Below are 113,269 nucleotides of genomic sequence, written 5' to 3'. Positions count from 1 at the left end.
GAACGCTGCGAGAAGCCGGGTGCGCGTTTTCCGCACCGCCTCATCAGTTTATGCGGTCCCAGCGGGTTCACCCACTGCCACAAGCGTGAAGTAACAGAGCGCTCCATGAATGATTCAGTGCTATTGCAGGGCAGCACGGACGCGTTTGACTGACAGGGAAAACTGTAAACCGTCATCTGCAGGGTCGCTTTGATCCCCATTTATAAGGCGTCTTTGCTGCATTACAGAAAGGAGAGAATAAAGCTAGACTTATTTTCTGGTACCAACAGTACTTAGAGAGCACGCTCCAGCCTGTTCAAAGCAAATGCTCGTGTGAAGAACCATTAACCATGTATTAATAAATCCGTTTCTTTTAGACCGCAGATACTACAGGTCTTCTGAAGCCTTGTTCTTTTCAATTTCATAGGCACAGCTGTTTAGATTATGTTGAAACAGCTTGCAAAGGACGAGTTCTGAAAGCAAAAGGCTAAATGCTAAAGAGCAACTTCCATATCAGGTTGTTGATTTCGGCTTTTTTGCTTGCTTAATTTTTTTTTTTTTTAAGGACACAAAGACTTGCCAGAAAATTTTGAGGTTCAAAATTTTGAAAATTACACATCCAATTCATCCTTCTACAAACACAATTTTGTCCTGAATAATTTAACACATGTTTATTCTGATTTTAAAGGGTGACCCTGAATACTGAATCAATTTTCAGGAAGATTGTTTTTAAAGATCTTTGGTGATATTATGAATATTTTCCTAAATTGTGGGTGTCTACTTCAAATAAGGTGATAATGGACACAATCTCTTCTAGGAGAATGTTTTGACTGACCTTTGGTGATGTACCAGCTCAGAAAGTGGTACAGCATCTGAAACACAGACCTGAATGTGAAACTACTACACATAAATACTTGAATATCTGTCTCTATTTATCTATACTTCCTACCTTCCAGAGCCCTAAATCTCAGTGCTGAATTATTTGATGTGTTTCTTCATAGCAAGAACTAAAGTTCAGTCCTTCAAGTTCTCACTGTCTTTCAAAGCCAACTGGGTTCAGAAGCTGCCCTGTCCACTTTAATTCCAGGCAACCACAAGCAAAGGCACCATCAGAGCACTTTTTGAAGCCTTCAACTCTTCATTCTTACTGCTTGAAAACTTTTGGAGATGCCTGTCATAGCATGTTCCATTAGCTCTGAGGTTATCACAACACTAATTTGCACTAAGTGTTTTGCAAGACCTGGACGTGAAGAGACTCCTTGATACGGTCTTTTCTCTGACCAAAGATCTCTGTTTGAATTTAGGATCACAAAAGGGCTCTCTCTCTGACTTCTCCCCTTCCTAACAGCATTAATTGGATTACATTAAAAAAAAATTGTTTATGACATCACATTGCTTTAGAACCATATGCAACCTGTGCAGCCCTCTCAGGGCTCCAAACAGGAACTGCAAGTAATGGTAGCTGAGCTAACATCCAAAAGATTCACCTTCTTCAGCAGCATTGCCTACACTCATCACAGGCTAAATATTCCTTGTTTTCTGCATCACTTTTTGTTGCACTCAATATACAAAGTAAACAAATCTGCTGATGCTGGTTATGTTATTATTTTCTGGGAGAACTTTCTGATTCAAAAAGCCTCCCTTTTGTTTTTGTAGCAACTGTCATTGGCTTCTCTTCTAATTTAATTGACCAAAGTATATCACTAAAAGATACAAGTAGGCTGGGAAATCTTCCATTTATTTTCATCTCCTCAAGCAATGAATTATTATTCAACTACATAAAAGTAGTCTCACATCTATATCTGAATGGATTTACTTCTGTTTTCATATTTATTCACCCCCACTCTTAAAAAAACTTAAGGCAATATGTACTTATAAAAACACATATCTTTTGTAAAGCAGGGTGGTTTATATACTATCAAATATTTGAGCTCACACATACTAATTTATTTTTAATAAGGGATTAAAAAACAATGTTTAAACTCTCAGACAACATAGTAGCATATGCAGAACTGAGTAGGAGGAATACATTGATGTCTTCCTTTGTATCTAATACTTCTTCCTATTTTCCATAGTTCAGGGATGATTATCTTCAAAGGCCAAATGTAAAAAGTTTTGGCACTTGCCTCAGTCTCAGAGGAATGCTCCAACCCCAAGGGCATTCCCAGTCTGTAAGCATAACCAGGCACCTGGGCACGGCCTTGTAAGCTGATAGTAACGAGAGCAGTGAGTAGAGCACATGCTCCAGGAAACCTACTGATCAACAGATTTTAAATCTGTTTTACCTGTCTTTTATATCTGAACACAATACAGCAAATAGTAAGTTATATTTTGTCAACAGACACAGCCTAAATAACTTGGCAATTACAAAAAGAATTTCATTAGCATTTCCAAAAGTACTTATTTATAGACAAATCTACATGTACAAAAACCATACATATAACACTCATATATTTACAGATTACTTCATTCCTTTGGCCAAATAGAATTTGCTGAATCACATTTTCCAATACTTTTGACTTGCCTGAATCTGTCTTTATCAGCAAATCATTATTCACCAGGAAGCATATATTTTCCAAAATAAACTCACTCACAATTTTGCTAACAAGTCTTACAAGTCTTTGAATATTTTTTTATTTGTGTGACAAGACAAAAAGGCTAAGACAACTATTTTCTTTTATTATTCAGAAAGATAACCCTAAATCCATGTCCGTTGCAAACAACTGAAGTACATATGGAACATCAGAAATCCTAAAAACGCTCTGTGACTGACAGTAGATAGTTACATTAATAACAAACTACTGCTAATACATACACCATGGAAACACTGAACCTCTCTGGTTTGTAACTGGAAAGAAGTTTTAATGCTAGAAATAAAACTACCCCATCAATTTGAAAGAGAGAACAGTTGATCTCAGCATTGACAAACCAGGCAAGGAGATAGAGATAACTGTAACTGAAAGAAAATTTTATAAAACTTACCAGAGTGCTGATTGTATTCCCATATACTACACCTGACAGCTGTGGTCACTTGAAGCTGTGTCTTCAAGACAGAAGCATCTATTTCCAACCTTCAGTATGTCTTGCATGACTCAGTGGCTCTATTTCTTGGATAGACTTGCAAAACAAGGTTGAGATATAGGAAACTGAGGCTTTTCCAGTACCTTGAGAAGGTAATTAATGTAAGGCAGGGCAAAAGAAATACCGCCACCAACCAAAAACTTAATAATAAAAATACAGACAAGTCACTTATGCAGGAGGTTGCAGAAAAGGAGAGGGGAAATAACCCACCCACCTTCCAAATTTTTTACTGCAAGAGCAAATATTTTATTGCCTCCAGCTGTTAGATGACTCACACATGTTACTGAAACCCAACCCTATCAGGTATTTAGAACTGTTCTCTTGCTGGGTGGTGACCATCCTATCCGTGTAACAGTCCTGCATCGATACTCTATAGACTGCAACTTCAATTTCATACCAAATGTATTTGACATTTACACCTACACAAACAGCAGTGAGTTACTGCTGCCTCTTGTTCAAGTTTGCAGGATTAATAACTGCTCCTGGGCTGATGCTAGGTCCTGGATATTGGACTGGAATGCTGTTTCTGAGATGCTACAGCCTGGCTATGGTGCCAAGTACTCACACAGAGAAACTGCCATGCAGGATCATTGTGAGGGTTCGAAAAACTGGCTGATAGGGCTTTTTAAAAGAGGTGAATCATGATCTTAGAGGAGCATTCTTCTAGTCTTCCCCAGGGACTGGTATTTCAAGTCCAAGGGTTAATTTATTCAGTGATTACATAAATGTGAATCATAACTGATTAAAATGTGTGGATGACAAAGAATGGTGAATAATAAGAATATAGCAGCTCTGGAATGTGATTTACTTATAAGTCAAGCACATTTAAATATTTCAGAGCAGCAAATTGTGAATTACACTTAAGAGCAAGAAATGTAAAACACAGATGACAGTCTGGCAAGCAGCATTGCCAGAAGCATCGAGAGATCACTGAAGATGGGTAATGACTGCATTTTCCAGTGCAATGCTTAGACAGAAGGATAATGGTTAAGTGGGAGTATGTGATTATATCACAAGGTGGTCTTAGAGAGAACAATGTGGACACACAGTTCTGATATCTACAGGTGAAACACAACTGGAAATTCAGAGACAAGTCACAGACGTGATCTGAGAAACAGAGGGAATGCCTTACCCTAGAGGATGATACCATCTGGTGAGCAGGTGAAAAATAAATTGAAAAGTAGTGTTTACTACTTTCCCAGAAAATTATAGCAAGAACTAATGACACAAAGTTGCCTTCTCCCTGGACCTGCCAGTTACAGGTTTTAATGAATGAGATGTGCCAGAGGGGTGCAGCTGCCAGAGCAGAAGAGGCAGCCATAACGGGCAGAAATTTGGAGGCAATTAACCAGACACCGTGGTTAACAAAAACTACCAATAGCCATAATGAAAGTTTCAATAACGTAATTTTCCAACAAAAATGAACATTAAAAAACTAGAAACGTATCACAGTTTAAAAAAATTACCATAAAACATGCAACATAACTTTGTGAGAAAAATAAATGAAGTCATATAATCTTATAATCATAATATCAATCAATATTAATATTTTCTGGCATACTATGGTAGTGTAAAATAAACCACCTTATTTTGTATTTCATATCAGCTGCCAAAAGCAGTTGATTATTTTGCAATCCTAATCATTACAGTTTATAATACTTTTCCAGTTTTCATGGGGTTTTTTGCATTAACTCCAAGAAATTAATTCATGGTATACATAGGACTTAATTATTGTCATATCCTAAAGGCGCAGTACAAATTGTTAATTCCCACAGATGAGCTTTCATTAAACTAAACCAGACTTTCAGGAAAAGATAATGTAGTGGAAAGTGTTCCTCTCTCACTGATTCCCCTGTCCCACCATATTTAAGAGTTAAATCTGTCTCCTTGTTGAAGAAGATAAAGGACAACTGATTGTGTAAGGTTTTGTTGTGCACGGTGAAGACCCAAAACTGTTAACCCATATGTTTATCATTTTTTACTGTTGCACAAAAACCTCTTTGTTTTCAGATCTGCACGTACTCTATAGTCTCTCTCACAAAATATTGAGGGGAAAAATTAGTAGTCTTATTTGACAAAGGCCTAAAATCTAAAAAATCTAATTTCTTAACACAATTCTTCATTTGCATAAAAGATACAAAGTAATGAGGCAGGTCATTACTCGCCAGCATCACATTCAGCAATAAATACAGGCTCCTACATTTGAAAAAGCAGTGGGGTGGTGGTAAAATGCAGGTGCATCTGAGTCCTGAAGAAAACAAGCCTGTGGTTTTCAAATGCAAGCTCCTGTGTTGAGAGGTCCAGCAGACACATTTTTGTTCCACATAAAATACATCTATAAAGCACAGCTTGCGTAATTCTCTAGGGATTTGTTAAAGAAAGATCAAAAGCAATGATGTGATCACACTGTACACTAAAGATGTATATAAAATAACCCAAAAAACTAAAATAGCAATGGGTGTCAGAAAAACATGGATTCAACTAATTTTAAAAGGTCCAGAAAAACGACATGCACGCTTCCCTAGATGATGGTGTGTTTAAACTGCATTCTTTATTTTTAAATCTCTTGAAGAATGGAATATACATTGCAACTTTGTAAGTCAATCCCATCATGTTTTTAGCACTCTGCTTCATCTTTCCAATAGCTGAGGAGACACAAAGCTTTTACAAGTACCTTTACTGGATTGTTTAAGCAAGTGGCTCCCAGTCGTGCATAATTTTGCAGCAGTGGGAGCAGAGGCATAAGGGAGCAGGGTGAGAACAAATGAGTAGAATGATGTTCACAGGGAAAAGCTGAAGCTCTGAAAGCTCCTTCTGTTTTTAGGCTAATGCTTCAGTCAAATAAAGCAAAGTACAGCTGCAGCTGCAGGATGGGAGTGGAAGTTGACAAAGCAGAGGATAATGGCCATCTTTGAAATCTGATTAAAGAGGCTGCTTCCACCATGGAGAGTTCAGGCAGGCAGTGCAGATGGAGTCAGCAAGGCTTAAGTACCAGTCCCTGCTAAAAACTGAACAAGACAGGGATTTCAGCTTCTGTTCACCTGCCATAATCAAATATATTGTTTTTACTTCTTTTTAGAGGGAAGAGAAAAAATACTGAATTTCAACAGGGATACAGATAAAGAAGTAAAAGCTCCTACAAAACAAGTACAGAAAAGGAATCTGAACTACTTCCACACATCAAGTAATATTTGAGTCATTCTGCACGTCATTAACACCTTACTTCTTGTTAGAAGCCTGATCTCATCTGCACTTTCACTGGATTGTCTGTTTTGACAGTTATACCAAATTGCATGTGAAGCAGCACTAAAATTCAGGTGTGTTCTTGAGTAAGCAAAACACTGTAAAGTCGTGTAAGGGACTTGTCGAGCAGATGAAGTGGCATTTGAAGTCTGAAGAGCAGCTGACATGACAGTACAGAGTGGAAGATCTTTTAAGGGTTTAAGCCCTTCTGAAATACTTCACTGTTATTTCCTGTGCAACAGACAAACACTTATAGTAGATTCCAAAATATTATACTACTGCTTCTGTGACTAGTGCAACTCAAGCAGTAGATTTTGAGATTCTAGCTTGTGATCAAGCTGCAGCCTGAGAATGCAGTCATCCCAAAAGATGTTGCTACATGGAGCAGATATGTATCCAAGTCCTTCAAAACAAAAACCAGCAGAATTTACATGTTCTCTGTTTCCATTTTGCACTGTTGCCTCTGGAAGCAGTTTAACAGATAGCACTGCTGCAAACCATCCTAACAAATAATGCTTCTTCATTAAAGAGATGAAGAGTAAGACCCTGTATCCTACGTGGTTTTATCACAGCTTTGTGTTTAAGAGCATATGAAAAGTATGATACACGCATCAAACCAAACCACGTTTATTTCATCAGTCACAAGTGCAAATATAGCAACAAGTCAGATCAGCAAATTACAACACAGAGAAGAATGTAATGTAAATGCTAAGTACACTGACAGACCAACTTCAAGAGAGCAGCAAAACCCAGTGTCTTCAAATAAAAATTTCTATTCTTTTTACCTGTGATCTAAAATAACATAATAAATCTAGATCAGGAATGTCTCTGATAATTCATGTTTAGCCAGGTATTCTGTTATTAGCAGTTCACATTATCCAGTGTGCAAAAGACCTGTCCAAGCTTCCTAGTAACAGACATTTTGGTTTTAAGCAACTTTTACCCAATATTTAAATAATGCAGTGCTGATGCTAGTTAATAACTTCTGCTATTTGATATTATAAATTTAAGAATATATATTTAAAAAAACCAAGACCAACTTCGGTGTACGTACATAATTCTACCCAGATCCAAAAATGGGCAACATTATAGATAAACCTGGTTTATTTCTTGTCAGAAAAAAAAAAAGATAGACACAAATCGTCTCCGTTTTTTTCCATCATCTTTAAATCTGTAGTTAAAATATATGCAGTACTTATGTATAAAATAGAAAACATTCCCATTAGAAAGATACTGCAGTTCAATTAGCTGTTTTTCCCTACCTCTTAGTAGCCAGGGAACAAGATTTATGCTAAACACCCAATCACTATTTTGCTTTACAGAAAAGCAAAAATTGACTTTTACACTGGAAATTTAGTTAGCCTTCTTATTCGTTATGCATTGTTTCTTCTTCTCTTTCTCTTGATAGGCAATGAATTGAGAGTCTGTACCAAAGAGTCTGTCCCACCATGTGAAGGTCGAGGCGTAGTTGCCAATAAAGTTCATGTGATGGAAATCATGGAAACGGGCCCCAGCATAGAAAGGCACCAAATGGAGAGGGTTCAGCGGGACATCGTAGCCACTGCAGGGCAGGAGAAAAGAGAAAAGCACCTAGGGTAAGGATTTTTCTGAGACATAAACTACAAAATATAGACATTAACTTGTCATTTCTAGGAAAGAAATATATTTTATAGTATTCTAAGGTCCTAAGGTAATCACTATGATACTGGCTTAAAATGAAGACAAGTTCCCCCCACCCCTAGCCAAATGACTGTAAATTATCTCACAATGGCTTTGGCACTTGGTTTTCAGCTCAGTTTACTAGGCAATGCAAAAAAACATATAAGCAAGTAACTTTAAAAAAATCAGTGTGGCTGCCTTCCTGCTGGCTTAGCAGTTTTAACTTAGAGTGACTCTAGGAAGGAGGAACAAGAAGCAACATTAAGTATAAGCTATGGACATTAGCACAGCAGCTCATCAGAGTGCATCTCAAATCAACAATCCTTGTATGCCTACTCTTATTTTCAGCTTACTGCAAATAAAATATCCAAATATATGATTAAAGTAAGATTAAAAGCAGAACAGTGCTCTAGAGGGATTCCAACTCCTTTGCTCGGTAGTACTGGGAAGCCTCTTACCACCACCTAGTGGGGAGAGTGCAAGGCAATTCATTATAAACCCCCCCACATGGAGAACAAGCTAAAATGATAATTATAATAGGAAATTTGTATTTTTTATCAATGAGTTTTTGGTATGTCACAACATATACTTTGGGAAGTCTACAAGCAAAACATGACTAAACCTGGAATGCTTTATACCATGAATTTACTGGTAACTTATGTTCCATTGAAACACCTGATACTCAACTTGCAATAAGACACTATGTGCATCATAATATATTTAGAAATACAAGGTCAAGTGTTAATACTATCATTTAAAAAATAAACTATTAGCATCCCCTGCCTCTTGAACACAGGAAAGAAAAGCTCATTAATGTGTAGATGAAATAAACTAAGCCTACTGCGATTTGAACTAGGATTTTGGGGCCAATTTGTCAGTTCTACTACAGCAACATGAAGTCTTGTCCTTTTTATTCACAATAAATAAACAAACAAATAAAGAAAAGAAATGTATGCATTTGTTTTAAAGAGTCAGTGGTCACAGAGCATAAAGTTTCTCTTGAGCAAGAAAACAGTCTGACAAAATATTAAACAGAAAGAACTCTTGGCTGGAATATCACCTGTTGTGATTGATTTTTGGTGTTCCAATATGCATAAGATCACTTGCACACCAAACAGCAATAACTAGACAGCATAATCAGGTGCCTAGCTTCTCTTAGCCTCCTTGAGATGCTCTAGCTGATAGTCCACACTCCTTTAATCAGCAAGACCTGCTGCTAACACTACCTCAAACCAGAGAAGAGTGGTAACTCCCCAGGTTGTCTCATTCTTTGCAAGACATAGAAACACATTTTAGTGCAAAATAAAAAGTACATCTCAGTGACAGAGACAGGTGAGTTTGATGTAGGGACAAGAGAAAAAAACAATTATTAAGAAGCAACGAACATCTCTCTCACCTGTGTACATCAATGGTTTCCATCAAGCGACAGATCACCCATGCCCACAGAAGAACCACATGGTTACAGAAAACAACAATTCCAATAAAAAAGCCAGTTCCAAGGATGAGTGTTTCCAGAGGATGTGCATATTCTGCTTGCATTCCAAATGGAGACTAGAAAGAGATAACAGACAGGGAACAGTCACCATTTTCAGTTTTATGTACTCCCAAATCAGAAGCACCATTTTGCAATACTCTCCCATTCCCACTACCCCACAAAACTACAATAGGACAAACAGAACAATGCTGTGGGCAAAGGGAATGGTGTGATTGAGCAAGGACCATAACACACATATTTAGCTCCTCTTTGGAAAAACAGTATTCCAAGGTCATAAGGATTATCACTCTATTAGTGATTCCAAACACTTCACTACTAGTTGAAAAGCTGAAAACTTTTGTTTAGGCTTACCATCACCCCAGGTCAAAGCGTTATTTCAGGAATATTAAAAGTGTTTGGCAAGATCCTATCAGCTTTGCTATACATCCAGTCTTGGAAGCAGAAGAAAGAAGGAACCAAAATATTCTCAGAAGCAGGACTCATTTAGAAATTTATTATCAAAATAAAAATGAAAAATCTCTCATCTTTGACCACTTTTTAAAATAAATGTGTACCCCTCAAATGTGATTTTGAGATTGATACAAAACATATACATATACACACACACCCCAGTCATTCCTACATTTGGTTTAGCAGAAAAAGACATTCTAAAGAGTTTTCAATCACAGAACACAATATACAGAGAACAGTTTAAAAATTTTTAACCTAAGGCAGAAGGTTATAAATAAGATCATCAGAAAAAAAATTAAGTCCATTTTGTCTTAAGATATACTTTAAAAACATCTCTTTTTACTGTCAGGAAAAGTTTTTCATGAAACAGCCATTAGGCTACAGATCACTTCTGTGAGAACTGCCAACCACTCTCGAGAATAATGGCCAAAAGCTGCTCCAGCTAGAGACCTGAGGGGCTGCCAAGAGCAAGAGGAAGAGAGCAGCTGCTGCTGCAGATGTCTGTACATATGCATGCAGCAATCCATACCAAGCTCCTCTATTGCTGGCAGCATGCATAAAGCATCCGTGACCCAGCAGCTTGCAGTTTCCTTTTGGCACAGCCCAGGTTACACAGAGCAGCACAGAAACACACAGCACTGACTCCTGGGCTCCACAGGCAGTGCCTCCTAAGCACAGCAGCACATTTACAAAGTGCAAGCACCGCTGGATCCTACCTGGCTCCAGCCAAGCATGGTTCATTGGCTGGTGCTCAATGCCAGCTCCAACACCACTACACACAGAACCACCCAAAATGCCTGCTCTTGATAGATTTGTGTATTTGAATTGCACAATGGGCCATACTAATTCCAGAGGCCCTCATCCAGAGCTGTAATCCCTTCCTTGGATCAAGTACATGATGCACGCACCAGGGTTGTGCAAGAGCTGCCTGTCTGATCATGTTCTGGGGATTCATATGATCTGGGTAACAGCCCATGTGGTGGGGAACTGATGAACAACCAGATCCAGACATCTACTGTTTCCCTTCCCCTAGCAATGAGCCCTGCATGTGCATTTTTAAAAGTCCACTTCACCTTGCTCATAAATACGATCAAACTTTAGCAAGAGTGTGATCTCTCATTTCACTGAAATGAAATCAAATTACAGGAGGCGTTCTCAGAAACAAAATGGATGACTGCTCTTGACAAAGTGCCCAAGAAAAGGCAACTAACCACACTGTCAAAGGAATGCAAAATTCTTAGGTCTTTCAAATAAGATGTTTAAGTAAGTTCCATGAAACACATACTAAAAGCTATTATTAAAGAAAAAAATCAAGTAATACATACAACAAACTCATGGTGAACCTTATGGATATACTTGTATATTCTCTTGTGATGCAGCAATCTATGCAGAAAATAGTGCCAGGCATCCTCAATCACTGCACATCCAAAACACTGGGCAACCAGAACATACCTTTAAAAAGCAGAAGATCTATTAGTTATAGAAAATACTAGCAGACATCTGTTCTTGAAATAATGGTCAGTTTATAACTATTACTGACTGAATAGCAGTGCACTACTTTTTGAACATAAAAAATACTGATTACCAGGTAAAAAGCTGTCGTGCTTATCAGCTCATCTGTTGATATGCTGAAGTGAGTTAGCACAGGTTTACTCACTTCAGTTAGTGCTAACTCACAGTCAGTGTAACAAGCTGTCATGTCAATATTACAAATGCAGTCTGCAGAAAACAACCACAGACTGTGAGACCTTGATAAAAAACCTAGAGCTGCATCAGCCATTGGCACCAGAGAGCAAACAGCTCTCCAAGAAACAAGACCTTCTGTGATGAAAAACTACTGTTGCTGGGGTGGGGTGGGGGAGAAGGGGGCGCTTAGAGCTAATCCAGCTTTGTTCAAAAGCCCATCAGCTCAGTGCAAGAAAAGAACACTGTGAAGGTGGTACATTCTCCTTTGAGGAACACTCTACTGCTAAGAAATAAAACAAGGTGGAAGGCAGAGATACTTTGGAGAAATTAAAAAATTTAGATAAATAAAACCACCAGAAAGTCTAACATTTAATCCACCCAGCCAGGAATCTGGCTTTGCTTCCATAAACTCCCTCCTAATCCCCCTTCTCTCCCAAAGATTAGAACAGCTTGGGGACATTAAAAAAAATTTAGAAAATTCTAATTAGCTCTTATAGCAGCTAAGCAGCAAATGAAGGATGATTAACAAACACAGTTTACATTGCCAAATAAATTATTTCCTATTAGAGTCGACAACACTAATTGTTAAATATTCTGCCTCCAGCTGCATGTAACTCAGCATCACCATATCCGAAAAATCTACATACCATCTCGGCATCTCTTCCCACCCATATGGGATGCTAAAATACTCTGTGAAGTAATAGGTACCACAAATCAGGGGAAGCTGAATGAAGAAGTGATTGAAGAGGAGGGTTTTGAAACACTTCCACTGTTTTTCCCATGTTTCTGGTTTATCCTAAAATGAAACAAAAAGAATTCATTGTGTTATATGTTTCTGTTGTACACAAGTGAAGTGCTCAAAAAATTCATTTGGAGTCAGTTTAATTTCACCTTGGAAGACAAATGCCTTCCAGTAATACAGATTAACTCAGGCAACACAAATAGCATGGGACTGGATTCAGTTTTATCAAAATCTCATTTTTCTAGGCTAGTGTTTTAAGATAAGCTGTCTTGTCAGACACCTCCAAACTATTTTTGTTTTTTTCAGTGTTTATAGTTAGCAGGAACATTTCATACTCAACAGTTTAACACAATCCAAGTTTTCTTTCCTTCTTCACACAACAGAATGCATTTCATTGCTAAAATAATAAAGAGAGATTGAAGAGACAAGCTTTTGAAGAAATAATTGTCTTGAAAACATTCAGTTTTTGCAGGGAGACATTCTATCAATTACTGCAATAACTTCAGAAGGTGGTGTTATTAATTTCTAATTCAAATGACAATGAACTAGGGGAAACCAATTATCTTTAGATACTGGATATGCCTTTGCCTCCAATTAGGAGTGGCAATCCATCCCAGGCTTTCTTCATTGTCAAAAACTTTCCAAATCCTTTCAAGAGGATGTGGATAGAGGTACTTTGAAGAAGAGCACTGCTATTAAAAAAAGCACACCATGTAATTATTTCATACTACTAAGACACACCTCTAGCACCAGATGCCAGAATTCTATTCACCTTCCCTTGCTGATATAAGCAACTATGGATGTAAAACTTTACTAACAACAAGACTGACGTGCCCTTTCCTCTCTATAACACCATGGAGGAAAGCATAACTCTTCTTCAGGAGAAAAAAAAACTACTTTTCTTCCCTAAAATCCACTTCTCTTTCTCTCCTCATACACAGAGTAAATTTACTTTGTTGTTTTCAGGATGTCCAAGTGACAGATGAAATGGAACCATATACATTGATGATACTGTGATGATAAACAGGATAATGTGATTGCCTGGTATGTTCAAAGACAAGTCAGTGTATACTTCATAACTTTCTCTTACCTGTTGAATTTTATACTTTTGCATGTATGGTATAAACTGAAAGATAAATCCTGGTACACAGAGCAAAAAGTATGAAACTTCATGAACTATAAGTGATCCCCAAGTTGCAATCTGGAACTTTGTGTAGTTATCCAGCATGTAATTCCAGGCATTTTTAAATGGTTGCTGCAGGGGATTGTCAGGTAAGAAGGAGTCTATATATTCCACTGCCAGATAAGCAGAGTTCAAGATATTAACGCTGTCATTCATGGCCATGGTTCAATCATAAAACATCACAATTGCAGTTCTTCTGTAGTTGTCTGTAAGTAACCTGCAAATTTTGAGAAATATTCAATAAACAGAAGTTAATATTCAGAGAAAAAAAAAATCACATGATAGAGTCATTACCTAGTTTGAAATTAAAAGCTGAGAAAGGACAGGAAAGACAGACTCTCTTCATACAGAACAGCCTAAAAGAACAAAGCTTTAGACTGGTTTGAGAGGCAAACCAATTTGAGAGACAATCAGCTCCTAGGTTTTGAGATTATGTCAAGGGAGCAGAAGGATAAAGAAGAATTAATTACTACCCAAATTTATTTCAAGGCTTTTGCAGGACAATTGTATTCTGTATTAAAAGAGCAACAGGAAGGTTCAAAAAATATTTAAGAGATTAATTGTGATCTCTTGATTATCCAGTCCCATTTTTCTCATGGCTGTGAACCAAAATCCCTGCAAATTACATCAACACTGCAGCTGCTTGAGGCATTCCACCTTTCCCTCAGTAATGGACTTTTCCTCACAGCTCCCAAAACCACAGAGGCTGCACTTCTGCAGGTGCCCTGAACTCGTGCCATTTCCACAGACTAGGCTCCTTGCTGGTTTGGCCAGGAAGGGACTTTTAAACATCATTTACAATCCAACCCTCTTGGGATGGGCAGGGACATTTTTCAGGACATCAAGTGGCTCAAAGCACCATCCCACCTGGCCTTCAAACACTTCCAGGGACAGGGCACACAGAACTTTTCTGCTCATCCTGTTCCAGTGTCTCAGCACTCTCACTGTAAAAAACATCATTCTTATGCCAAATCTAAACCTATCCGTTTTTAGTTTAAGAACACTGCCCTGTACTTTGTCACTACAAGCCTCAGCAAAAAGCCCCCTTTATGTACCACAGTATGGTGTCCCTTGAACCTTCTCTTCTCCAGCCTGCACAACCCCAGCTCTTCCAGCCTGTTCCCACTGATGATGTGCCCTCTGACCATTCCCAGTGCCCTCCTCTGGACCCCTTTAGCAGGTCCGTCTTCCACTCTCACACAGGCTTTCAACTCACAGGCCAAAGGACAGGGTCCATCCCCAGCTGGCACACTTAGGCTGAATCTGACACAAATCACATATCCGCAGGCTGGAAAAGAGCCCTGAGACCCTGTGCCCATGACCCACCTATAACCCATACCCCATAACCCACCACCACCCTATCAACTGGACCACGGCACCAAGGGCCACATCCTTAAAGCCCTGCGGGAAGGGTGACTCCATCACCTCCCCGGACAGCCCATTCCAATGTGTAATTAACTCTCACATATTAAGCACCACACCAAACCAGTATCCAAAACATCACTTATGGTTTTTCTCCCTTAGCAACAGCATCGCGATGCTGCCGCTCCTTACCGACAGCAAAAGCAGCGCCGCAGACGCCAAGGCACCGCACAGCCCGAGCTCCTGGGCGGACGGAAGCGCAAGGCAACTAAACCATCGGCACCACCCGCGAACACGCCGCCGGGAAGCCGCGGAGCCAGCGGCCGGGCTGCACCGGGGCTCTTCCGTCCCGCCCGGCCCCGCCAGGCGGCGGACACATACCGTCACACGCCACCCACGGATGGGGAACGCCGAGGAGAAACGCGCTCCCTCGGGGAGCCCGCAGCCCGGGACCCGCAGCCCCGCAGCCCGGCACCCGCAGCCCCGGTCGCCCTCGCCCCTCACCTGGCGGCAGCGGCAGCAGCGGCGGCAGCGGCAGCAGGAGCGGCGGCGGCGGCTCCGTGCGCGCAACAACATGGAGGGGTGGAGTGAGGATAGTGAGACCCCGGCCCGCGGCCAATGGGAAGGGAGGACAGCAGGTGACGCGCACGACGCCATAGGGCGGGGCCCGGCCGGGCGCGGCGGCGGCTCCGGGAGCGCCTCGGTGCCGGGGCCGGGAGCGCCGCTCGCCGCCTCCCGCCGCTGCTCGCCCGCGGCTGCCTGCGCCGGCTCCCTGCTCCCGCGTTAACGAAAAGATGGAAGTGCACAGGCGGCGGTGTCGCCATGGCAGCAGCGGCCCCCAGCCGCAGTCCGTTGGTGTCATGCGGGTGAAGGGTGCGATTCAGATGGAAGGTTCCCGTTCACAGCCCTGCCTCGCCCCGCCGTGCGTCACATGGAATCGGGCACCTACGTGACTCCGGCCCTGTCACCAATGTCACAGCTCGGACGCTTTCGCGGGAAGCCAGCGGTGGCCATTCCTGACTCACGGACACCTGCGGCAAACAGCGGTGTTCACTGACCGCCTCCTAACCCTCAGCAACTCTCAGTTCGCTGGCATGCAGACCTTTACAACACCAGCTTCGCCCGCTCCTGCCCCCCAGCCCCACGGCCCCCGTTTATTCACTGATTATCTGGTTTGAGACTTGCATTGAGAAACACAAGTTTTAAGCGACCTGTTGGCATTAGGAAACAATGTACAAACTTTTATTTGAAGAAAATGTCTCAAATATGACAGTAACTTTGGTCATGTTAAAAGGAGGTCATCCATGAACAAATAAAAATGTGCTGCTGTATAAGCATGGCCATATACAGTGTATTCAGATATTGGCTAATAGAAGCTGAGATTACACGCATAAATAGGCCTTTGTACCATGCAAGTTCAACGCAATTGCATACATTCACTATAAATTTTCAGTTATTTTCATGCCAAATCACCTTTTGGATAAAAAGGTAAAAAAGAATTAACATCTAAACGTGACCAAAATTGAACAGGAAAAAAAAAAACCCCTGTAAGTACAGACAACATTTTTATTAAAAAGATACTGAAATTACACCTGCTCAAGAAGTGTTAAACCATCTCTGATCTCCTTCAGCGGGAATTAGTGTTAAGCATTGTTACATATCAAAAAATACATCTCTGTTTTACAACATAGTACTGACATATTCAAAGTACTGTGCCAAATTATAAATAGTAAAATCAGGTTTTGAAGAGTTTCAGTAGAGAGCAACTTATGCTCACACAAACATATGCACATAGTATAGTTACGTAACAAAAGTTTTATAAAAGGAAACAAATGTACCCCATGCCAGTTTGAATTACTGAGGTGGGATTCAGTACCTACAATGAAGACTGACAGTTCATTTCCTTAAATATATTTATTAGTCTCTGGAAAAAATAAGACAAAAATTTACTTTCACCAGAATACACACCATTCTTCACTCACAATCCGTTTCTCAGTCGTGACTGACAGAAGCTGGTCCTTATGAAAGTGTTGGGTTTTCTCTGAAGACCTTGCAATAAAAAAAAATGGTCCACCAGACTTCAAAAGTTCAATCAGCTTCTGCTCAACTGCAGAATAATCCTACAAATTGCTTCTACCTCGAGTAATCTTCATCATCTGTCATCTGCAATTGTAGACAGTCACATCTTCCACTGTGACTCAAGGTGCAGCTACAAGTAGAGAAGTGCTTAGATACTCAGTCACTTCAAATACACTTGTTGAAGACTGCTTCTAGTGCATAATCAAGTTGAAAATCGCTTTACTGATCATAATGGTTTGTCAATAACTGTAACACCTAGAGGGAGGAGGAGAAAAAGGGATAAATCTTTAGGCAGTATTGTTTTTAAAATTAAAAAAAAGATACATTGCAAATAGCATTTAACTATGCACCAGCAACAATGTACATATTTTTCCCTAATTTCTCTTTGACACGAAGCTGTCTGAATCAGTGCCAAGTTCTGAAAGTTTCTGTGACTAATCAAGTTAAATTTTGCTATCAGTGAAATATATCCTTAACATTCACTTAAATAACTCATTTGAAAAACTGCAGTTATTGAAGGAAAAGATTCCTGAAACAGCTCATTTTCTAAATATCAAATCCCAAAGAACTTTGGAATTGGACCCCTTAGATGGAGACACATATTTCTTGTTAAAAAACTGGTCATACCAGAACCATCTCTCTGACTCACCACTTATGTGCTAAATCCTTCTTGAGTACACTTTAATCCTTTTTTTTTTCCTTGTAGTGAGTAATTATTTGAAGTCATCATTCAAAATGTACATCAATTTCTTCCTACCCATTTCATTATCTTAGATTTTACCTTCGACAAGATTCTGTTTGGACGCTTTGTCAATGTTATACTTTAAAAAGTGTATTAAAAATATTTTTATGCCTTACCTGCATAACTCCTTCCTGTACTCATACAAGATGACACAACCGTCCATTTATCAGTTGTTGGATTATAATACTCCACCGTTGATAAATTACAGGAACCATCATCTCCTCCAACTACATACAAGAGACCATTTACAGCACAAACACCTGAAAAAGGGCAGAAAACCACAAGGAAAATTAGTAATTGACTGCCACATCCCCCCCAAAATCATGTTTTTTTATGAAAGCAGCAGAAGTCCAGGTACATGCCATTGACAATTGACATTGGTACAATTTTAGTCGTTGTTGCACATACCTGCATTCCTTCTGCACATGTTCATGTCTGCAACCTGCTTCCAGGTACTGGCAATGGGGTCAAACACTTCAACACTTTTTCTTACCAAAGGACCATCATGACCACCTACTGCATACAATAAATTGTTTAACACACCAACACCTGCAAATATATGAAAATACGCAGAATTAACCAGAGAATTATTTTAAAGATACGAAGGAGAAACAACAAATATGTCAGCTAACATAAATCCTTCATTAAGTCAATGTTGGAAACTACTTCAGAAAACATTTGGGTCAGGATGCATTAAAGCAGAGAGACAGTAACTACAGCAAGACACTGATAAAATGCCTTGCGTGCCCATCTACCATATCACAGCATACAAAGACCAGAGCTGTTCTGCAACAGAAGATTTAGAAAATTTTGGACGAAAAATGACGTGCAGGAAAATGACGCTTGTTGAAATTTAGGACTAATTAGAAGTGACAGTAAATGAGACAATGTGCTCAGCCAGCATAACAGAAATCTGACAAGATGATAAAGTGTAAGTGAACTTTTAGGAAGTAAAAGCTGCACAGTACAGAGGATAAAAGCTGAATGGATAGACATTATACAATACGGATGTTTCCACTGAAGTGTTGGAATACCTTGTAAACAGATGGAACAGAATTAAACAGTTAGCAGTGAGTACCTTCTCTGGGATTTGAAGAACACCAAGCGTCTTTGAACCAAGCTTCAGTTATCAAAATATCCAAAAGGATATTAAAGGGTGTCCTTTAATCCTAAGGTCTCCTTTACTTTACAACAAAAGTTTATCAATCTGTGAGCTTGGAATGAAGGCGTGAGTAAAGCTAGATCTATCTACTTGCTATTTGGGCTGCACATATTGAAAAGATGGAAATGGGGGAAACAGAAAGAGAGGCCTGTTTATTTATTACTCCCTTTATAACGCATTAGAACCAAAACGTAATAAATTTCAGAAACGTAGGGGTTTTTTTTTGCATTAAAACTTCTGAGTGATGGACCATAAAGACAACTAAAAAAGCACTTCTATGAAAGTATACTGAGAAATCTAATAAATGCCACATTTAAGACCATGAAACTCAAAGCAGAGATACAAATTTGCAAATATAGCTCATAAAGTATTTCATGGAACCACTTAAAATCTTTTTAAAGGGAAACAACAAATATGAATGCAAAAAATCAGGTAAGTCCTTCAAAGGAAAAAAAAGGTAGAAAAAAAAGGAGGAAAAAAAGGAAAAAAAAAAAGAACCCCAAGACCTTAAAAACGAGCTGAAATATCTTTAAAAACATATCACTAATTTTGTAATTAGAGCCATTTCTATATGTGAAGACAAACGACTCCTGCTGAAATTACTATATTTTCTTATTAAAGAGACTGATTTTAATAATTAAAGACAAGAGAAAGGAAACATGGAAGCTAATTGGTACTGTAAATCTGAAAAATAGCTTCTTGATAGGACACTTATAAATCATGCTATTTAGTGTTTTATAAGTGATACTCACTACTAGCATTTCCCCATATCCTTCCCAGTTAATTTAATTCCTCTTTTATTGCTATTATTTCTAGCTATCATGCCATAGTATAGTATGACAACTTTTCCTTCTCCCACTCTGATCACACTTCATTAGACAGGATAGTACAGCATTCATCTTTTGTAGAATTAAATATTACAGAGCTAGGAGGAGGGCTAATATTTTCAGTTTAAATATGGGATGTGACATAAATCCCCCCACCCATGCCTTCAATAGTTACTGGCCTTCCTATTCAGCGTGTAGAGCTTTCCCTCTGCCCCATTGCCACTTTTTTCTTTCATAGCTCCTTATTTTTAAAAATGTCCTCCGTTCCTCCATGGTGCTTCATTTTCCCTTAATCCCACACCCAGTTTCCAGGTCCTACCTTATTTCTTGCTCCTTCCGTCTGTATCCTCTTGTTGCCGTCTTCTGAGTTCTCCTTTCTTTGTTATTTCTCTTTCCTGCCCATTTTTCAGGACCCTGTCTTATATCTCTCAGCCCTCCCAAATGGCCTGGATCTGAATATCCCAAATATCTGGATCTGAAGTTCCTCCTCCCAATATGTTGCTGGAAACAGATCTGTCCCCGTATTGATCAACTGAGAAGCAGTGGGTACTAAAGAAGAGTAACTGAGGGTTAACCTCTGAAAAGTTGCTTTTGAGTGAAGCTGAAGCAGTAGGAACAGAAGAGATGAGCTTAAGTTCTTTGAGATGACCAGACATCCAAAAGTTGAATACAGGAACAAAATTTTCTTTAGTGAGCCCCCGTAACACCACCAGGACTGATTGCCGGTTGAAACAGTTCTGGTGGGTTTGGCTATTTGGCCTCTACAGCCAAGCTCAATCAACAGTCACGATTTTCACATCACCATCCTCTGCCATGCAAAAATATAATTTTTCATGTATTTAACAGAGTGGCACAGAAGAATGTTGATTATTTTACTCAATTATATGAAACTGGAATAACTGTCTACATTTAGTTTTCCTCTCCATTTTTTTTATCAGTGGACCAGGTTAAAGGCAGAAGAGAGTTGAATAAGCAAACACAGGGACAAGGGAAGAGAGGGGAGGGGCAGGAAGATCCCAGTAGTTAGTATATTTAAGGAACTAAATTTCAGAATTGTAGAAGAAATTCAACATTAAAAAAAAAATCTGAAAACATCTACTATATAAATAGGCTACATGCACAACAACAGTTTGCAAAAACAGAATATCAAAAAATAAACCCCAAATGCTGAAACAGAATGTGTGTGCAGGCAGACTGCAAAATGAAACTTTGTCACAATCCACCAACACTATTTGTCTTTAAAATTATTCTTGTAACTTGCCCGTTTTATATCAATATTTTCCTCAAAACTTGCCAATATTAGACAAGAATATTTTCCAGTACCCTTACTGCAACTCTGTCCAGTTTTTAATCCAGAATTTACTTCCAAGAAGCACAGACTGAGTTACTAGAAGTTTCACAAGGCAACTGTGTTTTCTTGAGGTTTAGTGTATCATATTTCCTTCATTAACATCAAAGTTTTAGTTCAGAAATACAATTGAAATGTGACTTCTAGTAATAAGAGTTATCAGCTTGCTGATCTTGTAAGGATATGATGGAAGTATCACAGACTATCAATTTTAGTAATGAATTTAGTACTTTGATAGATTTCTTTTGAAATTATTTAAACTTAATTTATTACATAGGTAAAAACTGTTCAGAGTTAACAAAGAATATTGGAAGGTAAGATGAGAAGTTAGGGCAATTATTAATCATATACTGAGCATACTAGAAGTCCATTCAGATTTATTTGTAGCAATATCTCTTCCCATTATGAAGCACATTATTGCAATCACCAGTAGATACTTGAAGGGTGTTGCTAAAAACCACCATTAAGTACTTGTCAAAAAAAGTGACTTAACTACTAAAAAATAAATGTAGAAAATAATATCATGGAATTTGACTTGAAAAAGTCCATGGGAACGCATCTAGAGAAATAAAACAACTTCTGCGAGTTGAAAAAACCTGAAATACCAAAAGACAAATAGAGGACAGTGAACAGTAAATGAGATTCAAGTCCATAATATTAATAGATAATGAAAATGCTAAAGTCAATTTGGAGCTGTGGAAGCATAATTTCATTAAACAAAAGTGGAATACCACAGGCACTTTTAAAGATGTCTTTAAAGAGAAATATACACACTCAGAATTGCAAGAAGGAAAAAAGAAATCCACAAGGAAAAAAAAAAAGGGATTTTTAAGATTATATAGAAATAAATGGATATACCTTGGCTAAATGATAAGGAAGGATAACATGGAGTAGGCTGTACATGTACAGAGGATGCAAACACCAGGTGATGAAAAGAATTACTGAAGGTGAAATAAAGGGTACATAAGTGGAAGTAATAGGATGAAACCAGTTATACAAACTTAGGAATGAACAAGGACAAAATTTCCTGCAGTGAATCAGAATGCAGAACAAGTCCTCCAAAGAGGTGGAAACCTAGTCACAGTTCACACGTAAAGTCAACCTGAAAATGCTGTTAGAATAATCAGCCCTAACTGGCAAAGAGTTCCCTGTAGAAAAGACATTTTTTCATGCTTGCTGTATAGATTTTGATATTTAAGAATAGAGGTGATAGTGATTATTACAATCCATGAGTATTAGTCAGTATGTTAAAAACCATCAGAAGTTGTGGGAAGAGGAGGAATATGAAAGAATGAAAAAACAAAGAGGGATATTTACTCTTAACAGACTGAATCTTACTCAGTGGAACAGTTTTGTTTTTATAACCTGCTGTGTATCAGCCATCTAGGACTAGCACATTCCATTAGATTCAGACTTTAGCTTACCTTTCATGTTTTTAGATACATTTTAAACCCACGTGTTTTCATCTTTGCAAGGACAGCTGATCCTTGTCCACTCACCTGCTCCGCTCCGCCTGGTGCTCATTTCTGCGACGTAGCTCCACTCGTTGGAATTGGCATCATAGCATTCCACTGAACTAAGGCACTGCCGTGATGCTCCGTCGTAGCCACCAACAGCATACAGCTTCCCTGGGGGAACCAAAGGAGCCTGCCAGCTGCTAAAGTACATGCAGGGACTGCCACACCGGCAAAGAGGACAGGCATTGCTCTCCAATTAGCTACTAATCAGCACCTGTCAATCACTTACTGAGATTCTATACTGTACACAGTTTAGGTTAGCATGCCACAGTCTTGTCGTTTTTAGGATGTAAAAGGCACCCAGTATCTATCAACAACAATGCAAGTCAAAATATTTTAAATTGCCTAGCTGAAATACAAAGGTAAGGTTTTTAATTAGGCATTGCTCAAAAACAAGCTATTTCAAGTATGTTTGATACTGGAAGCTCACAAATAAGCTTCCTAGGAATACCAGAAATTTAGTTGAAAATCACTCGTACAGTCTGCATTTTCAGATTAGAAACAGCAGTGGTTTCTATGCAGTTAAAGCACACATCCACCCCTAAAACTGTTTTAAGATCCAAGAGCCAGGCCAGGTCTCCATTGTGCAAGTGACATCCAGGCTATTCACCACCAAGCTGACTGAAAAGTCAGCATTTTCCTGGCACTGCCCTTGGGATTGTCCCCAGCGTGCAGCCAGCAAGGTCAGCCACAGATAACAGAACTGACAATAAAGCAGTGCTGCATTACTAAAGACCAAATGATAAGGTCATCACGTCAGCTCTCTGACTTTGCTGACATACATAACCTAGAGCTTAGCAAGGTTTTCCTCAGTTGGCCTTAGCCACAGCTGAAGCTCCGAAAAAAAATTTAATACTATGCTAAAAACTGGTGAAACCCGAGTAGAATGATTACATAATGTTCATAGCATTTGAATTACAAGGTTGAGCAAAAACATAAATCTGAAGTATGTTTTCAGAAGTAAAAAAAACTAGTAGGGTAAATGATTGCATTTCCCTCTGTTCTTTTTAATATCGTTTGTCAACTTACCTCCAACAACACCTACGCCAACACTACTTCTTCTTGTGTTCATTGGAGCTACATGAAACCACTCGTTAGTCTTTAAGTTGTAAACTTCGACTGATGACAAACCTATGAAGACAATATAACATTTTCTCTATGAATCTAGGTGCAACATACTAGCTACCTTTCAGGAAACTTTTTATCTGAAAACTCAAATTATTTCATTTTAAGGATTGTTAAATACTGAACAAAAAGCACAACCTTTTGTTCTTTAGACAGGCAATTACAGTCGACCCAACTTCATGTCTGGAAATGGGCAAATTACTGAAAATTTCTGTGGAGCTTTGAAAACTTCTTCCCTGGATTATTTATTTTCTTTTTAATTAAGACACATGCTTTCTCCTACATATGCTTCTATAATAGTTATTCAGCAAAAAGATCACTTCTGCACTAATTGTTTAATGCATCTAAATAGGGAATGAACAGTGTATGTCTAAAGCTTTCTCACAGGTCAGAAAAAGCTGTTTATAATCTTATTTACACTACACGAAAATGCAGAAATCAATTTCCTGTGCAAACAGGACAAACCAGATCAGATAATTTTTCTCTCATATCTTCCACAAGTTAAGGACTCTGACTATAGAAGGAATACTGGAAGCAAACTTGCCAAAATTTCACTAGTTTTTAAGCCGGAATTCTTAGGAGCAAACAGTCCACTGTTCAGGTAGGGGGATGTGATCACTTAAGCACATTCCACATCACAAGATGCTAGGCTACCCTCATGCTTGGTTTCACCACAAGTACCAGCAAAAAGAGGCATTAAAATTTGAAACAATTATGTTAAGAGTAGTCAAAGTTATTCAGAAGTGTCTCAGGCAAACATACCTGTACTCCCATCAAATCCTCCCACAGCATAAAGAAGGCCATTTAATACAGCTGCTCCCAGTGTGCTTCTCCTGTCTTGCATGTTGGCAACACTTGTCCACTGGTCCTTCACTGGATCATAGGAATCTACTGTACGAACTCTCAAAGAGCCATTGAAACCACCAACAGCATAAACCATGCCTCCCATGTACACCATTCCTAGAGCAGGGACAGGGGAGGACAGATGAGTGTTTCAGCCTCTCTGCCAAATAACTGTATTCTGTAACTGTGACTGTCCTAAGTATGCAGATACTTGACACAAACTACAGTATTCACTACACTTGTCGTGCTTTTGACAGTCCTCTAGAACCACATTTCATTCAGATTACCACTTTTTGCTAGCAGTGCACATTCCTGAATACTAGGCTTGCTGAATTTCTTCTTGCCTAAATCGCTCAGCAGCTTTAAGATCACATGTTCATGTTTTCAGTAGTGGATTATCACTTCTTCACATTCTTTGTATCATTTAATGAGATTAAGGTATTTTAATGGCAAAATTAATCTTTACTACAATACATTAATATTTACATTTATTTATTCCTTGTTTCTGTGGGAGGTAATAAAGCAGTTTATCCTACACATTGCAAACTGATGCTCAAATTAAGCACAATTGATCAAAGTTGTATCGTTCAAGATTAGCAAGTAATTCAAATAATCAGTGAAGTCAAAGTTTAGCCCTTCTTAGATAAATATCTCAAATACTGTTCCAGAGAACATACAATGCCTAAATTCTGAAGCATTACCAACCACAACAAAAAAATTAGGCATCCTTACCTGCTCTACATCTTCTGGAAGGCAATTCAGCTACCTGATGCCAGCGTTCTTCTTTAAAATCATAGCATTCAACACTGCGAATTGCCTTTGGAGCCTGTCCCCCAACTACCATCATCAGCTAACAGGGAGATGATAATAATAATAACAACTGTTAGTTATCTGTATATATGAGAGCACCTGAAAGATCAAGAAAGTGTTTAAAAATAAAGCGAGCTTCTGTGCAAGAAATAATTAAAGGATGGCTCTCCTATAGAAATTTGAGTCTTGTGAAACAGGCCAAATTAATTGTTAGTGCTTTTTATAAACAAATGTAATTTTTTTGTCCAGAGGAAATACCAAGGGTGGAAAAGCAGGAGGCAATCAGAATCTTGGTAAAGCTCCCATGGAAGAGGGAGACCTGCTGGATCTTCACATCCTCCTGTGATCTCAGGTATGAGAATTCATCATCTATGATGTGTAGTGAAGCTGTGACCATCCATCACGTAACAGCCTTTTCTTGTTCTACTAAATCTGCTGAATTGAATCACCTATTCCATTATTACCATTTTCACAACAGTACTACGAGAAAATTTCTTTACTTTATTGTAAAGAAGAAAGAATCTAATCTTTGGTTTTTGCTAAAATGAACTAAAGATTAAATTTTAAAAATCTCAACACAGTCTCTTCAGTCATTCTTTGTTTTGTTTTGGGGTTTTTTTTGGGTTCTGGTTTTGTTTGTTTTTTTTAACAGGCTTACTTCTCCATAATTGTATAGTTCTCAAAAGAGCTGAAGTACTTATTAAAAAATGTTTTCTGGGAGGGCAGGTAGTGGTGATTCTCTGTTTAAGTAGGAGGCTAAAACATCTATATCATAAGTAGCATGGAGCGTAAAGGTAATAATTTGTTACATTTTTATGATAAATAATTCTGGTACAATTGTTTTACAGGAATACCCCAAGACACAGTCATGCTCTCATGAAAGTTTTTAAAATGTAGCTTGAAATTGTATACATTGGAAAAACAAGGGCCTTACTTTTGGAAGGCTGGCGGGTGTTCTCAATTTTGTCCGTGTGCTTTTCATCAATGCCCGTTGCTCAGTTGGTAGCAAGTGATACTTCATAGCTTCAATGAGGTAATCTTTACAAGCACTGCTGTTCTTAACCAATATTTCCTCTTCAACTCTCTGTTTATTAATAGAAGTTTAACAAGGTCTGAGCATGTTAAGGAAGTAAAGCAGAAATCACAGTCCAAAGTGTGTTAAAGCCTATGATCTATCACACAAATACAGATTAATCTACTTTTAAGACTGTAATTTAACCAGTAGGACACAAATTTGTGTTGGAAATGTGCAGTCATTAGCAAAAAAAATTAAAAGATGCTGATTGTTAATTAGCAAGTGGAAGAAACAGTGATAGGGAAGGTAAATCACATTTCTTACAATTGGGCACATTTATTCATTTTTTAAATACAGACAGTACAGAATATTTTAAGGCGGAAGTAGCAGAGTAGCAGAGAATAATTTTAAAACCTCATAAGCCACCCCACAATAATAAAAACCACAACAGAACACAACAGCAAAAAAACCCACCCAAATCCCACCCAAAACATCCACACAAATTGGAGATTTGTATCACAAAACCAGAATTTTAAAAATAAACACCTACCAACCTACTAACCAATGTTAATACTGAACTCATCTTGTCAATCTTAAATATTTGACCTGACACCAAAATATCCAAATGAGCTTATAAAATTTGAAAAAAGTTTATTTTATCTGAACCAGGTAAAAGAATGTTTCCTTTGTCATTAATTCCTAATCAGTCTCTCACCTCAGTGGGTGGATGTGCACATGAGTAGGTGGTAGTGGCTGTTTGTTTACTTTTTCTATCACTAACATACTAATGACACTGTTGTTGAAATTTAAAGTTATCTATCTGGCATTAAAATAATGAACAGAAGTATTCACATGCAGAATAATTAGTATTCCTTTTCGCTTACCTGAACTAAATACTCCCGGGAAAGCAAAGGCAGCCGAACATGCTCCATCAGACGTGCCATTAACTCCTGCCTCACATCTTTGTCATGGTTTACCCAGGCTATCACTGCTTCAAATACCTTCCAGAAAACAAACAAATCTAGTTCCTGACTTACAAGTTCATAAGCATGAAAACATTAGTGTGCCTCCAAAAAGAGTTTTCCTTATGCTAAAACTCCAAATGTAAGAAGAGATGGCAGTGGTTACAGCTCCCGTTATTTCCATATTTATCAACTATAAAATTATGAAGGTGTATTATCTGGTCTCTTTATATCTGCTTCTCTGCTGGTGTTTCAAGGATAGCTGTGCTACATTAACAAAATGCACACAGTGACTTCACTGATACTGAAAACTAGACAAACAAACAACACAGCAGCAGGAATATTACAGTGCTCACACTTTTCTTCCTTTCTTGGAGAACTGATCTGCCACATCACAATTCAAATGACTTATCATCACTGAGTTTTAGCAGGACAAGTCATTCCAAGCCTGGTTTTGCCTCCATTGCACAGTAGGTCATCATTGACTAGAGCATTAAAACCTTAATTATACTCCACAAAAGCAGCATCACGTGTATTTAACTGATAGAACCAGACCTTCAGGGTATTACAGGAACAACAACATAGCTTTGATAGTTGCTTTTAGTCAGATAATTCTTAGACTCAAAGTTTCAAACATGAAACGCTGCCTAACTGTACAAATGAGTATTCAAACATGCTTTTGAACACAATTTAGCCTCATGTGAGTACAACTATAAACTTCTCGGAAAAAAAGAAACATATTTCAAATAGATCATAACTGAATTTAAAGATCTCAAAATTAATACATCCATGACCTGAAAATCATTAGAGGTTTACAGAGACACCCTGGGCTATTCAAAAATAGCTTTAAAAGATTGAGATCTAGGCTAATGGTGAGCCATCACACATTAAACTCTGGTTTGGTAATACCAAGCTGCCATGTCATCTGTGCAACCCACATGTGTGCAGTTAGGTTAAACAGCTCACATATACACACAGAGCTTTAATACCTTTGTGGAACTGCTGATGTTAAAGTTACTAAATGGTACATAATTGCTCTTCAACTAGGAATTATTTATCCCTTGGTAAATCAAACTCCTGTGGATGTGACTCAGCATGTGTTCTGGTTGTTCTGCTTAAAGGTGACAAGGAATTTCTATTTAATGTAGTTTTGGGTTTTGGTTTTTATTTTTGTTGGTTTGCTGGTTTTTTTGGTTTTGGTTTTTTTTTTTTTTTGTTTGGTTTTTTTTTTTTGTTTTGTTTTTTTTTTTTTTTTTTTGGTGGGTTTTTTTGTTTGTTTGTTTGGGTTTTTTTTGTTTTTTTTTTGTTTGTTTGTTTGTTTGGGTTTTTTTCCTTTGTTTTTTTCCCAAAGAAGGTAATGTGATTTAATATAGTTATAGGATTTTTAAGAGTTGAAACTAGTTGTCAACATCAGACTGACAACACTTTTGGGAAACATCCTTTAAACTTAAGCACAATACCTGCCTAATTTTGCTAAGGAAACACAGAACACATCTGAAAAAGGGCACAAGATCAGTAGGAGCAAGCTCGCTCTTTCACACAAAAGGATAAAAAGAATAATGGGATACAGATTGTTTTACCTTCTCCTCTGAGGCAATTGTGAGTTTGTCACTGGATATCAGACTGCACACCTGCTCTACACCAAGATTGAGGTATTCTTCACTAAGTACGACATCAGAAAAGTGCTGTTCTGTTTGGAGGAAAAGAAATAGCTAACATAGAGCAAAAGGTCCCCACATATATAACAAGCATTAAAGCAGCAGGGGAAAACAGAGGAAAATGATTCAATATGCAAGCTATTTTACCCTATCTAGAAGCAATATATTGACTTAAAACCTCTTCTTTAAGTTAAAGCTTGGTCTCACAAATACCTTTTATATTTAAAGATTCTTTAACTGAAATATTAAAGCACATTATACTAAAAGTATTGCTGTAATTTTCAGATGCTTGTTTCATCTCAGTACTGGTCCTTAAGAATTACCTAAGTCTCATTTTGCTAAATTTGTACACAGAATTACAGAAGAAAAGACTCCAGAGTCTTTATACTCTGTATGCTGTTGAAAAGCATATTTTAAATTTGTAGTTTGACATGAACAATGGTTGATTCTTTAGAACCAACCAACAACGACATACAACAAGTCCTGTTGCATCTCTCAGAGCTTCTCCAAGGTCATAAAATATTGCATATTGCAATCTCTACAACATGCAGAAGGTATGTAGTTTTTCCTAATTTTTTTTTTAAATCTCAACTTAAAAATAAAATAAAACTGAAAAAATTTCAAGTTGTCACTCAGTTATTCAATCATTCCCTCCCTTCCTTAAAATTGCTTTTTATGGCATTATTTTGCTTTAAAAGTCGTTCCATTCAGTTAAATTATTTTTCCCCTTCTTCTGCTATTAACAGAAGTCAGAAGGGACAACTGTTACTAAGAACTTAGAAATTCTCTTAAAATTAGAATAAATAAAAAGAGGCCAGCAAACACACTCGAACCAAATAACATTTTATAGCCTTTTCAATCCCTGTATTAGTACTACTGTAACTAAGACTCCATTCTTAAGAAAGTTGTCTAAGTTGTTAAAAAAAGTTAAAGAAAGCTGAATGCTTAAGCTCAAGAAGTCTAATTTTTCAGTTCAACTTTGCAGGGTACAAGAAAACAGCTGGTTTAGATGCAATCATCATCAGTACAAGTCCCTCTAATTCTGCAGCATTCTCTTATGATGGACAGGTACTATTTTCTGCAGTACTTCAGGCAATGGGAAAGAAAGGATGAAAAGAAATACTATTGATTTTTATAACATCCCCATTACTTTTCCACTCTATTAATCTTCTTGTATCTGTTTGCTTTTCAGAAAAGTATGCAGTTTCTCAAGCTAAGTATCTGATGAATTTTATTGTTTGCAAATAGAAATTGAGAAAGATAATTTGTATAGATTATTTTTACAATAAACTCCAAATTTTAGGTGACAGTGTCACAAACCAGTATGCCTGACTGTACTGAGAAGCTAAGTTTGGAAGCAAGCAGAAGGGGAAGCAATGTGCATCCAAATCTCAAGCAAATCTGAGGTTCTGAAGCACTCTTCATCTTTCCTTGAGAAATACAATGCAACAGTGGATCACATTCAACAGGATATATTTAATAAATTAGAAATACCTGGTTGATTTTATAGACTCACATACAAAAGCCTTGCTTTTTAGAAGTTGATTTAGATTTATGTCATGCATTAAGTAGGAAGAGATCCACCCTCTAAACCAGGAGAGGTGAAAGTTGAGAATTTTCAAAGTAATACAATGAATGTGAGGCTGTCTCCAGTTTTCATGTGGGGCATAAGAACTATAGAAGAGAATAAAAAAAAAAAAAAAAAAAACAAAAAAAAAAAAAAAAAAACAAACAAACAAAAAAAAAAAAAAAAACAGGGCTTGAACAAAAACTGGTTTACTGGATGTCAGCCTCTTAAAGCACAAAGCATGACACATGGCCAAAAAGAAGAAACACTAAACCAAACTACAGTCAACAGCTACAGATCCTCAGGTGAATGAATTATGGACAAAAGAGAAATAGAGGGGATTTCTAGATAAATTTTAGTCATCAAAAAAGGAGGTAAGGTGAAATAACTTGTCTTGTAAGAATCAGATCTCTTGTTGTCTAGCAAACCATTGTAACTGATTGATAGATAACATTTGAGCAGAAGCCAATTGCAATTACAGCTACAGGAATTATTTAATATAATTAAAAACTGAAAAAGAACAAGGAAATGTAAAAATCAATTAAATCCAATGGCAATTTATGTAATGCTGGTTCAAGCGTTGAAGACAGAAGGCTTCATTATACATAAAAATCACACTTGTGAAATTCAAACTTTTTGCATCCTTTTAGCAAAAAGGATATCAGCATCTTCGAAATAACATGACTCAGTACTAAAATTTCAAGAAATCACACATGGATCCTCTTTTCCCAATAACGATGAAAAATAGTACTGGAGGTGTGGGGATTTTTTTGCTTTCTGGGTTAGGATTTTTATTATCTCATATTACTGCTCCCATCCTGAAAGCTTCAATAATCTGAAGACATTAACATCAAACATGATGAAAGTTATGCTTAAATGATTAAATATTTCATGTAACTGTCCCCTGTACGATCTCAAATTATCTTGGTTTTTATTTATTGCATTATGGAACATACTTCTTTCTTTATGAACATCTCTTAGACAAGCAAAGAGAGAACTAACCAGATGGAAGTTTCCATGAGAGAACAAAATAATTATTTTTTCCCAAATCAGAATTTTCCACACAGTATGCAACTTCGACAAATTTGTACTGGAGTCCCATTTCTTGCCTCTTTACCCAGAAATTGAAGCCAGCTGGCTCTAGAGTCTGGCAGCCTGGAAACAAGCTGGCTTAGGAGCTGCAGAGGCTTGTCTTCTAAATTGCCACTTCCTAAGCAAGTAGAGTCCTACTTCTTTATTACCAAGACTAAACTCTGTCTTTAATAAAAAAAAAAATTAGGACATTTCTAAAATATCTGTTCCAATTGCATATGAAAACCAGATTTTCACATTTTTGCAACTGAGTCAGTTTCTATCTGAATAGCTAAAGATCTGTCCTTGTCTGCCCTGTGCCAGCAGCGTGGGACAAACAAAAAGAAGTCTTTAACAACAGGAAAAATGTCTGGAAGTACAATAAACAATGCCAGTGTGGAGAGCATAGAAAGAAAACAGGAGCTGTAAATGTACCACTTTTTGGTATTTGTTGTTCTGAGTCTGGAGCTATACGTGCACATCCAGCAAAAAGCACTTGACACCTCTTCTATCCAAAAGGCATACAAATCTGGCTACACTGATTGAGACATTAACTTTATATTTTTCAATTACATAGGAAGGAAAGCTATATCTGAAACCTGCACAGGACATTCTATGCTTTAAACATTTATGGATTAATTCACAATGTCACAATGAGATTTTTTTGGCTTGGGACTAAAGGCCTTTGCTATTGGCCTATTTTAAGGCACTGGTCAAACAGGAACCCTAGCTTTATTGCAGAGGGAGAGACAGAAGCTCTGCCAATTGGAGAACCAGCAGAAGCTAAAACTGCAGAATCACATTTTTTCAAAAAAATCTGATTTATTTGCAAATTTTATACTTAAATAACTGTTTTTTAGAACACCATGAAATTCACAACAGCCAAGGCAACAGCAGCATAGCAACAGACGTTGCTACTCAGAATAGAATCATAGGAATGATTCTGACAACTCCATCCTTTCCATGCCAGGCATACGGATGTACACAAGAACAGCCCACAGAAGACATGCACGCTTCCAAGTCTTGCCAGGGCTCAAGTTTTAGGCTAAGAGCACCAGAATCAAGAATGCTGTTATCCCAAATACAATGCAGCAATCCCTGCATCACAAAACATGTTAGAGTTCCCTAACAAAAGATTCTTTAACATCTCAGCACAGTGCTAAAAGCCAAAAAGGTTCACTGTGCTATGCCTCAAAAGGACACCACTGCCACAGGGCTCCCAATGCCTGTACTGCCCTATGCAGTGGGTGAAATACATTATTATTCTTTGGTTAAAACTAAGAAATGTAAGGGCATAAGCACTGAGCTAGGGTCTCTCTAGTCCAAGATGGCACACCCCTCCTCATTAAAAGGCTTTACCAATTTATCTTCAGTTTGTAACATTACAACATCTACATAATGCACTGCCTTCTCAGGAAAAATTGTTATTTTGTGAACATCCTTTAACACTACATAAGGTATATCCCAGACCAAAGCTGAGGACAGACTAGCAGAGCTCATTTGTGGCTCATGCCACATACTCTTCCTTGGAATCCTCACAAAAGAAGGAGGAGAGACCTCAGCTGTACACAGTCTCTGACTGTGCCAGTGTAACAAGACCCAGAGCAGGACTGCTTGCTGGAACATCATGAGGACATGTGGCATCTCCAAGTTAAATTGCAACAGAAGCTCATGCCAAGTAACCTTTTCCAATATCAATTGTCCACTATTTTCAGGTCACAGGTGCATATAAATGACTCTCCTAGAAATCTTGCTCTCTGCTGCAAAGGACCAACCTACCACAGGAATATGAAGCTCCAAATTTAATGGAAGTTGCATTTTCATTTCCACTGGAAGGAAGTTCTAGAGTTTCACTTTTCTAATAACTTCTAATCCATTGGTATCCATTTGTTTTTATATTATCATTGTCTATTAGCAGAACTATCTCACTGCCTCGTTTTCTAAACCTAAAATAGCAAGTGTAATAAAATAAAGACTGGGAGAAGTTACAAAACAAAATACTTTTCATTTTCTCTAGCAGGGAAATATTTTCACTGCTTTTTTCAATCTAATAATCCTTTTCTGTACTCATTCTAATTTCTGGAGCCTTAATCCAAAAATGTGTGCTCTGGGAGTTAAGCCTCCTGTGATACAAAGCTTAACTCTGAAATGGCACAGCCATGTCTTTTTGGCTCAGATTTTTGAGATTTTTTTTTTAAGTTGTAAGACAAAGTACAAAAAGCCCTCTGAAATGGCACAGCCATGTCTTTTTGGCTCAGATTTTTGAGATTTTTTTTTAAGTTGTAAGAAACCTGTGACAAAGTACAAAAAGCTATTTGAGATAAGAACAGGGGGAAAAAAGAAGCTATGATGGCTGAGATAAAGGCAGTAAGTAGCCTGAAAATTCAAGAGCAAAAACATTGACCTGAAAAGGTATAGAACTGTATGAAATGAAATCAGGGAGTCAGCAGACAGAAATTCAGCAAGACTGATGATCAGCCAATTCCAAGGAGAAATGGGTCTTTTTATCAGGAGCACTGAGCATTCTGGTGCACAGCTTAGTGTCTTGCATGTCCCAACTTCCCTCCTCTTTTCTCTTGTCTGTGCTCTGCTTGCAGACTCTGTGCACAGCAAAGGATGCCTGAACAAAATGACCCAGGGAAGGAGAGTTAACAAGTGGACACAATTCCTGTGCTCTCAAAACACATTTAACCAATACTGCACTCAAGGCCTTACCAGTGTCTTAGAATCTTTATTTCTAGAAAGTAATCTATACAAATATTAGCTTCAACTTCTAAACAGAACAAAGATTGTTTAGAAGTAACTGAAGTAGTTTAGAGGTTTAGTTTAAAAGTAACTAAGGCCCAGTCAGAATAGAAGTTGGAAAAAAAAAAATTAAAACTCAAAATTAAGCAACAGCTGTATCAAAATGTGTTCCCTAAAATGTTAAATATCTGAACATTAACTCTAGTTAATAAATGTATGTCTTGCTTCCTATTTCAAAAAATATAATAGCTTTTTGAATTTAATAATGTATTACTCAAAGACAAAAAGATTTCATTAAAATCTTTTGCATAGGTATCTAAATAGAAATATCACAAAGTCATTCAGTCATGTACACATCACAACTTTGTGAGTAACGTAGGCATTACAAAAGCTAGTACTTTCAAAAACAATCTGAAAAGCTTTTGAATTTTTTTAATTGACATATCAATCATTCTTGATAGAAATACTATAATCTTCTGTGAGTTAAAATAATTCTATACCACAAATCAGCATTTCTAGGAATGAAGACAACTGAAAGCATTCATCAAAGTCCTTGCTTTTCTGAGGTCTAAATTTATTCAAGGCAATAAAAAGCCTATTATTTGGACTTGAGTTGAAGCACTTAGTGCTCCATTTCAGGAAAATATTCCATTTTAACTCTGTACTAATTGTTAATTATGCTAATTGGTCACTGTACATTCAAGGAAAGTCATGAAAAGCAATGCAGTCATACATATTTTTTTCTACAGCCTTATCAGGACATTTAATTTTTAATTCTCTTTTTTTTTATTGCTCTTGATCTAAGCCTGACAGTGCTAGGAAGAGGAAGGCAGAGCAGAGAGTGGACCTGACTATGCATTCTGACTATACACAGCATATTTACCTCAAGAGTAAGAACAAACTGTGCATTGCTTTAAATTCCACCGCACAGACACAGCAAATACCCAGTAGGAGTTGAGCTGGCAGCTTGTCATACAAGCCAGCAGTACTCCAAGAATATGATGACAATACCTCAAGCTTTTGGCGGGAATTTGACAGAAATGGAAGGTGGTTTGGTTACAGAGGAATGATAAGGTTAGTACCAAGCATGAAAATAGGGGAGCTGGAGAGACAGATGAAATACAAGATTCAAGGGGATGAGACTATAGGTACCCTTTATAATAAGAAATTTCAGGTCTTTGGCTACATGAGCAGCATTTTCAGAAGATATGTTGATTACATAATACCCAACATTACGTTTCTTCCTTCTTCACTAGTGCAGTGCAGGGGCTACCCCTCTTTCCAATGCCTTTTTCTTATTTCTTCCCCCATGTAATTCCTACATACTTTGACTTAGGGTAGTTGTCAGAATTTTAATTCTTCTTTCCCAATTTCCTCCCCTAAGTGATGGTGCAAGATTTTAAACATTTTAAGCTAGCTTCTTTCTGGATTGGAAATGTCTTGGACCCTGCAGAGTCGGAATAGTCTGTGAAGATGCTGCCCCATTCAGCTTAAATATAACTATAGGCCAGCCAACACGTTTTATTTCTCTTGAAGGCATTCAGATCAAATGCAGTTTTCATCAGGAGATACATGTCTGCAATACCCTGGAGAAAACTCAGGTTCCTCTGGAACCCACCCACACTGACACATATCAAGTTGTGTGCTCCACTAATGATAACTTGCCTGCATATGTGTTGGCCTTGCTCAAGAGATCTGTGCATGCATGCATGTCAGCAAAAGCACGAATCCCCAGGCAGTTGATAGGATGAAGCTGAGATTCCAAAAATTCACAGCAAGTCCTCTTCACATCCTGCAGTTGCAAGAGACCAGCTGCTGGGAGCAGTACCTGAAAGGAGAAGCAAGAGCTGGTTAATGTCCCAATTCAATTCTGATGTTATACAAGAGTATTGTCAATATTAAGAAAGCAAAATAAACCATTAAAAAACCAAGACCAAAACAAAGAGGAAGATTTCAGCATTATGCAACTGAAGAAATTAAAACCCAGCACGAGCATGATTTCACCTCCCTACAGATTCCATTTAGAATAACAAGCAACATCTCTACCATTGTGTTCACTGGGGGAACTCATTCCACAAACTGTAACTCACGCTTTATTTAAACTCTTCCCAATATTCATTCACAAGTTCCCTTCTTGCATTTCCCAGTATTTCACAATTACATCTCATTTCCAAGCCTTCGGTGTTGGATATTTTTAAAATAAAGTTTTCTAGACCATGATAGAATATGTAAATCTTATTTGCATGCAAGAACTGGACACTGTACCATTTTTTTGTTACCATCAAAAATAAGCATCTTTATGCAAGAGATTCCAGTAAGGAAAGAATTCAGACTTCCCCAGAAGTCTGTGACTATCTTGGAAGAATAATAATTCAAGATTGTCTGGCAATCAATATAGACAGGGAAAATAAAGGATCATACATTTAACAAGAGTTTGGTTTGAATATCAACTGTTAATGAAAGAGAAATGAAGAATAGACACAAATGTTTAAATCTTAGATAATTCTTGAAAATACTTAGTAAGTCTAACAAAGTAAGTGGCAAATATGTAAAAAGCATAAGTGTCAGTGTGCCACAATTCCAAACAACTTTAGTAAGCTTAAAGGTTATTAATTACAAGGTTGAAAGAGTACAGTGACATAGTTTTGTTTTAGCACGTTTATGTAATTGTTAAGATAATATCACTAATACAATTTATATTACCAGAACACAGTATGATTAGTTATAATAGTGAGTAGATAAATTCATTTGATAGTTAATTCTGTTGTAAGATATAATCATTACCTTACATAGCAAAAATCAATGCCAGAAATCTACAAGTATTTATTTACACAGCTTGCCCCAATGAAGCAAACATTTCATACCTGATCACAAATTCAGTAACTAATTCAAGGACAGTCCTAGATAATTTTAGGCACATTATCAGTATAGTTAAGCAAATAATTCTGAGAACAATCCTTGACTGCATAAATGGATCCAGTAGAAAAATTTGTAAAACCATCATCAAATCAGAATACAAAATGGAAACGTGAAATTTAAGTATGGTATGGAGAAAATAATTTAATATTTGTATTCACAGTTACCCTGGCATACTTATATGAACAGTAAAGGAATGTTACAAGGACCAGATTACTCTTCATTATGGGAAATTTGCATCAGTTCTGAGATCACTGTAACTGAGCTTGTAAAGTTAGAGATTTCAATACCTTTTATTTATCAGAAAACAAAACATTCAAGTCTAAATGTATTTTACATTCTGCTGCTAAAAAGGAAAAAAGAAGCAAAGTGCATCAAATTTATCTCGTTGAATTACACATTGGGCTTTGGTTACTAGGCAACAAGAGCTGTGATAACATCTAGCTATTTTCATTTGTACCTATAGAAGTGTTGGTCTGAAAGCCATAACAACCTGCATTCAAAAATACAGTTCCATCACAGTCAGATTTACTCTGCTGAAGCCAGGGACAGAACTAAAGAGAGAAAAAATACCAAAACAACCGAAACTCCTCACAAATCCATCAGAAAAAAAAAAGAAAAGAAAAGAAAACAAAGACTACATTAAAACTGCAGTACAGATTAAGTTTAACTGCTGCTGACTCTAAACTGGTCAGTTATAGCTCAGATCTGTTCCAAAAATAGCCAGCAGAGGGTATCATAACTTTCCTTTAAAGATCAAAAATACGGTACTGCGCATACTGCTTTGTACTGCAAGAAATGCAGAGGTGGAAAAAATCTCCGATTTCTTGAAAATATGTTCTATGAAAATATACTCTCAACATGGCTATTTTTTTTTTAATAATCAAAGAAAACTGAACAGGTTATTACTACAGGTGGCAAATAAGAAATTAAGTGTTCTCTTTCTTTGTGTCAAAATTGTGGTGATGAATCTCAGAATGATTCTTAGATTTCCTAGAGCAAATGCTTTAACCCTTATGAGCCATGAAGACTCTTCCCTGGTTATTTCCTTTTGGTTCTCCTTCCTGTAGTGACATGCCTATTCCCACAGCTCTGTGCATCCATCATGCCAAATACATCTTTCCAACCCCACTGAGAAAAAAAGGACTGTGACCAGGTGCACGTATTTGTTTTAAAATCCACCTGCAATGTCACCTGCATAGTCAGGAGGGATCTACTTAAGGTCTGGAACTTGGGTCCATGTTTTCATTGGAGTAGATTCAAGCCTTTCACAACTCAACTAGATCATCAACCTGTAAATGAGGTTGCTGCCCTCTCTTGTAGCCCTGTAGGTACCTGCCAGGAGTATGTCAGGGGCTGAGGGTACTAATGATACCTGCAGCTTTTCTCCCTCCTGTTTTTTCCTGACAGCATTATGACTCTGTACATCTTTGTGCAGCTGGACACATTCACCTCACGTGACCAAAACCGGTGTTGAGTTTGGAAGTGAGGATCAGCTGGAACTGGCAGGCACCTCTCTCCAGGTGCTCACAGGCCCACCAGCTCACCAGGAATACATTTACAACAGTGCCAAAGAGATAGAGCCTACCTGAGTGATGAGCAAACCTCTACAAGGAAAGAAGGCTCAGAGGAGATGGGCACGGGTGATGAAGTCGAGGAAGAAATACAAGAATGAGCATCTAGTGGCATGAAGTCAAATTTATCTCCACATAAAGGGGACTGGAGGATGACTTTTCCTTTGGGTATATGGTTGTACCAGTAAGTCATCAGGTTATGCAAACAGCCTTTTCTAAAATAATTACTAGCATGTAAGGTCTCCCTCGGCTAGCCAGGCCAGCAGGGGGAGAAGTACGTATGTGACACGGCTCAGTCCCACAAAAAGCGTAAAACCGAAAAAGCAAAGAAGGAGCTTTCAAGAGAACTATAGGCTTGAGAGAGCTTTAGCACACATATTCCTTCCTGGTGAACGGGAGATGCCCACCATCCTGACAGTGGGCAGATGCAGATCAGTAATGGGAATCGCTTTGGCATAGTGATCCAAATGTATATTTCAAGCGCTGTGTCATGCTTGTGTTGTGATTTCAGTATATTGCAGTATGTCTCTTCTAAATCAAAACATAACACTATGTAGTACCAAGTATCTTCAAAACAGTAAATTTCATGGCAATGATTAAATGCCCCTCAAGCACTATCCAGAGGAAGCTGGTTAGAGCAGCTGCCTTGGAGTGCCTCCATACCAGACAAGGGTGTTCATCCCACCTGAGGGCTGCTAGATGACCTGACAGGCACAGCCCCTTGATTGGAACACACAAGGTTTTAGTGCCTGCCCTGCTAGCTGAGAATGGGGGAAGAAGTCCAGTGGAATGAGCCACCAGGATGATCAGTGGGCTGGAGCATGTGATATTACAAAGAAAAGCTAAGAAAACTGAGTCCATGCAGCCATAAAAGAAAAAAAGGGAGATCTTATTACAGTCCACAGCTACTTAATGTGAGGGTAGAGAAGAGTGAACCAGGCTGGAGATGCATAGCCATAGGACAAGCAAAAGTACAAACATAGGAAAATCTGACCGGAAAAAAAAGAAGTTAGGCTGCTTTTTCTGTTTTGTGTTGTGTTTTGTTGGGTATTTTTAAAGTGAGGCTGGTTAAGCCCCAGAACAGGTTGTCCCAGCCAGCTGCAGAATCTCCATTCCTAGGAGATATTAAAAATTCAGGGAACAGGCCTCTCAACATGCTTTTAAAAAAGTTCAATAATAAGTAAAATTTAAATTGATTAAAGCTTTCTGCCTGTTAATTTAAATCAATTTGATCCAGTAATTTTACATCCATCCAAGCTGTCCTCTTTGCATTCATTTTTGTACTGTGAGGTTCTCCTAGACAGACCATATTGTGATATCTGACATACGAAGATGCTTAAGACAATGTTTTCTTCTCTACTGCTTTCAAATTTCTTGTAATCGTCTTAAAATTCCTGCCAGGAATATTTGCTCGAATTCAAATTGATACCCACCAAAACCACATTAAGATCAGTATAATGTCAATAGGAAAATAGTGACAGATCATTTTGCAGGTTTTGAAAACAAGATCTCACAACATAAACAAACCCAAAATTTCTCAGAACACTGAAGCATTTTTCAAGCAAATAAGCCAATAAAAATCAGAGCAGCATATGCCAAGAGAATTGAATAATGTGCTGTCTAAAATAGAAAAATTCTGTACTTTATTGCATTGAGAGGAAAGAAAACAGGTCTGAGACATTAGGAAAGATACTAATCGAGGAAAGCAGATGCACAAGAATCCAAACACTACAATACAACATAAAGGCTCACAGAAGAGCAAATTACATCCTCGCTAAATAAGATATTGCAGATTTTCAGTTACAATATTAAAATGAAATAAATTTCAGAGAACAGCAGTTATGTTAATGCCTGTAATAAAGAAATCTTGAGGAGATAGATTAAGGTTTAACATTTATTTTTAAGTTTTAAATAACGATTTCAGCAAGCTAAGCTCCTTCATTTGCTGTTTACATTATCATAGCACGGGGAAGAAGGAAATTAACATAGTGGTTAAATATAACCCAAATGATCTTATTTTTTTATTCTCATCTACATGCATCTGTGCCGTAATTAAAACTGTGGTTTGTAACTGAAGTGTAATCTAAATTCTAGTGAAATCATTCAGCACAGCATTGAAATTATGCTATTTAGGAGTATGCATACAAAACCACTAAAATAGACACAAATATTTTAAGGCATCTGGGGGATAAAATGTGGAAGTTTCAACTTTGGAAAATTCAGCCCTGCTTGAATTTCTGTATGAACAACATATGCACGTTAAGCACGGTGTTCCAGTGTTAAAATACAAAAATAAGAGGCTGTGCTGGAATTAAAGATGTGCTGCAAGTTTAGAACATGATGTCATGTAGCCTATGAAGTATAGCTTCTGGATATCTCAACATCCTCAAGGCTATTGCACAATGAAGACATGGATGTATTTATTTTTTCTTTGGCTTAATGAGCCCCATGCAAATAAAAATCAGGTGCAGGTGGCAGTTTCATAGTGTCACAGAAAGGAATTAGATCACGAAACAGTCCTATTCCTTCACATTCTCCTTGTACTAGATGCAAATGGGTAGAGCACCACTTCAGTAGAAAATGGTTGAATAATCATGAAAATGTAGTATTTTAAATTATTGACATGATCTAAAAAATACTAAGCAGCTCCCAGCTTGGAAATCAGTGTGACAGATTTAAATGGAGGATAAGGAAAAAGTAAGTGTTTTACATATCTGCTTTTTCACTTGCATCATAATCTGTACTTAAGAGTCCACTTCAGTTAATGTCATGCAATTGATAGGAAGTAACCAATTTGCTCTAAAAGCAGCTTTTGAAGAGACAGCACCTTAGAAGATTAGTCTTTTATTAATATTAATTATTAATAAAAACATTAGGTACAGAGGTGGGTTTTCTGTTCTTTTCTTGGGGTTTTTTGAAAGGGGTAGTTGTGGAAGTTTTGGGAGGGATTTGGGCTGCAGTTAGTGGTTGCTGAAGTGCAGAAATAAGATTCATGAAGCAAATGAAATTACAGAAGAGTCACTTATTTAAGTAACACACTATAATGAGGGGTATCCATCTAGTCTACAGGGGAGAACCATGCAGTCTTGCTTGGCTTCAGGGTTCTCCTACATCTACTCTACCAGAACAGTGCCTTAACCACCACATGAAAGTGCATTTTGGCATAAGCTTTCACACAAGAGAGACAGATTGATTTCCTAGTCTGATGGTTACTTTTGTTAACAGTCAGAAGCTTAGCCTTGGATATCCTTTTCTTCTCTTAAAACATACTGGCAACAGAAATGAAACATTCTCTCACTTGGAGTAAAACATCACGAACCTAAAATAATTTTAAAGTTTTAGATTTTTCTTTCAGTGAAAAAAATTGTAGACATTTTGATTTTATAGGAACAAAGTTCTTGATTTGAAGTTTGGTCACTGAATTCAAGTATGTGTATAGTAAGTAATCTAAAATGAAAGCTCAGAATCCTTCATCATACTTTAATTAATTCAGTGTTTAGAAGATTACACAGCTGCATAAAAACACCACCATATTTTCTTAGGGACAGCATAATTTAAACAAGACTAACTTGAGTCCGAACAAAGCTACTTCTGATATTGTGTCATTCAAGAACTGGACAATTTGTTCTTTAATTACAGCACCAGGAGTGCTATGCAGTCAAATCATATACATAGCTACCCTGCAAAAGGATTAGAAGAAGCTGAAAAGATTAAGTAGGCAGGATAACATAACTCACACTGCATGGTCTGCTTTCTTCCTGTAAGGGCTGACCCACATAAAGAATCGCTGCATCAGCTGCTGCTCGGAGCTTTCAGGGAGCTTCTGCAGCCTCCAGCAGCACAGCACCCTCAGCTCACACCCCACTGACACACACAGTCACTTTGGGAGCACCAAAGATTGCTATGATAGAGACGTTTTCAAAGGACTGCCTAAAACTGAAGATGTAAAGGTTGACAAAAAACTAAAAATGAACATTCGCTGTTTCCTGGAGTATACAAAAAACCTTTGAAGAGGCAGGGAGAGGGGCAGGAAGGAATTGTTGGTTTGCTGGGGGTTTTTGTACATTAGAGACTGCCTTGTGACAAACAAGGTTTGTTCTCCTAATATAACTGAGCATTTTCTGGCAATTTAAAAGAGGGTTTGAAAGGCCATTTGCAAAATCCTAAACCTGGGCAGGAAACAAACAGCAGCATAACTGGGATAGTAGATTGTGAACATTTGCTTGCTCTATTATTTCATTCTCTGGTACAGAAGCTCTATACTACCAAGTCTTAAAGCAATACAAAACCAAGAACTAAGGACAACAGAAATAGCATGAAGTAGAAATTATTTCTGTTCATGGTGCTTGCCTTCAATACAAAAATTATGTCAAGATTAACATCTAATATGCAGTAAATGATCCTTCAGTGGGCTCAAAACACATTTGATTACTTCAAGCTTTTACCATAATTATGTTTTTGTAGTTTATTAAGATAATCTTTTACTTATCATTCAGTTTCCTACAACAGACCATAATTATATTCTAGAAATGTCACAGAGGATTTCCTAGAAGAAAAAAAGAGCATTAGGCTTAGTGACAAATTTCATAAATGCTTTAATCTAGATGTTGTGCTTTAAAAATTCAGGTATGTAGAGCCAAAATTCCCAAAGTAAATAGCATCTACAGCTTCCCATTTGATTTTTCTTTGTGGATGTACATTTAGTACATACATTTCACAATTTAAAGCACAACCAATATCAAGAAAACAGAAACATTTTAAAGGAAGCCTTTATGCAGCTTCCATCTGACATGCTGCAGCATATCATGAGCCTACCTGCAAGTAAGAGAGGTCAACCATGGAGTCCCTTTAAGTGACTTAATTTACTCATAATAAGCACCTTGAATTTTACAGGGAAGTGGGTGAGCACACATGCATTCATTTGAGCAAATGACCTCTGCACTTTAAGTTGGCACGGACTACTTTTCAGGTTTTGCCACAGGTAGCTTTATGTCATACAAAGAAAGATGGTCATGGATGCCTACAGCAAAAGTCATAGCTCAGACAAAAGTAGCTGCTTTCATCCAAGTTGACTAGAAGCATCTCTAGCACTGCCTAGCAGTGTGATGATTTTAAAGACTCAGAAGCCGTATAAACTTTTGGTCTGAGAAGGCAGTTTATATACCTCCATTATTAATGTTTAGCTAAAGGGCAACCATATCCTAGCAAGGCAAGATGAAGGCATCATGTTTTTGAATCACAAAATTTGTGATGTCAGTACTAATTACTTCTGATCTACCCAATGGTCATAATATCTGACACTCTTGCTTTTTCCCTTTTTTTAAAAATCACAGAATGGCCTGGGTTGAAAGGGACCTTTAAGATCACCTAGTTCCAACTCCCTGCTATAGGCAGGGACACCTTCTATTAGACACAGTTGCACACAGGCCCATCCAACCCAGCCTTAAACACTTTCAGGGATGGGGCAGCCAGAAATTCTCTGGACAAACAGTCTATTCAACTCTGTAAATTCTTTTGGGCCACACCAAACTTAGAGCTTGTTGCTGTAATTCTGCTCAATGGAATCTCAATCCCAGGTGGATCATAAAACAAAGAGTTAAAAATATCTTCCAAGTTAGTCTAGAACTTCACAGTTTTCCAGAAGAATGTTTATATAAAAAGTAAAATCCAGGCCTTCTAAAAAGAAAAACCAACACTTCTCCCTAGTCAACTGCATAAGGAAAAAGAGAAATCTCAGTTTCCTTCTACAGAAGGAAATTGCAACATTTTTGCCTTTGTTAGAACAGTTTTGTCTAGCTCTGCGACAACCAGCTAAGGATCTCCTCCACTCTGGGTAACACTGGAAGCAATTTTGGCATTTGATTTGAGATAGAATCTGTTATGTCCTCTATCCTTTCCCAGTATGTGGTTAAACCCAGTATTTACTGAAATTAAGCTTCACAGCACTGCTCTGCTTCCACCAGCACCATCCCTTCCCCTGTCTTCCCCTCTTCTAAGGAAAAGGAAGCCTAGGATGGAGACGATTAGAACAGGTCAACTCAACCCAGATCTGGGTTGAGTATGGTCTCATCTAACTAGGGAGGTAAACCTTAAGAGGTGAAAATACCTGCTTTGCAACACTATCTAATCTTCGCTTTGCTAATGCTTTGAAACACTGTCTATGTAATGGCAACAGGTATCATTTCCAGGGTTCACAGATAATTATTTTCAAACCAACCAGCACAGCTAGAAAGCAGCACTGCTCACCTTGGGCATCCTAGGCAGCTGCACTCATGCATTTTGCAGCAATGTTCTATTAATTTATGCACTCACCTTAAACATACTAACAACTCCATGGAAGTACGTATATGTTTTTGTGCACTTCTCTTTAGGTATTGTAAAGAAAACTTGTTATCTTTCAGCATAAATTACTAACTCACCCTTTTACCCTTTACAAGTGTACGTAGAGTCTTTGAAACAAATAGACACCAGAAGAAAAATAAGAGTCATATTTTAGTCAACTCACAGTCAACCTAGAAAAGGCCTGAATTCCCTTCCTCTCTCAAATGATAGCTTTATCATGTCTTTAATGGCTTTAAGCCTTTCCCCAAAGCATGCTATTCCTGTCATATTTTAGACCATCCAACAGTGTTTCAGGTGATAATGCAGATTTCTACAATGACATACAGATACTGCTGTGCCATTTTTTATGCTCGGTTTTAAAGACACTATTTTACAATAGCAGAAGTTTTTCTAAGGTGACTTCAGTATGTTATTCTATACTAGGCAAAGTTGTTAATGTAAAACATAGCAATATGTAGGAGTAATTCAAGTTTTTTCTTTCCGTGCATTACTTTACACTTTCCAACATTAATTTTGGTCTGTGATCATGATGGCCTGACATCTAGCTTAGCTAGAAAGCAGTGAGATTTTCTATTGTTGTCTGATCTTGAAAAAAATACTTAAACCAGTTCATCACCTACATATTTTGCTACCTGCTTTCCAAAACTAAAGGAAATGGGTCCTTTGGAAGCCTGTGACACATTACAATCACTTTGATACAGCAGAACCCAACTATTTATTCCTATTTGTTCCTTTGCTCCATAGGGATTTTTGATCTATTTATTGCTCATCATGTGACAATTTAGGAGGGACTATAACTAACTTGACTTTCAAAAGCCTTTGATATGGTTATTTCTGGACCACTCTAAGAATTACAGGAGGTTTTTAGTAGCTATGGACAACTCAGAATTCAGAAACATATGAGAAGTTTGAACTTCCATTATCTTACCTGCCATTAACAAAAACCAAATCCTTGATATAATGTCTCTATAAAGTCTCTATAATGCTCAGGATCACTAATGACATTGCGGTGATTTACTAAAACATGAGCTGAAATTCCAAGGAATAGCCAGCTACAGAACATAACATTTTCATAGTCTCAGCCACCTTACTTCAAAAGTTTCTTTTCTGTGGGTACGCAAGGATTATTTTTACAAATATGTCTATAAAATCCTATTTGCTCTAGTGATTGGATGTTTTTATTCATTTGCTTTTGCACTTCATCTTTTGACCCTCTCTCTAAGCCTATCCTTGATAAGTAAGAGGATGCACCTTGCACAGTCTGTTGGAGTAACTGGGACTTTCTACCTTAATTAGTTTTTGGCACCTTTCTCGTGCATGGCTCTGACAGCCCACACGCTCTCCTAAATCACTCATTTAAGAAACAATATGCAGGAAATGAATAGATGTTATATTTAGAGCTGAAGTGCTGAGTAAAAGTGTTTTATTCTTTTTATCATTTAAATTAAACATGCCTGTTTAAATCCCTCGGTGACTTCCCATTCACCTCCCACAGTAATCAGAATCACATGCTTCTGAAGTGCAGGATTACAGATCAGTATCTCTTCTGTAACACACTCCTGCCTCAACCCCACTTCTCTCTCACCCCATCACCTCCTCCAAGAGTTTCTGATTCATTCCTTGGCTCTTGCTTAGACCATGCTGACATAGCCAAGCTACAAGCCTCTTCACCGCCTTTGCCCACAAGTCTCTTCCAAATAAGCAGAAACAAGTGGTTTCATAAACCTCAACCCACATTCTCCCTCCCACAAAAAAAAAAAAAAAAAAAAAAAAACAAATCAAAACCAAAACACAAAAAACCAGAACACCCAAACATCTTCTGAAGGTACAGAGATTTTGAGACAGGGGAAATCTGTGATTCAGTCCACAAGACAACAGTCTCTCTGGAAAAGGTATGACTCTCTGCCTCCTACACACACTGGCACTTGATAGTCCAAGACAGTCTTTTACAGTCTTGGGACAATTTTAATCCACTCCTCATACCTTTTGATCCATATTTTAGGTTAATTTTCTCTCTGGAGCTCATTCTCAGTTCTGTTTCTCCCTTATGTATTTCTCTTTGGCACCTACAAGCCAGTGTACAACAGCTCAAATGTCCATTTAGGTTCATCTTTTCATTCTTACAATGCTCATACCCTTCTGCCTACTCAATTTTCTTTATGCAAAAAGTTCTTGGATCCCCATTCAGATGGCCAAAAAAAAAATTTCAAAAAGTATCATTTGGAGGACAGGGAGAAATAGTAGTAAGATATCTGCAGAAGGGAAAGGAAAAAAAGGAACATAAAAATGTGAATACCTCAGGAGAGAGTATATGCCATATCTGTGCAACATCTGCTTCTCCTGGTTCTAGTGGTCCTGCCACCATTTTTCCCTCTGCCTTTACCACAGCTACAGCTGTACAGGCACAGTAATTGCTTTCTCTGCAAACTCCTCTTGCCACTTACCTCATGAACTTCACCATACTCTGTAATCCGGGGGAGGACATGGGAAAGAATTTATCCCTAAATGAAGTAGTATGAATAGTTTGTCTTAACAATACAAAAGACATTGAATAGACATGTCCAAGAGACTCTTTAGGAAGACAGCCCAGCTCAAGAGAGAATTGAGACCCCAGGCGAGTGTTTCTGCCTGGTCTGTGGGGCTGGCAGTGTGCCCTGTACACGTGTGCTTCTGCATGCACCTATGCAAAGGCATGCTCAGCCTCACTGCCAGCCTGCAGCTTGGAGAGACAGAGCTGCAGCCACCTAGTTGTTATCCGGCTACCAGTTTCAGCAACCCTTAATGCTTTCCTCACGCTGAGCACACAGTGTGATTTCCTCCTGCCACATAGCACCAAGCAAGCCAGATCAGAAACGGAAATCCTTTAAGAGAGCATAAAACATCTATCAAATAAGCATGAGGTTTTGGAACACACCTTCAGCCACAACAAAAACCCAGTTCCTCAGTTAAAAACAAACAATATAGCAACTGTAGCCATTCTGCAGTGCACATAATAATAATGTGCCCCCAAAAACCAGGCAGTTCTACTTTGCACATATATAATAGCTAAAATCACAAAAGATATGCTATGAAAAAAATAGAGAAAAATACAATTTAAATGCATTTTTAAATTGTCAGAGAAAAAATATTAAATTTTCCAGCAAAGCTGTTTCCTTAGTATTTTGGTCAGCAGCTCTTAGGTGAAGCCTATTCATTTAAAGTGCAAATTAATGAAGCTTATATTTGTAATAAAATACGCCTGTAAAGAAATCATGCTCCTCTTCTGCCTTCCCTCCTACACTCATTCTCCTGACAAGCAGGCACATATAAGCAAATTAAGAATGCCTACTAGGATTATTTCAGTGGAAAAAATGAGATCATTTACTGTTGCCTGACATGTCTTACAATGCATATAAATTCAAGGAGTGTGCCGCTGTCTCTCCTCCAGCTATGCCACATATTAGTTGTGCCCTCATATTATTAAAATCCTCAAAGCTGTTGTCATAAATACAAAAATAGGGCAAAAGGAGGTAACCAGATGGTTGCTTGAAGCCTTAAGTATAAAATACATACAATAGCAAAACTCAGTGGTAGTCTTTGAGCACACAACCAAAGAGCACACTATAAGGCTGTTTAGTCCAGCATTAAGTTCTTGCCCAGAAAGACCTAAACATGTTTCTATGAATAGGGTTTGTAATGAAACTCATGTCAGCTTGGATTTAAGTATCTCTCTGCAGTGTCAGCAAGCCCCTAATATTATTATAACTGTACTGTCATAAAAGAATAAAAGTGAAAGTTTGGATTACCATGTAGTTTCAACACACATCAGAATTTAAAAACATCAGTTAATCCTGTTTTAATCATAAACTCATTAGGGTGAGCCAGTTTCATAAAGCATTTGAACCAGAATGACTTTGAATACAACTTCAGACTTTGCCAAAGCTTTCATAATTTAGTATCTATGCCACACCAGCCAAAATGGAGATGAGCAGAAAGGTCAAAGTCTTGTTTATTTTTAAGGCTCTATAAGATGATCCAATAAAGAACTCCATCTCCTCCTAAAGCTTTAATAATATCTGTGTCAGGGAAATAAGATCACCAACCATCAATAGTTTTTGACACTAATAGCACAATTATATAAAACATTTTTTGAAAAAGAAAATACTTTCAAGAACTTGTGCACTTGCCTGAAACCTATTAAGAAAGAAAGAAGTGAGTTTATGGACAGAACATTTTAGTTTTTTTATGAAAGCAAAGCAAAAAGTGATGGCAAAATGAAATATGATGGTGAAAATATAGTGTTTTCAAGATTAATCTGTGTCTGGAAAAAGCCAGGATATGGAAGATAAGGAAACCAAAGCCCATGACAAATACTTTCATTATCTCAGAAACAAGCAGGATTGTAACCTGTCATCTCAGGGCTCAATAATTAGCACCTTACTCATGACATATTGAAGGCAGGAAGGCAAATCTGTCCAAAATTTTACAGGAGATTATTTGAGAATCAGAATTCAGTATCAGGTCAGAAAAATAAAACTATATGAACAGCTTAAAAGACAGCTGTACAGTTTTAATGAAGATTTGGCCTACTAGTCTGTCTAAAAGAACATGTGCTGCACTGGTGTATTTTGCTGAGAGTTGCTGGCAAGTTAAATCTAAGTCACAGGAAACAAATTTACAGATTTCGCCTCTAAAGACGCTATTAACAAACTTTACATTAAAGTCAAAGCTATTTTCATTTTTTGAAAGAATCTATTGTGGCTATTGACAGGGAAATCAGTGCAATGTTGCTTCACTTTTTTAGGAACAGTAAAAGAAACAACTTACACTCATTTACTTCAAAAAAATTATCTCTACAAAGGAAAAAAAACCTACAACAAAATAAGTATCGCTGTTATCTTCAATAGGATTGGTATTATCTGACCTAACTGCATTCTTCTATAGAAGCATGCAGACTTTATCAATGAATCAGCACAGAGAAATACTCACATGGTCCAATACCCTGTCTCCAGCACCTAACAGGTAAGCAGCCATATACTGCAGGAAAGACTTTGGAAGCTGAACCAAGACAGAGTGACTGTCTAGGCACTGTGGAGATGCAAGAGGAAATCTGCACAAAGAAACAATGGGGACAGGACAGGGACAGCCATAATGACAACCCATTTGCTTAAAACATGCCTGAAAATTCTATTCAATTAATAAATACTATAGGGATGATTTTTAAATGCTTTTATCAGGAAACTGTGGTTAGTAAAAAGAGGCAAATCCAAATAAATAAAAGACCTTTATGAACAACTGATCAGCAAACTTCAGAGATGCCAGGCTGATTAGCCTGTGGTACAGCAGCAACAGTTTTATTAAGTTACTTGCATCTGCTAGAATGCTGTGACCGCTTCTAGCTGGAAAAACTGCTACCATGACCCATGCCGTCATCACCAAACTGCACTGTCTAGAACATCATCATCTATTTGAAATTGCTGCTAATTTAGAATAAGCTCTTTAGGAGCCCTGTGTTTCAGCAGAGTGCACGACGTACTGGGGGACGTACTGGACCTGTATTAATTGGTCTCTTGGTGACATGCAAGGTGTTAATCATGACCAGTAGGGATGTAATTGCCTAGATCCAGCCTACCGGCACCCACTCTTCTCAAGACATACTTCTATTTAAGATGTTTCACTTCCTCTGATTACCAAGAGCTCTTTAAGGAAGAGATGGCTAGAGGCACATCTGTCAATGCATCAAGATCAGACATTCCCTTCCTGCTCCTTTTAGCTTTCTAAGTGCAGCATTTTTTTCCACACATCTTTTTCTTAGGTTCTCTGAAGGAAAACAGCCAATTCCCATAGCAGCAATTTCAGCATTACCTTCTCTCAAACCAGTCTCTTATATAAAATACGTGTGTTATATTTGAAACAGAACCTCCTGCATTATAAGATTCAGTGAAAGCTTCACAGGATTGAGTTCAGTTGAATAAATATTTCTTTTATCTCTTCCACCCACTTACACAGCAGCAGGCACACTTCCAGGACACAGAATGCATGTCTCTGTTCAAGCACTGAATTCAACTCCCTCCTCTTACAATGCCTAATCACACATTTGTAAAGAACCTTTGTAAAGTCAGCCTTGGATTCTAAAAAGGAAAAATCTACCCCAATTAACACAGAAAGCTTCCAATATTCATAAAGAAAATATACCCCTTTGGATAGACCCCTTTGAAAGGGAGGAACATCTTTTTGATCCAATAAGGGAAAACAGAAGTTCTGTAGTTTTTGAAGGTATAATTTATCAGCAGGCCTCACAAACTCCTGAAAACCATTCCAAGTTAGATATCTAAAGCAAAACTAGCTCCAAAAGACATGCTTTATGTCCTTCACACATCACAGTATATGAATTAACTCATATAAAGACAGTTTAGTCACCTGTTCATATACACAAAACACTTGTTTTCAAGGATAAAACTTGAAAAGTATCACAATATTACTAGGAGTATTTTGACTCTCAGCTGAGATACAAAGTTAGTATGGCTCTGAAGATTACTGGAATGTAAACTCTATTAATTTGATCATGTACGTGCTCAAAGACTGTGGCAAATATTAAGTAAAGAGATCAGTCTTATAAACTGGCTTATATTAAGTCATTCTGTATTTTGTTCAAGCTAAAAGCACACACAACTACCTGCTGTTGTTCAGTGGATGTGCAATAACAAGTTGTTAAAATGGATATTCCATCATGATCCTGAACTCCCTTTTTAATTAAACTCCTGTGAACCGGTGCACCTGACCCTTAGTAGAAATGGCACTGAAGGAGAGAATCTGAGACTATCATGAGACACAGGTGTGGAGAAAAAAACAACTCCATTACCAAATCTGACGTTCTGGTAATACAAGTTTCAGAACAAACTGGTACCCCCTAAACAGATTATTTCACATCCTACCCACATAAAATTGCATGGGGTTCATCATAAGCACACCAATTCTAAGTACAATACAACAGTTTATTCTGAATATTTTTATCTGATTTTATTCTAGTGCTTAGCAGAAGAGCAAATGAGGAATGTTTCATTTTATTTCTGCCTTTAAATTAGTATCAAGCAAAGATTAGGCACAGTAAATGCAGACCTTGTGTTTGCATGGCCTTCATCTTATTGATCATACATAGTTCTACTACATTTTACTGAAATTAATATCTACTCCTTGCTGGTTTGTTGGGGGTTTTTCTCCTCCTCAACATATACAAGTACTGTTCATTACTTTGCATTCCATTTTGTGTAATGCTCTCTTCTATGTTTTTCTTTCAGTTTTAAAATTACTTGTACATATCTTGCTTCTCTCCTGCCCTTCCACCCCTAAACCAGATATAATTTTACAAGATTTTCAGTGCTATTTTTTTCTGTTTTTGGTGAATTTTAAAATATAATTAAACACTTACCCAAAATGAAAATACTTCATTTCTTTACATTTTTTTATTAAAAGCAATTTTAACATGTGGTTGTAGTCTGGAAACAGACTTACAAATTAGCATTTCTTCCTAACAGAAAATTCCTGGTGTGAACCTGAAGTCTTGCCCACAAAACTGACCGAAAGACATGCTACTATTATTAAATCAGATAATGACTTCCACTGGTTGCAGTTTTGGTTCATTAGAAGTATTATGCTAATAAACACAAATGCTTAAAACAACAAATTCCTCAAAATGGCTTTTACCAAAATGAAGAGGTGCCACAATTTCTTTCTCCCACTGTATGACTACTTTCATGTTCTCATTCTTACTCTCTCTACCAGCACAAACATGTAGTGACTACTAGAATCGATGTCATAAAGACTTAACACTGTCTTTACCGATGACATAAAGAATCAAACACTGTACTTTTTATTCACATAAGATGTGAATAGACAATATTCACATGAGATATGAAAAGATAATAGTTTCACTCTTGTCTGTAGTAACAAGGCCTTAATGGACCAATTTGGCCAATGGATGTTAAATATGCAGATACAGGTAAAATGGAAAGAGTCTAGAAGAGCAAGAAGAATGGTAAAAGATTTAAAAACTACTGTCTCCAAAGAACAGTCTGTGATTTTTAGCCTAAAGAAAAAAAAATAAAGTATATGAATAAGAACAGTCATTCAGTACATAAGTTTATTGCAGCAAAACAGCAACAAGTTGTTTTACAAGACGACAGAAGGAAGTACCATTAATTAGCCTAATATAGACCAGGAACATTTAAGTCAGATACTACCTACCTTTTGAACTAGAAAAACTATTAAAGCAACTGGAATAAACCAAGGATTATTATCCAGTTTCCATTGTTAGATTAAATATGTTCTGCCAAGTCTAGATACGTTCAGTCACTGTTTCACTTCCCAGTGCTCAGCAGCAATTATCCTTTATGCTATTCCCTGTAACATCACATTCCTTCTTCTTTGTGCTCCTTTAACATACCCTCAGTCCAACTTATGGCATGACCCAATGCTTGTGAGTCATGCCACAAATATAATTCAGAAGCTGACCATCTTAAAAAGAACACATCTGTTTTCTTAAGCTGTGGGACTTCTCTGGATTTTGGTGTGAGGCACAGACTCATTTTCAACCTTGAGGATTTTTCAGGATTTCAACAACCCTGCAACACTGATCAGCTAGAGGTAATGATGTGCAGCAGGAATAGTCAAAGCTGTACTACCAAACATGGTACTGTAGAATGTCTACCTTAGTAAATAGCTGGGACAACATTAGGATCTTCTTTTTTGAGGATTTCTTGGGGAAATCAGCTGCTTTTTTGGACCTTGTTTTGACAGCACCTTAAATCAAATGTGCTGTCAACTCTTATGCCCACACCCAATAACACCATACAAATAGAAGCATCTCTGTTGTACTTTTTATGACAATCTGTGTGAACAGTAAGAGTTACAAAGAAAAAATGCATACGTATTATTGTTCATAATATGCTTATTACTATGCAAACATTGTTCTTGAATAATTTCAGAAAATGAGGAGAAAAAATTATACTTCTTGAAAATGACCCTATTCAGGATTCTGGACTTTGTTTGTTGTACCTAACAAAATTCTTTAAAGGAAAAAATATGCTAGGACACAGCTATACAATTGTAAAAATATAATTTTTTGTGATTTTCTCTTCTACTATCCCTCATGCACTCATCTTGTTCAAAAGCAAGACAGCAGTAGCAGTAAGTGAAACTACCTGTAATGCTTGCCCCAGGCTGCAGAGAAACATCTACTGCCAACATTGGTGTATGTTCCTACATTTAGTACACTAACCCCAAGTATTGGGTGAAAACAACTGACAGGGCTATGATCCAAGTTAAGAATAACTCAGAAGTCCCCCAAAAACCAGTGTGGGGTGGAAGTGGAGATACAGAGTGTTATGCTGTCAGATGTTTTTTCGAGTTCAGTGATCTGCTTTATAAAACAGTCCAGCAAACAGTTGTATAAGCACAATTAAAGGAACAGAGACCTGTAGCAGGGAATCAGAAAGGAACCCAACACCTAACTTGTGTTTATTCAAATCACATTCTACTCAGCCTGTATCAGGCTGACCTTTAAAGCCCATAACATATCCACAGCCCACCAACAACTGCAGGAATTTCTCCTCCAATGTATTTGTGCTCAGGAGAGGCCCGAGGTGTATAGCTGACTAAAAAGGGGCTGCAGTGCATTCGCATAGCGTGGGAGAGTTACTCACGCATGAGCTTCTTATAGTAACCGACTCTCCCACATTGTGCACTGCCTGTGGTTAATACCTATATGGATATCAAAAAAATTTGATATGGAAGAAAATTGATTTGCCTTCTGAAAACGTTAACTTGGATATTCCCTTCTTAAAATATGAAGAATGAGATATTGCACTAAGTCTGATATTTAGTTTCATTCCTTAAAAAAAAAAAGGAAAAGCAAAGAGTTAAGAATGCGGAAAAATGTGACTTGATATGTAAATACAGCAGAAACACTGGTATGGCATTATGCAAAGTTAGTGCCACCAGAGATGAATTATAAAATAACTTGTTCGAAATGAAGGACAAACACTAAAAGAATGTACACATTCATATACCAGCTGTCTTATTGTTGCAGGCTGGGGGGAACCTATTGAACCAAGAACTGAAGAAAAGAACAAATGTTCTTTTGTATTTAACTAATGTAGCGATAACATCCAGTGATGAGGGCCTTCCGTGTTGATAGTTTATGGGCTAAATGAATGTGGTTTTCTCCTCAATCACACACTTACACCTAATTTTTCTACTTCCACACCTGCCCAAAAACATACATAAGTTAGAACAGGACACTGGGGAGAAAAAAAAATGGACAGCCCTCACCGACAATGTGCAAAGGCACAGTCAGGAAGCACTCTCCTGTCCACATCTAGATCAAGTAAGATTCTAAGGAAAGAAGCTCAGAGTTAACCTGCCCCTTGAGAAAGACCAATGAGCTGGGATATGATTATGTATTCCTTTATAATTAGTTTTCATAAATATACAATGCAGCTATTTTAATACCAAGAACTACTTAGCAATTCTACATTACTTAAACATGAAGCTTGCACACCCTCTTCAAACATTGTATCACGTATTAGAAATTAATTCAATACCTATTCTTACTATGTATAACCTGAAGAGATGGAATGATACACTTGAAATACCACCAAGGGTATCAGAATAAGAATCATAAGCACCTAACTAGAAGATGACGCTCCAGTTCAACACATTAATCCAAACATAAAATGGAATCTTAGGTTTTCATGCTTCTGTATTCCTACAAGATAAATTCCTAACTACCAAAATTTCACAATATCTTCTAGGTCATATAGACAAGAAATTGAGAGCTAGAATTAATCTCAATAGCATGCAACACACTTATGGAGAGAACACATTTTTAACTAAGGCCTGACAATCTGCACTAGGTTTCTAGGTTTCCAGAAAGTCACAGTAACAATTTTCCCATCTTGGCTTTCAAGCATACAGAAAAGAATTTACAACAGCATATTTATTTTTATCCACAGTGTTTACTTCTGCTGTAATGCAAATAAACTCTACATATCTAGTAATAATAATGCAAAGAGGATGAAAGTGACAAAGTAAGAGTAAGTTTATGTTCAATACAGTCATATTACAAGTATATTCACCATCAACATTAAAGTGCAACTAATACTGGAAAAAAATCAAAACCCAACTTAGAAGCCTAACTTTCTTCTCAGTACTCAAGTAACCACAAACTTGTGATATCACTCACCAAGCCATATTGTTTATGCTAACACACCCAGCATCATCAGATATCTGATGATAGATAACCTGTAGCCATCAAAATTAAAGCCCTATCAGACTCAGGAGCGTTAAATCTGTGGATTTCTGGCCTTCAAAGACTCCTGTATGAGAAAGAAATGTAATGCTTTTCCTCCCTGCTAACATGAAAGAGTCAGCATTGCCAAGGATAGGTGATAATGCCTCCTCCTAGGCAGCACCTACAGCCAAAATACAGAAGCACTGCCTGTTAAGTCCACTCCAATGTTATGCATCAAATGTACAAGATTAGGGCCATCAAGTTCTGTCAGCAAGACAGAATATTCTACTTAAAGGATGAAAAGCCAGAATGATCAAGCAGGAAGAGGTGTGTTAGGGAATGTCTGACAGCTCTGGATTTTCTCAAGGTCTTCCACAGCGATACAGAGATTTGGTCAACCACCACATTGGTAAAATACAACTGAATTTCAGTCTTTTTTTTTTTTCACTATGCCCATTCATCATCAGACCAGAACAATTTCTTAAAAAGGAAGAGTCTTAAGAAACAAGTCATTAAGAAAGACACGAAATTAGTCTTGCAGAATTAAATGACTTATGATATGACCTAAGATATGGAAGTCTTAGTAGCAGGATATTTTGTTGGCAGCATTTCTCATTTCAGGAAGTATTCAGTCAAGCATGGCTAAAACAAGCAGTGTCCCCACTGGATTCAGCAGCCAATAAAATGCTATTAATTTCAGCCTAATGTCCACTAAAAGCAATTAATTTCAGAATACATAATTGCAACAGAAGTTTTCAATGACAAATAGAGCAACACGGTTTTGCACCATGCTAAAGCAGCAAAATAACTGCTAATAACCAGTTATTTGGCATTGGGCAAGAATAGAAAGCAGAGCATAGCAGTACAAGGAAAACATGAGAATTAAATCTATCACCCCTTATGCAAGTAGTTTTAAATTTATCAAGCCTCTAGAAAAAAAAAAATCTCAAAAGATACTGGAAGGAAAATCTACTCCGTCCATCTTAAGTCCGCTTCCATTTAGAAAATATTAAATGCAGGAGGCTATGTTTTCCAAGCTAGTATTTGTTTTATTCTAATTGAAGCTTCATCTTAAGGCCTACAGCCAATAGGAAAAACTTATTAGCTCTATGTGAGATGGACAAAACCTTCATGATAGATATCAGTTGATTTAATTTAAAAAAAAATGGCAGCTAAACATTTCTGCACAGCTGGTCACTGGCAAGTTACAGAGATTGAGCAGGAAGAAGTACTTTATTGTGCAGACTAACAGGGAAAAAGATAAACAGGACGGTTTAACTGGACAACATGGTTTCACATTAAGGAATAAATCTACTTTGCTTATGTAAATTTCACTTAAATATTAGAGAAGAGTTGGTACAGAGGTGGCTGACAGCATTAACTTTAGGCAAAGTAGACCATCTATTTTATTGCCTTACATAAGGTTTGGTTGCAAAGACCACTAAAGTCAACTAACTCTTCATTTACTTGAATTGTCTTTGAATTTGACCCAGAATTTAAACAGCATGACTACTTGCTATGTAAGCACAAGGTCTAAAAAAATTCCAGTTTACAGATAAGATTTCCCAAGTTGAAGTTGAACCAAATAGTTCAATAGTTGACAAAATAAATTACTCTGCACATTGTATCTCATTTGTTGGAGAAAATATTCTCACTCTTACCTGCACATTTTCTTCTGTAACTTGAATTTCAGCAGTGTAAATATAATCAATGAGCATCCTTAGAGTCCAGCCATCAACTTCCTTTATTCGAACTTTTTTTGCTCGGCTTTCACTCATCTCACCTACAAACACAGTTTATTAGTCAAGTAAATAATACAGAAATACAGCCCAAATACAGAAGTTTAACAGCAGCAGAAATTTTATGTATGAGCAGTTGTGACAGTAGAATAACTTCAACACCAATAATTTAATTTTTCTTTCCTTCCTTCCTCCAGTGAGGAAGGAAGATTTTGTTGTCATCATGCAAATGCTACCTGGGTTAATACTTTTAGTGTAGGTGACCTATTTTTTCCAGTGCACAATATCAGAAAAATATTGTTTTCAGATCTAAATATGACACTTCAAATGCATACAGAAACAGTTTGCTGGGAAAGCAAGATATTAAAATACTCTAGCTTTATTAACTTCTTAATTGAAGGAGCATATCAAACACAATCTGGAGTAAATTTATTTAAATAAGAAGTTATATCCCCACAGAAGAATTAACATACATATTTCTTTGCTTGCCTACTTATTATTCCCTTAGCGATTTCACCTCTTTTGCAGCTCCAATTTAACAGCTCAAGCTAAGATAAAATGGTAAGCAAGGGAAAACTTGTTGGATCTCATTTTGTGGAGGCTGACATGTTGGCCATATGCCACAACTGATCTTCAAAGAAAGGCCTGCAAAATATCTTCCACCTTCCAAAATATGATGTTTCTCAAAGTGCAATATTTTCTTTATGGCTGAAATAATTATCCAAGTATATATTTTGAAGTAATGACTATAGCCTTCTTAATGATTCCAGATCAGGTCATCTCAGACCTTTAAACCCTCTTGCACTGACTTCCACTGAGAAACAAAACACGAACTACAAAAGTGATGTTGGAAGATATATAAAAGTTCACTTTGGAAGAGTATATCCCAATCTCTGAATACATTAGTTTCTTATTCTTCTATGTTGGATATAATTTCTTTCCCTTAAGCATAGACATCTAGAGATAAGGGCATTGGTGATATAATAAATTTAATGTATACAACAAGAAAAGCCGACAGGATGGAGAAGTGAACAAGAACATGCTAACCATTGCTGATATTTTCTTATGAATTCATACACATTTTCATTGTTTGTTCTTTCATTGTTCTTGTCTCTAGGGTTAGGGTCAAACAATGCATTTAACCCAGTGGTTTCAATAAAGGGATCATCACTGACGAATCTGTTACCACTGTTCATGGTACCATACCTTTTTTTGAGCTGAAGGGTAAAGAATGTCATCGCAAATCAACCCTTTAAGTGGCAGGAAGTTCAAAAGACATAAAAACCAGCAAAATCCAGCTCCCACAGAACTTTCTCCTTTCACCTGCACTTCTGAAACATTCCCCTACACCTTTGAAGGGTGGCTGCAGAACGTTCCCTGCAGGGCCCTGTATTCCAAGTTTCTACTTCTAGTTTGACACAGATTAAACCTATTGATCTTCAGAGCATGTAAACTGTTACTTATTTATTATGCAAGCTGCTGTGGAGGTGGTCCTCTGGGAAAATTGTGTGTGTGGGAGAGCAGATTTTGATATTCTGCAAGCATATTAGATTTGTTTTCAGATTTTGTGTCAAGGCTTTTAGAGTCATGGATAGGCACCTTCTCTGTTTAAAAACCAAGCCCAGAATATACAAATAAAAAACCCTGAACAAGAAAATAAAAACCAAAAAAACACCCAACACCCAAACAACAACAAAACACTCAACCAAAATAACCCCAAAAAATACTTGCTCCCAACTTTCATGTGAACCAGACACACAATCTTACTACAATTCTAGATCAACCCATATCTGTTTGATAGATCATATAGAGCAAATCAGATGCACTCAGCAGGCAGTCTCAGTCTAGAATTCAACCTGCTGAAGAACTCAGTTTATGACTGGGAAGCAGCACCACCATGTCTCCACAGAGTTCATAGTGACAGGAAAGCATATCATGAACAGAAAGCACTGAGCTGATCCAACCTCTCAAGCAGCAGCAGCAAAGCACCAGCTGAGTTGAAGATACTAAGGGGCTACAAAGATACAAAGGGGCTACCTAAAAAGCTTACATGGCTCCTCACAAAGTAATGCAAAGAAGGCCTTTTTTTTTTTCCCCCCCCAAGAATTTTACAAATGGAGAATGGAAGTGAAGAGAGCAGGTAAATCCCTAAGGATTACTGCCATCATAGAAAAGAAAATTAAAGCCACCCTTATCTGAAGTCAGGCCCTAGAACCACTGAAGAGTCCCTTCTTTGATGCTTTATAATCACTTCCTCTAAACATTTAAGTAGATTCAAATAATATTTCTAAATAATTCCACTGTGTAAGACAAAAGAAATATTCCTATTAACACAGATTAAATAGCAGGGACTTTCTTCCCCCACCATCTCCTCATTGGATAATTGTTACTAACTTACTATATTCTGTAACTTTAAAAGACAGTAACTTTTTCTTTCCTGATAATTATTAGGGCTACCATTACAAGTACAAATGAAGGAAAAAAAAAAAAATAGGCCTCTGTTTGAACCTAGTTAATGCCATATCCCAGGCTGCACTGCAGTAATATTTAATGACTCAGAGAATGATGGAATCAACCTGCAAACACATGTCTAAACAGAAACTTCTAATTTCTAATCAAAAAGTAACCGTAAAGCATAAGAGTGCAAGTTTTTCACTGTCTTTCCAGTCCCTGTTTTATTCTGGATGGAAGAAGATACTTCTCCCTTTGGTTGTGGCTGATTAAGGAATGCAATTTGCTTATTTGAACTTGCAGATTACTGGATGAGAATAAAAATCCACCTAAGAAGTGTGGATTCCAGGCTTCATGGAGAGAACAATCACAATGACATTGGGGAATTTTTGTGTGGGGAATGGCTGAAATGCACCAATACCACAGCTGGGCCGTGCTGTAAGCAACCTATAAGCCTAGTATAAAACCTGCTGCTAACTCTTAAAGCCACAGCTGAATTCTATTTAAGCTCCCACCTATTTGGCTCACCAACTACACAAACCTCACTACAGATATATTAGTTGAACACTTCACACCCATTACTCAAGTGAGTGTTCCCACCTCCTGCAGCACTGGGGCTAAAGAACGCCTACATTTAAAAACATAAAACAAGTAAAAAATTTTAAAAGGGAAGAGAAGATTTCAGTCATTCCATCTGGAGAGCAGCTACAGACACTGCTGCACTGGCACTCTGAATGGGTAATAAACTTCTTCACAGAGAGGGCAGTCAGGGCAAGCAGAAATGTCTTAATCACAGAAGACATAATAAAAAGCTACACACTGAGCAAAGAGTATTTGCCATGTGATAGTCAACAACAGTTAGTCTTTAATACAAAACTAACACAAGAGGCTCTGCTACTAAGGTGATAAAAAGGAACTGTAGAAGCAGCTTTTTTTATTCTAATTTTATAGGCAGGAGTAAAAATGAAGAAAGAACTTATCAGTCACCCATAATGTTTGCCTCAACCACAAATGCAAACTTAAAGAACTGCTGAGGAAGAGATATTTAATTTTATAAGCAACTTTAAAGCATTCTTGCAGAAGTTACTCCACTTCTGGCCTTGAATATGTCAAAATACTTGCCTAAAAAATCCAGAACGATCGGCTGCTTCCCTGGAACACAACAGTATTTGAAATTTCATCCATCTTGTTGCATACAATTAAAATTATTAAAACACCAATCTGTTTGCATATGGGCTGGCCAAGAGTCACATTCCTACTTCCATCTGAGCTGGTGGTCAGAAGCAATGGATTACAGAGAAGTCTTAATTTCAGGCAGTTGACATTAACTACAAAGCTGGCACAAGATTTGAGGATGAACAGACAAAACCTCAGAAGTTAATTTTAACATGCATTTCGTAGCATTCTTACTTTGGCACTGAATTTCACATTATTTCAATGTGATTTATAACTATGACGGAATTAAACCCACAGCACAGGAATTTCAGCTGGAGGCTCCTATCCTAGACCTGAGCCTATCTTAGCCTTGCAAGCCCTCAGCATTCCTGCTCCAGAAGTAAAGCAGGAACTTGGCCAGCATGGAGCAAGCAGAAGTCAAATCAAGGCTGTACAGAAAAGTAGTGGCAATGATGCAGAGTACATATGTCATGGAGGATTACCCTAAAAATATTGAAACATGCACTCCAGCTACAGGCTGCCAAAGCCACAGAAAGCTTTCATATCTACTAACAGCCTAGAGCGCTCATGGGCTGAAGAATGTAGGAGCAGTAGTTGTTAAAGGACATAATTTACTCAAAAATTCACATTGTTATTTTCACCTTCCTTTGGACAAGTGAGATTACTAGAGGCTTAAAGTGTATAACAACTTAACTATCACTGGCTTACTTAACATCTAATTTGTTTTTTAATTAAGGAGACTTTTTAAAGCATTCATCATGCTAACAAAGGCTACGTTGACACTATGTCCTTAGACTGCAAAAAAAAAATCATTAAGAATCCCAAATGTTCCTATTGTATTATCTAAAAATCAAATCAGATCCTAAAAAGCAAAAGTCATGAAATTTTATTCTTTATACAGTTAGACTGGATTATAACACAGTAAGTATTGAAACATTTGGTACCTGTAAACATGGCATGGAAGTAGGGGCTGCAGGCGGCTAACACAACTCTATGCGCTGCAATTTCCATGTCTTCAGCTACTATCGTCACATCACACAGCAAGTTTTGACTATTTAGAAATATCAGAGAAGGCAATTTCACATAAGTGAACTACAACAGAAAAGTATATATGATATCACACACAATTTCTTTTCCCATGCCCTCAGAAGAGGCAGGCAATGTAGATGAACCATTGTTTTTAATGTGTTACACAACCACACGGCTGTTACTCAATCAGATTACGGATGGAGCTTGGGTACACAAAACTATTTAAAAATCAAACAACTGAATTGTGATTCATTGCACAGAAGTTTTCTTCACTGAATAACCATAATTTGTATCAGCCCAATTTATAAACATTCTCTCTGGAAGTCTGGGCCCCTTTGAACAACTATGATAGAAAAAACAGAATTTAATATATACAAGCACTAAAAAAAAAAAAAAACATAAGAAACAAGGCTTTACAGACAACAAAGAATCCAAACTTCAACTGAGATGCATGTGTCACATTACACTGGAAACTTATGCCTACTTAATTGTACAAATCTACTACTCAGTCTTCTCTATATTCACTGTTTTCCAAGCATTTTTCATATTCATCCCATGCACACAATAGCAATTCTTTTTTCCAGTCTGAACAGTTTAGAATTTATTACGGTTTACTTCATATCTTGACTGACTTTGTACCTTCATTACATGCATTTGCATTCTTGTCCTTAGTGACTGTAACATATTTCCTTCCTGCCCAGTTGCAATAAAGTAACATCTCATTTATAACCATTCCTAACACAGGTATTTCTAACACAGTTTACATCTATTGGCTGTACCTCTTCCACTTAAACTCCTAACATGTATACTCCTTATAATCCAATTTTCTAGACTGGATAAGGAGAAGGGGAAAAAAAGAAGAAAACACACCACAACACGGAAAGGCTGCAACTTCACAGCATCTAACTAAGGGTTACAGTCACCTCTTATTCAGGCTAGCACTGTCCCTGTGGAGGTAGTATGGAATCCACAAAACTCAGACCCACAGCAACAGAGGGAAGAGGGAAAAGTATGACTTAACAGAACATATTCCTTAGGGATGGAGCTAGAGCTGCACACCAGTCTAGTGATTTCTATTCTCAGTACCTTCAAAAAGAGACATTTTTACCATTCCTGAATACTAATAAAGATTTTTAGATAGTTTGCAACTACCACACTAAGTTGTAGCAAAGCCAGGTGAGCAGTTGCATTTTTGCTTGGACAGAACTAGAGCTCTCAGCCAAACAGCTCAGATATCCACCTCAGTCCAAAAGAAAACTCTGTGATCTCTCAGTTCTGCAATTATCCAACTTTGATGAGCCCAGACTCAAGTAACGTGGCTTTGTGGAGGTCACACATCAAAAATTTTGGTGGTCACAACTAACCTTTGGGGCCATATTGCAATCCTGGCAATTATCTTTCTGACTTCACATTACCTTTGTGCTTTCAACTCTTAAGACCTATAGCAACTATGTAAATCTCATAAATTTACCTTGCAATATAGTTCTTATCAAATTGTACATAATATGTACAATGTAATGACTGTACCAGACGAAACACACAATTCAGAGGATCTTGAAACAATCATTAAATTTATTATTAAAAAAAATGGAAACAGAAAGCTACACATAAAAGGGTATTAGATGGGTATCTGATGGATAGCTTTATTGGACACCTGCACTTACCCTGACAACAGGAACAAGACGTTTTATACTTAATTGCACAGAAAGATAAAAACTAAGATAATACTAAAGATAACAATGAAGCCAGAAACAACAGAATTACATCAATGCACAACTAGGGTTACTAATTACATTGCATATACATAGACAAAGTAACACCTCTAGTCTGGAACTGCATCAGGTGAATGAGTATGTTCTGCATTACTACAGAGCTGACAAGCTAAAGAAACTACTGAAGAAACGACCTTAAAAACTTCATCTTGTACTCTGCTGCAAACATCTTGTGGCTTCCTCAGCACCTTCATTTCATGAGAGCACATCAATTTATTTTAGAAAAGGTTGTGTTCTGAAGTGTTAATGAACCAATTTGCTTATATAGAGTGACTGAATGAACAGAATTGTGGGGGATACACCATCATGGTACAGACAATGAGAAAAAGGGGGTTAAGCAAGTATGCATTTAAGAATAATTGAGCAGCTGTTTATCAGCTTGCAGACTATTCTTCATTGGCTCATACAGGGAAAGTTTTCGTTACCCCCATCTTCAAAACGTTTTGGTAAAGTCTTGTTTGTAAGAATGAGAATTTTGATAAATATAGGTAACATCAAATTCCTTTTTGATAAAAGCAAATTATAGTAAAGTGAAAAGATAGGCATCAGAGTGTAATTTTGTCACACGTCAAGAACTAATTAGTTTTCCTAATGAGCTTTCTACTCAGTGTTGAGGTGATGCTGAGCAATGAAATGACAAAAAATACAAAGGACAAAATTGCTAAAATTTGTCAAAATTTGAAGGCACATAAAAACTCATTAACAAGCTACTAGAGCCAGACAACCTGACAGTAGGCAAAAATTTAATATGCAACACAGACTTAAGCATTCAAAACCAAATGTATTTAGTTGCTTAAGCAAATTATTTTTTCACAAACTATTCACTTCCTGGAGAGTATAACTCTGGCAAATACCTGTTTGTGCTACATTAATGAAAAGCACTGAGATTCATTACATTTTTAAAGTTGTTTCTAAATCAAAAAAATAATTCATTGGATTAATATTAGATCTTTGTTTAGAGCAATAAAGTCTGAAACATTTTTAAGATTTTCTGTTTATTACTTCAAACAAATGAATGCAACTAGAAACATTTATAATTTTGTTTAATTACCACTTACCATCTTAAAAGCTGTACTCAGCTTTAATTGTAAATATTGTTGCTTTACCTTATTAAATGGCAACTAGTTAAGGTTATATGGCACAGCTCCTGTTCAAACTTTAAGTATTTATACATGCAAGGCAAAATTGCTCAAATTGCTTCTACAGCAATTTGAATTTAGGTAACCATGGAAACTAAAGTATATTCTGAAAATAATCCATGGGCTTTAAAAATGCACTCTGCTGGAAGACTGTGAATCTTTTACTTGAAACACAGCAAAATGCAGGTAAGGTTTCTGACTTCCAAAATTATTGTTAAGATTAATTCTGGGAAACTTCCTCCATGTAAAATCTTGCTCATCCTTAGGAAGTCATTGCTACTGGCTCTAGCCAGGCTCTGTTATGCTCCTTGAGACACTGCATCTGGTTACTGGGACACTTGAGAAAGCCAAGGGCATAAATTAGGTGAAGCAACAAGTGTCAGTCTATCCAGCACACAGTTTTAAAGATTTACCTATATGGAACAGCAAAGGCCAAAGGCAGAGGCATACTTTAAAAGGGTATCAGTTGCTGTGTTTCGTTCCCGTGAAGCCTCTCCAATTTTTAATTTTATATGGGAAATAACAAAGAAGTACAGGATTTTCACAGCCTCCAGTACTGTCTCTGCTAAAAAAGTATTTTTATTTATTTAATTTCTCCATTGTTGCTGTAAGTTATAGTACTAAATTACTATCAGTGATAGCTGTGAGTCCTGATTTCCAGAGCTCAGTTGTGATCTCTAATTACCAGCTGTCACAGTTTTCAACATCACTTCACCTACTCATACGTAAAATATAAATCAATATGGATGCTAAGAACATCACCAGCATCAGCCTCCCAGTTTCACTGAAACTGATGGTATTATCCCTCAAAGTCTTACAAAACTCTGTTGAGAAAAGTTACTTTCAACATTTGATCAATTTCTCCCAGAGGGCAAGCGAATGATAACAAAGAAAATGTGCAGTCAGTTGGTTTATACTGTGACCTATGTCTCTAGAATAGAAAATTTTAACATTTTTCTGGTTCACAGCATAACATGAAAATCAACAACAGGCACACAAAGAGCCTAAGGCTCAACCAGAGTCACTTTTTGTCTATCCAGCATCAACTACATACAAGAGAGGATTTGTAGCTGTGACTCCTTAAGTACAATCTGTAAGTATTTTTCAAGCCTCATAAAACTAGTTCCAAGTTATGAGGTGCAAAAAAAAATACTGCATACATTACAGCTCTCATCACATGGCTATCATTCAGTTATCACTTCATTGTATATTTAATCTCTCTCCTCAGCTATACTTCTGACATTGCATGTTCTTAATAAACAAGCTATTATTATTAACTTAAGAAATGCAAATGAAAGCAGAAATGCACTCTGGACTCCAGGCAGGTGTATACAGTGTATACATACCTTCTTAATTCATTCATAACTTTAAAAGCTTTCTTCATGTGCCATGGATTTACTGTAATAGGACAGTGAATTTCGGTGTTATCATCTTTCAGATCCAACGGCTTCTGATGACAAAGTTTGGTACATCTGGAAAGAAAGAGGCAAAAAATAAAGTTAATACTTCTGTTGAATCTCCAGTGCTGTCACTTCTTTCTTCGTCCACCTTCATCTTGGGGAGAAGATTTGTACTTCAAACTTCTTCTTTACTCCAAGCAATTTTAGTTTCCCTATTACCAAAGGTGCAGAGGAATAGGTACAATTCCTGTGGAAGTAGTAAGTTGGTGAGTAATACTAGTGACATTGTCAGAGGCTAACAATAATCTGCACTAAAAAAACACGATGATGTTTTCTGGTTTTGTGAATATTATTTTATTTAGTGGAGAAATAGTCTAGGATATTTCCAATAGGCTCTGAAGTGAGGGCAGAATTAGAGTTTTGGGAACTTTTCACCTAGTGCCCGTACAGATCAGTGGCAGAATGCAGCAACCATCACCCCAGTCTCTTAATGCCTTCACTGCCTGTCAGGTAAAAGCTCCTCTCTGCCCTTCTACGAGGACCTCAGTTACTGTTTCATACAGCTCCTAGCTCTCCTCTGACAGGAAGACCACACAATGACTACTGCAATTATCCAGGCTTTCCCTAGCCACAGCACAAGAAGTGGGTGACAGAAAAATTGTGTACTTTTGTAGATTCACTCAGTGTTTTGAAAACCATAATGTACATAAGTGACCAGCCTTTTAATTTTTGTTACTCTCACAACCCCACTCCAAAAAGCAAGAGAAGAACTAGGCAGTGTGAAAAATCATTACCTCTAGCTACAATTAATTCTTTCTGTAAGACATACCCAAGTTATACAGACACTAAATTCTGTAGAAGAATTATTATATACACTCCTCAGTCACTTGGACTGTCCAAACAGCAAGCGGACTTTTCATGCCAAACCAAATCAATGAGTTTCCTGTTTACAGTCACAACGTTGCTCTTACAAAGCAAACTGTGTTGCTGTAGCACTTAGAAAACGCTTAGCGTCAGTGATGCTTTATTCTACAGTATTGTAACTGTATTCCTGAACCTCTAAGCTGGAAATAAGCAAAGGCACTGAGAAGTCATTTGGTGGGGCCACAAACCCTGGTACATCAACCATCTGATTGCAAATGAAAATTCAACCTTACCAGCATTAGGTAAGCACAGTCAAACTGAACATATTCAGTGACTCACGTAATTGCAACCTCCCTTCTACTATACCAGAAAATTTTTAATTGGCCATGTCTGAACTTAAAAGAAAAAGCCAACAATAATTTAAGATTTTAACCTAGAACTCTAAGTTCTGTGCACTACAATAGTGCAAAGCCAAGCAATCAGCTCTATTTTTTGTTATCCCTACACTAGCTAGAAAATTTTGGAGCAAAGCAATACAAAATTGAATCAAGCAACAAAGGAATGTAAAAAGTTTCCATAAAACTAACCAAGTAACATCCATCCACAGAACTCTAACTGCAACCAACTTACTAGAGCGTACCATGAAACTGACATGAATTAGAAGTTTCATGTCCATTTTTGAAAATTCTACAATTAATTAATGAAAAAGGACAAATAACAGACAGGAATTCTGCATCAATTAAAAAAACCCAAAAAAAGTTACATGCTATTCACCACATAAATATGTTACTTCATAGAGGGAAAAAAAAGGACATTCTATCTAGCAAACTCCTTTAGACTGAAGGTTACTTTTCTATATTATGTGACATACGTTGTGATTAGAATTCCAAAAAATTATAGACAGAAATCAATGACTGCAGAAAACATTCAAAACACCAAAGACCTATAACCAAGAGACCCAGCTTTTAATTATACCACTGACCTATCAAATCCAAGATAGAACACTTTCACTGCAACTTTCTACAACCCAAAGCTATCTACATCAGATACTGAAGTCTATTTATCTGCATACATTTACAGGCTGTGTATGCATCAAATACAGCTATGCAAGGGAAAAAAAAAAAAAGTAATCCAGGAAAACAAAGTCATCCAGTGATCCAAGGAAAAAACAAAGTTGTCTGTAAAGAGCTGCCAAGCAACCTGGATTAGATGGATGAGCTCACATGAAGCGTAATTTAATTTGCTGAAGTTTCATTTGTTTGTCACAAAGGGTGACTTTGTTTTAAGGTAATGAACCCTACAAAACCATCAGTCATATGCCTTCGGTTTTGGGAATTGCCAGTCTGCCTGAAGTACTGGGGTCTCTCTTACCATTTCACCAGCTGGGCCAGAGCTGTCTGCAACTGGTTTCCTTCAGTTTGTACTCAAGAACCTCATGCAGAGCACACCTTTAATCTACCTACCGAAGGCACAGGATGAAGTAGCACTGAAGCGGAGCCTGTGAAAGGACTGAGGAGGCCAGCTGAGGTGCAGCTGGAGATGGTTGCCTGGGCACTGCCACTAAAAAAGATGCTTAACTAAATAACCAGAAAACCGGGAGTGATATAAGCACGACTGCTGAGTCAAACAAGGAGTAATTTGGGACCACATATGGAGGAAGCAGAAGGAGTGAGGGGGAGGAGGGAGAAAAAGCCCGCCTGTCCCCACAAGCTGGAAGGCACACGGGAAGGCGGCGGGCGGGGGTGCCGGCAGCGCTGCCCGCCCGCGAGAGCCCCGCGCCCGCTCCCCCCGCCGCACGCCCCAGCCCACGGACTGCACAGCGCTCCGCTCCGCACCGCCGTCCCGGCGGGCTCCGGGCGCCCGGCTGCCACCCCGCCCGCCTCGCCGCCGCCGCCACACTCACACGGGCGGCAGCAGCATCTCCATCGCGGCTCCGCTCGGGCTTCCTCCGTGCAACGCGGGCTCGGCGAGCTGCCGCCAGCACCATGCCGGCTGCCCTGCCCCGCCGCTGGTGCGGGGAGCGGCTGCGCCCGCCCGGCCGAGCCCCGCCGCCGCCGGGAGCCGCCGGCGCTGCGGCTTCCGGGTGCCCGCCCGCGGGAGGGCGCGGCGGAGACGGGCCGCTCTGCGCAGGCGCGGCGGTGGGACCCGGCCCGGCCTGTGCGGTCCGTGCAGCGGTGGTGGCCGGAGCTCTGGTATCCGCGGGGGAGGGGGCTCCTCGCCGGAGTCTTCCGCTCTCGAGGTGGGACAGCTTCAGCCCAGGGGCTTTAGGAAGAGGAGGCTGAGACGCCGCTGCCCTTGCTGAAGGAAGCGTGGCCTCCGAGTGGGATGAGCCAGGGTCTAGCGCCCAAATGCGCGTCTCCCGCTTCCCAGGAAAGCGGTGGCTCAGGGCGGGCCGGAGAGCGGCACCCGGGGCTGCCCTACGCAGCGACACGTCCCGCGGAGCGCCCGGGTCAGCGTGCCCTCAGCGACAGCGAGAGTGGCTTGGGGCGCTCGCGTGGAGACACACAGGTGCTGTGTCCCACGGGGGGGGGGGGGGGGGGGGGGGGTAGAAAAAATGAAAGCAGTCCCCGGTCTCCTCAGTGAGAAAATCCACCAGCAGGTGCACGCCGTGAGGGACATGGGCAACTTCTTGGCAGTCCAGCCAAGGAGCTGGCCCGACAGCAGCTGCTGCAGGTGCCTTCTGCTCGAGCAGGGCCCGAAGGGAAGAGCAGAAGTGCGTCGGGACGGAGGAGTTGAAGAGGGTCTAGTTCCCTGTGACGTGCTGGATGTTGTCGTCTTTTATTTGATCAACTCCAGTAGGGACACTGCTGCTCAAAACAGCTGGCCTCCTGTGTTTTGCAAACATTGCTGACATTGATCATTAAGTACTTGAGTTTCGTTTCAGGGTTTGCTGAAGTAGCCTCTGTGTTGCAAAATGGCAAAAAGAAAAACGAACAGACATCTATTTCCAATGTGTCTTTGTAAACAACACTAATTCAAGCAGCGATCAAGAATACTACATTTAGCAACTTCTGACTTGGGGCACTAGAGAAGAATTTACTGTATTTAAACCTCTGTAAATTACTTCGAAATCTTTGAAGATTGTATAGTGGAAAATGGATTTAGCAGGCTGAACACAATTCAGGTATTTAAATCTGATTGTGTCTGTAAAATTAAAATGTTTCTTCACTGGACTAAAAGATTTTAAATTGGAATAGTATCTCCAAACGAATAAATCTACTAATAACTGACGAACACTATTTTTCTAAGAGTGAGAAGAGTTTGAGGGAGCATATTTCAAATAAGACACAAAACAAACTGGCAGGAATGTTTTGGGTGAAGACTTACTGTAGATGGATACTGAAAGCCTTCACCAGTGTTTCTAATAAAATCACTAGCTATTAAAACGAAATGTATTTTAATCTGTTATTTTCATTTTTGCTAATCTCCAATAACACTCCTCACTACGAAAATGCCATTTTCTTTTAGTTTTCTCAGTTTACCAATCCTCTTTCACTACAGTGATGATTTGGGAACACTTCAAAATTTTTTCAATGGGTTACCACTGGAGGTTTTTCTAAATTAAACAATCACAACTGGCAGTGTCTGTTTTTATGAAGTCTGTGCTTTGTAACTACTGAATTTTTCTCTTCTCAAGAGACAACTAGATTTGCCTCTGGGTTGTATTGGAGAAGACAAGGTAGTTGCTAAAGATTTAAATGCACAACAAAACCTGCTTGCAGGGAAGTCTGCTCCAAAGGAGCCAGCCAGAAATAATGCTCTCTGAAATGGAGGTTTAAAATTCAGCTGGCTCCACCTAGCATAGCATGTCCGAGGTCTGAGTTCATAAGCAGGTGAGGCCTGGGTAGATCCGAGAGTGGATGATGACTGTCACATCACACTTCCAGGTTTCTGCAATTCAGAGTAAACTCCTGGACACATCACTTTGTAAGACAAGGATCCCAGCTTCTACTGATCTGTAAGACCTAAGTGAATTCTACTGTGTTGTGTTTAAGGGTCCACTTGAGACCACTGTAAACTTGTGAGCTGGTCTGGAAGCTGAGGGGCTTTGTACACTCTTCACGTATAGATCCTACAAGTAGGTAGGTAGCTGCAGATTCTGCAGATTCTGCCCTGTGCTACTGTGGTTTTAACCCCAGCCAGCAGCCCCGCCCCAGGCAGCCACTCACTCACTCCCCCAGCAGTAGGATCAGGGACAAAATCAGAAGGATAAAAGGTAGAGAATTTTGGTTGAGATTAAGTTTAACAGGGAAAGCAGAGGCTGCACATGCAAGCAAAGCAAATCAAGGAATTAATTCACTGCTTCCCAGGGCAGGCAGGTGTTCCACCATCCAGGAGAGCAGGGCTTGGCTCATCCTCCAGAAAAGCAGGCCCCCATCACATGTAAGGGTTACTTGGGAAAACAAACACCATCATTCCAAATATCCTCCCCTTCTTCCTTCTTCTCCTCACTTTATATGCTGAGCATGATGTCACATGGTGTGGGAATGTCCCTTTGGTCAGCTGGGGTCACCTGTCCTGGCTGTGTCTCCTCCCAGCCTCCCAAGAACACCCAGTCTCCTCCCCAGTGTGGCAGTACAAAAAGCAGAAACAGCCTTGGCTCTGTGTAAGCCCTGCTCAGCAATAATGAGAACATCTCTGTGTTATCAACTCTGTTCAGCACAAATCCAAAACACAGCCCCATGCCAGCCACTGGGAAGAAAATTAACTCTACCCCAGCCAAAACCAGTACAAACATTTATTCTTAACATTAAACATTTCCAACCTGTGACTTCTCTCATTTTCTTGCAGTGTTCTTTTGGCTTCAGAGCCGAATGTTCAACATCAGTTCAGTTAATTTCTGTGATGCAGAGCATCAGAAAGAAACAAATAGGGCAAGGTTCAATTTTTTTTTTCCTGAAAATTATATCTTTGTAGTTCAGTAATTTCAAGAGGAATCAAAGCAAAAACTACTTTGTCCAAAATACATTATGTGGTTATGACAAAACAACTTGTATCTCTCACCATGAGAAGACACGTCCTTTAAAAACAGTGCCTAGATTTTTATGGGATTCTGCTTGATCCAATACCTCTTAGAAAAGAACTTTCAGAGAAAAAACTTATTTATATATGTCTGTGGGTGTATGTATGTAGTTTTGAAAGGAAATGGGCTATGTATCTTATCTATGATGAAATAGCTGTCATTTTTGTTTATGCTGCAGCAATTCAAATTACTGCATTTACTGAGAAAATTCCTTGTCATGTTTCAGGCTCTCCCTGTAATAATTCTCAGCACTTTTCCACTTGTTTTAGTGAGTTACAAAGGAATGTAGCCAATGCTTACCTAGGATCACATGGTTCTTCAGATCTATTGACACTAGAAATACTTTATTCATACAGAAACCCCAATACTGTCCATCAGTGAATTGCATCCAGTGAAAATGAAGTCATGCTAGCAGAGCTCTGCTTGCTAACAAGATAGTCCCACAAGTTACATGGTCCTACAAACAGAATAACTAATCCTGGTAAAAGTCAATGTGACTGCATACATACATGGTGGTTTATTAGCACATTTAAGGGATCATGCTGTATGCTGATGTGATCATGTTAGAAGAAATCTGGTTTAGGTTTAGCCACAGAGGACACTGATATAAGTCCTTAGTTATTTTTAATTGACAAATGTAGGTTAGGAAGACATCTCCAAAAAAGGACAAAATATAAGGTGGTAAGAACATTTGCTCTTGTTTAAGATTTTAGAAGTCATAACTTGGGAAGGATTTGGGTAGAATGCTTATGAGGACATGCTGCTGAGGCTGGGATTGTTTTTGTGAAGAGGGGAGAGGAAAGGGCTCTAGAATGGAATACTTAAGTACCTCTCAGTACTCCTATTGCCTCAAACAGAAAAACAATGTGCTTCTTCACTTTGTTAGCTTTTAGATTAACCATTATATTTGTATCCTACTGAATTGACTTGAGAGTAAATTATGTACAAAAATCTATGTAAAGGTAAGTATGCATGTATCCAAAATATGTGAGGGCACATATGCATTTTTTTTTTCCATCAATGACACAACCATCTAGCAGCAGACCTTTATGCAACACAGGCCCCTGTATCTAAACAAATCCATGAGGACCTTTGTGGAATTCACGGCAGGACTTGAATTCAACACAGACACTAGCTACTACTACATTCTTTGGTCTAAGAGACCAGCACTAATATCAGCATTAATCCAGCACTGCCTAATCTTAAAAGGCCTCACTCTAGTGGAAGAGACTCCTTTTTCTTGCTTGAGAAGCATGGAATATTTAAATGGTTCTTCAGAGAACCATTGAGCTAAGGACATCAATGCAGTTGAGAAGAATTACACTGGAAAGTAACGTGAAAAGGAAATGCAGGAAAGTGCATGCAGAAGACTGAGAAAGGGACCAGATTGCAGAGGAATATGTACTGGAGAGTAGGCAGAGGGAGAAAAAATAAAACATGTAAATTGGGATTGTGAAATAAGGAATAGCAAAGCAGCTGCTATCAAAGAGAAATTGTACTGTGACCAAAATCAGTTAAATACAATTAAGCATGGATTAAAATATTTAGTCTTTTCTAGCATTATTTTCCTGTGTGAACAATTACTGAAGCACTAAGAAAGACACATACTTAATGAAAATAGGTGAAGGGATAAGATTTATTCTGTAAAATTCATGGTCCTTATAATGATGATGATGATGATGAAAATTAGTAACTATGAACTGTTTTTTCAGTGCTCAAAACCAGATATAGTGTAATTCTTAAAAGAACTTGATAGGACACATAATCTAGTAAACAGACTTTAGGTACTCTAATCCTATTTCTGGAAAATAAGGCCACATAAAAAGCAAATGGTATGACACTTTTTTAATTCTACTTGATGGAGCAGCCAGGTCCCTGTGGTCAGTGCTGTGTTCCTTCTAGATTACAGCTTCCAAAAGGAAGTCCTAGCTGAAATAAGAATTACAAATGGAAGCAAATGTAGGTCATAGCCATGATTCATATTTGTACTGCAAGCTACAAAGATGCCAAGCAGATATCTTGTTGAGTAGATCTAAGGCCCAATGATGTAAAGGTTTGGATTTCACATATAGTGTATTCCTGAGGTGACTGCGAAAGAGATGGAGCGACTCCTGCTCTCACACCTGCAGACTTGTGTTGCTTCCTGTACACTGGGTAGGGCAGTCAGGTCTCTATACTGAGTGGGTTCCATTCACCAAACCAGAAGAAAGCCCATGAAAAATTACCAGATTTCACCTTGTAGCCATGTTACCACTTAGACATAACACAAAGGTACCAGCAGAAACCTGCAGCAAGGATGTCTTGGGAAAAGTTAGACCATCCCAATCAGCAATGTGCCAAGCTGATGAGGAGTTTCACCCTTAACACAGAATTATACGTTACTGAAATAAGTTATGCACCATTTTTCTGTACAGCCTCCACCAGAAAAAAAATATACTTATTTGCAAGATTTAGGTTTTAGCAAACAATGCATCGTAAGCAGTCATTGGAATTTTTTCCTGATTATTTTACTTTATAAGAGTGTAGAAAAGACTTTTTTTTATTGTTGTGTTCTCTCATACTTGTTTAGCTCGTCAAAACATTGTTTTCTTAAAAATGAAGCAAAAGTCATTTTCTTCATGGATAATAACTGTAAGGTACCTATTACATGCAGCCCGTTAAAGTCTGTGTACTTCTCCTCCATCACACTCCCACTCTAACAGCAATGTTGGGAGATAGTCCTAACTAGGTCAATCAACCAACACACCTCTTTCTCAGAAGAAAACGGCTCATTAATTAAAATCACATTTAAACAATTGATGTACTGCCATCTAGTGCTTCCTGAATGTACGACGAGACAGAGATGGACTCGTTTAGGTAGTCCTGGGTATCCAGGATTGGCCTACTGCATACCAGTAGTTAAAATCATCAATTTCCTCTAATCGTGCTCATTGTAAGCTTACCTAAGAACAGTAATTGGGAGCAGTTTACACTGTGAAAAGAGACATAGTATGCTAAAGTAATAAATCGGAATATTTACTGTTTCGTATGCCTATAAACAAGACAGGAGGAGCAGTATTTGCAGAGTCTGCATCACTTGAGGGGACATTCAGTGAAAATGAAAAATACTGTAGACTGGGAAAACGTAAGTGGGATATACCTCACACATTGTACGGATTCTTTTGTTGTACAAAGAGGCAATGAAAACAAAGACATTAAAATATTAAAATGTTCAGGGAGGTATGGCAATTACAATCACATAGGTCTAGTTACTGCACATAATTTTGAAGAGAGGTTGTTCATAGAAAGTGAAAAGCAAATCATGCTGCTGTTCCAGAAATTGAGTTTATCTTCATTTGGAATAACCTTTTCTGTGTGTGTACGAAAGACTAGAAGTATTTATACTTCTATTATTTATAAGCATATACTCATTGTTTAATAAAATAGCTCAGGATCAGTACTTGTAGCTATACAGAATGTCTATTAGAATTGAACTCCTAGTAAACTGGAAAAAAAAATGAAGGGGAAATTTAAGCCAAAGATAAAGATATTAAAAGATTCAGTCCAATAATTCTGGTATAAGCAGGTACTCACATAACGAGTAGTTTATTATGGTGTTTCTGGAGTGGAATTTTCACTGGTATCAAGGACAGTCCCTTGCCAATATTTCTATGCAAAAGAACATTGGCATCCAGACTAATATACTGAGGTAAAAAATTGGTAACTTCAGAACTTAAAATATCCAAAAGAATATTTGTTGCAATATTAATATTTAACCATACACCCTAAAAAGTTAGTTTACACAAACTAGTTTTTGACAAATTAGTTTTAAGATTTTCAGACAAACTATACAGAAAACTGAGAAAAAAACTGTGGGGAAAAAAATAAACTAATTTTTCCTTGAAATTTCATCTTCTGTCTTTATTTCAATTTTATCAGTAGTTTTCCCAAGGTAATTATCTCAAACATACCTCTTTTTTAAGAAAATCACCCTAGAAAGTATATAATCTAAACTGAAATATTTGTAGAAAAAGCTCTGTTTCCTTTTGTATAGTTCAAATAAATGCTTGTCATATTGTGATAGCTTTCTAACAGAATGTAAACAGAAATGTGATTTTGAAAAATCAGAAGAAAGTGGAAAAATTACTCTTCAGAGGGAGTACTTTTCACCCTGCAAATTAGGCATTTGCTTAAGTGCTAAACCATTTAAAACTCAAAATCATCTTTAGCACAAAGATAGACTGTGATAGTTAATTCTGAACTTTTATACATCTAGTGTATATTTCTAAGAGTAGATATGAAATTGAAAAGTTGTATCCTTTCTTTCACCCAAATTTATTTGATTTTTAATATATCTAAGAAAGCAGTCATTTTTTTTTAAGTAATCAAGAGTGCCCATTCTGTTTTTCACGATTTTTCTCTTTGCTATTATTTTGCTCTTTGTCTCATCTACCTAAAGCAGTCCAAATTTTCTCTCTACAGCCATATCATCTACCCTTTTTCATCAGTCCAAACTCTGGAATTCATTTTGGACATGAAAGACATTTTGCAAAATCACCTGTACTAATAGATTAGCTGAAGTAACCCATGGCCCCACTAAACCTCCAGCATTCAAATTTGTATATTAATCGGTGAAAGACTGAAAGAGTTTTTATCAATACCAGTGTAATGCTCTTCTCTTCTCAATATCTTGCATTTAAAGGCCACAGAATTTTTAATGGGCATTTTTCTTAGGAAGCAAAATCTGCATGGCAAGTGGCAGTTTTTGATTACATGATTACCGTGCATAAATAGCCCCGTGCTGCTCAACACAAAAAGTTGACACTTACATGATGTGAAAATCTGAAACTATACATGGAGTGAAAGGTTCCTTTGTATTAAACATATTCAGCAGTGAACTATTTTTTTAACCTCCACAGGAATTAAAAAATTTACAGGAGCTTGAAATAAAATGAGTACTTCTGAGGAGTCTGTAATATGAGGCTAGAACATAGACTGCACTTACTACAGTATGCATTTCAGGATTATTACAGCCAATTCATGCAAATAAAATTTTCTACTATTATTTTTAGCTTTTCACTTCCCATTTGTATTTTAAGTAATGCTGGGATCTGTTACAACCCCATATTCTCAGAGCAGAGACTGTATTCTTTACATAGAACTGAATACAGTTTAAGTACTAATTGTACTTGTAGTATGAAAAAAGAAACAGTAATGATAATTATGTCTTATAGCTGAATGTGAAAAAATTTGTGAGCTCAGTCGTGTTTCCATTCATGCCAAATTTTACATGAAACTGAGAGGAAGAAAAGTAGATATTATGTCTCTTTGTGAGGATACAATTGTGATAGCTAGTCCCCAAATATTGTAATTATTACTGATATGGCAAAGGTAATGCCTAAGTAGAGCATTTACTCCTGTGCATCTAATGTCTAAGTAGAGCTTTCCCTAAGGGCAGCATAGCACTGTTGGGCCATACCACATCTTTTTATCTTACCCTTACCAGATACTTTCATCATTACTGATGGAGTTGCAGTGGAAATAATTTAGGACAGGCCATATCTTTATCTGTTTTAGACTGCCCAGCATTAGATCATGCTTCAGGAGCCAGTCTGCAAAATTTGATGGAAGATGGAACAGGAATGGAACAGAAGAGAATATTTCTTTATTAGAACCTATCTACATCACTAAAACCTCTCACTATAAAAAATACTGTGAATTTAGTAATTAAAACCAAAACAAAGATTGAGTGATCTAGTAAGAACAAGAGCAGACTACTACTATAGAGATTACATACATGTTTTACGTAAACCAGTTGAAGCTGGCAATCACATATTTCTGACTTGTTAACTGGTGTTGTATGCAGTAAGTATTTATGCACTTCACATATTTAAACTTGTAATTTTTTTCCCTAACTGGGCTCTTCAACAGTCCATTGAGATCTCTTCATTTCCCATTCAGTAAAAACAAGGTTTACAATTATATATAAATTATAGCTATTCAAATGAGTGCTAAAAAATGTAAACTTACTGGGACTTTAGGATTTCAAAATTACAGTTAGAAGAATTTGTTCTTTTGATTTTATCTTAAACACTTGTCTAATGGCATGTCTCATACACACTGCATATATGTATGCAAATTGTGGCCTCACTTCACTGTCACTGAAAACTTTTGTCATCTGCTTGCTGATCAGTAGGATCTGTGTTCTTGTCAGGAATGGAAAAAAAAGAGGAAGCGCTAAAAAGAGGAGGAAAAAGGAACATTTAGGCTGAGAAACTGGAACAGACCATGCTCTTATCAGAGCAACTGGACTTTGTCTGAGTCAAACCAGCAAGTTTAAGGCTTCTTTTTAATTTAAGATAGTTGTCCAGTTCATTAAAAGTGTGTATCTGTATTAAACAAGAACAAATGAATGCAAGTGATAAATGTAAATGCTCTGAGTGGGAGGTTTCAGTTGAGAATTTTTTTTCTAGAAAAAGATAGCCAGGAAAAGTCACAGAAACTGGGATAAAAAACTTGGAACTTCTGCTCTGAAGAAGCTCATAACTCAAGAGCAGTTTTTACCCCTTGGCACTTCAACATGCTTTCAAGAGAGACAGAGCCACTGCAGCTGTTCCGGGTGACATCCTGGGTTTTCTTGACAGAACAATTACAACCTGGAGAGGATACAATCTTACTTGTCTTTCAGCCCCCCTTACAGCTTTGATCCTGTTCAGAGTCCTCACTTGCATTAGCTGAATGTAAGGGATGTTCTTATAGAACAGAAGGTTAAGAAACATTAGCAGATGAACAGAGCACATAACAGATAATAAATATAATGCTTTGGAAATTCATACTTTTCACATGCTTGAACAGTGTGTCATTCTGATCCTTCTCATTTCAGAGAGGTTATAGCTGAAAAATGTCAGAGAGGCTAACAAAAATTACCAGTAATAACTAAGCACAACTAAGTGGTTGAGGAGTATGCAGAATACACAAGGCTGTCAATGTCAGTAAGACAGAGATCCATAAGGGAGTAGTCTGGACACTGTCAGTGGCCACAGTTTGTCTCAGTGTGATCATAAAAGGTTACAAAATTAAATTACCAAGCATACGTGTTTCTTCCCGAAATATACAACAGGGCTAGAAATATCTTAGAAAATGTATAAAGTGCCTCATCAATGCTAAAACTTTTCGTGATCTGAAGGAGCAACCAGATCCACTGGAAACAGTAACTAGCTGCATAGACTCCATGCTTTCCGCAAGACCAATTGCAGGTGAGAAAACACTGCACTGCAAGCTGACACCAGCACTACGCTGCCTTGACCCCACACTTTGGCCAACCATCTGCTACTGGGGTACTCTCCCCTCCCAGCGCTGCCTCCCGAGCCACGGCCCCGCAGGGACACCAGCCCGGAGCCTGCTGTGAGTGATCTCCGTTTGGAATTCAGCCGCGGGCAGCCGAGAGAACTGCACCGAGCACGGCCACGGGGCAGCGCGGCACCCCAGGGCGGGCTGGGGGCACGGACCTGTGCCGGGGCGGCCGGACGGGAGCTCGGCCTGAGACGCCGGCCCCGGCCTCTCCGCCGGCAGGGCCGCGCCCCGGGGCGGCGGCGGCTCTGCCCGTGGCCGGCCCAGGGCGGCAGGGCCGCGCCGGGGGCGCCCATTAAACGCCCCGGGGCGGCTGTGGTGGGAGACGGCGATGGCGCAGACGGCGGGGAGGCGGCGGCAGGACCTGGACAACGTGAGCGCGGCGGGCGGGAGCGGGGCCGCGGCCGCGGCGACCCCGCCCGGGTGAGCGGCCGGGCTGCCGCTGAGGGTGGGCGCCGCCGGGCGAGCGCCTCGTGTTCCGTGCCGTCTGTTCCTTCCGCCTCTTCCTGGCTGTTTTCCGTCCCGGGCGCCCGAGGCTTTATCAGTTCCTTCCGGGGGCGCCTCCCGGCCCAGGCGCGTCCCCAGTGGCCCTCTCCGAAGTGAGGAGGCCGCCGCGGCCCCTCGCTCCCCGCGCTGCCCCTCCCCAGCCGGGCTTGAAATATCCCCGAGGCATTTGGGGCTGGGCTTGTTTTTGAACGAGGTTATTAGCCTCTAATCAGGGCTGCTCATGTGGCTCCTTCGGGTTTTCTGGGTTATTTTTCCACAGGCGGATCCTGTCAGTGCCATCTCTGGATTATGTGCTGTTCGCTGGCATGACGGTGGCGTTTCTGTGTTTGTTTGAATGTTTCTCCCCGCCCCAGCTGGAAGCCTGCGTGGGCAAGGCTTGCTGGCTGTGGCTTGTTCCTGCCTGCCCTCCTCCTTGTGCTGGCACTGGGCTGCTGTGGAAGGATCACATGCTGGAAGTGGATCAGGGAGCCAGGAGTCTAAAGCTTTAACCTGTGCTCAGCAGCAGTGCCAAACAAGTCTGGATTTAAGGCATTTTGGCTTTTGACAACTGTGGCTTTGGCTCATCTTAATGAAATGAAACCCATGTTTGCTCCAGTTAGGAAGGACACTGGATTTTCTTTATGTCAGATTGACTGCATGGGATCATCATGTCCCATGCTTTAATTCCCTTCCTCTCCATGTTGTCTATAATAAAATCTATTTGAAGATATTATGTAATCTAGTGCTTCCTAATACTAGCTGTATTTTAGGAAACAAAGATGGACTGTAGCCAGTCTTGTGAGAAAGTAGCATGGTCAAAGCTCTGATAAAGCTTTGTCTGTGAAGGAGTGCCCTGATCCCTCATGGAAATGAGGGAATGGTGAAATGCAGAAATGGTGAATCATTTATTCCCACAAGACAAAGAATATTGTCCTAAGAAGAATTGCTGGGTTTGTTGGAGATGTGAGCTGTTAACCCCACTATTGATTCTGTGATCATAGAATGGTTTGGGTTGAGGGTCCTTTAAAGAGCTGTTTCCAACCCCCCCTGCCATGGGCAGGAACACCTTCCACTAGACCAGCTTGCTCAAAACCCCAGCCAGCCTGGCCTTGAACACTTCCAGGAATGGGGCATCTGTGGCTTCACCAGGCAACTCTTCCAATGTCTTTCCACCCTCACAGTAACTAATTTTTTAATGATGTGTAATTAGGTGAGATGCCTTGGCTGCTGGAGTGTTGGTCCTTGCTCTCAGAGCTTAAAATTACACCTGGCCTTTGAAAATGGGCAGAGGAGGGCTAGAGGGCATCTTTGCTCTCATGCTTCTAGATTTTATATCATCAGTGACATAAGAGGAGTGCCATTTGTAAACATTTAGGTTTGCGGTAAAAGGTCATTATACCAGTCAGGTATTTCAATAAGAGTCATTTTCAGTCAAAGATGGGCTAATTAAAAGCTATCAAATAGCTGAGGCTGGTCTGTTCACACTCCTCTGTGGCAGGGCAAGTGTAGTGTTCACAGTTCTAAAATAAAACTGGTTGTTGACTGAAATAACTCCTGATTACTATTCCCTTCACTGTAGGTAGTTGTCTGCAGGTGAAATAACACTGGGGAGAAAATCTATGTTGTCCTCATTGACATGAGGTATAAACCTAGGTGTGATCCCTCTCTTCCTGTGCTAGTGTGTAGAAGGATGGCATGTTTCATTTGTCTTGAGGCTTATGCTGCTTTTTCTCATGGCAAAGTCCTCAGTTTATAAATCAGTAAATAGCCTGGTGAAACCTGGCACATCTGAGTAGCCAGAAGTCTGGAGCGGCATGAAGTCTGCCCTTGTCTTGTTGTTCTGGGCTATGGTTGGTATCATGAGGAGCAGCGCTCAAGACTTGAGTGGAAATCTTGAGCTGTGTTCTCTTCTGAGGCAAGGGACGTAACAGGATGCTAAGGGAGAAACTCTAGCAGTTTTGGCCATCGTAGTGCCTTGTGTGTGTTCTACTTAATATGGATTGAATGACCTTGTCCTGGCCTGAAAGGAGCAGGAATGCATAGCTATGGGGCAAGTTCCTTGTCCAAAGTTTTTCCCTCCACCCATACTTAGTTTTACCTTCTGCTTAGTAAGAGACACTACATTTGGGCTGAATGTGAAGTCAAAGAAATAGTACTTGGTTCCAACATGACACAAGCAAGCTGCATTCTCTCTAGTGTAGGTGGAGAATGTCTTGCTCAGAACTTGGTAGCACCTTCTCTCTGAGCTGCTGCTTCTTTCCTGCCTGAGTTCAGCTCTAGTTACTGCTGCAGGTGTTTTGACATGTCAATAGTATCAAAGGCTGAATACTCAAAACTGTTACACTGCAACTTTGTTGTTGCCTCCAACTGTAGTCAGACAAAAGTAAGAACAACGAAGAGTTCTGCAGTACCTGTATAAAGCATGTGAGAGAGACTTTGTCACTTTTTCCCATAAATTTACTGCTGCTTCTGACATCTTAGGGTTGAAGCTTGGATACTTCTAATACATTTTAAAAACTGCAGGCTCAGTGTAATACTGGGAAGTATATTAGTGTTGGATTCCTCAGGGACTGAGTTCTCACATAAAGATGTGATGAGAGTTTACCTAGATTTAAGAGCTTTCTGGAGATATTAACCTAGTGGAGGTTTTCCTCCTCAAGGCTTGATTTGCTAAGAGGAAATTCCAAAACCTTTGTACTTTACTTTTAGAGCTTACCTGTTGCTATTGTTTGCCTTCCCCTTCTGTTCCAGGGCTCCTTGGAAATAACACAGAGTTTGGAAGATGATCCTCTGCTGGATGCACCACTCATTTCATCTCATACATTGCATTCCCAGCTGAGGCCAAGATTTCATGCTATCCCAGCCGTTCTCCTTGCCAATTTCCTGTTGCTAATACATGTAAGTTTAAGAAGCATGATTTACCTAAGACACTTGCTATCTCTCTTCTGAATCCTTCAGAATCTGCTGTTCATGTGACAGACTTCTGATGATATGACAGTGAATTACATACACTGGCTGTTCTTCCAAACCAGTGAGGTCCACTTTGCCAATAAATTTTGATAGTATATATGCTATCAAATACTTTCTGCCTTCTTGTTCTGGCTGCTGGTGCTATGATACATCTTGTTAAAAGGAAGAGCATTTTAAATAGTAGTTCTTCTATGCTGTTGGAAATGTAATTTAAAAATAATATTATTGCCATAGAAGAGCTATGCTAGTTATAGAGGGCTGAGAAAATTTTCATGCCATGCCTTCTGAGAGCAAGCCTAATTTCAGAGCGTGGGTAGCTAAACAATTAAAGCTGGACTTGCTTAGGGAGTGTTGCATGTTAGTGGAAGAAGAAAGAAAGTAATCCAAGTGCTCTGCTCTCACTTCTGGAGGTTAAGAACAAAAAGCACAAATACTGAACAGTATCTAGGCATTTATGGAGGCTGGTAGACAGAAGCAGAGAGTCCTGCCTAGTAGTGAGTTTTTCCTTGATAAGCTGAAGACGCTTGTTGTTGCTTGTGAGTGTGTGGCAACCAGATATGAAGAAGGAAGGCTGAAGAGCTCTGAGCCTAAGATCTGGCTGAAATGTCACTTTCATGTCTTTTAGGACATGGGTTAGTGGTGGATGTGGTAGTTTTCAGTAAAGGGTGTACTTGATGATCTTAAGGGTCTTTTCCAACCTAGATTCTATGATTCTATGGTACCACATTATTCTATGGTGACACAGTATTCTATGGTGACACAAGCTGTTTTAGAGCTTCATTAGATCTCAAACACAAACTGCAGTGCCCAGTGTTCTTGGAAACATGCTCTCTGCCAGGACTTGAAAAGCACATACCAACCTCTAAGGTCTCTCTTTGGGCAGTTGTTCAATGTGCTTTAGCCTTCTAATTTTAGGAGTAGCTGTTTTGTGGGCCTTGTAGAAGTATCAAGAAATGCTCATCTGGCTATCAGGTAGACTTAAGAAAGACCTCTGCTGTCCTGCTGAGTAGACTACCAAAATTCCCAATGGAAGCCATGTATCCAGCCTTACTCCCTTCCCCTACCAGAATTCTGTGCCATTCCCTTATAGAAGGCACTTCAAATGTGCTATTGGTAACAGAGCAGTGACCATTTTCTGCCAAGCCTTGGGGCTTTGCTATCTACTACCCTAAGTAATGCAGCCAAATGTCAGTCACCCAGATCCTAGGAAACTGCTGCCTATTATCCTCCCACTTTTTCCTCTCTCCTGCAAACGGAGAGAAGTGTGGTTAGGTGAAATGGGAAAACTTCTGTGGCATTTGTCAACAACACATTTTCACAGGTTAAGTCATGTTGCTGTTGCTGAACCTGCTTCAGTGACCAGTTGGTCCTTGGAGCAAAATGGAGAAGTATCCTTTTCTGTTGGCAAAACAGCATTATACTTGCTACCTTGAGTGGCACTGTCTCTCTCACTGAAAGGATGGGTGGGCAAAACAAGCTTATTGGACATCCTTCCCCTGTGCTTCTGCAAACATGCATTAATCTTGTGGAATGTGGAGAGAGGCAGGTTAGCTTCTGATGCACAGCCTGCCAAAGGGATAAGTGTCCTGGGGAAATTAAGCCATCATAGTATTATGTGGTAGAGCTGTAAAGCATCTCTAAAGCAATTTGTATCTGACTTGAAGTATTTCTTCTCCACCTTCCTGTGCCAAGAAATGGAGTTAGGCAGCAAAATAGCTGCTGTGATGCAGCTGCCTAGTTACATACAATTCTGGAAGGTGGGTAGGATGTGCTGGACTGTGGTAGGACTGGATTTTTGAGTACCTTTCCTTTTACCAAGCCTTCCTTTTCTGAGGGCTTCCCATCAGGAGGCTGGAGAGCAATGTGAAGTGTACAGGCTAGAAATAATTTCCTTATATTAATTTTTTCTTTCCTTTATCTTCTCTGTGTGTGCACATAGACAAAATTGAACTTAAATACTACTCTTTATAAGAATAACTTTTTGTATGTACAAATGTGCGTGGGGTGAAACACCTATTATTAAACTGCCCAACAATGCAAGTGAAACATATTTAAAAATACCACTCTAAATGCCAGCTTCCTGTTTCCTCTTGTATGCACTGCTGTAGTAGTTTAATAGAGATGAAATGCTAGGTCAGTCCTGCTTGCATCAGTTTAATATAGCCATTTTCTTTACTGAAATATATTCCTAATGCCTGGAAGGAGTAGAACTAATTGTATCACTATTGTCAAATGGCAAACCTAACAGTAAACAGATCAAATAAAATAGCTGAATTATTCATAGCTTTATAAGAAAAGAAGGTGGTAAAATAATAGATTAAACAAATTATAAACCTGCCTCTTATTTAATTACTTAATCTAGCAACTTAACCAATCTCAAGATAATATGGTATTTAATTTGTATTTGAAGTAATGGTTTTATGGATAATGTGGGGTACACTCCTATTTTGGTTTGCGTTTCTTTCCTTCCACCTTCTATCCTATATGTCCTCTGTAATGTCTTTTTTAGGTATTGACAGTTGTGTGAAAATTATTCCCCTTTCTTTCTCCCTTCCCAATTACCTAATTCTGGTCACAACCTGAGCAAGCTAAGAGCAGTTTGTCCCAAAAGTAATTAAGTGGTTCTGAAAAGTTAATTTCTGTGAAGAGTGCTGCTTGAGAAAGTACAAAACCAGGAAATATAAGTTCAAGGGAGTGGAAAGGGGGCAGAGGGATCATAGAACTAAGTGTGGAAACAAAAGCTGCAAAAAAAAAAAAAAAATTGTGTGCTTTCCTCTGTCTTCAGTTCTGATGTGCTATTTCTGTCAGTTATGACATGCAGAACATCTGACACTTATTTTTTAAGCTAAGTGTATTAAAACTCATTTTTAGACTTGAGACAAATTGGTTTTTTTGTGTTTTGTATATTAGTAGCTCTCAATTTACTTCTGTATTGGTGGGAGTTGTTTTTCTTTACAGTTCTGTTTTAAAAATATTCCTGTTCTGTAGAATGAACCAGGATGAGAAAGTGTAATATGGTTCTTGTTGACTGAATGAACACAGTACAGAAAACATTTTCTGTGACAAAACTCTATAAATATTAAGAAAGCCCTGTGTGTATACATACACTACAGGCAATATGCATGCACAGCTTTGCTAATTGGCCAAAAGATTGCTGATGCTGGAAATTTGGAGAGGAGTCTAGAAGACAGGAATAGTTATGGCATAATGGCAGTAGTCTGAAAGGATAAGTATATATGCAATCTGACTATATATGCACTCCGACTGACAAACTGTCTGGTTTTTCTGACAAGCAAAAAGGTAAAATGGAAAAATATGGTGGTAAATATACTACTAAGGAATGATTACCAATTGGCAAAGATGCCTACCCAGGGCTAATTCACTTTAAGTTCCTCTGATGATTCACTTTTCTAAAGTCAATGTGGAGATGATCTTCAGAGGCTGTAGGGAAGCATTGATTTTCGCTTAGGAAATGTCAATTTCAGGAAATGTCAGTTTCAGGAAATATAGAGTGTACCGATAAGATAAGAGCCCGTCCCACAGAGCAGCATTAGGTGTAATTGAATGAGTCTAAAAAAATGTGGTTTCTCTTTTCTAGGAGCATAAATCAAGTTTTCTTTAAAGTAAAAAGACGTAGTAAGGAGGGTCCAGAAATTAAATAAATTCACTATGGAAACTCAAGGAACAGTGAAATTGATTTAGTAGAAATTCTGGGAAGGGTGACAGTTACCAGCTCTGTTCTGCTGGAGACTGCTTGCCCTCCTGGAAGTCAGTCTTACTATTTAGCAGAGTGAAATGTAGTGGCTGTAACAAGTGTCTAATGTTTTATATGTTACATCAACTCTAATAAAATCAATTCAGAAAGCAATGCATAATGAATTAACTACATAATCCTGGTTTTGTTTCAGGGTTTTTTTCATATATATAGCTAAATGTTGACTTTCAAGATTTTTCTCTCTTCCTTTCTCTTCCAGGTTGCTTTTGTTGTTCTAGCATTCTTAGCAGCTATGTTTTGTTCCTACCCCAATCCAAACCAAGATAAGTGCCCTGGAAACTACACTCACCCACTTAAAGTGCAGACTGTCATAATAATTGCAAAAGTAGTTCTGTGGGTTCTGCACGTCTGTTTTGAACGATATGTGCAGCACCACCACAGCAGAGTCAGAAGAAGAGGTTACTTCTCCATATACCGATCAACAAGGCATCTGAAAAGGCTTCCACTGCTGATACATGCCACAGGTGAAGTGAACTTGAGGTATCTTCCATCTAAAGCTTTAGACTGTGACACAATAAGAGACTGAGCAGATTATAATCATTGTGTATTCTATATTATGAACTTTTAAGAACCTGCCTATGAGCACTTACAAATTATCCTTTAGGAAGATGAACCTCTGTACTGGTTTTTCCAGTCTGCCAGATGCAGGCTGTAAGGAACTGTTTGTAGTGTGAAAATGCTCACGACTGTGAGGATGAGTAAAACATTTAGTCATTAGCATTTAGTCTTCAGCCATGGAGTATTCAGTCAGCAAGGTTGGTGTTTGACTGCTGGGGATCTTGATTTGCATATTCATTTGTCTGGTTGGATATGTGATAGGCCTGCTAGTCCTTCCAGGAAGTGTGCTGCTCTTCTCTTTTCAAGCTCAGCAATCCACATAGAAACAGATGAATTGCTTGTTGCCCAACAGCTGTCTGAATTCAGTGAAATAACTGATTTTCTGACCTTCACTGAGGATGTGTAACATTCAGCTCTACATCTGACTGCCTTTTTCTACTTTTATGGACAAAAGGTGGTGTACAGGAGTGATTTAACTATATTTTTAAGTTACATCTCTGGCAAGTTTAGCTGTAAAGTGTTGCACCTAACTGAAGCTTTTCTACAAACCACTTTCAAATCTGAAATCCATCTAACTTAAGGGGGTTTTTCCCACAAATAGCAATAGAAAAGGTCAGAGTGGTGGCTTCTGCAGTGTTTTTGCCTCTTATAATCCCACCTCCCTCCTGGAGTGGGATCAATCCCTTTTTTTCACCGGAGTTAATAAGTGAAATGGTCCTGTTCTGTTTAGGAATCTAGCTTTCTTTCCATAGTCTCTAAAAGAGATAGTCAGCTTGATAAATGTGCAACACTTCAGGCTCTGGCCACTAGATAGAGCTCTGAAGATGTAGAAATGTTCGGAGTGCAGTGACAGAAGCAGGCCACAGGAGGCTTAACCATGTAAAAGGATTATTTCTGCCTGTTGCAGTGTAATTGGCAATACTTTGCCCTGGTTTCAGTCTTAGATGGAGCCCACTTCTCCCCTACTAGACAAACTCTGGACATTTGTGAATGTTCAGATGCAATCAGGTGTGTGCTGTAGAATTTTGATCATCTGTTGTTCAGAAGGTAGTTCTTCCATTACTGCAAGCTTCCTGCCATGGTAATGACTGCTGATACCACTTCCTTCACTTGACTGGCACAGCAGGAAAGAGAAGTGCACAGTTCCCTAGCTACGTTAATGATCTTTATAAATGTAGTTCTTTATCCGGACACTGATCTGACACATTTTTACAGGAAGGAAGAAAACACTTCACACTCAGTATCAGAAAAGATTTGTAGGCCTGTAACTCAGTATTTTTTCTCCTTGACTAATTGTACTAATTTCAATTAAACTTGCAGTTATGTTCAAGTATTAAGATAATAGCAAGTGGAAGCCTATGTAAGTAGGCTTTGAAAGGAAGGTGTTAAGGTTTTTTTGTTTTTTGCTCTGCTAGCCTAATTTAAATACATTTTAAATTCACTGCTTGAAGGAAAATACTCCCTCATTTTCAGCTGACTTACATGATCTCTTAGGAATTGAAAGAATGACTAAGAAGAATAGCATCAACAAAGGCAGAAACAGTTTAAGCCCCTGTACCTATTTTAGGTATTTCTAGTGTGTTTCTTCCACTCTTGTTTTTTAAGTCAGAAGAATCTATAAGAAAACTCCTAATTGTCTACCATTATGAGCATGTGCTGAAATGAAACCTCATTTTGCTACCAGCAGGTATAAGCTTGCACATTAAGGAAATTAGCTGAAGGGGCAAGCATGGTATGAAATGGAAAAGCATTACTCAAGTGTTGCAGCCTAATGCAGATACTAGGCATGAGAAAGCATTAATTAATTTTCAATAGCTAATAAAATGAATAAATCTTTAAAATATAACATTTGTTTTCTAGGTAATACAGCTCTGCTCTTGATTCTGTCGGTGCAGCATTCCTTTCCTGATCACAGCAAAGTGTACCTGTATCTTATCCTGGGAGTCCTGAGCCTGGAGATGATTAGTTCCCTGACATGCTTAGTGATTTACACAGGTGAGAGAGGCAAGCTTAGCCTTCTTATGTGACATTCATTATGGCTGGTACTCAGCTCTTTGTTTGCCCTCACAGTAGTTCACTTGTGGTTCCCCAAGGCATTTAACTGTCATTATAAATACAAAACTATTCTGTGCTTGTAGAAGGAGAACTAAGGCAAATTCAAAACAAATTGGGAAAGGTTGTCAGGCTCGATTTGGTTCCAAGGGCTGCTAAATGAAAGCTCCATGTTATCTTAAAGCTGTTAATCCAGTGAAGTGGCAATAAATGCCTAATTAATTCAAAAAGTGTCTCATGAACAGGTTTGTCTGTTTATCAGTGTTTCTCAAATGCATGCACCACAAGCTGTGAAGCAGTAAGAGCTAGCTGGCTTAGTCAGAACTGTGTCTGGGATTTACATGTGGGGTTGCATACCTGATTGTGTGATTGTGCCTTTTCCAGTCTCTTCCTCTTTCCCTGGTCCCACCCCAAAGGCTTCAGTTTCTCTTTGACACTAAAATGGAAGATTCCTTCTAATGAATATTTAAAAGATGCATGGATTTTGGAAGCTGTGATCATATGAAAACACTGTAGTGCTTTATAAAGCTGTGAGACTTTGCTTTGTGCTGTCACTGTTGGTTTGCAAGGTTGTCTGCTTTAGGTTTGGTATAACTTGTGAGACTTGATAAAACATTTGGCTTTAAACTTCGTAAAACTATCAAAATGCTGATAAATGCTTAAAAGAAAACTTTGGTGTGTTCATAGTAATGCAATGGCACACAGAGAAATACTGGGAAGTAGCTTGTTTATCTAGGAAATAAAACCTATTCTGACTCTCCTTCAACAGCATCAAAAATGCACTAAGAAATAAGGTCCCAGCCCTAAACTATGTCTTTGTCTTACAAGTGTGCAGAAGCCTGAGTGCTGCAGGCTGGTCAGGCTTTCCCCTCAATGGCCCAGCATGGCTCAAGTAGACTGACTGTCTTCTGAAAGAATAAAGGCAGTGATGAGGGAATGCAATCATGGCAGTGCTGGAAAACTATTCCAAGAATGCTGGAGATCACCCCTTCTTTGCATACGCATACTTACTTTCCTGGGAAACTCGGGAAATAACAGATAAATTGTAAAACTTTAATAGAATGCCAGGAATTTCAGAGAAATGCTATTTCTAGCCCCGAGGCCTGCTGGAGCTCAAAGAGCTGCATTGTGTTACTCTTACCTTGGCCAAAAATAAGTGCAAAAAAGATGACCTGCATAGTAGTAAGGAGCTTGTACTTCTGTAAGAACTCTCAAACTATTTTTCTGCTTATTTGTTACCAAAAGGACATTGTTTCCTGATTTTTACTTATGCCAGTTCCTGTCACCTTCAAATTCATTAACCATGTTTGTGCTGTTACTGTTGGTTTGTAAGGCTGTCTGCTTTAGGTTTGGTGTAACTTACGAAGACTTGGTAAAACACTTACCTTTTAAACTTGGCAAAACTATCTAAAATGTTGATAAATAAATGCATAAACAAGGAAGTTGTGGGGTGCTTTGCAGCTCAAAGAGGCTTGAGGAAGGGTCCAGTCAATCTTGGAACTAAGGGGAGGAGTTAAGAGTTGCATTACTAGGAAGAAATAATGCAATGTGTTCTACCAACAGCTGCCTTATCTCTTGAGACGTCCCAGATCAATATAAAATTCATTCTCTAAAGCTTGGTGTACAGAACTAGGGTTAATTTTTGTGACTTTACACCTGCTGAAAGATGAGGGAGACTTCCAGTCACCCTAAGTTACTTTTTCCAGTGGGTAGTGTAATTTGTTCTCTTTTTTCCCATCCCAATGCTTGTTGAGGTAAGCTGAGAGACTGCATGTCTGTCTTATCTGTAATGGTGGGTTTTAAGGTTTTTCAACAATTTACTAACAAATTAAGGCTGTACTGAGGCAAAACAAATGTATTTGGTCAATTTTGAAAATACCCTGAGAATCTGTAGTAATAATGACATTCAGATGGGTTTTTTCTCTTAGATAGAACAGAGTATGTGACTGGGTGGAAGCAAGAAGCTTCTTTAATGGAGTAGTTTTAAGGGCAGCCCTCTGCTGAGGTTTAGAATTCCCCTCTTCAAGGCAAGCACTTAGTAGATTCTGCTGAGATAGTATCAGCTGAGCAACAATGGGGAGACTAAGGTAAATTTACACTAAGAACTACTGGCCCACCCTGTTTTTGTATTAGTTTTGTATAATATTGGAGAGAAGGCAGCACCAGTTCACATACTGTTTCTTCACAGTTAAGTAATTATTTAACTATGAGAATGAGACATAAATGCTTATCTGTAGAAGGTTCATGTACCTGACTTCTTTTCTGTTAAATAATACTGTCTCACAAATCAGGAATACCTGACTGTAATTCTAGGTACTTCTCGTGCTTGTTGGACCTGTTTATGAATTGTATGATAGACAATGTCCTGTGAAGGACTACTGCCTTCCTTAAAATTATCTCCTTGCAGCAGTGTGTATATATAGCTGTAGGATGCAGAGGCAGAGATTCAGAAATCCACAAGGAATTGCTGTGATTGACCTATAAGACTTGACATATATAAATCGTTCAAGTGAGGTAAAAGTGCATGGAATGAAGTACGATACAGACAGCTCTAAATGTCAGCTTACTATTCTGAGTTTTTTACTGCTAGGATAGGGAGTAAAGCTTTTAAAGACTTACTAAATATATATATTTAATTGCTTTCTCACATACTTCTAATATCACTTGAATAAAAGACCAACATTCCCACAAACAACACATGTTGAGAATTCCACGTCCATTCCTTTGTAGTTTTATTTGTAGAGAAATACCATCATAGAAATAACTAACCTTTGAGCCTAACTTGTAGTTAACCTCTGGAGGGTCTTAGCATTGTTTTAGCAGGGTGGCCTGTAATAAACCCCATCATAGTACTGACTTGTAAGGACACTCCTCTGTTACAGTAGTGTGGATTTCTCACAGAGTTGCACTGTAATGTTTTCTGTGGCATTAGAGGTATTGTTTCACAAGCAGCCCTAACTGCAGAGTCCCAAATGCATACTCTGGATATTTTGATATTTTCTCTGAATCAGGATCTGACATTGAATGGCTTTAAATATTTTCAGCTTCCTTTTTGAAATAATGCAGAGGGTGCCTACAACTTTTCCCACCCATACATCTGTTAAATTTAGCCTTAAACTTTATTCACTGGTGCCCAGGAATGACTTCTGGGTTTGATAGCCAAGACTGCTTGGTTCACAATGGCTTTCTGTAGCACATCTGCCCTAGTCTGAGCCGGCAAACAAGCTGCTGCTTCACTGCAGCTGGTCTAGGTAAAGTAGTATTTATTGAAGAGCTTAAGCTAGAAGTTCTGAACCAGCTACCAGTACAAAACTTCTTAAAAATTTTATATGCCATTTTGCTTAGTTTTGCCTGAACTTGGAGACTGAATCTTGGTACCCTGTAAAAGGCAACTGAGGTTTCACCCTCTCTTAGAGGGCAGATTAAACTTTGCAGATGTTAAAGCAGTATGTTCAAGCTTCCTCATTAAGGTCTGCTTTTGCTTTCCCATTTCCCATTCTCTACTTTGTCTTTCCATGTCCTATCCTAAGGTAATCTTAGGATCATCTGTTACAGATTTTTATAACTTGGACTCTGGTGTTAAAGCTTCTTTTTTTTTTTTTTGTTTTCCCCACTTTCCAACTAATTTATAAAGCTTTCTTACAGTGAAAATAAGCAACTTCAATCGTGCCAAGCCAAGACCTGACATAATTGAAGAAGAAAAGATGTATGCCTACCCTAGTCACATTACCTCAGAAGTTGGATTCAGGTAAGAATTCTTTATTAATTTTGTGCTGTGTTCAGCCATGGTATATAGGTAACATGAATGGAATTGCTGGATTTCCTGTAGACTTCCATGCAATCTTAAACCTATCAGCTAAACCAGAGGTGGGAATAACAGCTCTGAAGGAACTATGCATAAGCCTCCCATTTTAGATGCACAGATGAGATGCAGCAGTCTTGTAGTTCCTCCATAGTAAAAGACAATTTACTACAATACAGAAATCCTCAAACATAAGGATGGAGGTGACTTGACCATTTATGGCTGGTTACATGAATCTTTAATATAAATAGCTGTGCTTACTCTGGTTTAGTTAATTTTATATTAGGTATAAGGAGAGATAGTGTTGTCTTAAACTGTTACTTAAAGCCAGGCTACAGAAGCCTAGCTACTTCAGCTAGTTTTTTCAGGGAAGGAGATATATTTTGGGCAGTTGATAGACAAAGAAGAAAACTGAGCAGCTCTGTTCTGTGCCAGCAGTTGGACATGAGATTCTAGCAATGGATTTGGAATGTATTTTGAGTTTGGGAAGGAGCTTTTAAGGTGTGGTGGGCACTTAAGGAGTAAGGAAGGTCTCAGTGAGAGTAGAAGCTGTCCAACAGTAACTGAAACTGTCCCAGGCACTGAGACTTATTTTTCATTTGCTCTTTGTGTACCTACCAACTGCTCAATCATTTTTCAGTTGCTGAAATCAGTCCGGTATAATAAAAACTAGTAATTAAAAATATCATGGATTTCTGTATAAGAATTGGAGGTTTTCTAATATAGTATGAAATGCTTCTATATGTGCTGCCTTCATAAGAGGTTGACTAATGAGAGATGACTAATACTTTGGGACTTTCCCTGGTATCACAAATGCAGCATGCACATGCTTTTATGGAAGTTGGAAGTAGATGTCCAGGATACAGGAAGGATTTAGAATTGTCTTGAATTTTGATACCATGTCTGACTTCCATTTTGATATAAAAACCATGGTGATTGCATGGTGGACCTCATTTCTTTCTCATTCATATTCTCCCCTGAGAAATTCTCAAATGCCCAGGGAATGTGTCTGCAACAATGACCAGCTAAGGAAAAGACTCTGGTCGTTTTTGATTAAAGAGTGCAAACTTCCTGTGAGAACTGATTGCAAAATCGTTATTTTAATTTAGCTCTATACAACTCTGACTCTCTTTCCCTTGGGAGTTAACATCTATTGAAAAGTGAATCCTGTCAGCCCTTCAGTTGACCTTGTTATAAGAATGTTTTTTGAATATCATGACCTCTGCAACCTAAGCTACTGATCAGGAGCCTTAAGTTGGTAGTGCACTTTTTACTGGTAAAGGGTGCAAGTCTTATATTTACAAAACTTGTGTTCTGTACTTTTCCCAGTTTACCTACAGTGGATTTTTAATCGGACCTAAGCTTTTTTCCACTCAATATCCTTCTCAACACTTTCTAAGAACTATGAAATGGGCAGTGTTCCTCTACAAAATTCTGTAAGGCTGAGGAACAGCTTTCTCAGCACTAAGATGCTCACAAGTATACTAAGAGGGCAGATTCCCAAGTCAGCTGAGAAGAAATAATGTGTAAGGAAAGAGTAGACTACACTCAGGAATTGGTACCTCATCTTAAAAATTGCTGTGTCTCAAAAATTCCTAATTAGATTTGACAAAATTCTGTACTTTTTTCTCTCAATTAAGTGAGCTTTATTTAAATGTTTCAGTGTTACTATTGAAATTAAAATGAGAGATATCTGAAAACTGGACATATTTTAAGGGGGGAGGGTAATTGTACAGGAGATTGTAGATCTGAAGTAGCGCAACTTTTTGGTACTGATGCTGTCATGGTATGTGACAGATATTGCTGTAGATAGTAGCATATAATGTATGCTACTCCAGTTTAATCAGTTTCTATCTTTAACAGCTTATGATCTCCCACAGCTGAAAAATATTATGCCTGCTCAAAACAAGCTTCCTAATGTGTGTGGGAAAGGTTCCACATTTGTTACTACAATTCTAGCATATTGTCTGTCTTGGTTTCTTAAACAGTAAGATCCTCACTCTGTAGCTGTCTAGCAGGAAATATCTAACTCAGTTGTATGTACATGGCATGAAGTTCTTCCTACATTCTCATGCAAAATAGAGTTACACTATAGGTGTATATAGTGTATATATATATAGGTGTTGTAGATTGCCTCTTCTCTCAAAAATTAGTTGATCCCAGCAAAACTGAAACTGAAAGAAACAACTGTTTAAGTATGTGTTAATTAACTCTGATATCTCACATATTAGAAGGCTGCTGTCATTTACTGAAACCCATATTTACTTTTGTTACTTCAAGGGAAAATTCCAGTTTAGAAGAGATAGTTGAGAAGCAAGGAGATGTAATAGAGTATCTCCAGCGACACAATGCACTGCTCAGCAAGAGACTGTTGGCGTTAACATCTCAGCAAATCAAAACCTAACAGCATTTGGGAAACTCCTGCAGGAGCTCTGGAGGGGAGCGTGAAGTAATGTAATATCCAGACTGGCTTGTACAGATGTGACTCTTCAATCATCTTTCATGTTTTGAAATGCAAGTTAAGCTGGAAGGATAAGCTGTGCATAAACTATAAACCTATTACAACTGGACACTCTGGCTCTCTTCAATTCATCAGTTCTGGAAAAAAGTTCTGCAGCTTCAAGGATTTTTAATTCCTCATAAGTTAAAGTTGGACCTGAGTTAGTGGTTTAACTTTGCCCAGTTGTTGCTATTATTTTGTACTGCTGTGTAACCATTAAGCTTCAGGCTACCAAAGTATTTTATATTTCTGGAATACAAATTTGTTCTGTAGAAAAATCTGACTTTCCAAGGGATGTATATGCAGTTTCTATTTCTGAAGCTGAGACTAGATGTGTTCTGTCACTGATTCCCTTTACTTCCAGGGACAGAGGTGGATTACTTCAGTAATCCAATACAGGTACTTGTTTTCTAGATGTCTCCTTTTCTCCTTTGTCACGTAAGTGGAGAAATTTGGCATCCAATTTGGGATTATAAAAAAGTGGTGGGTGGCCTAAAACTGTAAATCTCACATACAAGTTTGTGGTGCAAAAACCATGCCATGATAAGCAATTGTTCAGAATTCTGGCTTTAAAGCTCTTAAGAAGGATCCTCAGAACTATCCCATTACTAGGAGTTTGTGTTAGTAACAAGACTCCTAGTCTGCCAACTGAACTAACAAAGCAAAAATACTTGAGCATGAGCTTTTCCATTGATCTGGTAACTAACTTGTGTTGAATGCTTTTAAAGATGTTGTCAAAAATGCTTGTTACATACTTGCTCTTCACTTTGGCCCTTCAAGAAAGTCAGCATCTTGATTCAAAAGTTGAAGTGGTGTATGTGGGGAAGTGGAAAGCAGCAGAAGACAGGAAGGTCTTTTAGAAGTTGAAGAAACAAGAATTCTTGGTTTTAATTTATGGTGAATTAAGGCTGGTGAAAGAAACATTTTGTTCTGGGTACTATTTTGTCTACCAATGTAGACAAAGAATTATTTTAGAAGCCAATACCTCTCTGGGGATAGGGTAATCACTAATCAAAACTGGGAAGAAGACTCTTAAGAGGAATGGTCTTGTAGTTGAATATAAGAAAGGAAAATTAATTCATCCTACTTTGGTGTTAGGGCACAACTTTAGCAGTACCTAGACAGTTTAGTGTGCAAAAACTACGGGGGTTGTCTCGTTCAGAGCAAAATAAATATTGGAGGCTTTGCTGCTATCCAACATTAGACTGTTCTCCTTAGCTGTTGTTTCTTGAAAATGCAGCCAGAATTTTATAGTATACATGTATGGAATAAAGTTATTTGTTTTTAGAACTCAGGTTTTGATGTGACTCACTATGTCAATTTATATAATTTCTATGAAAAGCAGTAAAATGTGACTGTGAAATCCATGCACAATAAATGCAACCAAGAAGAGTGTGAATTGTTATTTCCAAGCTCATGTACATCTGGTTCCTGCAAGCAATCTGCAGATTTTTCTGTTATGCTGAAGTTCTTACAGCAGTGTTGGCACTTAAAACCAGCCAAACAAGGATAGCTGTTCACTTGTTTTGAAGCTTTAAGTTTAGTTTTATTCCCATTTCTGGGTAATGTTTCTTTCCATGCTTCAGACTTCCTCTGCTACTTGTATTTCTTTCCAGCATTGAGAAGGATGCTGCATAGCGAGACAGAATGGCTTTCCCTTGTTTTGAGGTCATTACTCAAACCTTCCTCTTATCTCTGACTGCCCAAGGTAAACCTTGGATTAACCAGTGGTGTTGCTTTCTGTGGAACATGGTAACTGGAAAAAAAGGCAAGTATGGCTTTCTGTGTGCACACATGTACATCTTCTGCCCTTTAAATGCTATCTTTCCTAAGTACACAAGTGATAACAAATGATAACCACCCACCCCTTGCCCCAGTTTTATATCTTTATCTTACTCCCAACTCTGTCTTGTTTTCTCAGTGTCTTTAAGCTTTTTCTTTGGGCAGGGTGGAGGCTTTTAACACTTGTATGGGCTCCAGAAGCTGGTTATCTTTACTACTCACTCTGAACGCTTGAACCACTGGCCATGGTAGAGCTGCAGTGAATTGTCAAGTAGGAGCTGCTGCTGTGTGTGGCAGCCCCAAGCGCTTGTCTGCAGCAAATGGGCCAAAGGCAGCCTTGTTTGGAGGCAGAAGTATTCCCCGGCCCCCAGGTTCCCCTGTGCTGCTTGCCCCAGTGCATGGCATGGTGTTTCTGGGCTCTGGGCCTGGGCACCAGAACCTGTGTTCTGGTTCTGCAGGCACCTGCCTCCTCCTGGTCACCACCCTGCCCGTGGCCGAGCTCACGACAGAAGGTGCTCAGGGGCCTGTGTGCAACCAGCTGCTTGAAAGGCCATGTGGAAAGGGTGAATGGCTGCTGCTGTGCAAGGGAGATGAAGCTCAGCTGTGACCTTGCTGTGTCTGACATCCACTAAAGTGCTAAATTGAACAATGAGTCCTAATTGCTCCGGTTCTGCTGTATCCTGTTTATCAGACGCCTCTCTGCTGCTGCAAGATTGGGTGCTGGGGCCAGTGCTGTCCATGCCCAGTGTGGCAGCCTGGGTGCCTGTCCCTGCAGTGCCAGCACCTGCTCATGGGCTGGATTGTACTGTCTGAAGTGAAATCCGTGGCGTGCTGTGCACGCAGTAAGCACTGGAGCATTGGGTCCAAGTTTCAGGGGGGCAAAAGATGCTGCTTTGTGAGCACAGGGGTTTGCACGTGCTCTGCTGCAAAGCAGTGCTTCGCTAACCACCAACAGAGCCTTGCTCTGGTGAGGTGTGGCAAACCCACAAAGCTGTTATTCTGACCCGCTGAAGTGATACCCTCTATGTAACTACAGCTGCTGAAATCAATCGGTATTCACAGGTCTTGGTAAGAACTATCTGATTGCAACTGGGGCAGCAGAAAGATAAAAGTGAAGGAATCTTTCCTAATATATGCTTAAACTGTACCTTAAAATAAAAATTAAAATAATGTATCATTATTTTATCCTCTTTTTTATTATTCAGTGCTACCCCAGTAGCTTTTTATATCTAGAAAACCAATATGTATGGTTTTTAGGTCTGAGAAAAGAAGTATTTTGTGCCACGTAAGTAATATGTTGGGTTGCCTGAAAAATGTTCATATTGTGAGGGTTTAATAATTTTTAGATTAAATGCTGAACTGTGCTAAATATTCTGTACACCGGAAAGAAAAGATGTGATGGTCTCTTGTGAATGAACATCTTACATGAGTGAAAACTCATGTATTTCTGCTTTGTCTTTCTGAACTGCTCCTAGTGGATATTCCATATAAACACTTCAGTATTTCACTCTGTGAGGGAAATCACTGATTGTAAAAGATTTTAACAGGTCTTTCCTGCTTTAAGGTTCTACGCTAATATGTAAGTAACTAATAGGGAGTTAAGCAGGCTTGCTCTATGGGAAGTCCTTCTTAATCTAAAAAACAAGGTTGCAGCAAGGACCAGAGATTTGGGCAGACAACAGTCTGAACAGGTAACTCGAGACATGGAAAAGCAGCTTCAGCCTCGGAATGAGTTAGGCTTTCTTTCTAAAATCCATGTTTCCCTGTTTGTGCTGTTTGGAGTGTTTCCTGCTTTGCACAAATATTTTGCAGCTGATCTCTAGCAAGAAAGAGGAAGGCCAGTAGAAGAGCAAGTAGTGAGAGATCAGTGGGCTAACTGTACTCTGATAGTCAACATTTGACACTTGTTTGCCATACTAATGTCTCTCCTGATTGCTGTAAATTTAAATATTTTGTGACCCTTAGCAAAATTTGGCTTTGCGTAGACACTGAGATATTTATAGCATGTGTATGTGGCGTAAGGGAAATATTTCCAGTCTTTATTCTCCTATAATTTCCTTTTTTCCATACTGGAAAGGGAAGAGGTGAATTGTTTATTATCCTTTGGGAACACACTAAACTGTTCTTTCTCACCAAAGCCTTGCATTTACCTCTGTTTCCTGCTGACCTGCTGTTACAGGACTTAAAGAAATGTACTTTCAAATTAAGTTTTCATTTTTCCCATATTACAACTATGTACAAAACAAGGAGTTAATTCAGTGTTTTAGAAACTCACATTTTGCCTTCCAGAATTTGAGGTCTTTATCTTGGGATCAATTCTTGCTAGATTGCATCCATGCAAACATCAACTCTGACTTTGAGTAGACAGCAATTTGCACTTGTGCAAGCTGCCTTCAAATGTACACTGGTACATGCACAGGGAGCTCAGTCGGTTTGGGTGTTGCAGCACTGTGTCCAAATTATTCAAATTTATAGATGTGATCACACTGTTATCAAGCAAAGCCATTCTTACCATGAGCCTTATGTTTTGCACATCAAATGGAAACAGTTTCAACAAAGTCAAATGCAAATCTGACTTGAATCAGAATTTTGCATTTTTAGAAGGACAGAAGATGTCAGGAAAATTTTTCCATTATTAGTTATCATTTATTTGTTTCAGAAATTGAGTAAAAAATTTTCAAACACTAACTCTTGTATGAATCCACAGGGAAAATAGTCAACTTCTCAATTTTCTTTACATGCATTGCCTTTGACAGCTGAAGAATACAAACTTTGAGGAGTGTACAAAATTTATTTCAAATAAGATATTATTTGAAATGCATACTATCTTTTTACAAAATGTACAATCAACCAGCTAGTTGATAAACATATCTATTGAAGCTCACAATTAATGCCTTTTTTCAAAGCAGATTTGATGGTATCAGAATGCCTTTAAAGAACAGATATTTAGAATAATTTTGTAGATTGATAGCGGGATTCCTAGGGTGCTTATTTTATTTTTACTTTTGTGAAGGAACATGCATTTATAGCTTTTTGATAGACACATTATGTATTTTTTTACCATTTTATGAAAGTTAATTGAATAATTGTGGTTATATATAAAAGATCCAGTGCCACAATAGATCCATATACTCATTCATAAGACATAATTGTTAAATAGCTACTCTTCACCTCTCTTGCTTTCCCACACTCTTTACCTGTAGTTCTAAACAGTTAGCCAAGGATACATATCAAAGCCAAGTTAAATAAATAATTTTTAAAATATATGTAAGTGGTAGAATACTTCTTTGGGAAACTGCTTTTTTTTTTTTTTTCAAGACTCCAAAGGTTTACCTGCAGGACTGCTTGTTGGTTTAGATAAGTTTGACCATCTTTTTATGATGGTTTTACACAACTCCAGAACTGGGTCTGAAGTTACATTTTAATTTTTTTTTTTTTAATGGAGAGAAATTTGTAGCTAATACTAAACTCTGCCAGTATTAATTCAAGTAAAGTTTCAAATTCTTAGAGATAAGGGGTTACATATGCACACTGATTAGAAAGTTTCAGCTATCTAGTTTTTTTGATTGCTGTTCTTTCAATTATTAGAAACTATGTGTTGTAAGAAAAAAACAATAATACCAGATTTAAACCACAACACTCCTGTTCTTTGATCATCTTTATATATTTTGTAAAAAATGTTGGCATTTCAAGACTAGTGCAATGGCTTAAAAATCTGGGAATATTTTATTATCAGGTTGTTTTAGTTATGCTAATGAAAGGGCTATCACATTTTCCTTTGTATGTAGGTAGGTAATTTCTGCTGATATAAAAGGCAGGTGTGAAGCACGTATTTTTAAGACCAAAACTCAGACTAAAAGCTCAATGTATTCTTGACCTCCAGTGCTGAAAAGAACAGCCTGTTTTCTGTTTGAAGTCTTCATTCATTGTAGTGCCATGTTCAAATATCCCATTCATTTAAATTACAGGAATAGAGTGCTATGCAACACTAGGGCTGACCAAACAAAGGATTCTTTTCAATGGTCTATTTTTATGCTCTATTTATAATACTGTAGCTGGTATTTTAGGAAAACTACTATTAAGCAAACAGCTCTGTAGTACTGAATTTTCAAGCATGTTTTAACTGTCTGGTTTGGCAGCCCACTTTAAGAAAACAAATGATAGGCTTTGCAGTAACAGCTCATTAGACAGGAGGATGGGCTTGACCTTAAGGCCTGGCTTAAGAGATCTGAGTTATCACTTTTGCATGACCCTTGGCTAATCTCTTATCTCTGTGTGCTTCAATTCTCTATCTACACAGTGAGGGATAACACTCTCTTTGCTTTCTTATATTGTAAACTCTTACTATGCTTACAATACATGAAGCCAGTGGGACCACTAGTGTGGTGCTGGATTTGGTGCTATTAGAGTAATGCGTTCTATGTTTTTATTAAGGTAATTCCATAGAGATGTAATGTTAGATGTTAAAACATATATGTATATATTATTAATATATAAAAGTATAAACAAAAAATGGACTTTCAGAATTCCATAATGGAGTCTGATACTATTTCATCCTAAACACAGCCTGAACTGAGTAGTCAACAGCACTTTCAATTTCACTCAGTCTGAATATTATATACCACCAAGTGTCCTTGGTCAGATCCTTCCTTCTTACTGCTGCTGGAAATCTAGCCCAGATCAAAATCTACCTGATGGTTGATTTGATCTTTAACTTTCACTAGTCATTGTGAGAGCCAAATAATTTACAGGGAATGATCCCACCAGGTAAGTTCATGTACGTCCCCCATCACCACTTCAGCCCCCACCACTTCTTAGGGTGTGAGACAGGGGCCAAGTCCTGTCTACAGCCCCTAGTAGAATGTGACAGACAGGACTGCTGAAGGTGGCACTGTGGTGGCTCTCAGGTCAGCTGTTGTTGATCTGGACTTCTCACAAACTTCTCTTATCGGTTTAACTGTTGCTCCTTTAAAACACTGGAAAGTCCAGAATGAAGTTGCTGGGGGGAAAAAAGAAGAAAGGGAGAGATTTAGTAGTCTAATGGGAGATTTAGTAGTCTAAATAAGTCTCATACAAAACAGAATCTATTATTAATTAACAGAATATTATTATTTATTATGCATTTGGAATAATATTTTTTTAATTTGGAAATTTCAACTACAAAGTTGGAGGAAAAAAAGACAAAAGCAAGAAGGCTGCTAATATAAAACTTTCTGCCTTTTTTTTTTTGTCCTGTGTTTTGTGTATGGAACTAATGAAAAATCAAATTCAATCTCATTTCAAATGCTGCAAGAAGCTGCTATGCTCATTTTAGTTTCCAACCACTAGTTGAAATTCAGGCTTAAGGGTGCATCCTGTTTGCATCTGCAAATGGCTCTATCCATATGTACAACTCCACTGAGATCAATAAGATTACTCATGTGAGTCAAGCAACCCAGGCATGTAAATATTTGCCGAATTTGGACTAAAACTGGAAGAGAATGTAAACGTAGGTGGTAAATCCTACTTAAGATAAAGGATAGCACCCACAATGACTGAAGTTAAGAGAGTTCAGGTGCCTGTCTCCCTTTACGCCCTGGTAGAGGTTTACTGAGTTCTAAACAGTTTTATAAAGCAGAAGGATCTTTAGCTACATGTCTACAAAATTTACTGAGAATTAGTAAGTACACTGTTTTGTTTGGTCATTGACTTTTGTTACAAGAAATCAGCTCCCCAAAGAAAAGGAGGTAAACCTGAAAGTACCTTTTATTTTCATATTCTGTGAGGAAAGGAATTCCCCACAGAATATGGGGGGTATATGCAGTCTCAAGCAAAATGCATCTATTATATGAGGCTTCAGAGCACATTAGAGAAAGTGTAGGTGCTTTCTACACATGGATGCTGAATGGAAGGAAAGGGGAAGGGGGGTTAAATGTTCTCTTCACAAATAATTCACAATTGATTCACGGAGCCACTGGGTCTAAATTCCTCTGTCCATTCAAGCTTTGCCTGCTGAGTGAATCGATCCAATTGTTTATCTTTTTTAGGTTTAAGCTTAAACTGATGATGGAGTATCATTTAATCTGTCTCTTGTTTAAATGTAGCAGTGAGGAGACATGGCATTCAGTAGTAAAGTATCCTTCTGGCATGTCCTTTCTACTTGCATCTCAATTCTGCCACTCAGTATGCAGCCCATCTGAGATGCACTTTAAGATACGGCAATCTTTTTTTCAACCTCACAAACTTGCAGTCTGCCATCCCATATGCACATTCCACGTGTTTATGGGCCAGCACTATAGAGCGGAATGGTACCCTTTTGCATGGCTGTTTTGGGAGCGGTGTAGGTTCCTTTCACCAAGGCAGTTTATGCATTGACAAGATGCTTGGTATAGCGTTGTTAAAAAGTTTTACTTTAGACTCCTTTTCACTGTTAACCGCTTAGTAAATCGAAACATCTTGGCTCCAGAGTGCAGATTCAGCCACCATTTATTTAAGATGCTGACATGCCTGGGGCTACAACATTATTTTAATATATAATGAGTTTCAAAGATGCAAAACTACTGACTGCATGTTTTATTCATTCTTAAATTGCAAAGAGAGCCTGGTTTCCTTTTGATGCCTGCCCTATTAGCATATGCTACCTGTGTGCTTCTGCGGTCACTTAGGGTTTGAATGTATCTGCCCTCATCAGCTATAAAGCATTAATGTTTTGCACTTGTATAGCCTTTCATCCAAGGAGCTGAAGGTCTTTTGCTGACAGTGATTAAGAATTACAGTCCCCTTTGAAGTGAGTTGACTGCTGCTACCTTCATGCTACTGACGGGCAGAGTGAGGTGGATTCGCCCTGCATCCAGCACGGGGCAAGTGTCAGCGCTTGCAGCCCCGGAGCATCCTCTGCAAGCGCCGCTTTACCCAGCCTTTGCACCAGCGGCACTCTTTGCCCCGCAGCTTTGCCAACAGCCTCGGAGGGCAGCGTTCGCCCCGATCAGCGGGCTCAGTTGTTTTTCACTGCCTCAAGAAGGCATTTGGCAGGCGGGGTGGCCTGGAAGGGGGAGAAAGCTACAGCGTCCGGCGGGACCCGCGCCCCAGCCCCGGGACAGCGACCGCCCCGCCGTGCGCGGCTCCAGAGCCCCGTTTCCCAACCAAACCAGGGGAGCCCGGGCGCAGCCATGCCTCGCGCCCTGCTCCAGAGGCAGGAGCGCGTTGCCAGAGGTGCTCGCTGCGCACACGCGCGGGTTTACCTGGCCGCTCAGGGGAAGGGCACCCTGGAGTGGAGCGGCATGCAGCGCCGGTGCGAGCAGCCGTGCCGGTGGAGCTTCCTGCGCAGCGCCAGGTTGGCTGCGGACAGAGAGAGGGAGGGAGGGAAGCGAGGCGTGAGAGGGACCGCCGGTAGTGCGTCTCCCCGGTCCGTGCTCCCCGGTGTCCATGGCCGTGCCCTCCCGTGCCGCCGGTGCTTCCCGGTAGCAAGTCTGCAATAGTTGCCCACCTTGGGTCCCTATTTATCCCTGTTCCTCTCCCCCCACCAACCCCCCGCCTCCCCCAAAGTTGCCAGGCTCCTGGGATAGGCGAAGCATCCTCTCCCGCTGCCGCTAGAAGTAGGGATGAAGCGCACAGACGGATGCGCCAAGTCCAAACTCGTCCCGGAGGTCACACACCGCGTGTTGGACGCGGTCGGACGAACACGCCAGAGGTGCCCATGGCCGGCACGAACCCGCGGCTCCCGCCCCGGCACAAGCATCACGCTGAGGCATCGCCTACCTGGCCGCTGTCCGTCGGCTGGGAGGAGGCTCGCCAGGAGCACGGCCACGATCCAAAGCAGCAGCTGGAGCCTCATGTCTGCAGTCAAGGCGGAGGCGCGCTCTGTGTGTGTGTGTGTGTGTGTGTGTGTGTGTGTGTGTGTGTGTGTGCCGGCGAGGAAATGCACGCACAGCCGCCCGCGGGGCCGTGAGGGGCCGTGAGGGGCCGGCGGTGCCCGCAGCCCGCGCCGCTCACATGCCAGGGCCAGGCCGGGCAGCCTGGGCCAGCCGCCTCCGCGGGCGGCGGGGTTAATGGTCAGGCAGGGCCAAGGCTCCTGGGCTGCGCTGCGATCCGGGCCCCTCTCTCTTCCCTTCTCCCTTTCTCTCTTTTTCTGTCACTCCCCCTTATTTTCCATAAGCAAACAGCGCAGGAATGAAAAGCCCGTGTAAACAGCAGCTCCTGTCAATGCGTAGGGGCAAGGAGCCTCTCGAACAATGCGGCCGCTCCACTTTAAATTCAACCCGGCCAGGAAAAAAACATATGTAAAACAAGCCCCGATGTTCCCTCCCCCATTTGCAACTGTTTAAAGTTTGCATTGCCCATATTGGTCCCACATGCAGACACCAATGGCAGGGGCAGGAAGTGCCCCCCCGACCTTTGTTCCCCCTCCCCGAAAGCGGGGGCAGGGAAGCCCCCCAAGCATGGCCCTTGTCCCAGCTCAAATGCTTTCTCTCTTCTCCAAACTACCTGCGAAGCTGTGGCCATTCAAAGTGAAACTGGCAGTGCTTAAGGCTAATGGGTGTCTTTTGTACCGCCAACTATTTTTCAAGGATCAGAATATTCAGGAATTAATTTGTGAGGTTGTTTTGTTTTGTTTTGTTTTGTTTTGTTTTGTTTTGTTTTGTTTTGTTTTTACCGTGTAGGGTAAAATAGATACATCTGTTCCAGCAGTGCCGGTTTGAGGCCAGCAGTTTTGGATGGGACATTCATTTGCATAGCCCACCTGTACATTGCATTATATTTACACTTGATTATGATGAGAGCTTGCTTTAACAAACCACTGAAACCAACTGGTGCAGATACCCAAACCTGAAGAGAAAAAAGGCAAAACCTGTGGAATTTGGGAGCAGCACTGATGGCTTTGAAATCCAGTGAATTACTGGCATCAGTTGAAATTCCACTCATCCTCTTGTTTTTTCCAACCTGCTGATTTCTTGTGATGAGATAGCACCTAGTTATTTTGAAAAAAAAAAAAAAATTGTTCCTTTCTGGGAAAAATTTCTGTTCTAAAACATGCAGCAAAGAGTACATTTCTATATAAGCTAAGCACTACTATTATTACTAGGTAACTGTTATTGAAAATTGGATAAAGTTGTTATTTGCCTATTTCCTAAAAAAGTGGAATATATAGTTGTTTTGTTGGGGTGGTTTTTTTTGGGTTTTTTTTTTTTTTGTTTTATTTCAGTCACCCCTGTATTACTTTCCCTTAACAAGGGCTTTCCCATTTTCTTTAAAAACCTATTTAACTCAATAGTGCATGCTACTCCCTCCTCGTAGAGTTATACATCATTACTTGGTTACCTAATTTGTCTAGGTAGAGTATGCCCATATCAATTAAAAGACAAATTACAGCTTAGATACATGGAGGAAATAGTTACTAAATGTTGTTTTAAAAGACTGCTGAGGAAGGTGTCTCAGACAAAACAGGAAAACAAAAGGAAAATCCTCTGCTATTGATCAGATTTGTCTGTTATGACCAGGAGACACATTCCAGTGTTCTTCTTTACAGCTTGGTGGTCATTAAGTTTTCTCTTTGTGATTTCTAGTCTTTAAAGTGAACTTTTTAAAAATATTATTGCTACTAGCTGAGATGGAATCAGAGTCCCGTGGTGGCAGTGGCAGAATTTTCTTAAAGGGGTTATAAATTCAAGTACAAATGTGGTGGAGTAGGAGAGGAATGCTGTGCCCAGATCACTCAAGGGGTTTGTAACAGAGCCAGGATTACATCCTCAACATCCTAAATGTCATTCTGTCTCCACTAGGACAGGTTTAGGGATGTGTTCTCTTGCTCACCATGAATGAGAACACACTGGCCACCTCATTCATACAGCCCTGCAAATGACCATCACTTTCATTCAGCAGGTGAGGTTCAGGCTCATAACCTTAAGGTGGGAAGCAGTATAGACTTCAAAGTGATAGGGACTCTGCAAAAAGCTAAAAGGCAGAAAGAATGCATAGACCATCACCAATCCCTCGGGCTATCCAGGCCTCTTCTGCACCTGAATGTGGAGAAATTTACAGACGTTCTGGTTCTGAGGTGACATTAAATTTAGGGGACTTGCATAGGATGCAATCATTAAGTGCAATATTTATTGGGGTTTTTTTCCAGTTTTGTGTACTAAAATCTGTTAATTCCACTGTTAACTCTGTTTACAAACTCATAGTTTACAAATGTTTATTTGACTAATAAAATCCAAGTCACTCTAACATGACCATCACAGAATTATTATAATTTTCATGTAAGATACAGTAATAATTTTATGCTTCCCCACTTAAAAAAAAATTTCTAAAATGTAATACAGCCCCCCTCTAGAGTTTGTAGTTCTTTTACAAGCAGCTTTCCCTCAGGTACTTACTTTCATGTGGCATAGTGCTACTTGAAATTAGGCAAATAACAACTTGGTAGGTAGAATGCAGTGATGTAATAGCTCTGCCTTTTTCACAGTGTTTGCTGGTGGGGTTTGTGCTGGCTTAAGAGGAGAGGGAATGCAAAGTGCGTAGGAAAGCTGGAAGTCTGTAGATAATGCTTCATGAGCTAGAATAATTGGTTATTTGAATCAAAAGCTTTCCTTCTCTTATAATCTGGAAGGAACATAATGAAGGAATGACAATTTCAGCATTTATTACCTATATCATTGCTCCTTCTCCAACAGACATTCTCTTCCCTATTTCCTCCTTGATAGGATCAAATAGTCAGATTATCTGTTTACATCCAGAAAGTGAAAAAAATAGTTAGCATATTGCAGAAACAGTTTTGAAAGTGTTGAATAGAAATTGCCTTTCCTGAATTTCAAACATTAAGTAACACACGGCCTTATCCTTTGCTTAACACATTTCTGTAAGTACTGTATCACTTCATTGGTTATGGATTCTTCTGGGTGGCACTTTCAGTAGAGTGGCTGCTACAGTCTTATTTGGGGAAAAAGTTTGAAAACATAGTTTCTAATAAAAAGATTGGAAGAAATAAGGGAAAAGTGGCTGAGGGAATATCAAATCATTTTGTCACATATAGAAGAATAAAAATTACCTCAATAAATGAAAGAGCAAGTCACTGGAAGAACAAAAGATGAAATAATGTGAGGAAGCAGTAAAATACACAGTATTAAGAAATAGAATAAGCTCGGATGATTGCAACAGGAGAGAAAGATAACTGGGCACCTCCTAGTATGGAGTAAGAGATTAGCATTCCCTATTGCTCTGCTAGTCAGAAATTGAATACTGCTTTTGGTTTGAAGGCCAGCACATTATTATAAACTCTGGTGTTTATCATTAATATTTTAAAACAGCTTTCGAATGCTATCAGTATAAAACGTTAAGTGATGCTTCTAAAGTGCAGGAATTAATTGCTATATATGGCAATACTGTTTTCAATCATGGTATCTCAGATACCCCTTGGACAACAGCTCTTCCCCTCCTAGAAGCCAGTAAAAATGCATGGATCATTGTGGATCTCCACTGTTCCATAAGAAACCATACTGAATGCTCAGCAGTGATAGTAACTGATAATGAGCGAAAATTCTTGTTTATTTTGACTTGAAGCTGTCAGATAAGATATAATACCAGAGTTTCTAGTCAGATTTTCTAACTTGGTTTTCCACAGATTAATCCGTCCTGCTGATCCAGAGGAATTATTTCACTGACCAGACAAGATCTGGGTTGAACATGTTTACAGGTCAAAAGAATTTTGTGAAGCATATCTTCGAGTCAAATTGCAAGTGTCACTAGGGAAAGTTCTCAGCTTTTCCTTGCTCCTTTCTATTACATTGCAAGATGGTAAGTGGGCTGTGCAACAAACAAAATTTTAAAAATGCAGAAAGATCATGTGAGTAACCGCTTGAAAGCGAGAAGTTGGCCAAGAAATGCTCACAGGGAAAAATTTTGAAACGTTGTTTAGGTGTCTGTGATTTTTTTTTTTTACCACAAATTTCACTGGGATTATTATCTCATGGTTTTATAGGGTCTATGTGCCTACCATGAATATAAAGGATGTTTTTTCTTCAGCCCAGGGTACAGCACCAGATGCCAAATACAATGTTTGCCTTCTTCATTGACTGTAATCATGAAGACTACTTTTTCTGGGCATAACTCATTAGCTCAAAAATTATGATTTTGGGAGAAAATGATGCACTCTGTCCTGATTTTTATCTGTGCTTGGAAATGAAAACCTACCCAGAAACAAAACTCTATTCCTCCTGTTTGCCATTTTATGTTTTTTTGTGGTGGAAAAAAAAAAATAATCCACTTCCCTCCCTATTAGTGCTCACTGGCTTTCCTGCCTGGGGGGAGACAGTGCTCCGGAAGAAAATGGTAGTCAGCAAGCAGAAGGAATGTGCACTGGTAACCTGACACTGGAGACAGATGTGCTCAAGGAAAGGAAATGGGGATGGCTCAGACCAGGCTGAGCCTTGTGTAACTATTTTTAAAGTTTTCTATGTGTGTTGCAGAGGTGCACTACCTAGAAAGTACATTTTCTTTAATCTGGGAAGAAAGTATTTTGTGTTCCTGCCATCATTCCAGGTTCTTACTGCAATACAGGTCATAATTACAATTATTAGAATAATAATAGAAGTAAAACATGCTCTAGTAGACTTAGTCTGTCTTACTTCTGTGACCCTACAATCTGTATGGTTGATTTTTTTAAAATGAAATACCAGCCCTGCTCCTGAATAATGATAAATTATGAAGTTCCTCCTCGACAAAAGACAATTTCATCAGTTACCTATTGAACTATATTGACGAAGTTTCTTTTTTACTTAAGGAAAATATATTTACATGGGCTCCAAGATGTACTTATTTTTCTGTTTCCTTCCATCCCTTAGAAGTAAATTTGATTCTAAGATTAATCTAGGAAATACATAGGCATATTTCTTCCTAATAGGAAAACAAAGAGGTCAGCTCTGGAGCAGCAGTGCCTGTGATCCCCACCAGCACGGCCGCATGTTCCATCTCAGGCAACCCATTTGGGGTCAGATTCTTCTCTGGCACTGGTCATAATTTCAGAGCTTTTTTAATTTAAAGAGTCATTTATATTGTCTTGAATAAATGATGTTCAAGGAAAAAACCCACAAAGCACAAGGTTCTATAATAAATTTTTATTTGCTGGTTGATTTTCAAATATGTAACCCCCTTACATATCCAGACCCTTCATGCCCTAGGTTTCAGCAGGGAAAGTATTTTTAAAAGTATGTTTTTCATGATTCAAAGAAAACTCTCATAAGTTATCACGTAAATAAGGCAAACATATTTGTACCTTTCTGTTGCAGCTTGAACACACACGTGTAGGAAAGAGAGGTGCTTACTGTAGTATTTAACATTGAAGTTACTGTTTATATTTGCTAGGGAAATTTCAGGAAAGAAACACAGACATATTTTTGTCCTAAACTCCAGGTTTTAGAGCTTCCCATGCAGTCAGAAAATTATTAGTCTTACCTAAAGCTATCCATTTAGTTGTACAAATTTCTGTAAGCTTTTCAGACAGAAAGAGTTAACTTCCTGGAGATAATTTGCTACATAACTGATCTTCTGTTTTGGATTTGGGCAGCCACTAGCCACAGTAAAATTTTAATGCAGGAGGTGTTAGGACAGGCTTGGCAAATTTCTGTAAAGATTGGTTGAGTGATTACTTGAAAGAGAATTTCAAATTAACCTCCGGTTTTTTGCATATTTATACTTTTGACTTCAGGTGGTAAATTTAGGTTGCAGCTTCAGCAAATCCTTTTTCTATGTTGCTTGCATGTTGCTATTAGGGATATGGTGTCCCACGAAGCAGCTCTGTAGCAAGAGTGAGCACAAGTTCCCATCAGGGAGTCTAGCGTGATGTAATGTTTTAATATTCCAAATAGTAGTCACCATTAATGTTAACCCTCTGCAAGCCTGATCACTATCTTGAAACCAGATGAAATGTGTGCTTTAGGTAGGGGTTTTCTTACGAGGGTTTGGACCTGTTTAGTACAGTCCTCTGAACTTTGCCTCCTGGCAAAAAGATTGCAGAACTGCCTTGCTCTTTATCAAAGCCTGGGCTGTGACACTGCCTTTTCAATGTTTCCTATCTGAATTATTTCTTTATTAGCTGTGATCAGGAAGGTCAGCCTTGCTGTGGCCAACACAGCTGGTGAGAGGTGCAAAAGAAGAGAAGGTATCTATGATTTTTCTGCTTTTCTGATCATCAATCTGAAAAGATGGAATTGCAAGCTTATGCTCAAATAAAATATGTGAACACAAGAAAAAGAATGGAGGCAAGAAAGTCAAGCTTATATTTAGGGAAATGGTGGATTTCTCATTGTATTTCTATGTTGTTTGTGTGGGAAAGGCTAATGTTTCCTGGTTGCATTATATGTCGTTTTGCTTATTTGAAAAGTTTTGTGGTGTTTACTCCTAGTTAGGATAACAGCACCTATGTGATAACTAGCCTTTTTGCTAGTGTTCTAGATGTTGCATGCTTCTAACTAATAACAGGTTTTTCAAAGTATAAGCTTTACATTGTAGACTCATGCCAGCACCCTTTTTTTTGATTACGTCGGCTGGATGACTGTGTAATGTGCTGTGGTAACAAGTCTGCCAAACTGAAGAGATTGCCTTGGAGAAGATCTCAGTGCTTTAACTGCTGCACTTGCTGGGTGCCTGCTGTGATCAGTGCTCACTGTGGATCTCACACGCTAATGGTCTTACCGTTTCTCCCCCTGCTGAAGCTGCACTGATAGGAAAGGTGGGAAATTTTGAGGAAAAAAGCCTACTACAAGACAGAGCACTGTAATCTGTCACCCCTTGTACTAATCCAGTAAGGTGATTACTGGCTGTACGGCACTTATAACTATACCAAAAAAGGTCCTGGTTTTGTTTTATGGTTTTTTTGTTTTGGTTTGTTTTTTTTTTTTTGTTTTTTTTTTTTGTTTTTTTTTTTTGTTTTTTTTTTGTTTTTTTTGGTAGATAAGTTCTTTATCAATGGAAAGACCAAAGACTAAATTAGCAGGGGTG

The 113,269-nt window shown here is 38.7% G+C and overlaps 4 protein-coding genes across 12 annotated transcripts; 1 reads left to right on the top strand and 3 right to left on the bottom strand.

Moving 5' to 3' along the window:
- Positions 1-6,914: 6,914 nt before the first annotated feature.
- On the bottom strand, positions 6,915-15,455 carry MSMO1 (methylsterol monooxygenase 1). Of its 4 annotated transcripts, none has more exons than XM_041395772.1 (6): positions 15,400-15,455; positions 13,426-13,738; positions 12,241-12,389; positions 11,233-11,359; positions 9,359-9,513; positions 6,915-7,864 (listed from the first exon to the last, which is right to left on the bottom strand). In XM_041395772.1, the coding sequence occupies exons 2-6, from the start codon at positions 13,678-13,680 to the stop codon at positions 7,657-7,659; spliced, it is 894 nt and encodes a 297-aa protein (XP_041251706.1). In that variant the 5' UTR covers positions 13,681-13,738; positions 15,400-15,455; the 3' UTR covers positions 6,915-7,656. The 4 variants fall into 4 exon arrangements, with proteins under 4 accessions (XP_041251706.1, XP_041251708.1, XP_041251709.1 ...); XM_041395774.1 differs by having other exon boundaries at positions 13,426-13,735; positions 15,385-15,447; XM_041395775.1 differs by having other exon boundaries at positions 15,391-15,447.
- Positions 15,456-16,092: 637 nt separating this feature from the next.
- KLHL2 (kelch like family member 2) lies at positions 16,093-70,096 on the bottom strand. Of its 5 annotated transcripts, XM_041427977.1 has the most exons (15): positions 69,926-70,096; positions 67,105-67,230; positions 62,763-62,869; positions 58,114-58,235; positions 36,017-36,179; positions 28,891-29,000; positions 27,233-27,349; positions 26,268-26,417; positions 25,256-25,373; positions 24,443-24,640; positions 23,585-23,686; positions 22,538-22,666; positions 18,110-18,250; positions 17,818-17,961; positions 16,093-17,214 (listed from the first exon to the last, which is right to left on the bottom strand). In XM_041427977.1, exons 1-15 carry the CDS (start codon positions 69,946-69,948, stop codon positions 17,186-17,188), a joined length of 1,779 nt encoding a protein of 592 aa, XP_041283911.1. In that variant the 5' UTR covers positions 69,949-70,096; the 3' UTR covers positions 16,093-17,185. The 5 variants fall into 5 exon arrangements, with proteins under 5 accessions (XP_041283911.1, XP_041283915.1, XP_041283913.1 ...); XM_041427981.1 differs by lacking the exons at positions 62,763-62,869; positions 69,926-70,096; XM_041427979.1 differs by lacking the exons at positions 16,093-17,214; positions 17,818-17,961 and having other exon boundaries at positions 18,114-20,239.
- Positions 70,097-80,619: 10,523 nt separating this feature from the next.
- Positions 80,620-99,453, top strand: TMEM192 (transmembrane protein 192). 2 transcript variants are annotated; one of them, XM_041395735.1, is made up of 6 exons: positions 80,620-80,747; positions 83,612-83,758; positions 87,805-88,069; positions 90,024-90,158; positions 93,861-93,963; positions 98,226-99,453. In XM_041395735.1, the coding sequence occupies exons 1-6, from the start codon at positions 80,706-80,708 to the stop codon at positions 98,227-98,229; spliced, it is 696 nt and encodes a 231-aa protein (XP_041251669.1). In that variant the 5' UTR covers positions 80,620-80,705; the 3' UTR covers positions 98,230-99,453. The 2 variants fall into 2 exon arrangements, with proteins under 2 accessions (XP_041251669.1, XP_041251668.1); XM_041395734.1 differs by lacking the exon at positions 98,226-99,453 and adding an exon at positions 96,298-97,916.
- Positions 99,454-105,527: 6,074 nt separating this feature from the next.
- On the bottom strand, positions 105,528-106,115 carry APELA (apelin receptor early endogenous ligand). The gene is made up of 2 exons (XM_041395853.1): positions 106,037-106,115; positions 105,528-105,616 (listed from the first exon to the last, which is right to left on the bottom strand). The coding sequence occupies exons 1-2, from the start codon at positions 106,110-106,112 to the stop codon at positions 105,528-105,530; spliced, it is 165 nt and encodes a 54-aa protein (XP_041251787.1). The 5' UTR covers positions 106,113-106,115.
- Between the last annotated feature and the right edge of the window lie 7,154 nt (positions 106,116-113,269).

This window comes from Onychostruthus taczanowskii, unplaced genomic scaffold, assembly GCF_017590055.1.
Source record: "Onychostruthus taczanowskii isolate IOZ18803 unplaced genomic scaffold, ASM1759005v1 scaffold12, whole genome shotgun sequence".
NCBI lineage: Eukaryota > Metazoa > Chordata > Aves > Passeriformes > Passeridae > Onychostruthus > Onychostruthus taczanowskii.
The sequence above is the reverse complement of the archived record's forward strand: the minus strand, read 5'-3'. Positions and strand labels throughout refer to the sequence as shown.

What these genes read in the sequence shown, in the direction of transcription:
- TMEM192 (XM_041395734.1), top strand. Translation starts at nt 80,706, where the DNA reads ATGGCGCAGACGGCGGGGAGGCGGCGGCAGGACCTGGACAAC. An exon ending in ATTTCCTGTTGCTAATACAT is followed by an intron (nt 83,759 to 87,804) that starts GTAAGTTTAAGA and finishes TTTCTCTTCCAG; the next exon opens with GTTGCTTTTGTTGTTCTAGC. An exon ending in ATGCTTAGTGATTTACACAG is followed by an intron (nt 90,159 to 93,860) that starts GTGAGAGAGGCA and finishes GCTTTCTTACAG; the next exon opens with TGAAAATAAGCAACTTCAAT.
- MSMO1 (XM_041395772.1), bottom strand. Translation starts at nt 13,680, where the DNA reads ATGGCCATGAATGACAGCGTTAATATCTTGAACTCTGCTTATCTGGCA. An exon ending in AGGTTCACCATGAGTTTGTT is followed by an intron (nt 9,514 to 11,232) that starts GTATGTATTACT and finishes ATCTCTTTCTAG; the next exon opens with TCTCCATTTGGAATGCAAGC. An exon ending in GAAACCATTGATGTACACAG is followed by an intron (nt 7,865 to 9,358) that starts GTGAGAGAGATG and finishes CCTGCCCTGCAG; the next exon opens with TGGCTACGATGTCCCGCTGA.
- APELA (XM_041395853.1), bottom strand. Translation starts at nt 106,112, where the DNA reads ATGAGGCTCCAGCTGCTGCTTTGGATCGTGGCCGTGCTCCTGGCGAGC. An exon ending in AGCCGACGGACAGCGGCCAG is followed by an intron (nt 105,617 to 106,036) that starts GTAGGCGATGCC and finishes CTCTGTCCGCAG; the next exon opens with CCAACCTGGCGCTGCGCAGG.
- KLHL2 (XM_041427977.1), bottom strand. Translation starts at nt 69,948, where the DNA reads ATGGAGATGCTGCTGCCGCCCGT. An exon ending in CAATTGCCTCAGAGGAGAAG is followed by an intron (nt 27,350 to 28,890) that starts GTAAAACAATCT and finishes GTTTTCTGGAAG; the next exon opens with GTATTTGAAGCAGTGATAGC. An exon ending in CACCCGCCAGCCTTCCAAAA is followed by an intron (nt 25,374 to 26,267) that starts GTAAGGCCCTTG and finishes TCTCCCTGTTAG; the next exon opens with CTGATGATGGTAGTTGGGGG.